The sequence below is a fragment of the Corylus avellana genome, chromosome 1 (genome assembly GCF_965113065.1).
Source record: "Corylus avellana chromosome 1, dhCorAvel1.hap1.2, whole genome shotgun sequence".
In the NCBI taxonomy this organism is placed as follows: domain Eukaryota; kingdom Viridiplantae; phylum Streptophyta; class Magnoliopsida; order Fagales; family Betulaceae; genus Corylus; species Corylus avellana.
Window position 1 is genome coordinate 45,243,883 of NC_142490.1, and position 139,380 is coordinate 45,383,262.

Sequence of the window (139,380 nt, forward strand, 5' to 3'; positions counted from 1 at the left end):
CGCACGTCAGTAAAGTCTGGTAAAAAAATCCTTTTTTTTTGTAGTGCCATGCATTATTTATCCTATGCTCATGAAAAAAGGGATTGAGGGGAGGGGTTTCTCCCCCTCCCCCCTTCCTCTCTTTCCCCATTTCTTTCCTTGATCTGTTCCCCCCTCCCTTCCCTATTTTCCTTCCCCCCTCTCTTCCCTGATCTGTGTTTCTTTTCTTTTTTGTGTTTGTTTTTGGATTTCGCTTTCTTTTCCCTGTTGTTGTTCTTTGTTTGCTTGTTTCTTTTTTCTTGCTAGGTGTTTGTTTGGGCACACTTTGTGGGTGCTGCTTATGGGGGATTCACTCAAACTTCCCCCCAATTTTTTTTGAGTGCCCCGCCGATCTCCTCCGCGCTAGCTTTGCCGTTTACTGTCTTCTGCTGGGTCTTTTCACGCGTCCCCACTGCGATGTGCTTCCAACGCCATCTACGCATCGGTTTTTGGCAAGCACGCGATCGGCTTTTCTTCCGGCTGCTGTCATCCGCCTAGTGTGTTCCTATTTTTAAATTTTTAGTTGTATTGCTTTGATTTTCCCTGTATTTTTCTTGTTTTTCTTGCTGCTTGTAATAAGGCCATGTCCTCTTTCTTAATCTCCTCACTTGTTATTTTGGTCCAGACCCCTAGGGTTGTGGATGTGAACGATATCCTGGCTTTCGGGTTCAGGAGGATGTGTGTCGGCATGGGGTCCTTTTGATCCTAGGGTCGAGGAATAAAAGCTACCTATGTATTAGTTTGTGTCTGCCTAGCGCAGATCTATTATTCTAACTGAAGATTAGTTATAAGTTAGCGGATGTTTGGCGTCTTTGATGTGTAACCATTTAGTTACGACTTTGATCTTTTAGCTTCGGCTAAGATCTTTCAAAACGTTATGTTCTGTAATTGTAAGAGTTTTAATGCTCTTGATTCCTATATTAATGAGATAAGAATTATTTTCCTTCAAAAAAAAAAAAAAAAGTGATTGAGTCGCTGATCAGCGACTCACTCATTTCCAACCATTAATACAACAAAGAATAAACAATTGAACCGTTGTAACGTGTTGACAAAGATTTTCCAATTTTCTAAAACATGTTACAAAGATTTGCGTCATGCTCATTTTTCTTTTCGGTGTGTTTTGGTTGCTAAAGCATGTGGAAAAAGTAGATGAAATTAATGTGTCCAACTACTTTGAAGCTTGAAAATGGCTTTGGCTTCACATTTAATAGAATTGAAGGCAACCGTTTTGATCAAGGTCTTCTTTGTACATTTACTACGTATAGACTACCAAACATTAGTCAAAACATTAGTTAGTGTTAGAGTATATTGTGGGATATGATTTGACAATATAATTGATTATAATTAAATTCAATTAGATTTGAATACATTCAATTTTGATTTGATTTCACCTTTCATATCATTTTGAATTCTCTCCACCTCCTTATCATTTTCTTTTGAAAAATGATATGTGCTTTTTTAGTGTTCTTCTTGTGTCCTCACTACAAAAAAAAAAAAAAAAAAATCAATTTCCAACGTGGTTATTGTGGATAATTTTTTGCCACACAGTAAATATTTTTCGGACGTGGCAAAGTTGGCAGCTCAGTAATTTCTGACATAGTATTTTAACACGTCAGAAATTTCCGACGTGTAAAACTAGAAAATCAGAAATTTCTGACGTATGAAAATACTACATCAGAAATTTTTGACGTGCTAGTTTAACACGTCAGAAATTTCTAACGTGTTAAAATACTAACACGTCAAAAAGTTTTTTTCCTTTTCTTTTTCGTCCCCAAGTTCCAACACACTGTGTGCAGACCTTACAATTTTTTTTTTAATTTTTTTTTTCTCTCTCTCTGCACGCTTCTATATATCGATCTTCTTCATTCTTCTTCTCTCCTTTTTTTTTTTTTTTTGGTACGCTTCTATCTTCTTCATTCTTCTAATTTTTTTTCCTTTTCTTTTTCCTCCCCCAAGTTCCAACACACCGTGTGCACTCCTTACAAAATTTTTTTTTTCTCTCTCTTCTATCTTCTTCATTTTTATTTTTTTATTTTTTTTTAAATTTCTGACATACTGTTTTAGTGCATCAAAAATTTCTGACGTGCTATTTTCACACGTTAAAATTTTTCTAACATTCTATTTTAACACATCAGAAATTTCTGACGTGTTAAATATTGGCACATCAAGAAAAAAAAAAAAAAAAAAGAGCGAGATTCAACTTTTTCCCTCTTCTTTCCCTTTATTTTTTTATTCTTTATTCCCTTTATTCTTTATTCTTCTTTCCCTTTATTCTTTTATTCAACATTTATTCTTTCCCTTTCTTTTATTTCCCCACACTCTCTCTCTCCTCTCTCAATCTCCCTCTTCTCTCTGCACAGCCGGCCAACTCTCTATAGAGGGAAGAAAAAAAAAGAAAAGGAAGAAGAAGAAGAAGAAGAAGAAGAAAAAGAAAAGGAGAAGAGAAGAAGAAGAGAAGCAGATTGAAGAAAAAAAAAAAAAAAGAGAAAAAGAAGAAGATTTTTTGGGTTTTTGAAGATTTGTTGGATTTGACGTTTGGGTTTTGATTTTTCAGGTTGATTTTTTTATTTGGGTTTTTGATTTTTTAATGTGGGTTTTTGATTTTTTGGGGTTGGGTTTTTGAAAATTAATGGAGAAAAGAAGAGAGGGAGAGCTGGAGATCAAACGAAATTGGAGAAAAGAAGAGAGAGAGAGAGTGAGAAAATGGAGAAAAGAAGAGAGGGAGAGCTGGAGATCAAAAGAAATTGGAGAAAAGAAGAGAGAGATCGAAGTGAGAAAATGGAGAAAAGAAGAGAGGGAGAGCTGGCCGGAGAAGGAGAGGCAGAGAAACGGTGAAAAAAAAATATTTTAAAATTATTTTAATTGAAAAATAATTTAAGTTAATAAATTTTTTAATTGAAAAAAAAGTCCAGAAAAAATTTAAAAAAAAGAAAAATTATTATTTTTAATAATTTTTTAAAATTTACTGACGTGTGAATTTCTGACACGTCAGTAATTTTTTGACGTGTCAGAAAATGACGTCAGGAAATTTTTTTGACTTGCCCACTTTTGACACGTCAAAAATTATTGACATATTAAAAGTAACACAACAGAAAATTTTCGTTTCTGACACTCAAAAATTTTAACGCCCGACACACGTCAAAAAGACCACGTCAATAAAATTTACTAACGTGTCAGATCACCTAACACGTCAGAAACTGCATGCCAGGAAAAAATATAATTTTTGTAGTGCCTCCTAGTCGTAGGCAAAAATTATTTTATAAAAACCAGGTGAGAGAAATAAGAACAAAGTTCTTTTTTTATTTTTTATAAAATAATATCCACATAGGACCATGATGATGCAAGAAAAACACTAGGAATGCACCTACCATTCTAAATTTTCTTTATTCCGCTATTTGTTCAATTTGATTTGATTTAATTATAAGCAATTACAATATCAAATCTAGGGGTGTCAAAAATTACCGGGGACCCGGTTCCGGTTCCAGTACCTGGTTTTTACCGGGAATACCGGAACCGGGTTTATATTTTATTAAATAATATTTATATATTATTATATTATATATATTAATATTTTTTAATTTTGTTATGCTTAGGTTTAGGTCTCCCATCTCCGGTTCTCACTTCTCCCCTAAGTCCCCTTCATCTTCTTTCCTAACATCACGCCGCAAGCCCCTCCTTTTCTCCATTTTCTCCTCTAGTCCTCTTCTTCATTTCGCTTCTCAATTTTTACTTTTTATTGTTTTAATGTTTTCTTTATGTACCTAATTTAAAATGATTTTTAGGGTATTTTAAAAAATTGAATTTTTATTTCTAAGGCCCATATAGGCAAAAGCATTGATTTTTTAGGATTTTTGGGCTTTTTCGGTTTATTTTTTAATTATTTGGAACAGTCACAACAAAGCCTCTTTAGTTTAGACAAAAGGACTAACAGATTTTTTTTTTATTTTTTAAATGAGCTAACTTATGAAAAAAAATGGGCTTATTTGAGGCCCAATACCTAAAATAAGCCCAAAAACTAATTTTCTTCAAAAACCAGTTACCAGACCGGGTAAAACCGGAACCAGTCGGTAACCGGGACCCCAATTAACTGGGGTCCCGGTTCTGGTTTTCCAAAACCGAGAACCGGGGTACCCCGGTTCCGGTTCCGGTTTTGGCCAAAAACTAGAAAACCGGACCGGGTTGACACTCATAATCAAATCATATCCCATGATATACTCTAACAGTTAGGAGTAGTGAAAGAGAATTTTTTAGTCCCTTTTGACTTGACGCTAAGATTTTTGAATAAGTATTAGTTGTAACTTGTCTGAATAGACGTGATAGTCTAAGATGTTCCGTCACCTCTAACTAATGGATTTTCGAATGACTCTCTTTCAATTGCTTGCTTGAATTAGCTGCAATTTTAACAGCTATTTTGGGAAATTCTCGTCAGAAATTTCTAGCTGTATAAGAATTTTGTATATGACAGGAACAATAAAGCGTTAACTTTGATTTCTTTGTTGTCTATTGAAGACGTCAAGTATAACCTAGGAGTGTCAACCTGGTCCCGGTTCTTGGTTCCCGGTTATTGGCCAAAACCAGGAACCGGAACCAGGGTACCTCGGTTATTGGTTTTGGGAAATCGGGTGCCGGTTAACCGGCCAGTTTCGGTTTGTACCCGGTTATCAGGACTGAGTAACTGATTTTTTAAAAAAAATTGTATTTTTGGCTACAAAATCCACAAAACATCAAATTAACGAAACCCATCATTTACCCCATCACCCATAACTTAATCCCTAAATTTTTTCATCAAATTTCCTACACTTTCTCATCAACCAAACGAATAAAAACACCCTAAATCAAAACTCTAAATCAAAACCCCAAATAGATGGCATCGTGGATCGAATCGAATTGGAAGCGAGAGAGGAGTCAACTCGATCAATGAGAAGTGGGGAACAGCCAGATTGGGTTGGTAATGAACTTGAGTGGGCAAGGGAAAGGGAACCAGGAATGAACTTGAGTGGGCAGTGGAAATTCATCGGCAATGGAAGTCGATTCCACCTAAGAGGCCACCTTCTATCGATTCTAAGGGCTTACCCACCAGATAGAAAACATAGAATGAAACTAAAGATGTGGGTGAAGAATACCTGGCTGCTAGTGCTCATTGCGAGAGAGGGAGATGGCCTGACGGAGGTCACGAAACGAGAGAGGGAGACGGCTACGAAACATCGGAACTGGAAGTGAAGACTGAAGAGAAAGAGGCGGAATGTTGTGAAGAGTACTGAAGTTGTGAAATGAAGTGCTAAACAGTAAACGGCTAAACCTAAACCAGTAAACCTAAACTAATATATATATATATATATAACCGGTACCCCGGTTATAACTGGGTGTCAAAAACCGGAACCGGGGTTCCCGGTTTTTGGTTTTTTCCAACCGGAACAAGAACCGGTTCCCCGGTTTCCCAGTATTTTTTGACACCCCTAAATCCTAGTATAACCTAGTCACCAGTCGGGCTCAAGGAAAATGACATTGATGGAAGCAGAACTACAAAGGTGTCGAAGACTGTATTTTACCGTTCATTATTATTATTTGAACTCGTCAATAAATTTGTAAGAATATGATTGATTTAGCACTATAAAATTTTATTATATATCCACTCCAAGAAAAGTGGCATGTGACACAACACAAGGTGTAAGATTAACATTTATTATGTTGTTATGTTACATATGATCTTTTGTTGGATTATTGAATATCATATTATGCCTTCGGTGACCCTTTTGGACTTCTATGATCGTATTACTTTTGCCATAGCTATTAGATACATCTTCATTTTGTTACAATATACAAATTTGATGTGCATTTAACATGAAATTAGTGAGTTTAGCGAGTTTAGTTATGATAAGTTATGATTGAGTTTTTTTGTCTTATACTTATGTCTTGATACGACTCAAATTCAATATATGAACACAAATTATCGCCCCTACATTTTATTGGTAAAAGAATTGTAATGAATACGGTAATGAACTCACATGTGAAGAAGGCATTGTTAAAAACATGTACATATGAGTGAAAAACAAATAAGTATGAAAAGATATCATAAGTGAATAGTTAATACACACAATTAAACGCAATCCCATTAGCTCAAATTTTTGGGTTGAATGATGTATTTATATACTATATTATAGTTTCACTAAAATAACTCCTTAAAGAATAATTTTCCTTGAAAATTATACATATTGGATCTGCAAGCTTATTACCATGCATGAACTCTGAATTCTTAAAGAATACTCATCTACCACTCATTCAAGTACCATAACTTATAAACATGAGAAATGCTACATACTCTCACTCTCACTTTCACATTTCGTGAAGCCCTTACGACCCACACTATCGAGGGTATACTTCAGTAATCGATGCTTCATCAACAGATGGCATTGATTTGCTGGTATTGCTTGTAGATTGATTTGAGGAGGCCAAGTCTTTCAATGGCATGCTTTGCTCTGTTCGACTATAAAGATAAGATGCAGGTTGTCGAGGTGATGTTAATTTCATAGAGTAACTGTTAAGCATGACAACTATGGATGCCATGGTAGGTCTAGCAGTTGGATCATCCTGTACAGAAAGTAAGCCAATGTGGAGACATCTGGTGACTTCCTTTCTTGAGCAAGAATCTTCCAAATTTGGATCTAATAATTCCATGGCTGTTCCATCCCTCCAATGGTTCCAAGCCTGCAACAATTGGTCAAGTAATGTTACAATGTTACAAGGATGTGATGATGTTTGAATTAACATATGAAAATCAGCATATTTGGTTCATAACTACTCACATAGCTCAAAAGGTCTCCAGCACCATCTGACGGATTGAAAGAACTGATCTTCTTGCCAGTTATAATCTCAAGAATTAGGATACCAAAACTATACACATCGGATTTCACAGAAAATTGTCCATGCATAGCATATTCCGGAGACATATAACCACTACAAATTAAACCAGCATCATTAATACAACGGTTTTAGTTATATGTAATTCACATAACATATTTTATTCAACAAAAATAGGCAAATTAATATGAACTTACAATGTGCCGACAATTCTACTAGCATTTCCTTGAGTTTGATCAACTCCAAAAATCTTTGCCATGCCAAAATTTGAAATTTTTGGATTCATATCCTTATCTAACAAAACGTTACTGGCTTTAAGATCACGATGTATAATTCTTAGCTGAGAATCTTCGTGAAGATAAAGAATCCCTCGAGCGATTCCTCCAATAATTTTGTAACGTCTTGACCAATCCAATTGTCCTCTTCTTACAGGATCTATGCATTCATCAAAATTTAATATTCGTATTAGAATAATCAACTAAGACTCAAGTCCTATAAAGATTAAGAACATACAAGAAGATGAAGTGTATATTTATAAGAAACAGACCATAGAGAAAGTAGTCAAGGCTTTTGTTGGGCATAAAATCATAGACAAGTATCTTTTCTTCTCCTTCCAAGCAAAATCCCAATAATTGTACAAGATTTCTGTGTTGAAGCTTGGCTATCAATACGGCCTCATTTTTAAATTCTCCAGCCCCTTGTCCGGAACCTCTCGACAGCCGCTTTACGGCTATTTCTTGTCCATTAGGAAGTATACCCTGAAAATGTACTTCAACTAACAATTTACCACTTACAATTGATATAATGCAAACATCATCAAAATTATCAACACTGCCAGATTTTGCACGCACTAATTGCATACTAAAAACCCTCTAATTACCTTGTAAACGACACCGAATCCGCCTTGACCAAGCTTATTATCATATGAAAACATGTTGGTGGCAGTTTCAATTGTAGCAAGATCAAATTGCAAGGACTCTACAGTAGTAATATCATTAGCAGCTGCAAAACAAAACAGTAAATGTAATTAAGTAGCTACAAGTGTAACATTATATAGGAAATATAAGCTATAATGCACAAAATCAAATTAATAATTGTTTACCATTTTCTTCCTGTACAGCATTGTACTTCTTTCTTGCTCTCCTAGTAAGCAAGCAGTATCCCATAACGAACAGAACAACAGAGACAGAAATCGGAACGACAATGGCAATAATTGTCACCGCTGAGATTTTATCTTTTCCTGCATAAACAATATTCACTTGCATTGATAAGTTAAAGGGTAGAATGATTTATAATTTGAGTTGATTTCTAAAGATAACAACGTTAATTGTTTGATAGAATACTATATATATATACAGTAGACAGTCTTGATTAATTAGTCGTGACAGAGAACCACACACTATTGGGCAGAACAGTATCCTATATTCTAAAGTTTTATCTAAAAGCAGCCACGTACAGGCGATGAATAAACCAACATCTTTTTCTTGTTTTTTTTTTTTTTTTTTTTTTTTAATTTTTTTTAATTTTATCTTTGCTGACTCAGAGGGATTGACGTCGAACTCACATGGCTTGTGTCAAGTCCAACATATCATGTCGGCACTGAATAATCAGATAAGTATTAGTTATTTTGATGGAAGTTGGGGCCATGAGCCAATTTTGATCCTATCACAGAGCTCAATCTACTATTAAATTTGCATTATAACATTAAGAATTTTGCACTTAAAAATTTAAAACTAGTTCTTAGATGGTTGCAAACAGAAAGACTAATTTTATATTTTTTCATAAAACAAAATTAAAGAGCAGTCATACTTTAATCGACCAAAATCTTAGAAAAAAAAAAGAACAAAGAAGAAAAGAAAAAGAAAAAACACAAAAGAAGTCCCCTAAATTTGATAAAAAGTGAGGAGAGAAAGCAGTAAATCATCAATTTCTTTGAATCCAGTTTTTTACCCCCCCAACCCAAAATGAAAAAACTTTACCTTTGGGTGTAGATACTGATCCAGGAGGTGGAGGAACAGGTGCTACGGACTGGTAAAACCGGTAGAGTTCAAACCTAACATTACAGCTAGGAGACAGAACTCTGCCCCCTTGCTGTCCCCCACAACAACCCTGAAGATTGGATATCGCTATCTGGAGGCAGCTATTGCAATCGGAACCTGACAGGTCCGCCGTGCACTGGGCAAGGGCGTAAAGCGTTTGAAATTCTGTGAAATTTGCTTCTTTCGTCCCAAACTTCTTGGCCCCAGGCCCAACATTTGAAACCCCACTTGCCAAATCATTCATCGTTGTCCTCACCAGCAGGGCAAACCGGTTTTGCTCCGATATATTCTGTGTGTTCCACATAAAAATGCTTGGGTCGGTGACCATGCTGGAGAAGATATCCTGATTTGAGTAGCGTAACATGCACTCGTCGTACCAAGCCACGGCCACTTTCTCATTGGGGCAGCGATCGACCACGTCTTTGGTTGCGTCAGCAGCGCACTCTCGGCAGGCGTCGGGGGAGAGATCGCCCCGGCAGAGGAAGAGGCCGTAGACCGTGTCGACGGAGTTCCCAGCCGACGCGGTGGTGTTGTAGAACCCCGTGGTGCGAGTGGCGTTGGAGGTGAGGGAGGCGAGGAGGTGATTGAGGTTGGATTGGTAGGTGCTGTTGGCGGTGAAAGTGGTGGTGTTTGGGCAGACATGGGCGAGGTAAGTTGCAGCAGCTTCAGTTCCGGTTTGGCTAAGGAAGAAGCTAATCAGGAAGGACAGAACAAAAAGGGTCGTCGCGCAGAGGTTGAAGCCAGGCGAGCCCATTGTTATCATCACCAACCTTTTCCCTTTGCCCTTTCAGCTGCGGCCTTTAGTGGCTTTTTCTTGGGGGGTGAGAGCCATTGAATAAGATCAATGGTGCAATAAATGAACCTACAAATGTCATGGAATGGTTCACCAGCGTTGGTCAATGAAGAAGGCCAGTTCAGCACATTATCTTTGCCGTAAGGAAAATGTAAGAGTGTTCATATTATTGGACATATTGGTTGGCCAAAACTTACATTAAGGTAGTTCAGTCCACATCTGCCCAGATTTTTTAGTAAAATATTTGCTGCTGCTACTAATCAATTTTGGCGTGTACTATATCCTCACCAAACGTTAGAGGAAAAAAAACAAAACAAATTTTGAAAAGTATCATAGTTAAAAGAAAGGATGAATTTTAAAAAATATGATAATTAGAAAAAATTAAAAAAATATGATAGTTAAAAAGGGATAAAAAATTGAAATTATGATCGTTAAGAAAAGATAAATTTTTAAGATAAAGTTAATAGCTATAAAATAATTATAATATTTTGACTAAACATGAGAAAGTAATTTGAATGCCAATACGAAAGAGTAATGGTAGAAGTTTTTCTTGAATCTCTTTAAAAATGATGTGCTTTAAAATACTAATTAGACTTGTGATTGATGGCTTTTGATATTTGATCAAATAATAATTTTAAAAATTATCTCCTTTTTTTAGGGACACAAGAAAAACTTTCAAAATTACTTATCACAAAAATGTTTACTTTGGGAAAAACGACCTTCAACGTTGAGAGTTCTAAAAAAGCACATCCTTACAAGCCGAATTTGAGCCCCAAAATTAGTCCACTAGGTAGACTAGTAGATTGGACCCTAATGAGCCTTTGCTTGGGCCTCGCATTGCCAATAAGCAGGGGTGGAACTACCCCTTGGCTTGGGGGGTCTCCAGCCCCCCCAAGCCAAGGGGTAGTCCACCAAAAAAATAAAATAAAATAAAAATCCCAATTTTTTTATTTTTTACAATTTTGCCCCCCAAACTAAATATTCTAATTCTGCCCTTGCCAATAAGTGCACCCCACATGTCCCCAAGCAAGTGCGTTTGAGTCCACTTTAGTGTATGAGCAAAATTAAGCACCCAAGATTTTTTTTTTTTTTTTTTTTTGGTTACTCATTAGAAATAGTATTGTAGTCACCTATTGTTTTTTTTTTTTAAAAAAAAAAAAAAAAAAAAAAAAAAAAAAAGGAGAGGAAAAGAAAGAAGATTTAAATTAGTGACCTGTACTTTATGAGGCATAATTCCCAACTGATTAATCTACTCATGGACCACCCATTGTAATTATTTGTGGCCACAATATGGATAGCGATCATTATTTGATTATATTATAATTGGAAAATTAGAATTTAATAATATGGACCAGTAGAAAAATTAGGCAACATTCCCATTGGATGTTAGTGCTGGAACCTTTTCATCATAAGCTCAACTGGAGTGCGCAGAATTTATCAATTTTTTTGCCTTTATTGATTAAAGTAGAAGCACTTGTTGGAAATAAAATGTGGGATATTCAACATTAGAAAAAAGTAGTGCAGCATATACATTGTATGAGAATGGCTGAAGAAGAGAAGACACCGATGCTGAACACCGTGAACAGTGATGTAAATGGGCAATTTTGACTCTGGTCAACAAATGCAGCTTGACTTTTATTCCTCTAGATAGAGAATAACGTTTCCAAATCCTATTTTGCTTCTGATGATGATGTGTCATCCACCTTCTTCACCCAGCAAGCAGAAAAAGAGCCGCCGGGAGGGAACGTACGGAATAAGTTCCTTTCAATTTTTACTACAGAACTTCTTAAGTTGGTAATAATTTACTTGTCAATTAATCCGTCTATAAGAATGTTGTAATAAAACTATAGAACCACAAGCAATTTTCAAATGGGACTTTACAAGGCCTCTTTTCGAGAATAAAACATATTTGTTTCACTACTGAATTTTATTAAGGATGTCTACTTCCAAACGTTTATATATATGTTTGTACATATGTTGGACCTAAATTTACATTTCTGAAACAAAAGCCATATGAAAATCACTAGGATAGACAAAAACTAAGTTGGACAAACACCTCGGTTCCTCACACTATCGAGGGTATAGTTGAGTGATGGATGCTTCATCAACAGAGAATGGTACAGACTGAATTGTTGTGGAATCACCGGGGGACAACACTTCATTTGTTTTCATGTTCTTCTTTGCTCTACTCCGAAACAAAAATGCAGGCTGTTGAGGTAATTGCAGGCTAACAGAGTAGCTGTCAAGCATGAGAACTATTGTTGCCATTGTTGGTCGTCTTGCTGGATCCTCCTGAACACACAATAACCCAATATGGATGCATCTAATGACTTCATTTTTTGAAAAAGAATCTCTCATGGTTGGATCCAACAATGCCAATGGGGTTCCATTCTTCCACTGTTTCCATATCTGCAATGATTATTCATTAAACAATATTCAGAATCCTTATCTTGAAACCCTTTTTCTGTAGTGATGGCCCTTATTATTTTATAATTTACTCTTCAGCACTAAGAGCCGATTATATTGACTTTCATAAAGTAAGCAGAATTGAAATACTCGGATCCACACTCACAAAGCTTAAGAGGTCTTCATCATGTTCTGATTGATAGAAACAATTGTTCCTTTTACCACTGATAATCTCTAGAAGTAGGACACCAAAGCTAAATACATCGGACTTTACTGAGAATCGTCCATGCATTGCATATTCTGGAGACATGTAACCACTACAAGAAACATAACACATGATTGACAATATAAGGAAACTCATGGTCATGGACCAATTTATCAAGGTCGCAACTTTTTCTTTTCAGCAATTCTCATAAGCTACAAGAAAGGAAATGAATTTGTTGATTTAAACCATGCAAATACAGCATGTAGTAATTAAAAACTTACTATGTTCCCACGATTCTGCTTGTATTTCCTTGGGTTTGATCCATCACAAATATCCTTGCCATGCCAAAATCTGAAATCTTCGGATTCATGTTGTCATCTAATAAAACGTTGCTAGCTTTAAGATCACGATGTATAATTCTAAGCCGAGAATCTTCATGAAGATAAAGAAGTCCTCGTGCAATCCCCCCTATAATCTTGTAACGGCTTAACCAATCCAGTTGTCTTTGCCTTTCAGTGTCTGTAATTTTATCAAAATAAAATATTCAACTTGAAAATAAATCAATCTCAAATAGTGAAAAAATAATCAAGAACTTGATATAAGTTTAGATTAGCCAAACCGAATAAAAAGTAATCAAGGCTTCCTTTGGGCACATATTCATAAACGAGTATCTTTTCTTCTCCTTCCAAGCAAAATCCTAAGAGCCTCACTAGATTCCTATGTTGAAGCTTCGCAACCAACATAACCTCATTCTTAAATTCTGCTGCACCTTGCCCAGAGGTTTTGGATAGCCTCTTCACTGCTATTTCTTGTCCATTGTAAAGGATACCCTGAGATTATATTTGAAACAAGGTTAGAACATTCGACAAACACATACACATGGACACACATATGTACATGGATTTATAAAAATAACTAAATTTCGTTGCGAATTAACTATATTCTACCTTGTAAACGGTACCAAATCCACCTTTACCAATCTTGTTATCATCAGAGAAGTTATTTGTTGCAGCTTCAATCGTACCCAAGTCAAATTGCAAGGACTCTACAGACGTAATTTCAGCCCCAACTACACAACAAAACAGTAAATATATATATTGAACTCTGATAATTCAAAAAATTATTATTATAGTGGAATGTTGAGCACAAATGAAGATCAACTAAAGCTCTCTTTTTTTTGCTTACCATTTTCCACTAGTAATGAACTGTAACTCTTCTTTGTTCTTCTACGCAGGAAGAAACATCCAATGGCGAAAAGCACGACAGAAGCAGCAATTGGGACAACAATGGCGATGATAGTAATCAGAGATGACTTGCTTTTTCCTGCAGTATTAACAATTAACACGTGTCATTGACTCATTGATGGTTTGTTGTGGGATTATATTATATATATATATATATATATATATATATATATATAAAATATAACAGTACTCCTTTTCTTTTTCCTATATTAATCAGTTAAGTTTATGTGACAAACGTATACTGTTCACCACAAGGCCCACAACAGCAAGCCCATTGAATATCTGGTGGGAAGGGAAACATTAATTAGAAAAAGTAGTTGGGAATTCAAAGGCCTTTGGCGCAATAGGAAATGGAACGATGACTTTGATTTTGGGATGGTCTAATTAAAAGGTAGTAATTTTGCATTCATGATCCGATTACTCTACAGGTCTCTGTTTTGTATAAATATAAAAGCTATATTGCATCTCACAAGCGCTAAAACCGTAAAATCAACAATAACCAGCGCAACTGTAAAAAGAATTAGATCATTAAGACCTCGAGTATAAGCAAAAGCGAAAGAACAATTAAGAGAAATAATTGATCTTGTTTCTTTTTCAAGAGTAATTGCCTATCTCCCTTTGCAGCTAGAAGACCCAAATGATGACCTCAAAAGATATCGAAATATGAGATTTAGATTTTAATTTTTTTTAAGAAAATGATCTCATAGCATGCGTTAAGCAAATTAACTACCGATGCTTATCATAAACGTACCTGGGGGAGGAATAGAAGGAGATCCGGGAGATACTGCGGTCAGATTGTAAAATGGAAACAACTCGTATCTAATATTAGAGCTCGGAAGCAGAACCTTTCCGCCTTCTTTTCCCGTGCAGCACTGAGGAAGAGAGCCTATGGCGCTTTGCAAGCAACTCATACACAGATCGGCGTTCATCTCAGGCGAGCACTGCACCATGCAGTACAGCGTCTGTGAGCTCGTGAACTTTACTACTTCCGCGGCGAACTTCTTGCCCGATTGAGAATTCGCGGCTTGTGTCGCCAACGACTTCATCGTGGTGGCCAGCAGCGTGTTGAAGCGGTCCGGCTCAACGACGTTCTGGGTGGTGGTTGGAAAGTTCTCGAAGGGCACCTGGTCGTTCAGGTAGGACTCGTTGGAGTACTGTAACGTGCACTCGTCGTACCAGATTAGCCCCACCTTGTCGGTGGGGCAGCGATTTCTTATATCTGTCATGGCAGTAGAGGTGCAATTTTGACATAGGTCCGGGGAGAGATCGGCGCGACAGAGTAAACGGCCGATGACGACGTCGGGAGGGGCCTGGCCGACCTTGGTGTAGTAGAAGCCGCTGCGGTTGTTGGCGTTAGAGGAAAGAGCGGAGAGGAGGAGGTTGAGGTTGGCTTGGTAGGTGCTGTTGGGAGTGAAAAAGCTCGAGTTTGAGCAGGTGTGAGCGGCGTAAGTGGGTGCTGCTTCGGCGGTGAGGCTAAGAAAGGTTAGGAGGGAGAGAGTGATCAGAAGGCATGTGGGAAATTTGAAGGAAGCCATGTTTATTCTGCTGATCACTCTGTTCTTCAGGGGGGTTCACTTTACCAATCTTTCTTACACTTCATGTGTCTTTAATTTGCTGGTTTATTATGCAGATAAGACAGGGGGAACAGGGGTGGTGAGTGAGGCAGGAAGGACTGGTTGACCATTCTAATTTCTAGTATTCTGTGCGCGTGTGTTGAAAAAAAAGAAAAGGAAGAAATGACACTATTTTGTACGTTTCGCTCAACTGCGATTGAAGTTTGGACTTTACTTGCGAAGTTGCCGTCTAGGACTCTAGAAGATAGATATTCATTCTATTCATATATAGACTGTATTTTCGAATCGTAAATTTTTTAATTTTTCGATAATTAAATTTTAATTAAAAATGAATTAAGAGATATGATATTAACAAAAGATAGATTAATTAGTCTTGATTGAATGAAAATTTTTGGAGTAGAATATTTTACTTGCTAATTTATACTTTTGTAAAAATGAGTATGAGATGACAATTTACATTTGAGTGATTAACGTAACGTCAATTTGTAAATATAGTACTATATAACGTGGATTGCAACTTTCACCCCGTTCAAAAAGGACCCAACGAACCCACCAGAATTTGACCCAATTTGCAAGATTTTTTGCAAAACCAAATTAATTAGAGAAAGAGCTTGGTACATATAGGCACCAGGTAATCAATTCGCCGGTCAGTGCAGCCGATCGGATACAGCAACTATGCTCAATATTGTATGAAGGTGAATATCATTACTTTCATACACTATCAATTTTAATTTATTTATTTTTCAACTTATGTAAGATAAAGTGATACAACTGAAACTCCCTATACTAATTTATATAGCACATGCAAGATGCAATCTCACTTAGTAGTATACATTTATTTATAATCTCCACCCAATAATCTAAGACTTCCACAATACATTTAGGTAAATGTTTAAGTGGGACTACCGGGGGTGTAGTTCAGAAATGGACGCTTCATTAATAGACCATGGCATTGACTTGCTTGTAGATTGATCAGACTCCAGATCCTTTATGGGCATGTCTGTTTTACTACGCAGGAAAAATGCTGGCTCTTGCGGTGATGGTAGTGTAACGGAGCCGCTGTTGAGCGTGAGAAGTATCGAAGCCATGGTTGGTCTATCAGCTGGATCTTCCTGAACACATAATAAGCCAATATGGATGCATCTGAGGACTTCATCTCGAGAATAAGAATCTCCCAAACTTTGTTCCAACAATTCCAAGGGCCTTCCATCCCTCCAATGTATCCAAGCCTGCATCAAAGACAGAAACCTAGCTATGACTTAAACATTCGCATTAATGACAGGAAAAAGACATTGCAATATCTGTTTCATACTCACATAGCTCAAGAGGTCTTCTGCACCTTCTGATTCATAAAAACTACTATTTTTCTTGCCACTGATAATCTCTAGAATTAACACACCAAAACTATACACATCTGATTTTACTGAAAATTCTCCTCGCATTGCATATTCTGGAGACATGTATCCACTGCAAGCCAATGCCACAAATATAGCAGTGTCACTTGAAAGATAAATAGTCTTGTTAACTAATTTATTCTAAATATTATAATTGTTACATTTGTGGTCACAATCAAAGCATGTGTACACTAGTTACTTATGCTGTTCCATTTCAATCATCTATAAGTTAGCATAAGAAAAATTCAGAACTTACTAAGTCCCCACAACTCTACTTGTGTTTCCTTGTGTTTGATCAACTCCAAAAATCCTTGCCATGCCAAAATCTGAAATTTTTGGGTTCATGTCGACATCTAGCAATACATTGCTGGCTTTAAGATCACGATGTATAATTCTTAACCGAGAATCTTCGTGAAGATATTGAATTCCTCGAGCAATTCCGCTTATTATCTTGTAACGCGTTGACCAATCCAACTCTTCTTGCTTTTTTGGGTCTACAAGTTCATTAGAAAAATTACTCATGCTATATGAACAAAATATTAGATACCAATGCATATTGATTAGAAATTACTATTATGCAATCACAATAGCAAAGACTACTGGATATATGTTAAAGGGGACAAACCATATAGAAAATAGTCGAGACTCTTGTTGGGCACAAATTCATAGATTAGTATCTTTTCTTCTCCTTCCAAGCAAAATCCCAATAGCCTTGTTAAATTTCTGTGTTGAAGTTTGGCTACTAATACAACTTCATTCTTAAATTGTTCTGCTCCTTGTCCAGAGTTTTTAGATAGTCTTTTTACAGCTATTTCTTGTTTGTTAGGAAGTATACCCTGAGAATGTATTTCACCCAACAATTATAACAGTTCACTTTGTACAATTCATATTGAAGCTTATGAACTCCAAATTACTCATATATATGAGTTAAGTTGGTTGTACTTACCTTGTAAACTGCACCAAATCCACCTTCACCTAGCTTGTTATCATCTGAGAATTTGTTTGTGGCAGCCTCAATTGTAGCAAAATCAAATTGCAAGGATTCCACAGTTGTCAAATCATTAATTGCATCTACAAATGTAAACAATAAACGTAAGAGCTTGCACTACAAAGAGCAGCGATGTACAAGAGACTTAATTAATATGCTTATTTCTTTACCATTTTCTCCTTTGACAGCACTGTACTTCTTTCTCCTAATTATGAAAATGTAGCCCAAAATGAATAACACCAGAGAGGCAGCAATTGGAACAACAATGGCGACTATCGTTGCTGTTGAGATTTTGTTTTTACCTGCATGCATATCATGATTTAGTCACATGCTAAACACTACAATTGCCCTCCACGTACAAGAAGTTTGTCATAGCACAAACTTATTAATTCATATGGTCATGACTTTCACTTTGTACCTAATTTTTCCAATACTAAGAATAGATGGTGATTCACGCAAAAGTAATTATAGTACTAATTTAATGAATCTACCTAAAGCATGCCGTCTATGTTGACATTCCATCACTTGATAATGAAGAAAATGAAAGCAGTGAAATGAGTGGTCCACTTTACCTTTTGATCCAGCTACGGAGCCTGTAGGTGGAGGTGCAAGGCCTGGTGCGGGCGCCGGCGCTGTGGATCCATTGTAGAATTGGTACAACTCGTACCTAACATTACAACTAGGGAAGAGAACTCTTCCCCCTTGCTTTCCACTAGCATATATAGGAAGACGGTTTATAGCTGCCTGAAGACAACTATTGCAGTCGGCGCTGGACAGGTCCGGCGTGCACTGTACAAGGTTGTACAGATTTTGAAACTGGGAAAAATTCACTTCCTTAGTCCCAAACTTCTTAATACCGATCGGAAAGTTGGAAGCCTCAGTTGCCAGTTGGGTCATCGTTTTGTTCAATAGCTGGTTGAACCGGTCCTGCTCTGTGATGTTCTGTGTGTTCCACATGTGAATTCTAGGCATTACAGCCATGGTGGAGAAGATAGACTCGTTGGAGTAGCGTACCATGCACTCGTCGTACCAGGTAACCGCCATCTTTTCCGTTGAACATTTACTGGCGAGCTGCTGGGTTGCGTTGACCACGCATTTTCGGCACATTTCAGCAGGGACATCTCCTCGGCAGAGGAAGAGACCGTAGGTGGGGTTGGAGGCGGTTTGGCCGGCGGTGGTGTTATAGAATTCGATGTTGCCGGTGGCGTTGGAGGAGAGGGAAGAGAGGAGGGACTTGATATTGGAACTGTAGACGCTATTTTGGGCGACGGTATTATTTGCACAGACGTGGTAGAGGTAAGTTTGGGCAGGTACATGAGTGGTCAGGTTGAGGAAGATGAGCATGGAAAGGAACACAATGGGAAGATCAGAGAAGGGATTGAAGGAAGGCATTTTGATGAACCAATTTGCCAGATTTTTTTTTTGGGTATTGTTTTGGGCCGAGTATGAATGGCGGTGGGTTAATTTAGATAAGAGTGGTGAGGACTCAGGACACAAACACTTGCCGTTTCGGCCAGGTTTCTGATTGACGCAAGTCAACCAAGTTAGTCAAGCAACTTTAATGCTTGTCTGTCCTCATTGGGGAGAGGCCATCTGATCATGGACAAAAGGAAAAGATAGATATTTCATGTATAAAATGAAAATAAAAACAAAGAAAATTATCTAATAAAAACAAATAAATGAAAAAGGTAATGGAATCACGATAAGGGGTTGTGGAATGGTAACAAAACACCAAAATACGAGGACGGAAGAGTAGTTGATGGAAGACTGCGGAATAGTGACGCGAGAGCGGAGTTTTCGCCGGTGTTTTCAACGTAAGTTATTCTCTATTTTAAAAAAAAAAAAAAAAAAAAACCTGAAAGTTTTTTGTCTGTTTCAAATTCATAGAGCTTTCAATTAAAATATTTCACTTAGAAAGAAACTTAGGAAGTTTGAGGAAGGAATTATCTGATCTAGATGCAGATGTTCTAAAGTCATGATATCTTTAGAAATTTTGTTTGAGGAACACATGCTCAAGCAACTGAGCATCAATAATTGAATATTAAACTCTAAAAGGGAAGTGGAAAGTTTTGAAAGAAAAGATTATCTAATCTAGTGGTAGTACTTGTTATCAATTCATGATACTAATCCAACCAAACCAGCAGCCCCCACTTGACCACTTCCTCACAATAATATAAAAATACACCAACAATGAGCATTTTTTTCTCTGACATGGACAAGGCACAAGAAAGCAACCAATTAGAACAACCTGCAACTAATGCCCTTTAAATGGTGGATATGACTTTTCTTCGGGACTAATAATTTAGTTCAAAGGTGGTTGCAACACTGGGGACTGTTTTCACATTGAAAATCTCAACTTCTGGAAGCAATTAAAGCTGTGGGCCATTTTCCCTTTGAATAGAAGAAGTTGCAGATAATTAAGAATTTGTGAATTTATGTTAATTCTCCATAAGTCAGCAGTAAGATTTATAAATTTAATAATTAATTTATTAAATTTATAATAAAATATTAAAAAATATATAAATAAATTATTGACACTAATATTTTTTTTTTATTTTTAATTTATTAAATAACTTCTTAATTATATTTTGAGTTGATACCAAATAAATAATTTCGTTCATATTCAATCAATTTCTTTAACAAAATATTCCTAAAATTTTAATTATAGAAAACAACCATTCCCTCCATCACGACTCCTTCATGGAGGCCATGGAGGGGCGATTCATCCCCTCGGTGACCGCCCACTTCTCCAAGATAGGTCGAGCATCATACATTACATACCCACCTCAACCCATTAAAAAAAAAAAAAAAAAAACCTTTGGGTTACACATTCTTTCCTATTTTGTTTTTTAAAATTTTTATTAACATGCAATTTATTTTAGGCATAATTAAAACTTCACAGGCATTCTATTAGATATTTAGAAGAAATAACAAATAATAGAATGATCGAAAGGATTGTGATCAAGAATGTAAGAAACTATTTGATAAGGTTGAGAGGGTAATAATCTTATTGAAAATCCATTAAACTATTTGATAAAGATCCAAATCAGAGTGAGCTAGTTTGATATAATTTTGTTTTCTTCTTTTAAATAAGATAGAGGTGTCCATTTCTTTGGATAAATGTGATTCCAAGTCCTATATGTCTTCTTGCATTTACAAGCCATAAAAATTTACATTCCGGCGCACTCAGTTTTCTTACTTTTATTATACAAAATCTCACATAATCTGCCCACTTTTATTTGCACAATACTTGGCAGACTCCTTGCTTCCTTTGCACTACCGAGGGTGTGGTTCGGTAACGTGTGCTTCATCATTGATAGACCACGGCATTGAAATGCTAATAGACTGAGTAGACGCCATATCCAATGCAGGCATGTTCAGGTCTGCTTTAGTGCGAAGGAAAAACGCCGGCTGTTGAGGGGATTCTAGAGTGACAGAGCTGCTATTGAGCGTGTGCAGTATTGATGCCATGGTTGGTCTGTCAGCTGCATCTTTCTGCACACATAATAAGCCAACATGGATGCATCTCATCACTTCCTCTCTCGAATATGAATCTCCCAAAGCTGGATCCAACAATTCCAATGGCTTTCCATCCCTCCAACGTATCCATGCCTGAACATTTTATCAAGTAATTAGGTGATTATATTGGCATTTAGAAAGGGAAACAAATTATGCTCTCTAGCTAGTTTACACTTACATAGCTCAAGAGATCCTCAGCACCCTCTGTTTCAAAGTTATTATTCTTCTTCCCACTTATAATTTCTAAGATTAAGACACCAAAACTATACACATCGGACTTCTCAGAGAATTCTCCGTGCATTGCGTATTCTGGAGACATATAACCACTACATGCCAACACAAAAATAGAAAAAGAAAACAATGTGAGTAACAACGAAAATGCTTGAACTTTTACTACAATTCTCAAACAAACTGACCTGACAGTCTATAATTTATAAAATAATTAAGAGTATATGGTTGACAAATCAACCACTAATTAATTAAACTGACAACTCATCTATATGGTACTTGAATGACTTCAGTAATTCTAATGATATAAGAGAAACGAAAAAAACTTAGAACTTACTATGTCCCAACAATTTTACTTGTGTCTCCTTGATTTTGATGAACTTCAAGAATCCTTGCCATGCCGAAATCCGAAATTTTTGGGTTCATATCTGTATCTAGCAATATACTGCTAGCTTTTAGGTCACGATGTATAATTTTAACTTGAGAATCCTCGTGAAGATATTTAATTCCTCGTGCAATCCCTCCTATTATTTTGTAACGTCTCGACCAATCCAATTGTGCTTGTTTTTTTGGATCTACAAATCCATCGAAAGAAAATTGTAAAAAAAGTAGATGCAAATGCAGAAGACCATAGGAGGAATGTTCAGATAGACAAACCATATAGAAAATTGTCAAGGCTTCTATTGGACACAAATTCATAGATGAGCATCATATCTTCTCCTTCCAAGCAGAATCCCATCAGCCTCGCTAAGTTTTTGTGTTGAAGTTTAGCTGCCAGTAAAACCTCATTCTTAAATTGCTCTACATCTTGTCCAGATTTTCTCCACAACCTCTTCACAGCTATTTCTTGTCCATTAGGAAGTATACCCTGACAATATATGTAATTTAGCCTGCTTTAGAGCTCCTAAAAACGTAATTTCAAAAAGCTTTTCAAAATTCTAAATTTGTTCAAATTCAAATGCAGTGAATTTGCTAAATATATATACATCTTTAAGTACGTCAACAAATAAATGTTCATCACGTAGTACCTTATAAACTTCCCCAAATCCACCTTCACCAAGCTTCTTGTCCTTTGAGAATTTTTTTGTGGCGGTTTCAATTGTTCCATAATCAAATTGCAAGGACTCTGCAGTTGTTATTTCCTTCGCAATTTCATTCGTAGCTATGATCCAAAAAACAAAAAACAAAAAACGTAAGAGATTACATCTTGAAGTTTAACTTAATTATTAGACATTACTCTCTTTGCCATGTTTTAAATATATTACTTCTGTTTTTGGAATATAACACAAATTCATTTTCTAAAAGTGGAATTTCCTATCCCAATTTCTTTTAGACACCACCTTAAAAAAATGGATTACAACACATAGATGTTTGAATTCAAACGATGAAGAAGAGTGAGACATGATTTGATCTGTACAACACACCACTTTCATACCTTGATAACTTTGGATATGATCGGATTTCATAGATTTTTCTCCCTTTACAGCGTTGAACTTCTTTCTTTCTCTCCTAGTTAGGAAACAGTGGGCCAGAGCGAGTAGCAACACACAGGCAGCAATTGGAGCAACAATGGAAATTATTGTTACCTTTGAGATTTTGCTTTTTCCTGCATAAACAATATATCATGTTCCATTGACATGCCAAAGATACTAATAGTTCGTAAGGGCAAGGGCATGCCTTTGTACCTTGCTAATTTTCAATCACATAAAGGGCGGAAAGAAATCTCCCACAAATTTGGTTGAGAAAAATAAAAAATTAACTCAATCTTTTAAAAGGGTCGTGTGTTATTCAACACTTAAGAAATACATTTTTTTTTAATACACCATTTACATGTTTTTTTTAATAATATAAACAAAAAAAATGTGCATTTTACGTTCTAAAGAGAAACATTTAACTTTCCAACAATTTTACTTTTATATTTTATTAGTCACTTTTTATTAATATTTAATTAAAAATTAATTATAAAATAAAATATTTTTAATCTTTTATTAAAAAAAAATTCTTTTTATCTCCTTTGTATCACATCAACCACTGAACCCAAACTTCCCACCAAATCTTTTGCCAAACGAGAGTATAACAAAATTATTACTAATTTAGCGAAGATTTATAAAGCAAGATCTGAAAATTGAACCACCATCGCTCAATAATGAACCGGAAACGGGAAAAGTAAAGCAGGAAAGTGGAGATAGTACTGAACCTGAAGATGGACGTGGAAGAGCTGCCGCATTCACTGCTATCTGGTAAAAAAGGTACAACTCGTACCTAACATTACAACTAGGGAAGAGAACTCTTCCCCCCTGCTTTCCACTAGAATATATAGGAAGACGGTTTATAGCTGCCTGAAGACAACTATTGCAATCGGCGCTGGACAGGTCCGGCGTGCACTGTACAAGGTTGTACAGATTTTGAAACTGGGAAAAATCCACTTCCTTAGTCCCAAACTTCTTGACACCGATCGGAAAGTTGGAAGCCTCAGTTGCCAGTTGGGTCATCGTTTTGTTCAATAGCCGGTTAAACCGGTTCTGTTCGGTGATGTTCTGTGTGTTCCACATGTGAAGTCTAGGCCTTACGGCCACGGTGGAGAAGATAGACTCGTTGGAGTAGCGTACCATGCACTCGTCGTACCAGGTAACAGCCATCTTTTCCGTTGAACATTTACCGGCGAGCTGCTGGGTTGCGTTGACCACGCAATTTCGGCAAATTTCAGCAGTGACATCTCCGCGGCAGAGGAAGAGACCGTAGACGGGGTTGGAGGTGGTTTGGCCGGCGGTGGTGTTGTAGAATTCGATGTTTCCCATGGCGTTGGAGGAGAGGGAAGAGAGGAGGGAGTTGATATTGGAACTGTAGATGCTATTTTGGGCGACGGTAGTATTTGCACAGATGTGGTAGAGGTAAGTTTGGGCAGCCGCTTGAGTGATCAGGTTGAGGAAGAGGAAAGTAAGCACGGAAAGGAACAAAAGGGTCATGGAGAGAATATTAAAGGAAGTCATTTTGATGATAAATCAGTCTGTGAAAGATTTTTGGTTTTTATTGACATGGTGATGAGCAGGGCGGAGCAAGCAGGATTTTTTTAGTCAAAAATCTGGTCAAGATCGAAGATTATATATATTTATTTAATATTTTTGAATTATTAAAAAATCTGAACAAATTAGCACAAATGAACAAATTATGTACAATAAAGCTATCAGTAGGTTACATAACTACATAAGTGGTATTCTAGAGAGAGAGACATGAGTGGTGTAGAGGGTATGCCGTATGCGTGACGCAGTTGATCAGGCAACTCCAGCCAAACTCGTATTTTCTGTCCTTTCTAGAAGGGAAAATGACAAGAATGAAAAAACAAGTGAAATTGTGAACAAGAGGAAAAAGACTCCGGTCAGAGTTGTGGAATATGAAATGGAAAAATGACACCGACGCTGAAACAGTACCGAGAGAAATGCTAAAGGCCCAACTTTTTTGCCCAACAAAAGTCCAACTTTTACCTTTTATTTTTTTTCTAAAAAAAACAAAATGGAAAATGGAAAAAATGTCTAAAGCAACCCTATCTATTTTTTGCCTTTCTTTTATTTAGTATTTTTTTAAAAATGAAAAATAGTATTTTTCTTCATAATAATGACATTTTCTTAAAAAAAAATGACATTATTATGAAAAAAATACCATTTTTCATTTTTTAAAAAATACCAAATAAAAGAAAGACAAAAAATAAATAGGGTTGCTTTAAACATTTTTTTCATTTTTTATTTTATTTTATTTTTAAAAAATAAATAAGACAAAAGTTGGACTTTTGTTGGGCAAAAAAGTTGGGTCCCTATCATTCCTCCAGTACTGATGTAAATGGGCCCTTTTGACTCTGGTCAACCAAAGCACCTTTTGACTTTTTTGCTTCTAGTTCTAGGTAAGGCTGTTAAAAGAGCAAGTCACTAGTGAGTGAGTTCGGGCTCGCTCACATAAGCTCAATTCGTGCTCAACTCAAATATTAAATAAAACATTTCGTGAACACGAATCCTGACTCGAATATAATGAGCTCGAGTAAAATTTAAACAAGCCAAGCCCAAACAAGCAAGAGAAGTTCATTCAAGCTCGACTCATGTACACCCCTAGTTCTAGGTAGTGAATAGCGTTCCCGAATCTTGAGCAAGCAGAAAAAGAGACGCTGGGGGAGGACGGAATAAGTTGCTTTCAATTTTTACTACAAAACTCCTTAATTACAAATTGAGGTAGTTGATCACTATTACTGAAATAATTGCTAACTCATTTGTGGATTATGTACTCTTAATTATTTAATCAATTATAAACGGTAGCTCCATCCGTAATATTATAAAAATATAGAACCATAAAGCAATTTTCAAATGGGACTTTACAAGGCCTCTTTTCGGGAATAAACATATTTGTTTCACTACTAAATTTTATTAAGGATATCTACTTCCAAACGTTTATATATATGTTTGTACATATGTTGGTCCTAAATTTACATTTCTGAAACAAAAGTTATATGAAAATTACTAGGATAGACAAAAGCTAAGTTAGACAAACACCTCGGTTCCTCACACTATCGAGGGTATAGTTGAGTGAGGGATGCTTCATCAATAGATAATGGAACAGATTGAGTTGTTGTAGAATCACTAGGCGACACTTCATTTGTTTTCATGTTCTTCTTTGCTCTATTCCGAAACAAAAATGCAGGCTGCTGAGGTAATTGCAGACTAACAGAGTAGCTGTCAAGCATGAGAACTATTGTTGCCATTGTTGGTCGGCTTGCTGGATCCTCCTGAACACACAGTAACCCAATATGGATGCATCTAATGACTTCATTTTTTGAAAAAGAATCTCTCATGGTTGGATCCAACAATGCCAATGGGGTTCCATTCTTCCACTGTTTCCATATCTGCAATGATTATTCATTAAACAATATCCAGAATCCTTATCTGGAAACCCTTTTTCTGTAGTGATGCCCCTTATTATTTTTTAATTTACTCTTCAGCACTAAGAGCCGATTATATTGACTTTCATAAAGTAAAGCAGAATTGAAATACTCGGATCCACACTCACAAAGCTTAAGAGGTCTTCATCATGTTCTGACTGATAGAAACAATTGATCCTTTTACCACTGATAATCTCTAGAAGTAGGACACCAAAGCTAAATACATCGGACTTCACTGAGAATCGTCCATGCATTGCATATTCCGGAGACATGTAACCACTACAAGAAACATAACACATGATTGACAATATAAGGAAACTCATGGTCATGGACCAATTTATCAAGGTCGCAACTTTTTCTTTTCAGCAATTCTCATAAGCTACAAGAAAGGAAATGAATTTGTTGATTTAAACCATGCAAATACAGCATGTAGTAATTAAAAACTTACTATGTTCCCACGATTCTGCTTGTATTTCCTTGGGTTTGATCCATCACAAATATCCTTGCCATGCCAAAATCTGAAATCTTCGGATTCATGTTGTCATCTAATAAAACGTTGCTAGCTTTAAGATCACGATGTATAATTCTAAGCCGAGAATCTTCATGAAGATAAAGAAGTCCTCGTGCAATCCCCCCTATAATCTTGTAACGGCTTAACCAATCCAGTTGTCTTTGCCTTTCAGTGTCTGTACTTTTATCAAAATAAAATATTCAACTTGAAAATAAATCAATCTCAAATAGTGAAAAAATAATCAAGAACTTGATATAAGTTTAGATTAGCCAAACCGAATAAAAAGTAATCAAGGCTTCCTTTGGGCACATATTCATAAACGAGTATCTTTTCTTCTCCTTCCAAGCAAAATCCTAAGAGCCTCACTAGATTCCTATGTTGAAGCTTCGCAACCAACATAACCTCATTCTTAAATTCTGCTGCACCTTGCCTAGAGGTTTTGGATAGCCTCTTCACTGCTATTTCTTGTCCATTGTAAAGGATACCCTGAGATTATATTTGAAACAAGGTTAGAACATTCGACAAACGCATACACATGGACACACATATGTACATGGATTTATAAAAATAACTAAATTTCGTTGCTAATTAACTATATTCTACCTTGTAAACGGTACCAAATCCACCTTTACCAATCTTGTTATCATCAGAGAAGTTATTTGTTGCAGTTTCAATCGTACCCAAGTCAAATTGCAAGGACTCTACAGATGTAATTTCAGCCCCAACTACACAACAAAACAGTAAATATGTATATTGAACTCTGATAATTCAAAAAATTATTATTATAGTGGAATGTTGAGCACAAATGAAGATCAACTAAAGCTCTCTTTTTTTTGCTTAACATTTTCCACTAGTAATGAATTGTAACTCTTCTTTGTTCTTCTACGCAGGAAGAAACATCCAATGGCGAAAAGCACGACAGAAGCAGCAATTGGGACAACAATGGCGATGATAGTAATCAGAGATGACTTGCTTTTTCCTGCAGTATTAACAATTAACACGTGTCATTGACTCATTGATGGTTTGTTGTGGGATTATATTATATATATATATATATATATATATATATAACAGTACTCCTTTTCTTTTTCCTATATTAATCAGTTAAGTTTATGTGACAAGCATATACTGTTCACCACAAGGCCCACAACAGCAAGCCCATTGAATATCTGGTGGGAAGGGAAACATTAATTAGGAAAAGTAGTTGGGAATTCAAAGGCCTTTGGCGCAGTTGGAAATGGAACGATGACTTTGACTTTTGGGATGGTCTAATTAAAAGGTAGTAATTTTGCATTCATGATCCGATTACTCTACAGGTCTCTGTTTTCTATAAATATAAAAGCTATATTGCATCTCACAAGCGCTAAAACCGTAAAATCAACAATAACCAGCGCAACTGTAAAAAGAATTAGATCATGAAGAACTCGAGTACAAGCAAAAGCGAAAGAACAATTAAGAGAAATAATTGATCTTGTTTCTTTTCATGATGTATTTGCCTATCTCCCTTTGCAGCTAGAAGACCCAAATGATGACCTCAAAAGATATCTAAATATGAGATTTAGATTTTAATTTGTTTTAAGAAAATGATCTCAGAGCATGTGTTAAGCAAATTAACTACCGATGCTTATCATAAACGTACCTGGAGGAGGAATAGAAGGAGATCCGGGAGATACTGCGGTCAGATTGTAAAATGGAAACAACTCGTATCTAATATTAGAGCTCGGAAGCAGAACCTTTCCGCCTTGTTTTCCCGTGCAGCACTGAGGAAGAGAGCCTATGGCGCTTTGCAAGCAACTCATACACAGATCGGCGTTCATCTCAGGCGAGCACTGCACCATGCAGTGTTAGAATACATACTGCAACCTGTGATACACCTCCATCAGTTACTCAAGCTACACCTGATTTGGAATGTGTTGTCCAAGGCTAAGTTGAGAATAAATCCTCACAGACTGTGTTCGTGCAATAAAAAGAAGATCATGCCAGTTGTTGTCAATAGTATCATATCTCAATAAGAAAGGAAAGATGTGAACAAGTCAATGAGGAAAGATCCATACATATCAAATCTGTCCAAGATTTGATACACTAACGTGCTGCTCAAGCTCATATAAAAAGGAAAGAGAATAATCAAGATAAAGAAGGAATTAGAGTCAATCCCATGTAATTAGAAATCAGTGTTTTGTTTTCTATTTTTGTTATACTGCTGTATACATGTATATATGTGTAAGACATCCTATGTGATTTTTTATTCAATAATAAAAACTACCATTTTGGTGTCTCATTGTTTTATGGTATCAGAGCCTTATAGCCAACGCTGAATTTCGATCCTTCAATGGCCGCCTCTAGCAGCACTGCTTTCTCTTTTCCAAATCCCACTCCCACAGTTCAGATTAAGCTTGACAACCTTAACTATCCAACATGGTTGTCTCAATTCCGGCCAATCCTTCGTGGTCATGACTTTATGGGCATAGTTGACGGTTCAGAGCCTTGCCCTCCTCAATTCTTACCTCCTAATAGTGAAGGTAAAGAAGTACTTAATCCAGCATTTGTGGATTGGACAAAGAAGGATCAATGTCTTCTTAGTATGATCCTTGTAACTTTGTCTGAAAATGTTGTGTCTACTATCTTTGGACTCAACACATCTCGAGAAGTTTGGGACTCTTTGGCAAACAGATTTGCGTCCCAATCCAAGTATCGCATCACTCAGTTGAAACGCCAACTTCAAACCATTCGCCAAGAAAATAAAACCTGTGCAGAATTTATTCAGACTGCCAAAGGGATTTCTGATCAATTGGCTATAGTTGGTAGTCCTCTTGCTGATGAGGATCTCATCTCATTTATCATTGGTGGTTTGAATCCTTCCTTCACTAATTTTATTACTTCATATGCAATGGCTACACATGACAAAACTCTGAAATTTGATGCCTTTCGTGATCTTTTACTCAATCATGAGACACTTTTGCAGCAGCAGCAAACTCATTCTACAGACCCAGCTAGTTTTGCCTTGTTTACTAACAAACCTACAGGTGACTGCAACTGGCAGCAGAGGAACAAAACCCCATCACAGCAGCCCATGAAATTTCTCCCACGGGGTTCTCAATCCAATTTCTCTCCTCGTCAACATGGCTATTCATTTGCTACAAGATCAAACAATTTTCACCCTCGGCAGTATGGGTACTCCCCTGCATCTGGCCACTCTGTCAGGCCACCATACAACAATAGAAGACAAAGTCCTTTGGCCTTCCGTCCAGGAGCATATGACAACCAGTTTACTCGCAGCAGTAGGCCTTCTTGTCAAATCTGTGGAAAAACCAGTCATCAAGCACTGGATTGTTTCCACCGCATGGATTATGCTTATCAAGGCAAGCATCCACCACCTCAGTTGGCTGCTATGGTGGCTCAAACTAATGCTGCCACTGAAGAACAACCTTGGTTTGCTGATAGTGGTGCCAATGCCCACATCACCAATGACCTAGAGAACTTGAGCTTACAACAACCTTTCCAGAGTGATGATACAGTGGCTGTTGGTAATGGTGCTGGGCTCACAATAACAAATACTGGTCTTACAACCCTTCAATCTCCCTCTAATTCTGTTTTTCATCTTAATAAAGTTCTTCATTGTCCACAAGCCACTGCCAATCTGTTATCTATTCAACGTTTCTGTATGGACAATGATTGTTATTTTATTCTAACTGCTCATCATTTTTATGTGAAGGACTATCGGACTCATGCGGTGCTGCTGGAGGGCAGAAGTGAGAATGGCCTCTACCCCCTTCGGCTTCACAAATCCTCTCTTAGAGATCATCACTCCTTCACTGCATTTCTTGGAATAAAAACATCCTCAATGGGATGGCATTTTCGATTAGGACATCCTTCCTTTGATATCGTTTCACGTGTTATTAAGAATTTTTCTTTACCCTTGTCTTTTCATAATATGAATAAAAGTGATGTTTGCATTTCATGTCAGTTGGGCAAAAGCAAAAGACAACCCTTCCATCCATCCAACCGTGTCTCAACTCATCCCCTTCAATTAATCCACACAGATGTGTGGACTTCACCCGTCTCCTCTGTGAGTGGTTACAAGTATTATGTGGTGTTTATTGATGATTTTTCGCGCTTCTCTTGGATTTATCCTTTATATGCCAAATCAGAAGTTTTTGATCAATTCGTCAAATTTAAACTCATGGTTGAAAACCAATTTTCTACCACCATTAAACAATTTCAGTCTGATGGTGGTGGAGAATATAACTCAGTTCGATTTCAATCATTCTTTAACCAATATGGGATCATTCACCGAAAATCATGTCCCCACACATCTCAACAAAATGGGCTTGCTGAGAGAAAATTGAGACATATTTTAGAAACCGGCCTAACTCTCCTTGCGCATGCTCATCTCTCTAACAAGTATTGGGTTGATGCTTTTATAACTGCTGTATATATAATCAACCGGCTACCCACTCCCACTCTAGACTTCAAATCCCCTTTTTCTAAATTATATAAGAAAGCACCTGACTACCAACGGTTTCGGGTTTTTGGGTGTAAATGTTTTCCTCTCTTGCGTCCTCATGGTCTACACAAGCTTGAATATAGGTCAAAGCCATGCTTGTTTCTTGGTTATCATCATGCAGGGTATAAGTGTCTTGATCCCACCACCAACAAAGTTTACCTTTCTCGACATGTGGTGTTTGATGAGAGTAATTTTCCAGCCAAGGAACCTGATGCCATGCTGCTGCCCTCCAAGCTCATTGCACAGAATGATATTCCTTTGCTCAGCCCGGTAAGTTTCTCTTTGCCATCCTCATTTCAGTCATCACTTGCACCCACTGATACACCTCATTCAACTATCAACCCACCTCCTGCTTCTCCTCATGTACTTGCACCCTTGGATCCACCCCTAACTCCTCATTCACCATCTACTTCCTTTTCCCCTCCCTCATCTCATATCCCAACCAGCGCACCTACCTCCCCTGTACCCCTCACCCTTCCATTAGACCACACTGAATCTGTCTCCCCCATTTTCAATTCACACCCTCTTGATCACCTTGATACCTCCCTTGTTGTTTCTCCGTCCCTGCCTCCTCCTCAACAATCTGTACCTTTACCTCATCATCCAATGACTACCCGCTCCCAAACTGGCTCCCTTAAACCTAAACCCTTTACCAACTTCAAACTCTATCACTCTACTAAACACCCCTTTCATTCCTTTCATACTATTCTTACCGAGAAGGAGCCCAGCAGCTTTACTAAAGCTGCTGCTGATTCACGCTGGCAGGAAGCTATGCTTCAAGAATATCAAGCCTTGGTTTCCAATGACACATGGACCTTGTGTCCAAGACCTTTGCATCATAATATCATTCGCAACAAGTGGGTCTACAAGATTAAACAAAAGCCTTATGGTTCTATTGAGCGGTTTAAGGCTCGTTTGGTAGCCCGTGGCTTTGAACAACAATGTGGTATTGATTATAATGAAACGTTTAGTCCTGTGATCAAACCCTCTACTATTCGTATCATTCTCTGTTTGGCTGTTCAATTTAATTGGCCTATTCGACAATTGGACATCTCTAATGCATTTTTACATGGGTATCTTGGGGAAGAAGTGTACATGGAACAACCTCAAGGGTTTGTCGACAAGCTACATCCAGACTTTGTTTGTAAGCTACACAAATCTTTGTATGGTCTCAAGCAAGCTCCCCGGGCATGGTTTCATCGGTTATCTTCATTTTTGCTTGAACTTGGATTTATAGCTTCATTGGTTGATCCCTCGTTATTTATCTTTACTCATGGGAGCATTCGGTTGTTCATGCTTATCTATGTAGATGATATTATACTCACTGGTTCTCATGTTGCAGTAATTCAGTCACTCATCTCCAAGTTACAGCAGGAATTTCCACTTAAGGATCTTGGTCCACTTAGCTTCTTTCTTGGTATTCAGGCTACACGGACTGATGTCGGCCTTCATCTCTGCCAAGCAAAATACATCTCGGATCTCTTACATCGTGTTCAGATGACAGGAGCTAAGCCGTCCACTTCTCCTTGTTCCTCCAGCAGCAAACTGTCCCAATTTGATGGGTCTCCTCTTCCTGATCCATCCATTTATAGGCATGTTGTGGGATCACTTCAGTACTGCACCTTGACCCGGCCCGAACTTGCATTTGCAGTCAATCAACTCTGTCAGCATTTGCATTCTCCTACTACCACTCACTGGACGGCTGCCAAACGTGTTTTACGTTACTTGAAAAATTATGTTGATCATGGACTATTGTATACCAAGGGCCCTCTTACTTTGTCTGCCTATTGTGATGCTGATTGGGCTGGCAGCCCTGATGATAGGAAATCCACCTCTGGCTCTGCCATCTTTCTTGGTAATTGTCTTGTCTCATGGAGTGCTAAGAAACAAGCTATTGTCTCTCGTTCAAGTACCGAAGCCGAATACCGGGCTTTAGCGCTTACAACTGCTGATTTGTTTTGGATTCGTATGTTGTTTAGAGATCTTGGTATTCCTCTTCCCTCTGTGCCTACCCTTTGGTGTGATAATGTTAGTGCTATTGCTCTGGCCTCAAATCCGGTCTTCCATGCCCGTACAAAACATATTGAAGTTGATTACCATTTTGTACGTGAGAAAGTTGTGAACCGTGATATCACAGTTAAGTTTATTTCCTCTGGAGATCAAATTGCTGATGTTTTTACAAAGGGACTTTCTTCTGCTCAATTTTTGTTCTTCAAGTCCAAGCTCATGGTGGTTCCCCCCATTCGCTTGCGAGGGGCTGCTAGAATACATACTGCAACCTGTGATACACCTCCATCAGTTACTCAAGCTACACCTGATTTGGAATGTGTTGTCCAAGGCTAAGTTGAGAATAAATCCTCACAGACTGTGTTCCTGCAATAAAAAGAAGATCATGCCAGTTGTTGTCAATAGTATCATATCTCAATAAGAAAGGAAAGATGTGAACAAGTCAATGAGGAAAGATCCATACATATCAAATCTGTCCAAGATTTGATACACTAACGTGCTGCTCAAGCTCATATAAAAAGGAAAGAGAATAATCAAGATAAAGAAGGAATTAGAGTCAATCCCATGTAATTAGAAATCAGTGTTTTGTTTTCTATTTTTGTTATACTGCTGTATACATGTATATATGTGTAAGACATCCTATGTGATTTTTTATTCAATAATAAAAACTACCATTTTGGTGTCTCATTGTTTTATGCAGTACAGCGTCTGTGAACTCGTGAACTTCACTACCTCCGCGGCGAACTTCTTGTCCGATTGAGAATTCGCGGCTTGTGTCGCCAACGACTTCATCGTGGTGGACAGCAGCGTGTTGAAGCGGTCCAGCTCAACGACGCTCTGGTTGGTGGTTGGAAAGTTCTGGAAGGGCACCTGGTCGTTCAGGTAGGACTCGTTGGAGTACTGTAACGTGCACTCGTCGTACCAGATTAGCCCCACCTTGTCGGCGGGGCAGCGATTTCTTATATCTCTCATGGCGGTAGAGATGCAGTTTTGACATAGGTCCGGGGAGAGATCGGCGCGGCAGAGTAAACGGCCGATGACGACGTCGGGAGGGGCCTGGCCGACCTTGGTTGAGTAGAAACCGTTGAGGCGGGTGGCGTTAGAGGAAAGAGCGGAGAGGAGGAGGTTGAGGTTGGCTTGGTAGATGCTGTTGGGAGTGAAAAAGCTTGAATTTGAGCAGTAGGAATCGGCGAAAGTAGGTGCTGCTTCTGCGGTGAGGCTAAGCAAGGTTAGGAGGGAGAGAGTGAGAAGGCATATGGGAAATTTGAGGGAACCCATGTTGATGTTGGTGATTATTCCGACTGATCACTCTGTTCTTCAGGGGGGTTCACTTTACCAATCTTTCTTTAACTTCGGCTTTGTTTGGCAACAGCCTTGACCCAGACACTGTTCAGTGTCTGGGTTAAGGCTCGGCTTTTGGTGTAAAAATTTACCAATTTTTTCCTATTTTGCCCATACTGAATTTCCCACGCTGAAGAAGGCCCCCCCTACGCTTTGTGTGTGCTTCCCACGCTGAAGAAAGAAAAAGGCCATTTTCGATCTCTCCCCCCCCATTTCCGATTTCTCCCTCCCACCCCCTGCGCACGACTGTGTGCTTCCCACGCTGAAGAAGGGAAAAAGGCCAGCGTCATTGGAACCCAGTGCCCCGAAACACCCGTCCGAAGCTGCGAAGAAGGGAAAACCATTTCTGATTTCTCCCCCCCCCCCCCCCCCACCCCCTGTGCTTTGTGTGCAAAATTTCTCCCCCCTCACACTTGTATGAAGCTGCCTAAGGGAAACCATTGCTTGGTAACCGTGTTCACCCAAACACTGTTTGGGTGCTGACTATCGCCCAGCGCAAAGCAGCCCGAGGCATCGGCAAAAGAGACCATCGGAGGGGAGACAAAAGCGTTGGTGGTGGGTGGCCCGAAACGCTGCGGCGGAGAGGAGAAAAGGAAGCGGGGGTGGTGGGGAGGGAGAGCTTGAAGAGGCCACGGAGGGTGAGGTCGTCTGGCTCGAAGAAGAGCCTCTTGGGATTGGGTTCGAAGCGGGAGGGGTTAGGGTGTAGTGGGTCTTGGAAAGAGGAAGACGACGAGGGAGAGCGCCGTTTCATGGGGTTGGAGCCAGAGCAGCCGCAAGTGGTGCAGGGTTGGTGGTTGTTGGAGTTGAAGCTGTTGAGACGGAGCAAGGCGAAGGGCGGCTCCACCGAGTCTTGGAGGTCCTCTGGGTTCGGTTGCATCACTTCTTGATTGTTATTGGTATTGGGATCACTCATTTCCGGCAATCTGATTTTGGAGGGGGCATCTCTTGTTCCACAAAAATGAGGGAAAATTGGAATTCTGATTTTGGAGGGGGTATCAAGCAAGGCGTGGTTTTTATGGCCGTGAAATCAACACCTGAAAATCAGATCAGACCATGAAATGCAGGGATAAAAATTCGATCAGACCATCTCTCATCTCTTGGCGTCATGGGTTGGAGAAATGGGCTACAAAACCAAGCCCTCATCTCTCTTGAATTCCATTTCCACACTGAACGTCATAGCCATGGCTTGGTGGAAGTGCTTCTTCTACCGAGAGAGCGGTGGAAATGGAGAAGAGGAAAAGAGCAACTGCGCCACTGTTTTTGAGAGAAACATCTGAAGGGCAAAAGTGTTATTTCACATTAGGAAAATGACAAAAACAGTGTTTAGGCCTGGGTCAAGGCCGTTGCCAAACGCCCCCTTCATGTTGGTGTATTATGCAGATAAGACAGGGGAACAAGGGTGGTGAGTGAGGCAGGAAGGGCTGCTTTGACTATTCTTTCTTTCTTTTTCTTTTTTTTTTTTTTGGGAAAAATGGGTTGACTATTCTCTCTTTCTGTGTGCGTGTGTTGAAAAAAAAAAAAAAGAAGAAGAAGAAATTACACTATTTTGTTCGTTTCGCTCAACTGCGATTGAAGTTTGGACTTTACTTGCCAAGTTGCCGTCTAGAAGATAGATATTCATTTTATTCATAAAATTACACTATTTTTTGACGAAAAAATTAAACGGAGGGTTTAAATTGTCAATTTTTGAAACTTCAGGGGGTAGATTGACAATTTTTGAACTTTGGAGTTAAAATTGAAAAACCCCTGAAACTTCAGGGGGTAAACTGCATTTTCCCCTTAATTTATAAATAACATGAATTGCAACTCCCACCCTGTTGAAAAAGCACCCAACGAACCCACCAGAATATGACCCAATTTGCAATATTTTTTTGCAAAACCAAATTAATTAGAGAAAGAGCTTAGTACATATAGGCACCAGGTAATCAATTCGCCGGCCAGTGCAGCCGATCGGATACAGCAACTATGCTCATTTTTGTATGAAGGTGAATATCATTACTTTCATACACTTAATTTATTTATTTTTCAACTTTTGTAAGATAAAGTGATACATCTGAAACTCCCTATACTATTTTATATAGCACATGATGCAATCTCACTTAGTAGTATACATTTATTTATAATCTCCACCCAATAATATAAGACTTCCACAATACATTTATGTAGATGTTTAAGTGGGACTATCGAGGGTGTAGTTCAGAAATGGACGCTTCATTAACAGACCATGGCATTGACTTGCTTGTAGATTGATCAGACTCCAAATCCTTTATGGGCATGTCTGCTTTACTGCGCAGGAAAAATGCTGGCTCTTGCGGGGATGGCAGTGTAATGGAGCCGCTATTGAGCGTGAGAAGTATCGTAGCCATGGTTGGTCTGTCAGCTGGATCTTCCTGGACACATAATAAGCCAATATGGATGCATCTGAGGACTTCATCTCGAGAGTAAGAATCTCCCAAACTTTGATCCAACAATTCCAAGGGCCTACTATCCCTCCAATGTATCCAAGCCTGCATCAAAGACAAAATCCTATGACTTAAACATTCGCATTAATGACAAGGAAAAAGATATTGCAATATTTGTTTCATACTCACATAGCTCAAGAGGTCTTCTGCACCTTCTGATTCATAAAAACTACTATTTTTCTTGCCGCTGATAATCTCTAGAATTAACACACCAAAACTATACACATCTGATTTTACTGAAAATTCTCCTCGCATTGCATATTCCGGAGACATGTATCCACTGCAAGCCAGCGCCACAAATATAGCAGTGTCACTTGAAAGATAATAAATAGTCTTGTTAACTAATTTATTCTAAATATTCTAATTGTTACATTTGAGGTCACACTGATCAAAGCATACGTACACTAGTTACTTATGTTGTTCCATTTCAATCATCTATAAGTTAGCAGAAGAAAAATTCAGAACTTACTAAGTCCCCACAACTCTACTTGTGTTTCCTTGTGTTTGATCAACTCCAAAAATTCTTGCCATACCAAAATCTGAAATTTTTGGGTTCATGTCAACATCTAGCAATACATTGCTGGCTTTAAGATCACGATGTATAATTCTTAACCGAAAATCTTCGTGAAGATATTGAATTCCTCGAGCAATTCCACTTATTATCTTGTAACGTGTTGACCAATCCAACTTTTCTTGCTTTTCTGGGTCTACAAGTTCATTAGAAAAATTACTCATGCTTATATGAACAAAATATTAGATACCAATGCATATTGATTAGAAATTACTATTATGCAATCACAATAGCAAAGACTACTGGATATATGTTAAAGGGGACAAACCATATAGAAAATAGTCAAGACTTTTGTTGGGCACAAATTCATAGATTAGTATCTTTTCTTCTCCTTCCAAGCAAAATCCCAATAGCCTTGTTAAATTTCTGTGTTGAAGTTTGGCTACTAATACAACTTCATTCTTAAATTGTTCTGCTCCTTGTCCAGAGTTTATTTGGAAAAGGGAAAAGTGAGTATGAGGAAAGAATTCTTTGGTATAGATGTGGATGTTCTGAAGTCACGATATCTTTAGAAATTTTGTTTGAGGAACTGACCATCAATAATTGATAAAAAAAAAAAACTCCAAAAGGGAAGTGGAAGTTTTGAAAGAAAAGATTATCTAATCTAGTGGTAGTACTTGTTATCAATTCATGATAACAAGTACTAATCCAACCAAACCAGCAGCCCCCACTTGACCACTTCCTCACAATAATATAAAAATACACCAACAATGAGCATTTTTTCTCTGACATGGACAAGGCACAAGGAAGCAACCAATTAGATCGTGGATTTGACTTTTCTTCCAGAGGGAATTAAAGCTGTGGACCAAAGGTGGTTGCAAGTCGCAACACGGGGGGACTATTTTCACATTGAAAATCTCAACTTCTGGAGCCAATTAAAGCTGTGGGCCATTTGCCCTTTGAAAGAAGAGGTTGCAAATCATTATTTATATTATCTTCTTACTCATGACGAAGCACAACAAAATGTGAAAACATTAAAATAGCTTTCACTACTTTTACCCTTTTAGAGTATTCTTATCATATAATTTTTTATTTATTTATTATTTTTAAAAAAAAAAAAAAATAATTAACTTTACAAATTTAATAGTTAATTTATTAAATTTATAATAAAATATAAATAAATTATTAATACCAACCATTTTTCTATTTTTAATTTATTAAATAATTTCTTAATTACATTTTTAGTTGATACCAAATAAATAATTTCGGTCATATTCAATCAATTTCTTTAACAAAATATTCCTAAAATTTTAATTATAGAAAACAACCATTCCCTCCATTACTGACTCGGCCATGGAGGGGCAATTCATCCCCTCCGTGACCACCCACTTCTCCAAGATAGGTCGACCACCATACATTACATGCCCACCTCAACCCATTAAAAAATAAAAAATAAAAATAAAAATACTTTGGGTTACATGTTCTTTCCTATTTTGTTTTTTAAAATATTTATTAACAATTTATTTTAGGCATAATTAAAACTTCACAGGCGCATCCTATAAGATATTTAGAAGAAATAACAAATAATAGAATGATAGAAAGGATTATGATCAAGAATGTAAGAAACTATTTGATAAAGTTGAAAGGGTAATAATCTTATTGAAAATCCATTAAACTATTTGATAAAGATCCAAATCAGAGTGAGCTAGTTTGATATAATTTTGTTTTCTTCTTTTAAATAAGATAGAGATGTCCATTTCTTTGGATAGATGTGATTCCAAGTCCTATATGTCTTCTTGAATTTACAAGCCATAAATATTTACATTCCGACGCACTCAGTTTTCTTACTTTTATTATACAAAATCTCACATAATCTGCCCACTTTTATTTGCACAATACTTGGCAGACTGCTTGCTTCCTTTGCACTACCGAGGGTGTGGTTCGGTAACGTGTGCTTCATCATTGACAGACCACGGCATTGAAATGCTAATAGACTGAGTAGACGCCATATCCATTGGAGGCATGTTCGGGTCGGCTTTAGAGCGAAGGAAAAACGCAGGCTGTTGAGGGGACTCTAGAGTGACAGAGTAGCTATTGAGCGTGTGCAGTATTGATGCCATGGTTGGTCTGTCAGCTGCATCTTTCTGCACACATAATAAGCCAACATGGATGCATCTCATCACTTCCTCTCTCGAATATGAATCTCCCAAAGCTGGATCCAACAATTCCAATGGCTTTCCATCCCTCCAACGTATCCATGCCTGAACATTTTATCAAGTAATTAGGTGATTATATTGGCATTTAGAAAGGGAAACAAATTATGCTCTCTAGCTAGTTTACACTTACATAGCTCAAGAGATCCTCAGCACCCTTTGTTTCAAAGTTATTATTCTTCTTCCCACTTATAATTTCCAAGATTAAGACACTAAAACTATACACATCGGACTTCTCAGAGAATTCTCCGTGCATTGCATATTCTGGAGACATATAACCACTACATGCCAACACAAAAATAGAAAAAGAAAACAATGTGAGTAACAATGAAAATTGCTTGAACTTCTACTAAAATTCTCAGACAAACTGACCTGATAGTCCATAATTTATAAAGTAATTAAGAGTATATAGTTGACAAATCAACCACTAATTAATTAAACTGACAACTCATCTATATGGTACTTGAATGACTTCAATAATTCTAATGATGTAAGAGAAAAGAAAAAAACTTAGAACTTACTATGTCCCAACAATTTTACTTGTGTCTCCTTGATTTTGATCAACTTCAAGAATCCTTGCCATGCCAAAATCTGAAATTTTTGGGTTCATATCCGCATCTAGCAATACACTACTAGCTTTTAGGTCACGATGTATAATTTTAAGCTGAGAATCTTCATGAAGATATTTAATTCCTCGTGCAATCCCTCCTATTATCTTGTAACGTCTTGACCAATCCAATTGTGCTTGTTTTTTTGGATCTACAAATCCATCGAAAGAAAATTGTAAAAAAAGTAGATGCAAATGCAGAAGACCATAGGAGGAATGTTCAGATAGACAAACCATATAGAAAATTGTCAAGGCTTTTATTGGACACAAATTCATAGATGAGCATCATATCTTCTCCTTGCAAGCAGAATCCCATCAGCCTCGCTAAGTTTTTGTGTTGAAGTTTAGCTGCCAGTAAAACCTCATTCTTAAATTGCTCTACATCTTGTCCAGATTTTCTCCACAACCTCTTCACAGCTATTTCTTGTCCATTAGGAAGTATACCCTGACAATATATGTAATTTAGCCTGCTTTAGAGCTCCTAAAAACGTAATTTCAAAAAGCTTTTCAAAATTCTAAATTTGTTCAAATTCAAATGCAGTGAATTTGCTAAATATATATACATCTTTAAGTACGTCAACAAATAAATGTTCATCACGTAGTACCTTATAAACTTCCCCAAATCCACCTTCACCAAGCTTCTTGTCCTTTGAGAATTTTTTTGTGGCGGTTTCAATTGTTCCATAATCAAATTGCAAGGACTCTGCAGTTGTTATTTCCTTCGCAATTTCATTCGTAGCTATGATCCAAAAAACAAAAAACAAAAAACGTAAGAGATTACATCTTGAAGTTTAACTTAATTATTAGACAGCAAGAAATTTACCATTACTCTCTTTGCCATGTTTTAAATATATTACTAGCGGTATACACATTTTAATTTGGCTTGTGCATTTAATTATTTAGTAATTGACTTAATTATCAATCATAAGCTCTTAATTATTTTACCAATTATGAACTGGGCATGTCAGTTTGTGATTAAATTTAAACACCACCTTAAAAAAATGGATTACCACACATAGATGTTTGAATTCAAACGATGAAGAAGAGTGAGACATGATTTGATCTGTACAACACACCACTTTCATACCTTGATAACTTTGGATATGATCGGATTTCATAGATTTTTCTCCCTTTACAGCGTTGAACTTCTTTCTTGCTCTCCTAGTTAGGAAACAGTGGGCCAGAGCGAGTAGCAACACACAGGCAGCCATTGGAGCAACAATGGAAATTATTGTTACCTTTGAGATTTTGCTTTTTCCTGCATAAACAATATATCATGTTCCATTGACATGCCAAAGATACTAATAGTTCGTGAGGGCAAGGGCATGCCTTTGTACCTTGCTAATTTTCAATCACATAAAGGGCGGAAAGAAATCTTCCACCAATTTGGTTGAGAAAAATAAAAAATTAACTCAAACTTTTAAAAGTGTCATGTGTTATTATTATTATTATTTTTTTTTTAACATGTCCGCACAAGAGAGAGAGAAAGATTCAAACTAGTGACCTCCACTTCATTAAGCATAGTTCCAGCCGATTGAGCTACTAATCGAGGACAAGTGCCATGTGCTATTCAACACCTAAGAAATACATTTTTTTAATACACCATTTATATATATATTTTTTAATAATATTAATAAAAAAATGTGCATTTTACGTACTAAAGAGAAACATTACACTTTTAGAGGCCAAGTTCGAGACATTCTTACTACCGGTTTGTCAAGAATTTTTGTCCTTAAAGAGATAAAGAATGACACCAAAATAATTTGGAACAGAACGGGCCTTGTTTGGCAAATGCCTAATTAAGTCCACTTTTCCTTTCTTTTCTTTTTTTTTTCTTTTTTTTTTTTTTTTTTTTTTTTCTTTTTTTAACTTTCCCACATTTTTACTTTTATATTTTAACAGTCACTTTTTATTATTATTTAATTAAAAAATTCATTATAAAATATAACATTTTTAATTTTTTATTAAGAAAAAAAATTATCTACTTTATACCACTGTAAAACCAAAACTTCGGACCAAATCTTTTGCCCCAAACAAGAGTATAACAAAATTATTACTAATTTAGCGAAGATTTATAAAGCAAGATCTGAAAATTGAAGCACCATCACTCAATAATGAAACGGAAACGGAAAAAGTAAAGCAGTAAAGTGGAGATAGTACTGAACCTGAATATGGAGGTGGAAGAGCTGCCGTAGGCGTGGGTGTCGGATTCACTGCTATCTGGTAAAAACGGTACAACTCGTACCTAACATAACAACTAGGGAAGAGAACTCTTCCCCCTTGCTTTCCACTAGAATATATAGGAAGACGGTTTATAGCTGCCTGAAGACAACTATTGCAGTCGGCGCTGGACAGGTCCGGCGTGCACTGTACAAGGTTGTACAGATTTTGAAACTGGGAAAAATTCACTTCCTTAGTCCCAAACTTCTTAACACCGATCGGAAAGTTGGAAGCCTCAGTTGCCAGTTGGGTCATCGTTTTGTTCAATAGCTGGTTGAACCGGTCCTGCTCGGTGATGTTCTGTGTGTTCCACATGTGAAGTCTAGGCCTTACGGCCACGGTGGAGAAGATAGACTCGTTGGAGTAGCGTACCATGCACCCGTCGTACCAGGTAACCGCCATCTTTTCCGTTGAACATTGACGGGCGAGCAGCTGGGTTGCGTTGAACACGCATTTTCGGCACAATTCAGCAGAGACATCTCCTTGGCAGAGGAAGAGACCGTAGACGGGGTTGGAGGTGGTTTGGCCGGCGGTGGTGTTGTAGAATTCGATGTTTCCGATGGCGTTGGAGGAGAGGGAAGAGAGGAGGGAGTTGATATTGGAACTGTAGATGCTATTTTGGGCGACGGTAGTATTTGCACAGATGTGGTAGAGGTAAGTTTGGGCAGCCGCTTGAGTGATCAGGTTGAGGAAGAGGAAAGTAAGCACGGAAACGAACAAAAGGGTCATGGAGAGAATATTAAAGGAAGTCATTTTGATGATAAATCAGTCTGAAAGATTTTTGGTTTTTATTGACATGGTGATGAGCAGGGCGGAGCAAGCAGGATTTTTTTAGTCAAAAATCTGGTCAAGATCGAAGATTATATATATTTATTTAATATTTTTGAATTATTAAAAAATTTGAACAAATTAACACAAATGAACAAATTATGTACAATAAAGCTATCAGTAGGTTACTTAAGTGGTATTCTAGAGAGAGATAGACATGAGTGGTGTAGAGGGTATGCCGTATGCGTGACGCTGTTGATCAGGCAACTCCAGCCAAACTCGTATTTTCTGTCCTTTCTAGAAGGGAAAATGACAAGAATGAAAAAACAAGTGAAATTGTGAACAAGAGGAAAAAGATTCCGGTCAGACTTGTGGAATATGAGATGGAAAAATTAATGAATATTGAATAAGATAAGGTTATAAAATAAAGAAAAAACAAAAAGTTATAAAAGGTCACGATCGATGGGGCTGAATTATGACTTGTAATTAGTGGCTGGGATTTTCGTTCGTGATGTCATGTGGGATATTCAAAATTAGACAAAAGTAATGCAGAATATTTTACGAGAATGACTGAAATCTGAACACATTAAAGTAAAGTGAGTTTTAATTTATCTTTTAGATAAATATTATTATTTTTTCATTAGGATATAATATTGTTCGAATATAGTGTAAAAAAGGCGATTTTTTTTTTTTTAAAAAAAATATAAAGTGCAGAAGAAGAGAAGACACCGACGCAGAAACAGTGATCCAATGTCAATGGGCCCTTTTGACTCTGGTCAACAAAAGCACCTTTGACTTTCTTTCTTCTAGGTAGAGAATTATGTTTCCAAATCCTGAGCGAGTAGAAAAAGAGACGTAGGGAGGCGGACCGAATAAGTTGCTTTCAATTTTTACTACAAAACTCCTTACAAATTGAGGTAGTTGATCACTATTACTGAAATAATTAATAACTTATTTGTAGATTATATACTCTTAATTATTTAATCAATTATAAAGTGCAGCTGGATCCGTAATATTGTAATAAAAATATAGAACCACGAGCAATTTTCAAATGGGACTTTACAAGGCCTCTTTCGAGAATAAAACATATTTGTTTCACTACTGAATTTTATTAAGGATGTCTACTTCCAAACGTTTATATATATATGTTTGTACATATGTTGGACCTAAATTTACATTTCTGAAACAAAAGCCATATGAAAATCACTAGGATAGACAAAAACTAAGTTAGACAAACACCTCGGTTCCTCCCACTATCGAGGGTATAGTTGAGTGATGGATGCTTCATCAACAGAGAATGGTACAGACTGAATTGTTGTGGAATCACCCGGGGACACTTCATTTGTTTTCATGTTCTTCTTTGCTCTACTCCGAAACAAAAATGCAGGCTGTTGAGGTAATTGCAGGCTAACAGAGTAGCTGTCAAGCATGAGAACTATTGTTGCCATTGTTGGTCGTCTTGCTGGATCCTCCTGAACACACAATAACCCAATATGGATGCATCTAATGACTTCATTTTTTGAAAAAGAATCTCTCATGGTTGGATCCAACAATGCCAATGGGGTTCCATTCTTCCACTGTTTCCATATCTGCAATGATTATTCATTAAACAATATTCAGAATCCTTATCTTGAAACCCTTTTTCTGTAGTGATGGCCCTTATTATTTTTTAATTTACTCTTCAGCACTAAGAGCCGATTATATTGACTTTCATAAAGTAAAGCAGAATTGAAATACTCGGATCCACACTCACAAAGCTTAAGAGGTCTTCATCATGTTCTGATTGATAGAAACAATTGTTCCTTTTACCACTGATAATCTCTAGAAGTAGGACACCAAAGCTAAATACATCGGACTTCACTGAGAATCGTCCATGCATTGCATATTCCGGAGACATGTAACCACTACAAGAAACAAAACACATGATTGACAATATAAGGAAACTCATGGTCATGGACCAATTTATCAAGGTTGCAACTTTTTCTTTTCAGCAATTCTCATAAGCTACAAGAAAGGAAATGAATTTGTTGACTTAAACCATGCAAATACAGCATGTAGTAATTAAAAACTTACTATGTTCCCACGATTCTGCTTGTATTTCCTTGGGTTTGATCCATCACAAATATCCTTGCCATGCCAAAATCTGAAATCTTTGGATTCATGTTGTCATCTAATAAAACGTTGCTAGCTTTAAGATCACGATGTATAATTCTAAGCCGAGAATCTTCATGAAGATAAAGAAGTCCTCGTGCAATCCCTCCTATAATCTTGTAACGGCTTAACCAATCCAGTTGTCTTTGCCTTTCAGTGTCTGTAATTTTATCAAAATAAAATATTCAACTTGAAAATAAATCAATCTCAAATAGTGAAAAAATAATCAAGAACTTGATATAAGTTTAGATTAGCCAAACCGAATAAAAAGTAATCAAGGCTTCCTTTGGGCACATATTCATAAACGAGTATCTTTTCTTCTCCTTCCAAGCAAAATCCTAAGAGCCTCACTAGATTCCTATGTTGAAGCTTCGCAACCAACATAACCTCATTCTTAAATTCTGCTGCACCTTGCCCAGAGGTTTTGGATAGCCTCTTCACTGCTATTTCTTGTCCATTGTAAAGGATACCCTGAGATTATATTTGAAACAAGGTTAGAACATTCGACAAACACATACACATGGACACACATATGTACATGGATTTATAAAAATAACTAAATTTCGTTGCTAATTAACTATATTCTACCTTGTAAACGGTACCAAATCCACCTTTACCAATCTTGTTATCATCAGAGAAGTTATTTGATGCAGCTTCAATCGTACCCAAGTCAAATTGCAAGGACTCTACAGACGTAATTTCAGCCCCAACTACACAACAAAACAGTAAATATATATATTGAACTCTGATAATTCAAAAAATTATTATTATAGTGGAATGTTGAGCACAAATGAAGATCAACTAAAGCTCTCTTTTTTTTGCTTACCATTTTCCACTAGTAATGAATTGTAACTCTTCTTTGTTCTTCTACGCAGGAAGAAACATCCAATGGCGAAAAGCACGACAGAAGCAGCAATTGGGACAACAATGGCGATGATAGTAATCAGAGATGACTTGCTTTTTCCTGCAGTATTAACAATTAACACGTGCCATTGACTCATTGATGGTCTGTTGTGGGATTATATATATATATATATATATATATATATATAATATCACAGTACTCCTTTTCTTTTTCCTATATTAATCAGTTAAGTTTATGTGACAAACATATACTGTTCACCACGAGGCCAACAACAGCAAGCCCATTGAATATCTGGTGGGAAGCGAAACATTAATTAGAAAAAGTAGTTGGGAATTCAGAGGCCTTTGGTGCAGTTGGAAATGGAACGATGACTTTGACTTTTGGGATGGTCTAATTAAAAGGTAGTAATTTTGCATTCATGATCCGATTACTCTACAGGTCTCTGTTTTGTATAAATATAAAAGCTATATTGCATCTCACAAGCGCTAAAACCGTAAAATCAACAATAACCAGCGCAACTGTAAAAAGAATTAGATCATTAAGACCTCGAGTACAAGCAAAAGCGAAAGAACAATTAAGAGAAATAATTGATCTTGTTTCTTTTTCAAGAGTAATTGCCTATCTCCCTTTGCAGCTAGAAGACCCAAATGATGACCTCAAAAGATATCGAAATATGAGATTTAGATTTTAATTTTTTTTAAGAAAATGATCTCATAGCATGCGTTAAGCAAATTAACTACCGATGCTTATCATAAACGTACCTGGGGGAGGAATAGAAGGAGATCCGGGAGATACTGCGGTCAGATTGTAAAATGGAAACAACTCGTATCTAATATTAGAGCTCGGAAGCAGAACCTTTCCGCCTTCTTTTCCCGTGCAGCACTGAGGAAGAGAGCCTATGGCGCTTTGCAAGCAACTCATACACAGATCGGCGTTCATCTCAGGCGAGCACTGCACCATGCAGTACAGCGTCTGTGAGCTCGTGAACTTTACTACTTCCGCGGCGAACTTCTTGCCCGATTGAGAATTCGCGGCTTGTGTCGCCAACGACTTCATCGTGGTGGCCAGCAGCGTGTTGAAGCGGTCCGGCTCAACGACGTTCTGGGTGGTGGTTGGAAAGTTCTCGAAGGGCACCTGGTCGTTCAGGTAGGACTCGTTGGAGTACTGTAACGTGCACTCGTCGTACCAGATTAGCCCCACCTTGTCGGTGGGGCAGCGATTTCTTATATCTGTCATGGCAGTAGAGATGCAATTTTGACATAGGTCCGGGGAGAGATCGACGCGGCAGAGTAAACGGCCGATGACGACGTCGGGAGGGGCCTGGCCGACCTTGGTGTAGTAGAAGCCGCTGCGGTTGTTGGCGTTAGAGGAAAGAGCGGAGAGGAGGAGGTTGAGGTTGGCTTGGTAGGTGCTGTTGGGAGTGAAAAAGCTCGAGTTTGAGCAGGTGTGAGCGGCGTAAGTGGGTGCTGCTTCGGCGGTGAGGCTAAGAAAGGTTAGGAGGGAGAGAGTGATCAGAAGGCATGTGGGAAATTTGAAGGAAGCCATGTTTATTCTGCTGATCACTCTGTTCTTCAGGGGGGTTCACTTTACCAATCTTTCTTACACTTCATGTGTCTTTAATTTGCTGGTTTATTATGCAGATAAGACAGGGGGAACAGGGGTGGTGAGTGAGGCAGGAAGGACTGGTTGACCATTCTAATTTCTAGTATTCTGTGCGCGTGTTGAAAAAAAAAGAAAAGGAAGAAATGACACTATTTTGTACGTTTCGCTCAACTGCGATTGAAGTTTGGACTTTACTTGCGAAGTTGCCGTCTAGGACTCTAGAAGATAGATATTCATTCTATTCATATATAGACTGTATTTTCGAATCGTAAATTTTTTAATTTTTCGATAATTAAATTTTAATTAAAAATGAATTAAGAGATATGATATTAACAAAAGATAGATTAATTAGTCTTGATTGAATGAAAATTTTTGGAGTAGAATATTTTACTTGCTAATTTATACTTTTGTAAAAATGAGTATGAGATGACAATTTACATTTGAGTGATTAACGTAACGTCAATTTGTAAATATAGTACTATATAACGTGGATTGCAACTTTCACCCCGTTCAAAAAGGACCCAACGAACCCACCAGAATTTGACCCAATTTGCAAGATTTTTTGCAAAACCAAATTAATTAGAGAAAGAGCTTAGTACATATAGGCACCAGGTAATCAATTCGCCGGTCAGTGCAGCCGATCGGATACAGCAACTATGCTCAATATTGTATGAAGGTGAATATCATTACTTTCATACACTATCAATTTTAATTTATTTATTTTTCAACTTATGTAAGATAAAGTGATACAACTGAAACTCCCTATACTAATTTATATAGCACATGCAAGATGCAATCTCACTTAGTAGTATACATTTATTTATAATCTCCACCCAATAATATAAGACTTCCACAATACATTTAGGTAGATGTTTAAGTGGGACTATCGGGGGTGTAGTTCAGAAATGGACGCTTCATTTATAGACCATGGCATTGACTTGCTTGTAGATTGATCAGACTCCAGATCCTTTATGGGCATGTCTGTTTTACTACGCAGGAAAAATGCTGGCTCTTGCGGTGATGGTAGTGTAACGGAGCCGCTGTTGAGCGTGAGAAGTATCGAAGCCATGGTTGGTCTATCAGCTGGATCTTCCTGAACACATAATAAGCCAATATGGATGCATCTGAGGACTTCATCTCGAGAATAAGAATCTCCCAAACTTTGTTCCAACAATTCCAAGGGCCTTCCATCCCTCCAATGTATCCAAGCCTGCATCAAAGACAGAAACCTAGCTATGACTTAAACATTCGCATTAATGACAGGAAAAAGACATTGCAATATCTGTTTCATACTCACATAGCTCAAGAGGTCTTCTGCACCTTCTGATTCATAAAAACTACTATTTTTCTTGCCACTGATAATCTCTAGAATTAACACACCAAAACTATACACATCTGATTTTACTGAAAATTCTCCTCGCATTGCATATTCTGGAGACATGTATCCACTGCAAGCCAATGCCACAAATATAGCAGTGTCACTTGAAAGATAAATAGTCTTGTTAACTAATTTATTCTAAATATTATAATTGTTACATTTGTGGTCACAATCAAAGCATGTGTACACTAGTTACTTATGCTGTTCCATTTCAATCATCTATAAGTTAGCATAAGAAAAATTCAGAACTTACTAAGTCCCCACAACTCTACTTGTGTTTCCTTGTGTTTGATCAACTCCAAAAATCCTTGCCATGCCAAAATCTGAAATTTTTGGGTTCATGTCGACATCTAGCAATACATTGCTGGCTTTAAGATCACGATGTATAATTCTTAACCGAGAATCTTCGTGAAGATATTGAATTCCTCGAGCAATTCCGCTTATTATCTTGTAACGCGTTGACCAATCCAACTCTTCTTGCTTTTTTGGGTCTACAAGTTCATTAGAAAAATTACTCATGCTATATGAACAAAATATTAGATACCAATGCATATTGATTAGAAATTACTATTATGCAATCACAATAGCAAAGACTACTGGATATATGTTAAAGGGGACAAACCATATAGAAAATAGTCGAGACTCTTGTTGGGCACAAATTCATAGATTAGTATCTTTTCTTCTCCTTCCAAGCAAAATCCCAATAGCCTTGTTAAATTTCTGTGTTGAAGTTTGGCTACTAATACAACTTCATTCTTAAATTGTTCTGCTCCTTGTCCAGAGTTTTTGGATAGCCTTTTTACAGCTATTTCTTGTTTGTTAGGAAGTATACCCTGAGAATGTATTTCACCCAACAATTATAACAGTTCACTTTGTACAATTCATATTGAAGCTTATGAACTCCAAATTACTCATATATATGAGTTAAGTTGGTTGTACTTACCTTGTAAACTGCACCAAATCCACCTTCACCTAGCTTGTTATCATCTGAGAATTTGTTTGTGGCAGCCTCAATTGTAGCAAAATCAAATTGCAAGGATTCCACAGTTGTCAAATCATTAATTGCATCTACAAATGTAAACAATAAACGTAAGAGCTTGCACTACAAAGAGCAGCGATGTACAAGAGACTTAATTAATATGCTTATTTCTTTACCATTTTCTCCTTTGACAGCACTGTACTTCTTTCTCCTAATTATGAAAATGTAGCCCAAAATGAATAACACCAGAGAGGCAGCAATTGGAACAACAATGGCGACTATCGTTGCTGTTGAGATTTTGTTTTTACCTGCATGCATATCATGATTTAGTCACATGCTAAACACTACAATTGCCCTCCACGTACAAGAAGTTTGTCATAGCACAAACTTATTAATTCATATGGTCATGACTTTCACTTTGTACCTAATTTTTCCAATATTAAGAATAGATGGTGATTCACGCAAAAGTAATTATAGTACTAATTTAATGAATCTACCTAAAGCATGCCGTCTATGTTGACATTCCATCACTTGATAATGAAGAAAATGAAAGCAGTGAAATGAGTGGTCCACTTTACCTTTTGATCCAGCTACGGAGCCTGTAGGTGGAGGTGCAAGGCCTGGTGCGGGCGCCGGCGCTGTGGATCCATTGTAGAATTGGTACAACTCGTACCTAACATTACAACTAGGGAAGAGAACTCTTCCCCCTTGCTTTCCACTAGCATATATAGGAAGACGGTTTATAGCTGCCTGAAGACAACTATTGCAGTCGGCGCTGGACAGGTCCGGCGTGCACTGTACAAGGTTGTACAGATTTTGAAACTGGGAAAAATTCACTTCCTTAGTCCCAAACTTCTTAATACCGATCGGAAAGTTGGAAGCCTCAGTTGCCAGTTGGGTCATCGTTTTGTTCAATAGCTGGTTGAACCGGTCCTGCTCTGTGATGTTCTGTGTGTTCCACATGTGAATTCTAGGCATTACAGCCATGGTGGAGAAGATAGACTCGTTGGAGTAGCGTACCATGCACTCGTCGTACCAGGTAACCGCCATCTTTTCCGTTGAACATTTACTGGCGAGCTGCTGGGTTGCGTTGACCACGCATTTTCGGCACATTTCAGCAGGGACATCTCCTCGGCAGAGGAAGAGACCGTAGGTGGGGTTGGAGGCGGTTTGGCCGGCGGTGGTGTTATAGAATTCGATGTTGCCGGTGGCGTTGGAGGAGAGGGAAGAGAGGAGGGACTTGATATTGGAACTGTAGACGCTATTTTGGGCGACGGTATTATTTGCACAGACGTGGTAGAGGTAAGTTTGGGCAGGTACATGAGTGGTCAGGTTGAGGAAGATGAGCATGGAAAGGAACACAATGGGAAGATCAGAGAAGGGATTGAAGGAAGGCATTTTGATGAACCAATTTGCCAGATTTTTTTTTTGGGTATTGTTTTGGGCCGAGTATGAATGGCGGTGGGTTAATTTAGATAAGAGTGGTGAGGACTCAGGACACAAACACTTGCCGTTTCGGCCAGGTTTCTGATTGACGCAAGTCAACCAAGTTAGTCAAGCAACTTTAATGCTTGTCTGTCCTCATTGGGGAGAGGCCATCTGATCATGGACAAAAGGAAAAGATAGATATTTCATGTATAAAATGAAAATAAAAACAAAGAAAATTATCTAATAAAAACAAATAAATGAAAAAGGTAATGGAATCACGATAAGGGGTTGTGGAATGGTAACAAAACACCAAAATACGAGGACGGAAGAGTAGTTGATGGAAGACTGCGGAATAGTGACGCGAGAGCGGAGTTTTCGCCGGTGTTTTCAACGTAAGTTATTCTCTATTTTAAAAAAAAAAAAAAAAAAAAACCTGAAAGTTTTTTGTCTGTTTCAAATTCATAGAGCTTTCAATTAAAATATTTCACTTAGAAAGAAACTTAGGAAGTTTGAGGAAGGAATTATCTGATCTAGATGCAGATGTTCTAAAGTCATGATATCTTTAGAAATTTTGTTTGAGGAACACATGCTCAAGCAACTGAGCATCAATAATTGAATATTAAACTCTAAAAGGGAAGTGGAAAGTTTTGAAAGAAAAGATTATCTAATCTAGTGGTAGTACTTGTTATCAATTCATGATACTAATCCAACCAAACCAGCAGCCCCCACTTGACCACTTCCTCACAATAATATAAAAATACACCAACAATGAGCATTTTTTTCTCTGACATGGACAAGGCACAAGAAAGCAACCAATTAGAACAACCTGCAACTAATGCCCTTTAAATGGTGGATATGACTTTTCTTCGGGACTAATAATTTAGTTCAAAGGTGGTTGCAACACTGGGGACTGTTTTCACATTGAAAATCTCAACTTCTGGAAGCAATTAAAGCTGTGGGCCATTTTCCCTTTGAATAGAAGAAGTTGCAGATAATTAAGAATTTGTGAATTTATGTTAATTCTCCATAAGTCAGCAGTAAGATTTATAAATTTAATAATTAATTTATTAAATTTATAATAAAATATTAAAAAATATATAAATAAATTATTGACACTAATATTTTTTTTATTTTTAATTTATTAAATAACTTCTTAATTATATTTTGAGTTGATACCAAATAAATAATTTCGTTCATATTCAATCAATTTCTTTAACAAAATATTCCTAAAATTTTAATTATAGAAAACAACCATTCCCTCCATCACGACTCCTTCATGGAGGCCATGGAGGGGCGATTCATCCCCTCGGTGACCGCCCACTTCTCCAAGATAGGTCGAGCATCATACATTACATACCCACCTCAACCCATTAAATAAAATAAAAAAAAAACCTTTGGGTTACACATTCTTTCCTATTTTGTTTTGTGAAATATTTATTAACATGCAATTTATTTTAGGCATAATTAAAACTTCACAGGCATTCTATTAGATATTTAGAAGAAATAACAAATAATAGAATGATCGAAAGGATTGTGATCAAGAATGTAAGAAACTATTTGATAAGGTTGAGAGGGTAATAATCTTATTGAAAATCCATTAAACTATTTGATAAAGATCCAAATCAGAGTGAGCTAGTTTGATATAATTTTGTTTTCTTCTTTTAAATAAGATAGATGTGTCCATTTCTTTGGATAAATGTGATTCCAAGTCCTATATGTCTTCTTGCATTTACAAGCCATAAAAATTTACATTCCGGCGCACTCAGTTTTCTTACTTTTATTATACAAAATCTCACATAATCTGCCCACTTTTATTTGCACAATACTTGGCAGACTCCTTGCTTCCTTTGCACTACCGAGGGTGTGGTTCGGTAACGTGTGCTTCATCATTGACAGACCACGGCATTGAAATGCTAATAGACTGAGTAGACGCCATATCCGTTGCAGGCATGTTCAGGTCTGCTTTAGTGCGAAGGAAAAACGCCGGCTGTTGAGGGGATTCTAGAGTGACAGAGCTGCTATTGAGCGTGTGCAGTATTGATGTCATGGTTGGTCTGTCAGCTGCATCTTTCTGCACACATAATAAGCCAACATGGATGCATCTCATCACTTCCTCTCTCGAATATGAATCTCCCAAAGCTGGATCCAACAATTCCAATGGCTTTCCATCCCTCCAACGTATCCATGCCTGAACATTTTATCAAGTAATTAGGTGATTATATTGGCATTTAGAAAGGGAAACAAATTATGCTCTCTAGCTAGTTTACACTTACATAGCTCAAGAGATCCTCAGCACCCTCTGTTTCAAAGTTATTATTCTTCTTCCCACTTATAATTTCTAAGATTAAGACACCAAAACTATACACATCGGACTTCTCAGAGAATTCTCCGTGCATTGCGTATTCTGGAGACATATAACCACTACATGCCAACACAAAAATAGAAAAAGAAAACAATGTGAGTAACAACGAAAATGCTTGAACTTTTACTACAATTCTCAAACAAACTGACCTGACAGTCTATAATTTATAAAATAATTAAGAGTATATGGTTGACAAATCAACCACTAATTAATTAAACTGACAACTCATCTATATGGTACTTGAATGACTTCAGTAATTCTAATGATATAAGAGAAACGAAAAAAACTTAGAACTTACTATGTCCCAACAATTTTACTTGTGTCTCCTTGATTTTGATGAACTTCAAGAATCCTTGCCATGCCGAAATCCGAAATTTTTGGGTTCATATCTGTATCTAGCAATATACTGCTAGCTTTTAGGTCACGATGTATAATTTTAACTTGAGAATCCTCGTGAAGATATTTAATTCCTCGTGCAATCCCTCCTATTATTTTGTAACGTCTCGACCAATCCAATTGTGCTTGTTTTTTTGGATCTACAAATCCATCGAAAGAAAATTGTAAAAAAAGTAGATGCAAATGCAGAAGACCATAGGAGGAATGTTCAGATAGACAAACCATATAGAAAATTGTCAAGGCTTCTATTGGACACAAATTCATAGATGAGCATCATATCTTCTCCTTCCAAGCAGAATCCCATCAGCCTCGCTAAGTTTTTGTGTTGAAGTTTAGCTGCCAGTAAAACCTCATTCTTAAATTGCTCTACATCTTGTCCAGATTTTCTCCACAACCTCTTCACAGCTATTTCTTGTCCATTAGGAAGTATACCCTGACAATATATGTAATTTAGCCTGCTTTAGAGCTCCTAAAAACGTAATTTCAAAAAGCTTTTCAAAATTCTAAATTTGTTCAAATTCAAATGCAGTGAATTTGCTAAATATATATACATCTTTAAGTACGTCAACAAATAAATGTTCATCACGTAGTACCTTATAAACTTCCCCAAATCCACCTTCACCAAGCTTCTTGTCCTTTGAGAATTTTTTTGTGGCGGTTTCAATTGTTCCATAATCAAATTGCAAGGACTCTGCAGTTGTTATTTCCTTCGCAATTTCATTCGTAGCTATGATCCAAAAAACAAAAAACAAAAAACGTAAGAGATTACATCTTGAAGTTTAACTTAATTATTAGACATTACTCTCTTTGCCATGTTTTAAATATATTACTTCTGTTTTTGGAATATAACACAAATTCATTTTCTAAAAGTGGAATTTCCTATCCCAATTTCTTTTAGACACCACCTTAAAAAAATGGATTACAACACATAGATGTTTGAATTCAAACGATGAAGAAGAGTGAGACATGATTTGATCTGTACAACACACCACTTTCATACCTTGATAACTTTGGATATGATCGGATTTCATAGATTTTTCTCCCTTTACAGCGTTGAACTTCTTTCTTTCTCTCCTAGTTAGGAAACAGTGGGCCAGAGCGAGTAGCAACACACAGGCAGCAATTGGAGCAACAATGGAAATTATTGTTACCTTTGAGATTTTGCTTTTTCCTGCATAAACAATATATCATGTTCCATTGACATGCCAAAGATACTAATAGTTCGTAAGGGCAAGGGCATGCCTTTGTACCTTGCTAATTTTCAATCACATAAAGGGCGGAAAGAAATCTCCCACAAATTTGGTTGAGAAAAATAAAAAATTAACTCAATCTTTTAAAAGGGTCGTGTGTTATTCAACACTTAAGAAATACATTTTTTTTTAATACACCATTTACATGTTTTTTTTAATAATATAAACAAAAAAAAATGTGCATTTTACGTTCTAAAGAGAAACATTACACTTTTAGAGGCCGGGTCGGAGAAATTCTTACTACCAGTTTGTTGGGAATTTTTGTTCTTAAAGAGATAAAGATTGACACCAAAATAATTTGGAACAGGGGGCCGTGTTTGGCAAATGCCTAATTAAGTCAACTTTTTTTTCTTTTTTGCTTTTTTTAACTTTCCAACAATTTTACTTTTATATTTTATTAGTCATTTTTTATTAATATTTAATTATAAAATTAATTATAAAATAAAATATTTTTAATTTTTTATTAAAAAAAATTCTTTTATCTCCTTTATATCACATCAACCACTGAACCAAAACTTCCTACCAAGTCTTTTGCCAAACAAGAGTATAACAAAATTATTACTAATTTAGCGAAGATTTATAAAGCAAGATCTGTAAATTGAAGCACCATCGCTCAAGAATGAAACGGAAACGGAAAAAGTAAAGCAGGAAAGTGGAGATAGTACTGAACCTGAAGATGGAGGTGGAAGAGCTGCCGTTGGCGTGGGTGTCGCATTCACTGCTATCTGGTAAAAAAGGTACAACTCGTACCTAACATTACAGCTAGGAAAAATAACTCTTCCCCCTTGCTTTCCATCACAACAAATCGGAAGACGGTTTATTGCTGCCTGAAGACAACTATTGCAGTCGGCGCTGGACAGGTCCGGCGTGCACTGTACAAGATTGTACAGATTTTGAAACTGCGAAAAATCCACTTCCTTAGTCCCAAACTTCTTAACACCGATCGGAAAGTTGGAAGCCTCAGTTGCCAGTTGGGTCATCGTCCTGTTCAATAGCCGGTTAAACCGGTTCTGTTCGGTGATGTTCTGTGTGTTCAGCAAGGAAATTCTAGGCTTTACGGCCACTGTGGAGAAGATAGACTTGTTGGAGTAGCGGACCATGCACTCGTCGTACCAGGTAACCGCCATCTTTTCCCTTGAACATTTACTGGCGAGTTGCTGGGTTGCGCTGACCACGCAATTTCGGCAAATTTCAGCAGTGACATCTCCGCGGCAGAGGAAGAGACCGTAGACGGGGTTGGAGGTGGTTTGGCCGGCAGTGGTGCTGTAGAATTCGATGTTTCCGGTGGCGTTGGAGGAGAGGGAAGAGAGAAGGGAGTTGATATTGGAACTGTAGATGCTATTTTGGGCGACGGTACTATTTGCACAGAAGTGGTAGAGGTAAGTTTGGGCAGCCGCTTGAGTGATCAGGTTGAGGAATAGGAAAGTAAGCACGGAAAGGAACAAAAGGGTCATGGAGAGAATATTCAAGGAAGTCATTTTGATGATAAATCAGTCTGTGAAAGATTTCTGGTTTTTATTCACATGGTGAGTAGGGCGGAGCTAGCAGGATTTTTTTAGTCAAAAATCTGGTCAAGAAGATTATATATATTTATTATTTTTGTTTATTTAATATTTTTGAATTATTAAAAAATTTGAACAAATTAACACAAATGAACAAATTATGTACAACAAAGCTATCAGTAGGTTACATAAGTGGTGTTCTAGAGAGAGAGAGACATCAGTGGTGTAGAGGGTATGCCGTATGCGTGACGCTGTTGATCAGGCAACTCCAGCCAAACTCGTATTTTCTGTCCTTTCTAGAAGGGAAAATGACAAGAATGAAAAAACAAGTGAAATTGTGAACAAGAGGAAAAAGATTCCGGTCAGAGTTGTGGAATATGAAATGAAAAATGACACCGACGCTGAAACAGTACTGATGTAAATGGGCCCTTTTGACTCTGGTCAACAAAAGCACCTTTTGACTTTTTTGCTTCCAGTTCTAGGTAGGGCTCTAGTTCTAGGTAAGACTGCTAAAAGAGCAAGTCGCTGGTGAGTAAGTTCCGGCTCGCTCGTTTACACCCCTAGTTCTAGGTAGTGAATAGCGTTCCCAAATCTTGAGCAAGCAGAAAAAGAGACGCTGGGGGAGGACGGAATAAGTTGCTTTCAATTTTTACTACAAAACTCCTTAATTACAAATTGAGGTAGTTGATCACTATTACTGAAATAATTGCTAACTTAGTTGTGGATTATGTACTCCTAATTATTTAATCAATTATAAACGGTAGCTCCATCCGTAATATTGTAATAAAAATATAGAACCACAAAGCAATTTTCAAATGGGACTTTACAAGGCCTCTTTTCGAGAATAAACATATTTGTTTCACTACTGAATTTTATTAAGGATATCTACTTCCAAACGTTTATATATATGTTTGTACATATGTTGGTCCTAAATTTACATTCCTGAAACAAAAGTCATACGAAAATTACTAGGATAGACAAAAGCTAAGTTAGACAAACACCTCGGTTCCTCACACTATCGAGGGTATAGTTGAGTGATGGATGCTTCATCAATAGATAATGGAACAGATTGAGTTGTTGTAGAATCACTAGGCGACACTTCATTTGTTTTCATGTTCTTCTTTGCTCTATTCCGAAACAAAAATGCAGGCTGCTGAGGTAATTGCAGACTAACAGAGTAGCTGTCAAGCATGAGAACTATTGTTGCCATTGTTGGTCGGCTTGCTGGATCCTCCTGAACACACAGTAACCCAATATGGATGCATCTAATGACTTCATTTTTTGAAAAAGAATCTCTCATGGTAGGATCCAACAATGCCAATGGGGTTCCATTCTTCCAGTGTTTCCAGATCTGCAATGATTAATCATTAAACAATATTCAGAATCTTTACCTTTCCTCCTTTTTCAGTAGTGATGGCCCTTATTATTTTTATACTCTTCAGCACTAAGAAGCGATTATATTGGCTTTCATAAAAGTAGAGCTGAATTGAAATAATCTGATCCATACTCACAAAGCTTAAGAGGTCCTGATCATGCTCTGATTGATAGAAACAGTTGTTCCTTTTACCACTGATAATCTCAAGAAGTAGAACACCAAAGCTAAATACATCGGACTTTACTGAGAATCGTCCGTGCATCGCATACTCCGGAGACATGTAACCACTGCAATAAAATAATGCACAAAGCATGTCATATAAGGAAACTCATAGTTATTGACCAATTTATCTCTAATAATTTGAGTTCCAACAGAACTCTCAAATTGTCAAGGTTGCAACTTTTTCTTTTCAGCAATTTTCTTAAGCTACAAGAAAAGAAATGAATTTGTTGATTTAAACCAGGCAAATATAGTAATAGTAATTAAAAACTTACTATGTTCCCACAATTCTACTTGTATTTCCTTGGGTTTGATCCATCACAAATATCCTTGCCATGCCAAAATCTGAAATCTTTGGATTCATATTGCAATCTAATAAAACGTTGCTAGCTTTAAGATCACGATGTATAATTCTAAGCCGAGAATCTTCATGAAGATAAAGAAGTCCTCGAGCAATGCCTCCTATAATCTTGTAACGGCTTAACCAATCCAATTGTCTTTGTCTTTCGGTATCTGTAATTTTGTCAAAATTAAATATTCAACTCGGAAATAAATAAGTCTCAAATGGACCCAAAATGAAAATTAGTCAAGAACTTGATATGAGTTTAGGTTGGCCAAACCGAATAAAAAGTAATCAAGGCTTCCTTTGGGCACATATTCATAAACGAGTATCTTTTCTTCTCCTTCCAAGCAAAATCCTAAGAGCCTCACTAGATTTCTATGTTGAAGTTTCGCAACCAGCATAACCTCATTCTTAAATTCTGCTGAACCTTGCCCAGAGGTTTTGGATAGCCTCTTCACTGCTATTTCTTGTCCATTGTAAAAGATACCCTGACATTACATTTGAAACAAGATTAGAATATTCAATGAACATATACACACATACATATGTATTTATAAAAATAACTAAATGTTGTTGCTAATTAGCGATATTCTACCTTGTAAACCGTACCAAATCCACCTTTGCCAATCTTGTTATCATCAGAGAAGTTATTTGTTGCAGCTTCAATCGTACCCAAGTCAAATTGCAAGGACTCTACAGATGTAATTTCAGCCCCAACTACACAACAAAACAGTATATATATTGAATTCTGATAATTTAATAAATTATTATAGTGGAATGTTGAGCGCAAATGAAGATCAACTAATGCTTTTCTTTTTTGTTTAATACCATTTTCAACTAGTAATGAATTGTAACTCTTCTTTGTTCTTCTACACAGGAAGAAACATCCAATGGCGAAAAGCACGACAGAAGCAGCAATTGGGACAACAATGGCGATGATAGTAATCAGAGATGACTTGCTTTTTCCTGCAATATTAACAATTAACAAGTGTCATTGACTCATTGTGACTTCGCACTAACTCTATATGATGGTTTGTTGTGGGATTATATTATATATATATATATATATATATATATATATATATATAATATAACAGTACTCCTTTTCTTTTTCCTATATTAATCAGTTAAGTTTGTGTGACAAACATATATAGTTCGCCACAACAGATAGTTGCTTTAAAAAGTCTAAAATGCATTTAAAAAAAATAAAAAATAAAGCTTTTTTAATTTTTGTTTTTTTAAATATAAAAGCTATATCTCCTATCACAATTCCAAACATAAACTGTAAAATCAACATTAACAAGGGCAACTGTAAAAAGAATTACATAGAGTACAAGCAAAAGCGAATTGAAAGCACAAGTAAGAGAAACAATTGATCTTGTTTCTTTTTCAAGATGTAAGTGCCTAGCCCCCCTTTAATTTGCAGCTAGAAGACCCAAATGATGACCTCAAAAGATATCGAAATATGAGATTTAGATTTTAATTTTTTTTAAGAAAGATGATCTCAGAGCATGCGTTAAAATCACTGAGCAAACTATTGATGCTTTTTATAACGTACCTGGAGGAGGAAGAGAAGGAGATCCGGGGGATACTGCGGTCAGATTGTAAAATGGAAACAACTCGTATCTAATGTTGGAGCTCGGAAGCAGAACCTTTCCGCCTTGTTTTCCCGTGCAGCACTGAGGAAGAGAGCCTATGGCGCTTTCCAAGCAACTCATACACAGTTCGGCGTCCATCTCAGGCGAGCACTGCACCATGCAGTACAGCTTCTGTGAGCTCGTGAACTTTACTTCAACCGCCGCGAACTTCTTGTCCGATTGAGAATTCGCGGCTTGTGTCGCCAACGACTTCATCGTGGTTGACAGCAGCGTGTTGAAGTGATCCAGCTCAACGACGTTCTGGATGGTGGTTGGAAAGTTTTGGAAGGGCACCTTGTCGTTCAGGTAGGACTCGTTGGAGTACTGTAACGTGCACTCGTCGTACCAGATTAGCCCCACCTTGTCGGCGGGGCAGCGATTTCTTATATCTCTCATGGCAGTAGAGATGCAGTTTTGACAGAGGTCCGGGGAGAGATCGGCGCGGCAGAGTAAACGGCCGATGACGACGTCGGGAGGGGCCTGGCCGACCGTGGCTTTGTAGAAGCCGCTGCGGTTGTTGGCGTTAGAGGAAAGAGCGGAGAGGAGGAGGTTGAGGTTGGCTTGGTATGTGCTGTTGGGTGTGAAAAAGGTCGAGTTTGAGCAGGTGTGAGAGGCGTAAGTGGGTGCTGCCTCGGCGGTGAGGCTAAGAAAGGTTAGGAGGGAGAGGGTGAGAAGGCATATGGGAAATTCGAAGGAAGCCATGTTGATGAAGGTGATTATTCTGATCACTATCTTCAGGTTCACTCTACCAATCTTTCTTACACTTCATGTGTCTTTAATTTGCTGGTTTATTCTGCAGGTGAGATGAGTGAGGCGGAAGGGCTTGACTATTCTTTTCTTCTTCATTTTTTGTTTTTATTTTTGTTGAAAAAGGGCTTGACTTTTCTGCGTGCGAGTGTTGAAAAAACGAATAAGAAATTATGTTGAGTTGTCTTATTTGCAATTAAACTTTGGACTATACTAAACGTATATTTTCAATTTTTCCATAAATAAATTTTAGAGTTAAATTCACTTCATCTTTTAAAATTTTATGGATATTAATTCGAATCTCAATGTTTAAAAATTATGAATATATCTCTTTATATTTTAAAAAATTTAAATTTAAATTCAAACTTTTCGTTACTAATTTTTATTAATTGGACAAAAATTTATGAAATTACGTAATTACCCTCATACTTTTTTTTTTTTTTTTTTTTTTAAAAAAAAAAATCTGTCTAATTAGATAGAAATTAGTAACAAAATGTCTGAATTGAAAATTTTTGAAACATTATGGGGTACATTGCCAATTTTTAAATATTATAATTCGAATTGAAAAACTCTTAAAATTTCATAGGGTAAAGTAAATTTAACCCTAAATTTTAATTAAAACAATATTAAGAGATATGACATTTACTGGCGAGCTGCTGGGTTGCGTTGAACACGCATTTTTGGCAAAGTTCAAAATTGACCTCTCCGCCACAGAAGTAGAGACTGTAGTCGGGGTTGGAGGTGGTTTGGCCGGCTATGGTGTTGTAGAATGCGATGTTGCCGGTGGCGTTGGAGGAGAGGGAAGAGAGGAGGGAGTTGATATTGGAACTGTAGACACTATTTTGGACAAAGCTAGCGTTTGCACAGAAGTGGTAGAGGGAATTTTGGGCAGCTACATGAGTGGTCAGGTTGAGGAAGATAAGCATGAATGGGAAGAGAGAGAAGAGATTGAAGGAAGGCATTTTGAATCTTTGATGAACCAATTTGAGAGAGTGAGATGGCGTATGGGAAATTTGAAGGAAGCCATGTTGATTCTTGTAATTATTCTGACTCACTCTGTTTAATTACTTGCAAATTTGCAAGTGCCTTCAGGGGTTCGCTTCGCTTTACCACTCTTTCTGCCACTTGATGTGTCTTTTGCTGGTTTATTATATATGCAGATGATACGGGGTCAAACATGTATGGTGAGTGAGGCAGGAAAGCTTGACTATTCTTTGTGCTTGTGTTGAAAAAAAAGAAAAAGAAGAAATTATCTTGAGTTGTCATATCTGCAATTAAAGTTTGGTATTGGATTTTGTTTGTTTAGGCTGAAATAAAGTAAGATTTAATTGATGCGATGTAAGAATAAAAATATATATTTTATATGAAAAAGTGAAAAGAAAAATAATTGTTTTATAATTTTTTTTTAAATTTAAATAATAGTAAAAAGTATTGATGTAATTTAAAAAGTAAAAATAGTGAAAGTTGAGTTCGATATAAATATTATGATTTTTATTATTATTATTATTGACAAGCAGCACCTAGTACTGGGGATTGTAAATTTTTTTAATTTTTTAATAAATAAATTTTAATTAGAAAAATATTAAGAAATATGATATTTAAGAGATAAAAAGGTGAAAGTTAAAGATAAATATATGATAGGTTGTCTCGACTCTTGAAGCACACAAGAAGGATCAATCTTCGGTTGAAAGGAAAATTTTTGGTTGTTACAGTTTTTATTATAATAAAAGCTATAATTCTTAATTTTCGAATTGCAAAAGGACCCAACTAATTGGGCAGAATTTTATGCAAGACCAATTTAATTAGACAAAGAGCCTAGTATATATAGACACCGGGTCATCAATTCGCCATTGTTCTTGAAGCAGAAACTACTAGTCGAAATGCCCCTCTCCCCCATATATCAAGAAAAAAAGAAAAAAGTATTGTACAAAGGTGAATACCATTACTTTCATACACTATCAATTTTAATTTATTTATTTTTTAACTTTTGTACGGGTAAAGTATTGAAACTCCCTGCGCGCGCACGCGCGCGCACACACACATATATATATATATATATATATATATATATATATATAGCTCTCACTTTATAATCTCTAGCCAATATTAGACTTTCACAATATCAACATTTGTGCTTTACTCCTCTTCAGCCTATATATTGGAACATCAAGTAGTATTAGCATTAATCAACAACATTATTGTGAAATACATATTGTCTCGAGTTTCGTGCTCTGGATGTCTGGGTTGGTAGGTAGATGCTTAAGTGGGACTATCGTGGGTGTAGTTCAGTAATGGACACTTCATTAACAGACGATGGCATTGACTTGGTTGTAGATTGATCAGATTCCAGATCCTTTATGGGCATGTCCGTTTTACTGCGCAGGAAAAATGCTGGCTCTTGCGGTGATGGTAGTGTAACCGAGCCGCTGTTGAGCGTGAGAAGTATCGAAGCCATGGCGGGTCTGTCAGCTGGATCTTCCTGAACACATAATAAGCCAATATGGATGCATTTGAGGACTTCATCTCGAGAGTAAGAGTCTCTCAAACTTTGATCTAACAATTCCAACGGCCTACTATCCCTCCAATGTATCCAAGCCTGCATCAAATTATATGTCAAGTTTCTCTTCTTTGCACTTGGCATTAAAGAAGTATAGAAGAGATTACAATATCTGTTTCATACTCACATAGCTCAAGAGGTCTTCAACACCATCTGATTCATAAAAATTACTGTTTTTCTTGCCACTGATAATCTCTAGAATTAACACACCAAAACTATACACATCTGACTTCACTGAAAATTCTCCTCGCATTGCGTACTCTGGAGACATGTAACCGCTGCAAGCCAGAGCCACAAATATAGTAGCATCACTTGAAGGATAATAAACAATCTTAATAACTAATTTATTCTAAATATTCTAATTCATGGTGTTGAGCTCACACTAATCCAAGCATACACTTGTTACCTATGTTGTTTGATTTCAGTGATCTATAAGTTAGCTAGGATAGATGAACAATAAATGTACTCCTTGGTTTTGATGAAGCAAAGCATAAGAAAAATTCAAAACTTACTAAGTCCCCACAACTCTACTTGTATTTCCTTGTGTTTGATCAACTCCAAAAATCCTTGCCATGCCAAAATCTGAAATTTTTGGGTTCATATCTACATCTAGCAACACATTGCTGGCTTTAAGATCACGATGTATAATTTTTAACCGAGAATCTTCGTGAAGATATTGAATTCCTCGAGCAATTCCGCCTATTATCTTGTAATGTGTTGACCAATCCAATTCTTCTTGCTTTTTTGGGTCTACAAGTTCATTAGAAAAATTACTCATGCTATATGAACAAAATATTAGATACAAATGCATATTGATTAGAAATTAAAACTATTATGAAATCAAAATGGCAAAGACTACTGGATATATATGTTAAAGTGGACAAACCATATAGAAAATAGTCAAGACTTTTGTTGGGCACAAATTCATAGATGAGTATCTTTTCTTCTCCTTCCAAGCAAAATCCCAATAGCCTTGTTAAATTTCTGTGTTGAAGTTTGGCTACTAAAACAACTTCATTCTTAAATTGTTCTGCTCCTTGTCCAGAGTGTTTTGATAGCCTTTTTACAGCAATTTCTTGTCTGTTAGGAAGTATACCCTGAGAATGTATTTCACCCAAACATTAGAACAGAATTCCAATATTAAGCTTGTGAACTCCCATTAACTTATATGTATGTACGAGTTAATTTAGTTATACTTACCTTGTAAACTACACCAAATCCACCTTCACCTAGCTTGTTATCATGTGAGAATTTGTTTGTGGCAGCCTCAATTGTAGCAAAATCAAATTGCAAGGACTCCACGGTTGTCATATCATTAATTGCATCTACAAATGTAAACAATAAAAGTAAGAGATTGCAGACAAGAGACTTAAAAGATCGTGCGTAATAGCCCATATGCAGATATGCTTATTCTTTACCATTTTCTCCTTTCACAGCTTTGTACTTCTTTCTCCTAATTATGAAAAAGTAGCCCAAAATGAATAACACCACAGAGGCAGCAATTGGAACAGCAATGGCGACTATCCTTGCTGCTGAGATTTTGCTATTACCTGCATGCATATCATGATTCATACATAATTTAGCAGTGTATATATATATACCATTAATTGTTAGACGGAAGAAAACAAAATCCTAAACATCAAAAGTCACACTTGGGCATGGCTTTCACTTTGTACCTAATTTTTCCAATACTATGCAATAATAGGGTGATTCAAGCAAAAATATTTATAGTACTAATTTAATAAAGCTTCCTAGAGCATACCGTACGTCCATGTTGACATTCCATCACTTAATAATAATAATTAATGAAGAAGAATGAAAAAGCAGTGAAATGAGTAGTTCGGCCACTTGACCTTTTGATCCAGTTACGGAGGCTGGAGGTGGAGGTGCAAGCCCTGGTGCAGGCGTGGGCGCTGTGGGTACATCGTAGAAGAGGTACAATTCGTACCCAACATTACAACTAGGATACAGAGTTCTTGCCCCTTGGCTTCCACTACAACAAATAGCAAGACGGTTAATAGCAGCCTGAAGACAACTATTGCAGTCGGTGCCGGACAGGTCACGTGTGCACTGTACGAGGGTGTACAGATTTTGAAAGTCGGAAAACTTCTCTTCCTTCACCCCAAACTTCTTAACGCCGATCGGAAAGTTGGAAGCCTCAGTTGCCAGTTGGGTCAGAGTGGTGTTCACTAGCCGGTTAAACCGGTCCTGGTCGGTCATGTTCTGTGTGTTCCACATGTTCAGTTTAGGGATTAGGGCCACGGTGGAGAAGATAGACTCGTTGGAGTAGCGCACCATGCACTCGTCGTACCAAGTAAGAGCAACTTTCTCCGTTGAACACGTGCTGGAGAGCTTTTGGGTTGCGTTTAGCACGCATCTTCGGCACATGTCAGCAGTGACATCTCCACGGCAGTTGAAGAGACCGTAAACGGCGTTGGAAGTGGTTTGGCCGACGGTGGTGTTGTAGAATGCGATGTTTCCGGTGGCGTTGGAGGAGAGGGAGGAGAGGAGGGAGTTGATGTTGGAACTGTAGATGCTATTTTGCGCGACGGTGGTGTTTCCACAGACGTGCTTGAGGTAATTTTGGGCAGCTACATGAGTGGTCAGGTTGAGGAAGGTAACCATGAAAGAAATGAACACGATGGGAAGAAAGGAGCGATTGAAAGAAGCCATTTTGGAGATCCAATTTGCAATTATGCAAGATTTTCAGTATTACTATGTTTTGGTGCGATTATGAATGGCGGTTTAATTCGATAAGAGGAGGACATGAGTTGTGCATACACAAAGACCGACTTGGCGTTTCGGCGAGGTGTCTGATTGACGCAAGTCAACCGACTTTAATGCTTTGTGACTTTGTCTGTCCTTATTGGGGAGACAAGGGAGAAGAGGACAAAATAGATACTTCATATATAAAATGAAAATAAAAACAATAGATATTTATCTAATACAAACAATTCAATGAAAAAGGACGATAAGGGTAGTAGAAAGCTAACAAAAGATCAAAAAATCATCAAAATTTTTAATTTTAATTCTTTAATTTTGTATTGAATTATGCCAAATATTGATAACCATAAATATCAAGTGGGAAGTTCCGATCTTATTAATAGTCATGTCCATTTAGATTAGGTGGTCTTATGGTTCTATGTATATATTATTTTTAAAAAAAATTAAAAAATTAAAAAAAAGGAAAATTTGGCCTTATTTCTCTCATCTGATTTTTAAAATATAATATACACTTAGAATCAAGAAAATACCTAACATTTCACATGGAATTAATAACAATAAATTCAAAAATAATTAAGTTTGTATAGAAGGCCTTTTATGAGTCCAATAGAAGACTTCCCACGTAACATATTCTAATTCTAAATTTTCTTTTGTCAATGTCTTCGTTCCGCATCTTTTAGGATTATCATTTCTTCCATGATCTTCTAAAAGTCGCGATACGATATATATATATATAGAAATTAGAAGGCATATAGCATCAATAATTAATATTGAAAGAAAAGATGTCTAATCTAGTGGGGTAGTTGTTTTCAAGTCATGATATTTATTTACCTAACATATGCAGCCAAACCAATTAAAGAACAACCTACAACCAACGGCCTCTGACTCGTGGAGATGACTTTTGTTCGACCTTAATAGTCTAGTTCAAACTTCAAAGGTGGTTGCAATAGTGGGGACTATTTTCACATTGAAAATCTGAAGTCATTAAAAGCTGTGGACTATTTTTCCTTTGAAGATCATTATTTAGATTATCTTCTTACTAAGTGATGCATCGTGATCATCACGAAGCGCAATAGAACGAGAAAACATTAAAATTAGCTTCCAATAGTACTTTTACCCTTTATTTTTTATTTTTTATTTTGTATTTTTATTTTTTTACCCTTTAGACTGCTATCAAACAATTCTTTTTATTTAAAATTATTAAAAATAAAAAGAATTTTTTGATAGCAGTACTTTTACCCTTTATACTGCTATCAAACAATTCTTTTTATTTTTAATTTATTAAATACCATATTTTTATTAAACAACTATTTTTAATGTTAGCGTGGTAGTTCAACTAACTTGAGTCATTGTTAAAAAAGAAAAAAAAAAAAAAATTGGTTTGGACTATTACATTAACATTGTGTAATGATTGTGAAATAAAAATTTGGTATATAACATTACTCATTTGATAAAGACCAAAATCATAGGGAACTAGTTTGATATTTGTTTTCTATTAAATAAGACAAGTAATGTAAAAAAAAAAACTATATTTTTATCTCACAATACCAAAACTAATTTTTAGATTTTTTTTTTTTATTTGGTTTATTGAGATTACCACGTTAACATTGTGTATGGGTGGCAATCCGTGTTCGTGTGTCGGGTTTAAGCCGTGTAAAAAATTGTCAGCCATAAATATCACATGTCGAGTTCCGATCATGTTAAGGCATGAGTATAAAACTATATAAGTCAACTATAACCCAATCTATTTAATTAAACAAATCAAAACTTTTAACTGTAACCCATAAATTATGTGTTGAATTCGTATTAGATTTACGGGTCATATCAAAAATTGATCGTCGGTGAAATAAAAATATAGCTTACAAAATTACTCAAATAAGATAGAGGTGTCCATTTGTTTGGATAAATGTGATTCCAAGTCCTGTATGTCTTCTTGAATTTCCAAGCCATAAATATTTACACTCCGGCAGTCAGTTTTCTTACCTTATTGTACAAAATCCCACATAATCTAATGTCCTAACAGTCTGCCCACCTTATTTGCACACTATATATGGCACATTCAGATTCAGATTCACAGCAATTAACTGTCCAAATTACTAACAATTAATTGTTGTGAATCCTGATCCGTACTTGGCACACTCTTGCTTCCTTTACACTAACGAGGGTTTGGTTCGGTGACAGATTCTTCATTGACAGACCATGGCATTGAAATGTTAATAGACTGACCAGATGCCATATCCATTGCAGGCATGTTCGGGTCTGCTTTAGTACGAAGGAAAAACGCCGGTTGTTGAGGGGATTCTAGAGTGACAGAGCTGCTATTGAGCGTGTGCAGTATTGATGCCATTGTTGGTCTATCAGCTGCATCCTTCTGCACACATAATAAGCCAACATGGATGCATCTCATCACTTCCTCTCTTGAATATGAATCTCCCAAAGCTGGATCCAACAATTCCAAGGGCTTTCCATCCCTCCAACGTATCCAAGCCTGCACATTTTATCAAGTAATTAGGTGATGATAGAGGCATTAAGAAAGGGAAACAAATCTGGCTATGGTTTACACTCACATAGCTCAAGAGGTCTTCAGCACCTTCTGATTCAAAGTTATTATTCTTCTTGCCGCTTATTATTTCTAAGACTAAGACACCAAAACTATATACATCAGACTTCTCAGAAAATTCACCATGCATTGCGTATTCGGGAGACATGTAACCACTGCAAGCCAACATAAAAACAAAAAAATTATAAAAAAATTGGTTGTATTAAGAAAAATGTTGAAAGTACTATATATAATTCTCATACAAAGTAATGTGACGTTCCATAATTGATAAAATAATTAAGAATATATTTTACCAATAATAAACTACCACATCATTTTGTGAAAAAAAAAAAAAAAAAAAAAACCTTATAGTAAGAGTCATAGTACGCTTAATTCAACTCGATACGACACTAGAATGAATTTCGTAAATATGATGATACCAAAAAAAAAAAAAATTAAAACTTACTATGTCCCCACAATTTTACTTGTGTCTCCTTCGCTTTGATCAACTTCAATAATTCTTGCCATGCCAAAATCGGAAATTTTTGGGTTCATATCCACATCGAGCAATATGCTACTAGCTTTTAAGTCACGATGTATAATTTTAAGCTGAGAATCTTCGTGAAGATATTTAATTCCTCGTGCAATCCCTCCTATTATCTTGTAACGTCTTGACCAATCCAATTGAGTTTGTTTTTTTGGATCTACAAATCCATCAAAAGAACATATTAAAAAAAAAAGTAGATGCAGATGCACAAGACCATTGGAGGAACGTTCAGATAGACCAACCATATAGGAAATTGTCAAGGCTTTTATTTGACACAAATTCATAGATGAGCATCTTATCTTCTCCTTCCAAGCAGAATCCCATCAACCTTGCTAAATTTTTGTGTTGAAGTTTTGCTGCCAGTAAAACCTCATTCTTAAACTGCTCTGCATCTTGTCCAGATTTTTTCCATAACCTCTTCACAGCTATTTCCTGCCCATCAGGAAGTGTACCCTGACAATGTACATAATTTAACTAGCTTTAGAAATTAATTTTTTTTTTTTTTTTTAAAAAAAAACCCAGCTTTAGAGCTCCTAATTAAAATCGTAATTCCAAAAGCTTTTCAAAATTCAAAATTTGTTCAAATTTAAATGCAGTACTGAATTTGCTAAATATACTTCTTTGAGTACATCAAGAAATGAATGTTCATCACGTAGTACCTTATAAACTTCCCCAAATCCACCTTCACCAAGCTTCTTGTCTTTCGAGAATTTTTTTGTGGCGGTTTCAATTGTTACAAAATCAAATTGGAAGGTCTCTGCAGTTGTTATTTCCTTTGCAATTTCATTCGCAGCTAAAAGATCACAAAAAAAAAAAAAAAAAAATGTGTGAGAGATTACACTGGAAATAGCAAATTTTCCAGACACATCAGAGTTTGGTTACAATCAATTCATTCATCATCATTAACTTATTAGATTATAGCAAGAAATTTACTATTATTGTCTTTGTCTTGTTTTAAATATCTTACTTCTTTTTGGAGATATGGCACAAAATCATTTTCTATAAAGCATGTTTCCCATCCCAATTTTTTATGAGAAGTGCTAGGGAGCCAAACAAATAAACTCAAAAAAATTTTCAAATTGACATGACAAAAGTTTTTAAATTAAAAAAATGTAATTATTTCTCTCTTATCTATCACTTATAGTCTAACACGTTAGTTTAAAAAAATTTCTGAGTTCATTTGTTTTGCTCTCTAGTACTCCCTATTTAAGAAATAACCTTTATAATGTTTTTTTTTTCTTTTTAAAAAAAAAAAAAATTCATTGAAAATCGTGTTACCTTTAATTTAAATATAGTATTTGAGAAAGATCATTATGGGACAAGAGGAAAATTATTATTATCTTATATTTTAACACTTCCTCACTTGCGTATTAAAGAATTGCTAGGGGTATAGATAAGTCTTTACCAAATTTGATGCGGCAGTTCATTGAAATAATTAAACAAAAGTTTGGCTTAGCAGTTTATTTATTAATTTTATATTCTCAATTATTTCACCGACACGTTAATTTATAATAAAATTATAGTAAAAACTGTAGTTAATAAGCATTTTCTAAATTTAAACATCACCTTAAAAAATGGATTACAACACATATATATACATGTTTGAATTTGGCTTTCAATACCTTGATAAATTTGGATGTGATCGGATTTCTTAGACTTTTCTCCCTTTACAGCATTGAACTTCTTTCCTGCTCTCCTAGTTAGGAAACAGTAGGCCAGAGCGAGTAGCAAAACACAGGCAGCAATTGGAACAACAATGGAAATTATTGTTACCCTTGAGATTTTGTTTTTTCCTGCATAAACAATATATCATGTTCCATTGACATGCCTATAGTATAACAAAACTTTTACTAATTTAACAAATTAACACTTATAAAGCATGATCTGAAAATTGAAGCACCATCGATCACTCAATAATGAAAAAACAGAAAGGGGGAAAAGAAAAGCAGCAAAAGTCGAGATGGTGAACCTGAAATAGGAGGTGGAAGAGCTGCTGCAGGAGGAGTGGCCCGCGTGGGCGCTGTGGGTACATCGTAGAAGAGGTACAATTCGTACCCAACATTACAACTAGGATACAGAGTTCTTGCCCCTTGGCTTCCACTGCAACAAATAGCAAGACGGTTAATAGCAGCCTGAAGACAACTATTGCAGTCGGTGCCGGACAGGTCACGTGTGCACTGTACGAGGGTGTATAGATTTTGAAACTCGGAAAACTTCTCTGCCTTGACCCCGAACTTCTTAACGCCGATCGGAAAGTTGGAAGCCTCAGTTGCCAGTTGGGTCAGAGTGGTGTTTACTTGCCGGTTAAACCGGTCCTGGTCGGTCATGTTCTGTGTGTTATACATGTTCAGTCTAGGGGTTAGGGCCACGGTGGAGAAGATAGACTCGTTGGAGTAGCGCACCATGCACTCGTCGTACCAAGTAAGAGCAACTTTCTCCGTTGAACACTTACTGGAGAGCTTTTGGGTTGCGTTGAGCACGCATCTTCGGCACATGTCAGCAGTGACATCTCCACGGCAGTTGAAGAGACCGTATACGGGGCTGGAGGTGGTTTGGCCGACGGTGGTGTTGTAGAATGCGATGTTTCCGGTGGCTTGGGAGGAGAGGGAGGAGAGGAGGGAGTTGATGTTGGAATTGTAGATGCTATTTTGGGCGACGGTTGTGTTTCCACAGACGTGCTTGAGGTAATTTTGGGCAGCTACGTCATGAATTGTCAGGTTGAGGAAGGTAACCATGGAAGAAAGGAACACAAGGGCGGTGGAGAGTTTGAAGGAAGTCATTTTGATCATGAATCAGTCGACTCTTCCTCTCTGCAACCGTGCAGAGTCTGTTTTTTGGTTCTTATTGACATGGTGAGCAGGATATTTTAGTTTATCTAGTTTGGACCACTCAAAAATCTGGTCAAAGAACTTAACAAAAAAAAAAAAATGGTCAAAGTTTGGTTTAAAATCTTTTTTTTCTTATGTAATCAAATAATTAACTAATATTAAAGAGGGTAATAAAGAGATAAACACTTATCACACAAATCATATACAGTAAGGCTATCAGTAGACATGAGTGGTGTAGATGCCACTGGTATTGACAAGGGTGTGCCAGCGTGATGCAACTTGGCCAAACTCATATTTTCTGTCCTTTCTAGAAGGGAAAATGACAAAAATGAAAAAGTGAAATTCTGAAAAAGTGAAGGAATAAGATTCCGGTCAAAGTTGTGGAAAATGAGACGGAGAAATGAGTGAATAAGATAAGGTTTATAAGGTCACGATCGATGAGGCTAGGGAGTAGTGACGCGGATTTTCGTTCATTATGTTAAGGTCTTCTAGAAAAAGATAAAAAATCATCTTACAAACGGCTGTATTCTTCGACCTTTTCTTGTCTTTGTCTAGCATTCAATTTTCCGGTGTTTTTATTTTTATGGCAAAATGTTTGAGGTTTTATAATTTTTACTATAAAACTATTTAGAAACTATACTAGAAATTTATAATTTGTGAAATAATTAAAGCATGTAATAAATTAAATCAAGTTTTTTGTTTAATTACTTTACTAATTATTGACTATCCCAACAATTTATAAACGACTTTATAATAAGAGTTATAATAACTCTAACATCACTATTTTATTTATTTATTTTTTTATTTTATGAAAAAAACATTTCCCTTATATATGGTCAGAATTTAGTCGGAATTAATTTGTCAACATGTATCTCAAGTTGCACTCTATCCACATTAATCCATCACCAAGGTATTATGATCTTGGTAATGCAAAGAGGCTTTGTATTATTTTAGCAACTATAAATAAAAATACAACTTGGTTTTCGATCATTTTTTCCTGTCTGGTTAATCGTACATATTGGATTAATTGCAGGCTTATTACCCTGTTCATGAAGTTCGAATTCTTTATCAATACTAACAATATAAACATTTACTAATTCTATCGAGGGTATAATTCAGTAATCGATGCTTCATTGACAGACAATGGCACTGATTTGCTTGTAGATTGATCTGACTCTTGCTCCATTAATGGCTTTTCCTCTGTTCGACTATGAAGAAAATATGCTGGTTGTCGTAGAGGTGATGGCAAAGAAATTGATTGACTGTTAAGCATGAGAACTATGGATGCCATTGTGGGTCTGTTAGCTGGATCATCTTGTATAGACAGTACGCCAATATGGAGACATCTAATAACTTGTTCTCTTGAGTAAGAATTTCCCAAATTTGGATCCAACACTTTTAAGGGCGTTTCATCCGTCCACTGTTTCCAGGCCTGAATCAATTGGACAAGTAATGTCACAATATTACAAGGATGTGATGATGTTTGATTAACAAAGGAAAACAAAATCACAAACATTTGGTTCATACTACTTACATAGCTCAAAAGGTCTTCGTCACCATTTGATTGATAGAAAGAACTGATTTTCTTGCCACTTATAATTTCAAGAATTAGGACTCCAAAACTATAAACATCAGACTTTACAGAAAATTGTCCATGCATAGCATATTCTGGAGCCATGTAACCACTGCAAACCAGCATCATGGATACAACAATATTAATTATAAGTAAGAAATGCTCACTTGTTTCTATAAACAATGAAATGCACATAACATATTTAATTAACATTAATCCACAGATACATTCATGCTGCCATGAAGGTTGGAGCGAAAAAGTATACATCTCTAAAGTGTATTTCAAGTATATTAAAATGACCTTTTTAATTTTTTTCCTTAACAATAGTTAATTTGTTAGTACAATAAAATAAAATAACCTATCTTTATTTTAAAACCATGTAGCTTTCTTTTACAAAAATCTTTTTTGTTGTAGAAATAACAAGCAAGCATTAAAAACTTACTAGGTGCCGACAACCCTACTGGTATTTCCTTGAGTTTGATCAACTCCAAAAATCTTTGCCATACCAAAATCTGAAATTTTTGCATTCATATCTCCATCTAATAAAATGTTACTGGCTTTAAGATCACGATGTATAATTCTAAGTCGAGAATCTTCATGAAGATAAAGAAGTCCTCGAGCGATCCCTCCAATAATATTATAACGGCTCGACCAATTTAGTTGTCCTTGACTTGCAGGTTCTGTACATTCATCAAAACTCAATATTCAGGTTAGAATAATCAACTCAAGTCAGACAAATATTTAACTTATTCATTTAATTGGAAAAAAAATGAAAAAAAAGAATACTAATAAAGAAAAACTAAAAAACTAAATACTAATATAGAAGAACAATTTAAAACACTTATTTCTTATTAATCCAACAACACTCAATAAATTTGTTAATAGTTAAGCAAATGGCTTACTATTTGCATAAGGCGGAGAAAAAAAATTGTAAGCTGAACCTTTCTTAAATGGATCGTAAAAGCTTCGCAATTCATATGACACACAAGAAAATTAGACATATGTTCATAAGGGACAAACCATATAGAAAGTAGTCAAGGCTTTTGTTGGGCACAAATTCGTAGACAAGTATCTTTTCTTCTCCTTGTAAGCAAAATCCCAACAGCCTTACAAGATTTCTGTGTTGAAGCTTGACTACTAATATCACCTCAGTTTTAAATTCTTCTTTTCCTTGTCCAGAAGTTCTCGACAGCCTCTTCACGGCTATTTCTTGTCCATTAGGCAGTATACCCTGTAGTTTAACTAGTCATTAGAACAATTTGCCATTTACAGTTCATATAATCTAAACATCAAATGCTTCAGCAATGTCAGATTTTGATGCAGTAATTGTTGTGAACTTAAAATATTATTAGAAACTTTACAAAAAGTAGACAAACAGTGAAAAGGAATCTTGTACCTTGTAAACGACACCGAATCCGCCTTCACCAAGCTTATTATCATCTGAAAACATGTTGGTGGCAGTTTCAATTGTAGCAAGATCAAATTGCAAGGACTCTACAGTAGTAATATCATTAGCAGCTGCAAAACAAAACAGTAAATGTAATTAAGTAGCTACAAGTGTATCATTATATAGGAAATATAAGCTATAATGCACAAAATCAAATTAATAATTGTTTACCATTTTCTTCCTGTACAGCATTGTACTTCTTTCTTGCTCTCCTAGTAAGGAAGCAGTATCCCATAACGCACAGAACACCAAAGACAGAAATCGGAACGACAATGGCAATAATTGTCACCGCTGAGATTTTATCTTTTCCTGCATAAACAATATTCACTTGCGTTGATAAGTTAAAGGGTAGAATGATTTATAATTTGAGTTGATTTCTAAAGATAACAACATTAATTGTTTGATAGAATACTATATATATATACAGTAGACAGTCTTGATTAATTAGTCGTGACAGAGAACCACACACTATTGGGCAGAACAGTATCCTATATTCTAAAGTTTTATCTAAAAGCAGCCACGTACAGGCGATGAATAAACCAACATCTTTTTTTTTTTTTTTTTTTTTTTTTTTTTTTTTAATTTTTTTAATTTTATCTTTGCTGACTCAGAGGGATTGACGTCGAACTCACATGGCTTGTGTCAAGTCCAACATATCATGTCGGCACTGAATAATCAGATAAGTATTAGTTATTTTGATGGAAGTTGCGGCCATGAGCCAATTTTGATCCTATCACAGAGCTCAATCTACTATTAAATTTGCATTATAACATTAAGAATTGTGCACTTAAAAATGTAAAACTAGTTCTTAGATGGGTGCAAACAGAAAGACTAATTTTATATTTTTTCATAAAACAAAATTAAAGAGCAGTCATACTTTAATCGACCAAAATCTTAGAAAAGAATAGAACAAAGAAGAAAAGAAAAAGAAAAAACACAAAAGAAGTCCCCTAAATTTGATAAAAAGTGAGGAGAGAAAGCAGTAAATCATCAATTTCTTTGTAGATACTGATCCAGGAGGTGGAGGAACAGGTGCTACGGACTGGTAAAACCGGTAGAGTTCAAACCTAACATTACAGCTAGGAGACAGAACTCTGCCCCCTTGCTGTCCCCCACAACAACCCTGAAGATTGGATATCGCTATCTGGAGGCAGCTATTGCAATCGGAACCTGACAGGTCCGCCGTGCACTGGGCAAGGGCGTAAAGCGTTTGAAATTCTGTGAAATTTGCTTCTTTCGTCCCAAACTTCTTGGCCCCAGGCCCAACATTTGAAACCCCACTTGCCAAATCATTCATCGTTGTCCTCACCAGGAGGGCAAACCGGTTTTGCTCCGATATATTCTGTGTGTTCCACATAAAAATGCTTGGGTCGGTGACCATGCTGGAGAAGATATCCTGATTTGAGTAGCGTAACATGCACTCGTCGTACCAAGCCACGGCCACTTTCTCATTGGGGCAGCGATCGACCACGTCTTTGGTTGCGTCAGCAGCGCACTCTCGGCAGGCGTCGGGGGAGAGATCGCCCCGGCAGAGGAAGAGGCCGTAGACCGTGTCGACGGAGTTCCCAGCCGACGCGGTGGTGTTGTAGAACCCCGTGGTGCGAGTGGCGTTGGAGGTGAGGGAGGCGAGGAGGTGATTGAGGTTGGATTGGTAGGTGCTGTTGGCGGTGAAAGTGGTGGTGTTTGGGCAGACATGGGCGAGGTAAGTTGCAGCAGCTTCAGTTCGGGTTCTGCTAAGGAAGGCGATCAGCAAGGAGAGGACAAAAAGGGTCGTCATGTACGTCGAGGTTGAAGCAATGAGATTGAAAATTGATCAGTATCAATGGCTTTATTTTTGGGTGAGGGTTGTTGAATAAGATCAAAGCTCTAATCAATAAGACTTACTCTTTACGGAAGATACAAACGTCATGATGGGATGATTCATGAGAACCAGTCAAAAGGGAAGGTCAAATTACCTGCGTCTTCACTGAGGAAATTGTAACAAAGATCGCAGTCAAAGTTGGGAAAATACCCCAACAGTAAGTTCGAAAAGTATGTTGTGGTTGCAACAATGGCTGAAATGTCCTCAAATCTCATTCAAAGTTTGGGGGAAACAGCCTCGAAGAAGTTTCCTTGGCCGCCAGTTTATGGCTGTTATTCTCGGTTATGAATAAGAAACTTTATGAGGGTGAATTTTCTTCATTTTCTTATAAATCTTTCAATTTTTTTTTAATTTTATTTTGTAAAAGAGTTGTGAAATGTGTTCGTACTTCGTTGTTGATAAATCACCACTCCAGTAAAAGTTTAAGTTTATAGAAAGGAAAATGTTAAAGGCACAATACAAACCCAATTTAGGACTAACTTCTCTCTTACATGGCATTATTTTTTAAAAAAATAAAAGTTTGAATTTAAACCATAGAGAAAGGATTTTTGGATCTGAAAGGGGAAAAAACGATCTGAATGGTTTAAAATTCAAATTTTTATTTTTATTTTTAAAAATGCCACGTAAGAGAGAAGTTGATTTTGAGTTGGGTTTGTGTTGTACCTTTATCAAACCTCTTATAAAAATTGATGAATTTAATTATTTTATTTCTATTCTAATATTCTTTTTACCGGTGGACTTGAGCATTGTCCCATTCGTAAAATTTTTAGTTAAAAAAACGTAAAATAGAAGGTAAATAATAAAGATAGAATTTTATTCCACGACGTGTATTATGTTATATGATATAATGTTAAATTTTGTTAATGATAACACCGAAGGATTTACTTTTCAAATGGGTTAGGCTGAGCTGGACAGGGCCCAAGAATTCTTGCGCCTACTCATAGCATAAGAAGATTTAATCCCAGCCGTGAGGAAACTCACAACTGAGCTTGTGGTTTTTCATCTCTTGGAGACGATCTGCCATTCTATTAAAAATCAAAAGCCCCTCCCCTTTCGCATGCTTAAAGGATATTTGTCACTTTTTAAAGGTGGAGTCCTAAAAACTAGGACACCAAATTGCTCCAGTTTGGTCTGGTTAATCATGAAGTTCGAATTCTTTATGAGTACTCGTAAACCGGAACTGTACCAACAATTAATATATATATATATATATATATATATATATATATATATATATATAAAAGTAGTTTTGTATAAAAAAAATGAAAAAATTGTATTGAAAAGTAAAAGAAAATTATTTTGTAGCGATTTTTTTATTTGGATAGTAATAAAAAATAAATAATGTGATATAAAACGTTAAAAAGTTAGAATGTATTGACGTTGATTTTTTTTGAAAATAGTGCATGAACAGTAATAAAAAAGAAGAAAAACTTTGCCGAACAAAACCTAATTAGTAAAATGATTAAAATAAAAAAAATAGATTTAATTATTTTACTATTTATAACTACTTGCCGTGGTAGTTTATAAAATACTTTATAGTAAAAATTATAATAACTCTACTGTCACTCGTTTTTTATGAAAATATCCTTTCTCTTATATATGGTCAGAACTTAGTCGGAATTATCAACATGTATCTCAGGTTGCACTCTATCAACATTGATCTAATAATATTTGTTTATGATTTATGGGTCTAATATATATGTGATAAGAGAAATTATATATTTTACCTATCGATTTTTTTTCTATTGTTAACATATAATTTATAAGTTGTACTTTATTTACTGGATTAAATTAACATTTGTTCTTCTTATCAGCTTAAGTTATACTTTATCTACTGTATTAAATCAACATTTGTTCTTCCTATCAGCTTAAGTTGTACTTTATCTACTGTGTCAAATCAGCATTTGTCCTTAACACCTTAAGTAATAAGTAAATTTAATCATTTAATCAACACTTTAACACTCTCTTTACGTGTGATCTCAAACTTCATTTTAATAAGTAAGGTCCAACACATGAAATATTTAATTGAAATGTGAGATATATTAAAGAAGTACATGTTCGATCGCAAGACATTTGACTCTGATACCATGTGAATGTGTGGAGGTTGTAGTTTTAACCAAGGTGAAAACTAGGGTTTTTATTTTTATTTTTTTGTGATACTAAACTACTTGTAGCTTATGATGATATGTAACCAGCCTAAACTACAAGTAGTTTAACAGGGAAGCAAATTGGATTGTGGGCTTTATAGTGAATAAATGGGCTTAGACAAAAAAAAAAAAAAAAAAAACAAAAAGGGTTGAGTGAACTACTGGTTTGTGGGCTTAGAAAAAAAAAAAAAAGTGGTAAGTGGTTCAAATAGATTTCACTTGGGAGCTAAGCATGATAAAGGCCAGAATTTACCAAAAGAAAGTTAAAATAATAATAATAATAAATTCACTAGGACCATTGAACTACTATACGTTTTGAGAAGATCCCCATAAATTTTAAAAACTCTTAATTTCACCATCTAAACTTTTAATTTGATGCAATTGATCCTTCCGTCAATTTTTTCTGTTAAACCTTAACGGAAACCACTAAAAAGATCAAATTATCTTCTATTTTTTTTTTAAAAGCAAATTAATTTGAAATTAGGGTAAATTTGAAATTTTATAAAAATTTCAAAGGTATAAAGTTCATTTCATCACTTTTAACGTCTCAAGACTGACTAAATGAGTAGACTGCATCATATTGAAAGTTCGGGGGATAAAATTGCGAGATTTTGAAATTTAAGATTTGATATTTTCAAATGATGTGGTAGGTCAAAGGTTTTTGTGAAGTTTTCCAAAAAAAAAAAAAAAAAAATAAAATAAAATAAAAGATAAGAGATATAGGCAAGAATTTACCTAAAAGCCAAAAAGGGGATCTCCTTCCTCTGTGGTGCGATTGCAGGATGCACAAAGAAGTCAGAGGACATGCTGAGGAGGAGGAGAATCAGAACTAGTAGGAGCTACTGGTGTCAGACCGGAACAGACCAAGAAAAAGAAGAAGGAGAAGCTCTGATCGTGGGTCGATGTCTACGACGTGGGTATGCAACGGGAGTTGGAGGACCGGCTGCCGCAACACCAATTAAACACGATTTGAGCGTGGGTTGGAGCAGGGACGGCCTCTAAGCAGGGATTGGAGTAGGCAAAGCATTGGGGCGTGGATTAGCGCCCTCTGACCAACAAGAACTATTGTGATGGGTGGAGGGCGGCCCAAATGTTTTCTGACCGGCGAAAAGAGAGGGACAAGCACTCAAAGTAATCAAGCAAGACATTGCCAATACATTACAAGAGAAAAGCAACAAAGTGCAGCAGGTATGAAAAACAAAAAACAAGACTCTGTTTTTCAATTGAAGAAACTGAGTTTTTTAATTCTCTTATGATCAATGCTACGCTATAATATTATCTTAAATTATCGCTTGTTCCAAAAACTTGTTTACTGGTAGAGTCAATTTAATCATTTAATTAGCACTTTAAATTACTAATATCATATAAATTTCCGCATGTAGAACAATTATGTTATCAATGTAACACTACAAAAAAAAGGAGATTTTTTGACGTGGCAAACAGTAACTAATTTTTGCCACGTCAAAACATTTTGATGTGTCTAAGTAGACACGTCAAAAAAAATATTATTGACGTGCTGCATTTTAACACGTCAAAAGTTTTTGACGTGTCAACCTAACACGTCAAAAACTTTTGACGTGTCAAATCAACACGTCAAAAACAAATTAACATTAATTTGTAAATAATTAGGTAATAATTAATATCAAAAATATGTATTAAAAAATAATTAAATTTAATTGGCATAAAAAAATAAATTTGATTGGTGAGGAAAATTAAGTTTATCATATTAGTATAAATTACTTTGTATATATATATATATATATATATATATATATATATATGTTTGTTGTATATATATGCATGCGTAATCATTCTAGCTATATATTGTATACCAATTAATATAATTATCACATGCATGCATTTAATTCAACCATTTCATTAATATTAAGTTGAACATGATATTATCATGCATATACATATCAGTCTAGTAATATTAATATGATAGCCATATTAATTTTTTAAAAATATATAAAACATACTGAATACATTTATTTTATAAGACTCGCAAACCTCACATGAACTCAGCCAACACAAAATATGTGGTCGGTGAATGGATACATCTAATTATCTATACATCTAGAATATTAATTTATTTATTCTTTAATTAATTGTAATTGTGTTGTATGGATATATAATGTGGACATATAAGAAGAAAAAAAAATGATATAATATAATAAATTATATTTGTAATAGAAATTATATGATAGAGTAAATATAATTTTAATACAAATATAATTTAATATATAATCTTAATACAATTAAAATAAATATAATTTATTATATTTTAAATTATATAATATAATTAAATATTATATTATATGTTTTTGACGTGCCATGTGTGGCACGTCAAAAACTTTTGACGCGCCATCTGTGGCACGTCAAAAACTTGGCACGTCAAAAATATTTTGACGTGTTGTAGTTAAAACGTCAAAACATTTTGACGTGTCTAACCAACACGTCAAAAAAAAAAAAATTAACATTTTATTATAATTAGGAAATAATTGATATAAAAAATATGTATTAAAAAACAATTAATTTTAATTGGCATAAAAAATTAATTTTGATTGGATAGGAAAATTAAGTTTATCATATTAATTAGTATAAATTACTTGGTATATATGTATATGTATATGTATATATATATCACATGCATGCCAATTAATATCACATGTATATTATATAATTAATTAATGTACACTAATTAAACATAATCATGCTATATATTAATGTATGCCAGGAAAGGTGGTTAGATTAGACGGTTAGCTAACAAAGGTGGGGTGATGATATTTTGTTGTTATTAGAATGATAATTATAATTAGGTATTATAATTATTAATGGTTATTATATATATAGAGAGTTTCTGACGTGCTGGGTTTTGGCACGTCATAAATTTCTGACCTGCCAAAACCCAGCACGTCAGAAATTATTACTGTTTCAATTTTTTTTTTTTAAATCTGGTTTATTTTTTATTAGAATGATAATTATAATTAGGTATTGTAATTATTAATGGTTATTATATATATATATATATATATATATATATATATATATATAGAGTTTCTAACGTGTTGGGTTTTGGCACGTCAGAAATTATTACTGTTTCAATTTTTTTTTTTAAAAAAAAATTGGTTTATTTTTTGTGTTGATTATATATATATATATATAGTTTCTGATATGCTGGGTTTTGGCACGTCAGAAATTATTACAGTTTCAATTTTTTTTTTTTTTTAAAAAAATCTGGTTTATTTTTTACGTGCAACTTTTAGCACGTCAGAAATTTTTGACGTGATAAAACCAGCACGTCAAAAATTATTTTTGCTAGGAAAAAAAAACTTTTTTTTGACGTGTTAATTATAGCACGTCAAAAATTTTTGACGTGTTAAATGTTAGCACGTCACTAAAAAAAAAGCAGAATTTTTAACTTTTTTCCTCTTTTTCCTATCTTCTTTCCCTCTTCTTTCCCCTTTATAATTCTTTTATATATTTGGTCATTTTTCTCTCATTTCCAAACTTAACTCTCTCTCTGTCTCTCCTCTCTCAATCTCCCTAGCTTCTCTTTGCAGCCGGCCAGCTCCCTCTAGAGTGAAGAAGAAAAAGGAGAAAAAGAAGAAAAATAAAAGGAGAAGGGAAGCAGATCTGAAAAAAAAAAAAAAAAAAAAAAAAAAAAAAAAAAGAAAGGAGAATAGAAGATAAGAAGATTTTTTGGGTTTGGGTTTTTGATTTTTCAGGTTGATTTTTGGAGATTTTTTGGTTTTGAGTTTTTGAAAATGAAGGAAGGAAGACAGAGAGTAAGAAAATGGAGAGAGGGAGAGAGCTTGGGGGGGGGGGGGGGGGCGAGCGTGGGGTGAAAATAATATATATATATATATATATATAATTTTAATTGAAAAATAATTTAAATTAATAAATTTTTTAATTAAAAAAAAAAAGACCAAAATTTTTGACGTGGCTGTTTTGCTGAATTTTAGCACGTCAAAAATGTTTTTGACGTGGCAACACTGCCACGTCAAAAAATTTTGACGTGGCATTTCTAGCACGTCAACAAAGTTTTTGACGCGCTAAAAATGCCACGTCAAAAATATTTTTTTTGACGTGTTACTCCCAACACGTCAAAAACTTTTGACGTGTCACTGTAGACACGTAAAAAATTTGAGATTTTTGACACCCACCATTTTGACCGTTGATAAACGTCAAAAACCACACATCAAAAGAGGTTTTTGACGTGTCAATAGTCAAAAACTCGTAAAAAATTATCGCCATTTTTGTAGTGTAATCCCAAGATTCATGGAAAACCATTTTTAGAGCTAGAGCCATGCGTGTATATAACTAATATAACCAACTAAACCCAAAAGCTTGTATCTACGAAAACTATATGAATGAAAACAATCTCCTTTTGTCATTTAATCTCTTTTCACCCTCCAGGTTGTTTCTGCTCCCAACCCCTACTCAAATCAGTACATAGAGAGCCTCCGCGGTCCTGAATCACCAAGGTCTTGTGACCATGGTAATGCAAAGAGGCTCTCTCTTTTTAGCGACTACAAATTAAAATACAACCTGGTCTGATAATGATAATAATAATTTTTTAAAAAATAATTCTTGTATGGTGAATATACATATTGGATTGCAAGCTTTTTATCCCATTCATTATTGGGTTGAGCTTTTACCATCTAATTTAAAAATTAATGGATCTCAAATAAGAAAAGTTAAAGTCTTTTATGACATTTAAAATCACATTTTTCAAGGCATGTTATAAGAGACTTCCTCGTGAACAGAATCACCATGTTGCCCATCAACAATCCATCTATCTTGCGTCATTTAGGAAAATGTGAGTCAAAGTTGGGAAAATATGTACCCCAACAGTAAAAGTTCGAAAAGTGTGTTGTGGCTGCAACAATGGCTGTAGTTCAAATATACGAATACGACTCATGATTCAAGAATATACGGTTCAAATATACCCCAACACACTTTTCAAATACAGAAGTTCAAATTCTTAATTTATGAATACTCATAATATACAAGTCACGGTTCAAGTATCATGACTTTATAAACATTTACTTATTCTCGTGACGCTCTTACTATCCTCACTATCGAGGGTATAATTTAGTAATTGATGCTTCATTTACTGACAATGGCATTGATTTTCTTGTAGATTGACCTGACTCTTGCTCATTTAATGGCTTTTGCCTCGTTCGACTATTAAGGAAATATACTGGTTGTCGAGGAGATGATGGCGAACAAACGGAGTGATTGTTAAGCATGAGAACTATGGACGCCATCGTGGGTCTTTCAGCTGGATCATCCTGCACAGAGAGTACACCAATATGGAGACATCTGATAACTTGATCTCTTGAGTAAGAATTTCCTATATTTGGATCCAACACTTCCAAGGGTGTTCCATCCGCCCACTGTTTCCAAGCCTGCGCCAATTGGACATATAATGTTACAATATTAAATGGACATATGATGTTTGCATTAACATAGGAAAACAAAATCAGAATATTTGGTTCATATTACTCACATAGCTCAAAAGGTCTCCTTCACCGTCTGATTGATAGAAAGAACGTACTTTCTTGCCACTTATAATTTCAAGAATTAGGACACCAAAACTATACGCATCAGACTTTACAGAGAATTGTCCACGCATAGCATACTCTGGAGCCATGTAACCACTACAAACCAACATCATAGATATAACAATATTAATTATAAGTATGACAAGCTCACTTGTTTATCTAAATAATGAAATGCATATAACATATTTAATTAACATTAATCCACAGATACAATCATGCTGCCATGAAGGTTGGAGTCAAAAGTATGCTTCTCTAAAGTGAATTGCTAGTATATTAGAATGACCTTTTTCAAAGTACTTTTTTTTTTCCATCAACAGTAGTTAATTCTAAAACCAAGTCTTTCTTTTACAAAAACCTTTTTTTGTTGTAGAAATGGACAAACATTAAAAACTTACTATGTTCCAACAATTTTACTGGTGTTCCCTTGAGTTTGATCAACTTCAAAAATCCTTGCCAAACCAAAATCTGAAATTTTTGCATTCATATCTCTATCTAACAAAATGTTATTAGCTTTAAGATCACGATGTATAATTCTAAGTCGAGAATCTTCATGAAGATAAAGAAGCCCTCGAGCGATCCCTCCAATAATATTATAACGGCTTGACCAATCTAGTTGCCCTTGACTTGTAGGTTCTGTACATTCATGATCAAGACTCAATATTCGGATTAGAATAATCAACTAAGTCAGATAAATATTGAACTTATTCATTTAATTGAAAAATAAAATTCAAATTAATTAAATATTAATATAGAAAAACAATTTAATCTATTTATCTCTTGTTAGTTAAACAACATTCAATAAATTTGTTAATAGTTAAGCAAATGATCTTATGATGTAGGACGCTACATCTGATTCAACGTTAACGTAACCCGAAGATGAAGATTTTTTTTTTAAATTTTTATTCTAATTTTAATTAAGACTTTATTTCTTTTCCTTTCTAGGATCTAATTAATTTCTTTTCCTACGTACAAGGATTAGATTTTATTTCTTTACTAGGATTATATTTATTTTCACTACTAGGAGTAAGTTTACTTTTTCTACAAGTATTTATCTTTTATATATATGTTAGTTTGTAATATAAAAGACACAACTTGAATTATTATCAAATCTGATAATTTTCTCAAATACTCTGGGAAGTTTAATGTTCTTTAAGCTTGAGAGCTTGTTTTATCTTTTGGTCAGAAGATGCAAACGCTTTTGATTGTTGTTATCAAGTTTCCCTCTACGTCAGTTGGTATCATAGTAAGATTTACCAGGATCAATGGCCAATCAGCACAACGGCGTTACAATCCCCTTAAAGATACCAATTGTGAGAGGGAGGCTCCTTCGAGAGCCAGATTCCAAGAGTTAAAAAAAAAGTTGGAGTGACTGCATATTGGACTTATTCAAAATCACAAGGATGATGATGCCTATGATGCCAATGGGATCAGGTGAGGCTCGTCCATCACCATTAAAAAACAAACAAACTATAAGTTGAACCATTCTTAATTAAATGGAAGGTAAAAGCTTCACATTTCATATGACACGTAAGAAAATTAGACATGTGTTTATCAGGGACAAACCATATAAAAAGTAGTCAAGGCTTTTGTTAGGCACAAACTCGTAGACAAGTATATTTTCTTCTCCTTGCAAGCAAAATCCCAAAAGTCTTACAAGATTTCGGTGTTGAAGCTTGGCAACCAATATCACCTCAGTTTTAAATTCTTTTTTTCCTTGTCTAGAAGTTTTAGACAACCTCTTCACAGCTATTTCTTGTCCATTTGAAAGTATACCCTGAAAATGTACTTTAACTTGTCATTAGAACAATTTACCATTTACGGTTCGTAAAATCCAAACATCAAATGCTTCAGGAATGTCAGATTTTGATGCGCAAAATTATATTGCTGTTTACTTAAATGAGTAGAATCCTTACCAAAAACTAAACAAACAATTAAAACGAATTTTGTACCTTGTAAACGACACCGAATCCGCCTTCACCAAGTTTATTCTCATATGAAAACCTGTTGGTGGCAGTTTCAATTGTAGCAAGATCGAATTGCAAGGACTCTACAGTACTTGTAATATCATTAGCAGCTGCACAACAAAACAGTAAATGTAACAAGTGTAACATTAGGAATTATAAGATAAATGCAGAAAATCAAATTATGTATATTGTTTACCGTTTTCTTCCTGTAAAGCATTGTACTTTTTCATTGCTCTCCTACTAATTAAAAAGCAGTAGCCGATGACAAATAGCACAATAGAGGCAGAAAACGGAACGACAATGGCAACAATCGTCCGCTGTGAGATTTGATGTTTTCCTGCATGAACAATATTCACTTGCATTGATAAGCTAGAGTACTGCAGAATGATTTATTATTACAGGTGCTTTCTAATTATACATAACAAAAATGTTGGTTAGACTGCTATACAGTAGGTACCGTAATGAGCCCCCGCACTCCCACAACCTAATCGTTCACTCTGCTCAGTGTACTTGGCCATCCACTAGTGTTCCTTTTTTTTTTTTACATGTCCACATAAGAGAGGGAAGAGGATTCGAACTAGTGACCTTCGCTTCATGAGACGTGGTCTCCACCCGATTGAACTACCTCTTGGGGACCCATCCACTGGTGTTCTAATATGAGTCACTAGTTCCAACAATTTCCACATTTGCGAATATTTACCTCTTGGAACATAATCATTTGGATTCACTTGGAACTAATAAGTTTGGAGATGCCGCCGCCGCCTCTCGATCTCTAGCACATGGAGATATTTGTCAAGTTCAAGCAATGCTTGAACTTATCTGCAGTAACAGGCTTCATCTCAGCTGATGTCCCCAAGAGATAGCTCAATTGACTGGAGACCACGCTTCATGAAGCGGAGGTCACTAGTTCGAATCCCCCCTCCCAACTCTTGTGTGGACATGTCAAAAAAAAAAAAAATCCGCTTATATATATATGTTAAATACATTGGATAATATATTAGAAGCGGAAGAAAGAGAGAAAAGAGAGAGAGAGAGAGAGCGAAAGCACACAATGGACTACATTGTATTGACTCTAATAATAATAATGAATACAGAGACCTCTATTTATAGAGAGGCAAGTAAACTAATAGATTAAGGAAAGGTAAACCTAGTAGATTAAGGAAAGGTAAACCTAGTTGACTAATAATACCTAAAGAAGTAAATAACATTAACATAATATTCTTAACATCCCCCCTCAAACTCAATGTGTAAGCTTGAGTTTGGATAGACGAAAAGGGAAAGAAAAAGGAATTCGCTGAAAAAGCTGCTTGTGCCGAAACAATTGCCGAAGTAACGCCATAAAAGTTGTTAGAGACCGGTAGATTATGCCTGAATTTGAGCAATGAATTTAAGCTGGAGCTTGGTTCGCTTGGTTGTAATTTTGACTTGAAAACCATATACTAGTAATGAAGTAGCTTGCCTGGTCAGCTGAGAAAAGTAGGTTCGGTTAAAAGGAGCTTGTTTGGCCCGTAACCCTTGGACCGTCTCGCCTTGTCGGCTGAACGAAAGTCTGACCCATCTAACTAGTAGATCGTCTCGCCTGATCGGCTGAGATAAGCAGAGCCGGTTGAAGAGGCTAATCATGCCTGAAACCCTTGGACCGTCTCGCCTTGTCGGCTGAACTGAAGTCTGACCCATCTAACTAATAGATCGTCTCGCTTGGTCGGTTGAGCTAAGTAAGGAGAAAAATGGCCGGTTGAAGAGGCTATTTATGCCTGAAACCCTTGGACCATTGAAAGGTCTGACCAAAAAAAAAATTCTCACTAGTAATGGATTAATGGCCTAGGAGAGGCTGCAGTGACTGGTTATGGCGGCATTTGACAAGGCATAAGTGGGCCGGTTGAAAGGGGCTTCTTTGGCCCGAAAACCCATGGACATGACGAAAGATTGGTCTGACCTAAGAGTGCCTACTGCAAGAAGAATGAACCGGATTGAACTGCACTAAAGAAAAAAAAAAAAGGATGTGGTACCAAATTGAACAATGCATGCACCAACTTGAACGCCTAAATTTGAAGAAGAATCTTGTTTTTGGTCATATAGAGATGCCAAAAGCAAAAATAGACCACAAATTTAAAATCAGGACGAAAAATTGACTAGGAAACACCTGGTCAACTTTTTCAGTGGTCAAAGGCAAAGTCAACTGTCAAAGTCAATGCTGACGTTGCAATGGAGCGCTAGGGCTGATGTGGCTCTCTGAGAGGACGACACGTGGCTGCAAAAAATAGAAGAGATGCGCTGGCGCGTGTGGTGCACGCGCCTCAGTGGCGGCAGCGCTGCGGCGTGTGGGATTCACGCGCAGAGGCTTCTTCCAGCGCGTGGAGGCACGTCCAATGTGGTATGGTGGCGTTCTTGGTGGAGATGTGATCGTTGGCACCTGATCTATGAAGCGGTGCGGAAACCAAGCTAATCCACCTCACCTGGCGGCGCGTGGAGGCACTTCAGCGGTGCGTGGACTGAGAGCAGCACCTCATGGCGGCGCGTGTGGGCGCGTCAAAATGTCTTTGGCTGAGATCTCGACAGATCTAGACTCTTCTGGCCTTGATCTCTCGATTGGGGGTACTGCTGTTGTGATCGGAGCTTTGTAGAGGCCCGAAAAGGAACAAACAATTTCTTAGGCGAGTCTTGCCGGCGTGCCGAGGAACCCTTAGGATGCGCGTTTACTGACGGATAGAACCTTCTAGTGGCGCGTGTGAGTGCTCGGAAGCTTGGACGCTTCAGATCTCTTTGAATTTATACTTGGCAGCGTCTGAACTATCGTTGGTGGCAGAAGCGTTGAGCTCCTGCAAGGGCTGCGGCGATTTTGACACTATAGACAACAGAAATTTTGGGCGGCACGTGATGTAGGGCAACAAGACTGAAATTTATCAAAAAGAAAACACCATAAAAGACAATTATTGAAGGCCACAGAAATGTGGCTCTGATACCATGTTAAATATATTGGATAATATATTAGAAGCGGAAGAAAGAGAGAAAAGAGAGAGAGAGAGAGAGAGCGAAAGCACACAGTGGACTACATTGTATTGACTCTAATAATAATAATGAATACAGAGACCTCTATTTATAGAGAGGCAAGTAAACTAATAGATTAAGGAAAGGTAAACCTAGTAGATTAAGGAAAGGTAAACCTAGTTGACTAATAATACCTAAAGAAGTAAATAACATTAACATAATATTCTTAAATATATAATCGATCTGGTGCTTGTGATGGCTAATTTCTTAATTAATGGATTGATATTATGCTTGTATTTGGAATCATACATAAGCTGGTCCACTTTCAATAATTAACAAATTAAGTAGAAAAGGCGTAAGACGACCAACAATAAAATAGAGTTTTCCTCTAAACTGGGTTGGAGGAACTTTCTCCAACTCAGTCTATACAAATGACATGTGTTATTTGAACATGTGAGATGCACATATTTTTTTAATAGTAGGGATAAATTTGGAATAAATAATATTAAAAATCATGTGCATTTCACATATTATTAAAAAAATAGACACATGTCATTTTTATAGATTGGGTTGAAGAAACTTTCTTCAATCCAGTTTGGAGGAAAACTCTGTCTCTAACGATATCTTTCCATCCTTAAATATAGGAAAAAATTCAAAAAAATCACAAAAAAGTTACATGCAATAGTTTTTCTATTGTCCCCTGTTATGGGTGCGTTCGCTGGCGCCATGGATGAAGCAAATCCTAAAATATACACAGCAAATACAAACAGGTCCCTATTAGATAAGAAATCCCATACATCTCCTCCTTCTTTTTCTCGTCTTTTTCTTTTTGTTTTTGTCTCATTTCCAGAAACTCTTTTCTTTTTCTTTAATGGTGAAGAACCCAGAGCTCCTCAAATGGCCAGGAAATAATGGTTACCGTTGGGGTTTTTGTCTATGATTTCTGGCAGTGAGAGGGGAGAGGAGAAGACACCATAATCTTTGTTTTTCTTCTTCTTGGTTACTTCAGAGTACTGTAATGAGGGTCATCTTGGTTTCTTCTTTTTCTTGATTTAATGTACTGTAATGAGAGACTGAGGAAAATCGTGCTAGAAGGAGACGCTTAATTTGGAGGTCATTAATGCACTCAATCATGAATTGAAGGTATCATTATATTAAGATTAATGCACTCAAGAGTATCAAAATTTAATTTATTCATAATTATATTAAGATTAAAGAGCAGTCATACTTAGGGGGTGGTATCTATTTGATTGGTGTTGGTAGAAACATTTTCGCCTATCGATTCGTAAAAGTCGATTAATTAATCGACTTCGTAGTTCATACTGACAATGAATAGTTTTGATTTTTTCGGTTAGTTGGTTAATAAATAGTCGATTAATTGTCAGTTACAAGTTTTTAAGGTGGTCAATAGGCAATCGGTTGCTGATCGATAAGCTGTAAACGGTTCATCTTCGCACTCCTAATCGTACTCTCTTTAGCCAAAATCTTACAATAAAAAATAAAAAATTAGAGAGGGAAAAGTCCCAAAATCCCTAGATTTAGGAAAAAGTGAGGAGAGAATTAGAAAGCAAAAAAAAAAAAAAAAAACTTTACCTTTGTGGGGTGTTACTGATCCAGTAGGTGGAGGACCAGGTGGTAGTGACTGGTAAAAGAGGTACACTTCAAACCTAACGTTACAACTAGGAAACAGTACTCTGCCTCCTTGCTTTCCCCCACAACAATCCCGTAGATATGCTATCGCTATCTGGAAACAGCTATTGCAATCGGAACCCGACAAATCCGGCGTGCACTGGGCAAGAGTGTAGAGCGTTTGCAACGCCGTGAACTTGGCTTCTTTCGTCCCAAACTTGTTGGCCCCCGACTCAACATTTGAAACCTGACTTGTCAAGTCGTTCATGGTTGTCCTCACCAGCTGGTCAAACCGTCTTTGCTCCGATATATTCAATAAGTTCGACATGTTAAGGCGAGGGACGGTGACCATGCGGGAGAAGATATACTTATTTGAGTAGCGTAACATGCACTCTTCGTACCAAGCCACGGCCACTTTCTCATTGGGGCAGTGATGGACCACGTCTTTGGTTGCGTCGGCAACGCATTCTTGGCAGGCGTCGGCGGGGAGATCACCCCGGCAAAGGAAGAGGCCGTAGACCGTGGCAACGGAGTTCCCAGCTGATGCGGTGGTGTTGTAGAATCCCGTGTCGCTTATGGCGTTGGAAGAAAGCGAAGCGAGGAGGTGATTGAGGTTTGACTGGTAGGTGTTGTTGGCGGTGAAATTGGCTGCGGTTTGGCAATCATGGTGGAGGTAAGTTGCTGCAGCTTCAGTTCGGGTTGGGCTAAGGAAGGCGATCAGCAAGGAGAGGACAAAAAGGGTCGTCATGTACGTGGAGGTTAAAAATTGATCAGTATCAATGGCTTTTTGTTCGGGGGGTGAGGGCCATTGAATAAGATCAGTAGGACTTACTCTTTACGGAAGATACAAACATTTAAGGGATCATTCATGAGCGCTAGTCAATAAAGAAGGTCAAGCATGTGCAAATTATCTTTGTCGGCAGTATATATATATATATGTATTTGGTAATGAAAGTTGGGAAAATATTTACCCTGTTGGAGTTTTGTGACTTTCACCATAAAGTTGGTGGGACCCAGCATCATTAAAAGAGGATCCTTTTGGCTCACGTTTTGTATTCCTAGTTGCTCTTGGAACTGGTTTTCTTTTTAGAGCATGACTTGGACTTGAAGTCCTTCTACAATTTGGAATTGGAGGAGCCTTGCTTAGCCAACTTTTATGTCCTATATAAAGGGGTGTTTACAGCACATAAACGTACAGAGAAAAACAAAGTAATATTTGCTTTGTGTTTTGGTGAGCCAACAATAGAGAGAAAAAGTGAGAGCAAGAAAGAGAGTGTTTTCTTTTCCCCTTTTGTTATTATTCTCCTTTGGGCAAAGTGAGAATTGGGTGTATTTGGGGCTTTGGGTTTGAGTGGTTTTCTCACTCTGTTACTCTTCTGTACTCATCTTTTGATAGTGAATTTTCTCTGGGTCGTCTCCGCCAGTGGATGTAGGCTTGTTAAGCCGAACCACTTAAATCTTTATGTCGTGTGTGATTGCTTATCTTTATTATTCCGCATTCTTTTTTATTTTTCGCATCTCACGGGTCTTGGGAAATAGGATTAATTTCCTAACAACTGGTATCAGAGCTGTTGGTTCGAGTGGGAGCGATGGCAGGTGAAGAAGGAAAGATGGGAATTGAGAAATTCGACGGCAAAGATTTTGGGTATTGGAAGGTACAGATTGAAGATATTCTTTATGGGAAAGATCTTCATCAACCTCTTTTGGAAGAACAACCCGACGACATGTATGATAGCGAGTGGGCTCTGCTTGATCATAAAGCCCTAGCAGTTATCAGGTTATTACTGTCAAAATCAGTTGCACACAACTTTGTAAAGGAAAAGACCACAGCAGGTCTAATGAAGGCTTTGTTAAACATGTACAAGAAGCCGTCGGCTAACAACAAGGTGCATCTGATGAAGAAATTGTTCAACCTAAAGATGGCGGAAGGAGCTTCGGTGGCACATCATCTCAATGAGTTCAACACCATCACAAATCAATTATCCTCGGTGGAAATTAATTTTGATGATGAGGTTCGTGCGTTGATCGTCTTGGCATCTTTGCCAAACAGCTGGGAAGCAGTGAGGATGGCTGTGAGTAACTCTGTAGGAAAGAGTAAACTGAGCTATGAAGACGTCAGGGATTTGATTCTCAGTGAAGAGGTTCGCAGAAGAGATGCGGGTGAAGCCTCTTGTTCTGGTGCTGCTTTAAACCTCGAGACTCGGGGTAGAGGACAAGATAGAAACTCTGTGAGGGGCAGATCTAAGTCCAGGAAGGGTAGGAGCAAATCCAGGTTTGGACGAAAACCTGAGTGTTGGAACTGTGGCAAGACATGCCACTTCAAGAAGAACTGCAGAGAGCTGAAGAAGAAGACCGAAAATGATGCCGCAAATGTCGTGGCAACAGAAGAAGTGCACGATGCCCTACTTCTATCTGTTGATAGTTCTCTTGATTCTTGGGTCTTGGACTCAGGAGCTTCTTTTCACACTACACCGATCCGTGAAGTTCTCGAAAATTATGTTGCTGGAGATTTCGGGAAGGTGTACTTGGCTAACGGAACGTCGCTGGATGTTGTGGGTATAGGCAATGTTCGCATTAGAGTCCACAGTGACTCGGTATGGAAGCTGCAAAATGTTAGGCATATCCCAGAGCTGAAAAAGAACCTAATTTCAGCAGGACAGCTTGATGATGAAGGGCATTCAATTCATTTCCACGGTGAAAAGTGGAAAGTCAGCAAGGGAGTTAGGATTTTGGCTCGTGGTCATAAGACGGGTACTCTCTATATGACGACGAACAGCAGGGATACAATTGCTGTTGCAGATACGGGTGCTGACTCAAAATTATGGCACCTAAGGCTTGGGCACATGAGCGAGAAAGGAATGAAAGTACTTCTGTCAAAGGGGAAACTACCGGAGCTGAAGTCAGTTAAGTCTGATTTGTGTGAAGGATGCATCCTAGGAAAGCAGAAGAAGGTGAGTTTCGCGAAAGTTGGCAGACCGAAGCCGGGAAAGCTGGAGTTGGTACACACGGATTTGTGGGGTCCCGCACCAGTGGCATCTTTTGGAGGCTCACGGTATTATATCACATTTATTGATGACTCAAGCAGGAAGGTATGGGTTTACTTTTTAAAGTTTAAATCTGATGTATTTGAAATTTGTAAGAAATGGAAGGTCATGGTAAAGACAGAAACTGGTCTGAAATTGAAGTGTCTAAGATCAGACAATGGGGGAGAATACGAAGACGGGGGTTTCAAACAGTTTTGTGCAGTGAATGAGATTAGAATGGAAAAGACTATCCCAGGGACACCACAACAGAATGGCGTGGCTGAGCACATGAACAGGACCCTCAATGAACGTGCAAGAAGTATGAGGTTGCATGCTGGACTACCGAAAACTTTCTGGGCGGATGCAGTAAGCATTGCTGCTTACTTGATAAACAGAGGACCATCAGTTCCTTTGGGCCATAGACTACCTGAAGAAGTCTGGAGTGGAAAAGAGGTAAATCTTTCTCACTTGAAAGTTTTTGGTTATGTTTCGTATGTCTATATTGAATCTGATGCTCGTAACAAGCTAGATGCTAAATCTAGAAAATGTTATTTCATTGGCTATGGGGATGAGGCATTCGGGTATAGGTTTTGGGATGATCAAAACTGGAAGAACATTAGAAGTAGAAATGCTACTTTTAATGAGATGGCTGTGTATAAGAATAATTCAAATGCAGAACCAGTAAGTACAGAGTCAGAGGCTGAGAAGCCTGAATTTATCAACCTAGATGGAATTTCTAAAGGTGCAGCTCAGAGAAGGAATTCAAAAGTTGATAAGGATTCAGAAGTTGAAGTTGAAGAAACAGTAGATCAAGAGACTGAACAGGGTACACCGACAGTGGTTGTCCGTAGATCTACTAGAACCATTAGATCTCCACAGCGTTTTTCACCCTCCCTATTTCATATTTTGTTGACGGATGGCAGTGAGCCAGAGACGTTTGTTGAAACCTTAGAGGTTGAAGATTCAATCAAGTGGGAGTTAGCCATGAAGGATGAGATGGACTCATTATTGACTAACCAGACCTGGGAGCTGACTGAGTTGCCAGCAGGTAAAAAGGCATTGCACAACAAATGGGTGTTCAGAATAAAGGGTGAACATGATGGTAGCAAATGCAACAAGGCAAGATTGGTAGTCAAGGGATTCCAGCAGAAAGAAGGAATTGATTACACAGACATATTTTCTCCGGTGGTGAAGATGACAACCATCAGAATTGTGCTGAGCATTGTGGCGGCAGAGGACTTACATCTAGAGCAATTAGATGTGAAGACGGCGTTCCTTCATGGTGAATTGGAGGAAGAAATTTATATGCAGCAGCCACAGGGATTCGTAGTGCAGGGGAAGGAGAGTTTAGTGTGCAAACTGAGAAAAAGCTTTTATGGTCTGAAACAAGCTCCAAGACAATGGTACAAGAAGTTTGACAGTTTCATGTGCAGTACTGGGTTCACGAGATGCAATGCAGATCATTGCTGCTATGTCAAGAGTTTTAAGAACTCTTACATTATTCTACTCTTGTACGTAGATGATATGCTCATTGCAGGGGCCAGTATGGAAGACATCAACAAGTTGAAGAACCAGCTGTCAAAACAATTTGCAATGAAGGATTTGGGTGCTGTTAAACAAATCCTTGGGATGAGAATCATTAGGGATAGGGCCAATAGTACACTGGAGATTTCACAGACAGAATATGTGAAGAAGATTCTCAGCAGATTTAGCATGAATGAAGCTAAGTCAGTGAGCACACCCTTGGGGAGTCACTTTAGACTAACCAAGGATCAGTCACCGAAGACGGATCAAGAGAAAGCATACATGAGCAAGGTACCTTATGCCTCAGCTATTGGAAGTCTGATGTATGCAATGGTCTGTACTAGACTGGATATTCCACATGCAGTGGGAGTTGTGAGCAGGTACATGAGTAATCCAGGGAAGCAGCATTGGGAGGCAGTCAAGTGGATTCTGCGATATCTGAGAGGAACTTCAGATATGTCCCTTTGCTTCACAGGTGCAGAATTGAAGCTGCAGGGCTACGTGGATGCTGATCTAGCGGGTGATGTTGATAGCAGGAAAAGTACTACAGGGTTTGTATATACTCTAGGAGATACTGCTGTGTGTTGGACCTCAAGGTTACAGAAAATTGTAGCCCTTTCCACTACAGAGGCGGAGTATGTGGCCGTGACAGAAGCTGGAAAGGAGATGGTTTGGCTACAAGGTTTTTTGGATGAGTTGGGAAAGAAGAATGAGAAGGGCGTTCTACACAGTGATAGTCAGAGTGCCATTTTTCTTGCGAAGAACCCGGCGTATCATTCAAAAACAAAGCGTATACAGTTGAGGTATCACTTCATTCGATCTCTTCTTGAAAGTGAACAATTGTTACTTGAGAAGATTCGTGGAACTGAGAATCCAGCAGACATGTTGACAAAAGGTGTGACTATTGAGAAACTGAAGCTGTACGCAGCTTCAGTTGGTCTTCGAGCTTGAAGATAGGCGGAGGAGACATCCGGAGGAGATTCACTTTGTTGCAACTTGATGGGATTCAAGTCAAGTGGGAGATTGTTGGAGTTTTGTGACTTTCACCATAAAGTTGGTGGGACCCAGCATCATTAAAAGAGGATCCTTTTGGCTCACGTTTTGTATTCCTAGTTGCTCTTGGAATTGGTTTTCTTTTTAGAGCATGACTTGGACTTGAAGTCCTTCTACAATTTGGAATTGGAGGAGCCTTGCTTAGCCAACTTTTATGTCCTATATAAAGGGGTGTTTACAGCACATAAACGTACAGAAAAAAACAAAGTAATATTTGCTTTGTGTTTTGGTGAGCCAACAATAGAGAGAAAAAGTGAGAGCAAGAAAGAGAGTGTTTTCTTTTCCCCTTTTGTTATTATTCTCCTTTGGGCAAAGTGAGAATTGGGTGTATTTGGGGCTTTGGGTTTGAGTGGTTTTCTCACCCTGTTACTCTCCTGTACTCATCTTTTGATAGTGAATTTTCTCTGGGTCATCTCCGCCAGTGGATGTAGGCTTGTTAAGCCGAACCACTTAAATCTTTGTGTCGTTTGTGATTGCTTATCTTTATTATTCCGCATTCTTTTTTATTTTTCGCATCTCACGGGTCTTGGGAAATAGGATTAATTTCCTAACATACCCCAGCAGTAAAAGTTCAAAAAGCGTGTTGTGGCTGCAACAATGGCTGAAGTTCAAATATACGACTCAAATATACCCCAACACACTCTTCAAATACAGAAGTTCAAATTCTTTATGAATACTCATACTATAGGTCTCACGGTTCAACTATCAAGGGTATAATTCAGTAATCGATGCTTCATTGACAAACAATCATATCAACACATATTGATCTGACTTCTGCTCCTTTAATGGCTTTAGCCTGTTCGACTAAAGAAAATATGCTGGTTGTCTTGGAGGTGATGGCAAATAAATGGAGTGAATGTTAATCTGGGGGGAACTAGCATTTATAATTTTCGGGAGGTAAAAGTAAAAAATATAAAAATTTGGGGAAGGCATATTCTAATTTTGTTAAGAGCATTTTTAAAAAATTTAGAGAAACATGGGGGTTTGGGTTGGGGTAGGGGGTTCCGCCCCTGGCTGGGTCTTTCAGCTGGATCATCCTATATAGAGAGTACACCAATATGGAGACATTCGATGACTTGATCTCTTGAGTAATAATTTCCCAAATTTGGATCCAACACTTCCAATGGCGTTCCATTCGTCTAGTGTTTCCAAGCTTGCACCAATTGGACAAGTAATGTTACAATATTACATGGATGTGATGATGTTTTCATTAGCATAGGAAAACAAAATCAGAATATTTGGTTCATATATATTACTCAAATAGTAATATAGCTCAAAAGGTCTCCTTTCACCATCTGATCGATAGAAAGAATTGACTTTCTTGCCACTTATAATGATGTAGGGTGAAATTTATCCATATTTTCGGTGAAAATGAAAATTAGAAAAATGTCAAAAATAACATTAAAGCAATGTCATTTGATTAAAATTTTATCTGTTCTTAGGCAATGAAAATATAAAAGAAAAGATTTTATCATGATCATGGCTGATTGTACGTCAACCATAGTGAATTTCTAGTTTATTAGATTGGCATTTTTTTTTATATAAAAGAGGAAAAAAAAAAAAAACCTTTTTCCCTTTACAGTAGTTAATTTGTAAGTACAATAAAATAAAATCAATTAACCTATATTGATTCTAAAACCATGTCTTTAATTCTTTTACAAAAATCTTTTTGGTTGCAGAAATGGGCAAACCAAACATTAGCAAACATTAAAAACTTACTATGTGTTTCCTTGAGGTATCAATTCTAAAAATCTTTATTATACCAAAATTTGAAATTTTTGCATTCATATTTCTATTTGACAAAACATTATTGGCAATTTGGCTTTAAAATCACGATATACAATTTTATGGGAAAATAAACTTTACCCCCCTGAAGTTGTACACCTCTGTTGATTTTACCTCAAATATTTTAATTTTTTCAATTTACCCCCACCCCCCAAACTTTAATTTTTTTTGTAATTTTGCCATTATGTTAAAATTGTCTGTATGTTCGACGAAATCTGCAACACGTGCGATGCACATGCAACCCCGCTGAAAATTATTCTTGTAATGCCCCCAACCCCACGTGGTATGAAAAACCCACACATATCCTCCACGTGTTAAAGAAAGAAAAAAAAAACAAAAAAACAAAGGAAAAAAAAGCCCTACCCCTTCGCTTTCCCCCTAACCCCACACATATCCTCCACGTCTTAAAAAAAAAAAGAACAAAACCCTACCCCGTCGCTTTCCCCCCAACCCCACACAAATCACTTTATACGGCTGTAGTACCGTCATCAAACGAAGTGGTCCAGAATCTTCTACGCGGCTGATTCCGTCTTGGTCATCTTCGGAACCCCCAAACGAGGTAATCAACGTTTTCTTTAAGTTTTTTGTTTCCCCAAAAGCAATGTTCCTTTTCCTTTCTTGTTTGGGTAAACTGATTGTTTTTCTGAAATTGGGATTTGGGTAAATGTTTGTTTGTTTGTGGATTTGTTTAGTGGATTGTGAGACCACATGGTATTTGGCTCATTTTTCGTGAATTGTTCCTTTATGTGCATGTTAATTTTTTGTTGGGTCGTTGATTGGTAAAAGATGTCTTTCTCAAGCCAATTTTCAAGTTTTGAGTCAACGCAGAGTTGGGCAAGAAACGCACTTGGACCTCGCGGGGTTTGCTATTGTGAGCGTCCTACTGTCGTGAGAATAGGCCAGAACAAAGAAAATTTTGGTAGGAGGTTTATTAGTTGCAAAAATTGGAAGGTAAGTAAAAAATGTTTGAGATGATCGGGTAAGAATGTTTTAGTAAAAATCTTTATTGTTATTGGGATTTTAGTAAAAAATGTTTGAGATGATTGGGTAAGAATTTATTAGTAAAAGTGTTTATTGTTCTTTAGGTTTTAGGTTAATTTTGGGTATTCCGTTTGTTCCGTTTGTCTTTTTTTTTTTTTTGGAGTATTTTTTTGTTTATTTAGGGTTTTAGGTTAATTTTGGGTGTTCCCTTTGTCTTTTTTTTTTTTTTTTTTTTTTGAGTATTTTTTGTTTTTTTAGGGTTTTAGTAAAAAATGTTTGAGATTTGTTTAGGTAAGAATGTTTTAGTACAAATGTTCATTGTTCTTTAGGTTTTAGGTTAATTTTGGGTGTTCCCTTTGTCCCTTTTTTTTTTTTTTTTTCTTTTCTTTTCTGAGCATTTTTATTTTTATTTTTTAGGGTTTTAGTAAAAAATGTTTGAGATTTGTTTAGGTAAGAATGTTTTAATACAAATGTTCATTGTTTTTTAGGTTTTAGGTTAATTTTGGGTGTTCCCTTTGTCTTTTTTCTTTTGAGTAATTTTTTTTTTTTAGGGTTTAGGGTTTCGTGATTAATCCAACCCAAAATTTTGCAGATTGGCAAAGAATGTGGTTTCTTTGACTGGGTTGATCCTGAACCATGTGATCATGGTAAAATGATATTGAATCTTTTGAAGCAGAAACAACCATTTGATGGCAGAAGCCAAACGATGTCAATGGATGGTTGAAGGTGAAGTTGGGAAGGTGAAGTTTGAAATGGATAAAGAAATAACGAAGATTACGTCAGAACTGGAGAAAGAAGCAAAACAGCTTAAGTCATAATGGCTGATGAAATTGCGAGATATCGTAAAGAAACTGAGATTGAACAAATCATATTCCATGCAACGAAGAAGAATTGCAAGACAATGCTAGTGTGTTCGTGGGTCATTTGTGGATTGTGCATGTGCATTATTTGGTTCGGATTTAGTTTTAAACTGTTGCATGAAAGCATAGTTGGTCGAATGAAATTGGCTTGAGGTGTGGGTGTCAGTGGCCGACATTCATCATTTTGTGATTTTTTATGTCTTCAATTGACATGTTATTTTGATGTTGTATATCTTTATGACATGTTTGTAGGTCGAACGAAGTAATGAATGTGTAGTAATATGTTATGTTTGATATATTTGTGTAATTAAGGAATTCTACTCTTGAACATGACTTATTATATGCATGTGATGAATGTAGCTTAGACATTATCTTGTTTAATGTTTGGGAGTGAAAACTAAATTTTAAATAAGTCTTGCTACACCATAAATTACCAATTAAACATAGATTGATTTTTAATTGGTATCATAATAGGCTATCATAATACCAAAATAAATGAAAGTATTTCAAAATACAAGTCAATTGACAAATTACATGAAAAAGGTTAAAACCTTGTTCACATCAAAAAGCTATCATCAAATAGTCCTAATGTTTTCAATTAGGCTTTATCATCATATACACCATTGATTCCAAACGTATGGAAAAGAGTTTCAAAATACGAAAATCACAAATTACATCAAAAAGGCCTTTTAAAACCTTGTTCACATCAAAAGCTATCATCCAATAGTTCATAGTGTTTCCAATTAGGCTTTATCTTTTTCTTCTTGGCTTTCATGACTGCAATGCCCTTCTCTATCATTGTCACAATACGTTTGCCTTTGGGTTGGGTTGCTGCACGATTGGATGCAACCTCACCAGTAAGATCAATATGAATAGGTACACCTATATTTATGGGAATGCTACGGCAAATTCCCTTCAACTTGTTTGACTGTCGAGTCCTTGAAGCAAGTGGGCCTGGGGTGGAACCTGTCTCATAGCAGCTGCATTATCACTAATCATACTCTTCATCTTTGGAAAAAAAGTATGGAATATATTAAAAATAAAGAATAAGAATGTTACACAAATTCAAAGTACGATGAGGTATATGCATGTCTCATAGCAACTGCATTATCACTAATCGTACTCTTCATCTAAGGAAAAAAAGTATGGAATATATTAAAAATAAAGAATAAGGATGTTACACAAATTTAAAGTACGATGAGGTATATGCACAAAAATACAGCTTAGTAAAGTACCTTTAGCACATAAACATTGGCAGCACCTTCTAGACCACGACGGATACCAACTTGTGGACTACCATGGTTACTAGCGTTTGTTGCCCTCATATATCAACCAATAAACACAAACAAATGTCAACTACGTACATATTATTGAATAGACAATCATAAATAATGTTACAATTACAACTTATTCAATTAACCTTCTGTGGTCCCCTCTTTCTTTGTATAGGTTTAGTCATTGTACTCTTCCTCGAACCAACGGTTTGTGCCTATCAAGTAAGTGAAACTAAAAATTAAAAGCAATAAATAAAAACACAATTATGACAAGTATAGAATTAAAAATTTATTAGAAACAAATACATAAAGTAAAGACCTTAAACTCCTATATAAATAACTTACACTTGATGCAGGTGTGGTAGGTCCTTAATAACTGGATGCCCCACTCCTTTTGCTTGGACATGCCATTTTGTTATGTCCCATAACCTTACACTTAGAGCATCTCATCCTTGTTCCAAATTTTCTCATTCTATATGAATTTTTTGGATCTCTACTCTCATCTAGACCCCTCTTTCTTTGCTTCTTAGGTCTACCCGGCTGCACTCTTGAGCTAGGGGATTCCAAATGGTCATGTTGTGTCTTGATCCACTGTTCCTCACTAGGCATTGGGTAGATAATATTGGCATATGCCTTCTTGTACCTCTCTATTGTATAACACTCATCGACATAATCCTCAGGATCCCCGCAATCACATAGTATAGCACAAAATGCATGAGGACATAGGATACTGGTAATTTTCCATTGCCTACAACCACATAACTTCCTTCTCAAGTCCACCACAAATTGTTTCCCAATCGGACAAGTAACCTCAAACATGTTTTCCCCAGCATAAACTGCAACACAATCTGATGCAGCTATCCCAATTTCTTCCAGTTTCGTGACTATCCTAGGACATAACTTTCCGATCAATTTCTCAATGCCCTCTCTTTTAGCATGGTACCTTCTCATTAGTTTTTTCCTTATCATCTCAAGCATTGTCAGTATGGGTTTGTCATGGGCTTTAAGAATATAGGAATTGAAACACTCACAAATGTTGTTAACAAGGAGGTCACACTTAGAATACTCACAAAATCATGCTCTTGACCAGCAACTAGGGTCCACCTTGTTCAAGTACTCGTAGGCATCTTTGTTCATTCGCTCCAACTCCTCCATATAGGTAGTAAACTCTCATTTAGTGTAAGCAGATGTTGCACCCCATAGCATATCCATCAATGCTATTCCTTTATGCTCTTCATTTTTAAAGTTGGCATAGAGATGCCTAACAAAAAACTAGTGGTCTATCGTTGGAAGCACTTCATTCAATGCAGGTATAAGGCCCTACAAAAATAAAACATATGAGACAATATAGTTAGAATGAGGAAAAACATTTTATTTTTTAAAAATAAAAAATAAAAAAGATTAAGAAATAATAAGGTAATAATTCTTACCTTCTGTCGGTCAGAAATAAATGTAAGCCTAACATGCCAATCATGTGTCCCAAGATCTGAGACAAGGGTTTCCAAGAACCAAATCCAACTGTCTTTCGTCTTAGCTTCAACAACAGCAAATGCAATAGGGTACATGTTGTTGTTGCCATCCCTACTCACAGCAGCCAAGAGTTGACCCTTAAATGGACCTTTAAGGAAGCATCCATCCACCCCTATTATAGGCCTACAACCCTCTATAAATCATTTCTTCATTGTATCTAGAGAAAGGTATAATCTTTGAAACTTATGAGGCAAATTAGGGTTTGGTCTCTCAACCTTCATCATGATACAAGTACCCTTATTGGTCTTTCTCAAGATCTCACAGAAGTCCCACAACCTATCATATTGATCCTCCAATTTACCATAAATTTTTTTCCCAGCTTTTCTCCTAGCCCGATACATTATGCTCGGAGTCACATCAACCCTCCAATTTTCCTTCACCTCATATTGTATCACTTTCAAAGTCATGTTTGGTTGAACCTTAAACTTCTTAATCAGTTGATTTGCTATCCAAGTGGAGTTAACTATTGAACTCTTGTATTTCCTGCCACAAACATGTTTGGGTTGCATAGACCTAATTTGGATGGACACTTCATCCTCCATTTGTTGGGCATACACTCGGTATTGACACTTATCATCTCTACACACAGCTATACACTTCATTCTTTCATTTTTTTTTGAAATAGATGTCCTTCCCCCTCTTAACATTCTATTCTTTTACAACCTCCCTAAACTGTTGTATGTTTGAAAATCTCATTTTAAGCTTCAAAGTTGGATCCTTTAGGTCCACAGCATGGAAGTCACAATTGGTAGGGAGAGATGTTGCTTCATCTTTTTCATCACTAGGTATAGGTGACACTAATATGTCACTTCTACCCATATCTGAGTTAGTGTCATCATCCTCCTCATCATCTTCAAAAAAAAGCATTTTTTCCGGCACTTTGTACCTTATGACTTCCATCAATATGTTTCTCCTCCTCATCCTCAACCTCATCCGCATTCTCATCATCATCCTCATCCTCAACCTCAACCTCAACCTCAACCTCATCCTCACCATCCCTACTAGCACCAGCACTATTACCATCTTTAAAGTGTATCATATCCCTATTAATAGTCCCTTTGGATGGACCAACCCCATCGTCACCATCATCCACATCAACATCAAATAGATCATCATTGTCACTAAGTTTATCTGCCCACCAGGGGTCATTCAAATAGATCTTACATTCACCATTATCAGCGTCATCATCGTCACAATAATCATCATCACCCTCACCACCTTCCCTCTCTACAAAAGATTGTACATATAAATGCACAATGTAATGACCAGTATGACAAGTAGCCATGTACATAACATCATGGTCAGATGTTATCAAGTACAACCCATCATCTAAACCCTTTTCAGGGTGTTTAAAATACATCAAGTCTCCTGAGCTATATCCATACTCTTTTAACATATCTTTCAACTCAAAATAAGACAATTTGTCAGGGTCATAACTCTCGTGGTGGACTGCAACCTCACCCCCCACATAAACACGCCCAAAGTGCCAATCGAACTTACCCCGGTACCGCACCTCAAACACCAAATTGGAAGTACCCATCCTACAAGTGGATAAGTAAAATGCAGCATTTAATCAGATACAAAATATTTAGGAAGACATTTTATATGTTTCAGTTAATCCCCATTATCTCTTATCCCTAAACAAATGAACAATTATATGCTTAACTTTAGTATATAAACCATATATACTTAACTTTAAATTTAATTATAACTTAACTAAAACCCTAACTCAATAATTAATCCAAACGTGTTACACATTAACCATTCCCAAAACATTTAATCAAAAGTAACACACACATCTACACAATTTTCCCTAATTTTTAATCAAAAGTAACGGACACATCTACACTATTTTTCCCAATATTTAATCAAAAGTAGCACACACCTATACAGTTTGTTGGGAAAAGTTACAACAAAGTCATATGAGACCACTAAAATGAAATTGCAACTCACGTGCACCCAACGTTACCCAAACAATTAAATATCATGTGGAAGCAAAATGGCCCCACCTAAGGTTTTGTCTTTTACCAAACAACGACCCAACAGAAAATTTTAATGCACATAAAGGAACAATCCACAAAAAATGAGCCAAATACCATGTGCTCTCAAAATCCACTAAACAAATCCACAAACAAACAAACATTTACCCAAATCCCAATTTCATAAAAACAATCGGTTTACCCAAACAAGATAGGAAAAGGAACATTGCTTTTTGAGGAAAAAAAAAAAAAAACCACATGCACCCAACGTTACCCAAATAATTAAATATCATGTGGAAGCAAAATGGCGCTACCTAGGGTTTTGTCTTTTACCAAACAACGACCCAACAAAAAATTTTATTGCACATAAAGGAACAATCCACAAAAAATGAGCCAAATACCATGTACTCTCACAATCCACTAAACAAATCCACAAACAAACAAACATTTACCAAAATCCCAATTTTACAAAAACAATCGGTTTACCCAAACAAGAAAGGATAAGGAACATTGCTTTCGGGGAAAAAACAAACTTAAAGAAGACATTGATTACCTCGTTTGGGTATTCCGAAGATGACCAAGACGGAATCAACCGTGTAGAAGATTCTAGACCACTTCGTTTGATACGGCACTACAGCTGTGTAAAGTGATTTGTGTGGGGTTGGGGGGAAAGCGACGGGGTAGGGTTTTGTTCTTATGTTTTTTGTCTTTTTTTTTTTTTAACACGTAGAGGATATGCGTGGGGTTGGGGGGAAAGCGACGGGGTAGGGCTTTTTTTCTTATGTTTTTTTGTGTTTTTTTTTTCTTTAACACGTGGAGGATATGTGTGGGTTTTTCATACCGCGTGGGGTTGAGGGAATTACAGGAATAATTTTCAGCGGGGTTGCACGTGCAGCGCACGTGTTGCAAATTCCGTACAAAATAACAGACAATTTTAACAGAATGGCAAAATTGCAAAAACATTAAAGTTTTGGGGGGGGGGGGGGGTAAATTGAAAAAATTAAAACATTGGAGGTAAAATCAACCTAGGTGTACAACTTAAGGGGGGGTAAAGTGTATTTTCCCCATAGTTTTAAGTTAAGAATGTTTTTTATAAAAATGCTAAACAAATTGTGTACATGGTAAACGACACCGAAATCAAGTTAATGGTCACCTCATCTTTTTCCCGTTTTCCTAGCTAATTTTTGCTCTATTGATCGAAGAATATAGAACCCATATTGATATTCTTCAATGCAAATATGAAAATAACCGATCTGGTACTTGTGATGACTAATTTCTTACCTAGCTAGTGGATTGATGTGATCTGTTTGTATTTGGACTCATTAGCTGACGCACTTTCAATAATTAATCTACTTTGTTGATCTAGTCGTGCTTCTCACGTCTTGCGTGAGTGATATTTCTACTCGCAAAATGTTAATGGCTTGGACAAAGTGATACTTTCCCCCCGGGCCCCAAATTCTCTTTTTCTCCCTTGTCAGAAAAAACACACTCACACAGAGTACTAAAAAAATTCATAATTAAGATAAAAAAGCAGTCATACTTTCATCAGCCAAAATCTTTTTTTTTTTTCAATAAAAAACCGGAAAAGTCACTAAATTTAAGAAAAAGTGAGGCAGTAAAACACCGAAAAAGGAAAGAGAAATGACCCCCCCAAGAAATGCTACTCATGCTCCAATGAGCTCACTCCCGTATTTATTCGTGCTGATTTTCAAAGTCATTTTGATCTTAAAAAAATATATATATGGAAAAGGAAAAAACTTTACATGTGGATTCTGTGACTCTGTGAGGTGGAGGAACAAGCGCTGGAGTACAGATAAAATTCTGAATTGCAAGATGTATATATGTTTGTATTGCTACATAATTTTGAATTAATTTACATGGTGTGCACGACACCCTTATATACATCAAATATAATAGCGAGAATAAAGGAATAATTGTAACATTAAAGAGGAAAATAACGATAAATAAATAACGGTTAACGTTTCCTTTCTTTGCATTGAGTGTGAATGTTTCCTTTGAGTCTTAATTGACTGCATTGAATGCCACATTACTTGCTCTCCTTTTGTCTTCCACATACTTTGAATCTAGACATGATTTGCTCATACGATAGAATGCAGACAGCTTATGAAGATTGGATTTCATTACACAATTAATTCCCTTAGCTATAGTTACCACCTTTTCCTCTTTCTCAGCATCAGTTATGGAAACCTTACGATGATGGATAACAAGTAGAAGGCGTTGGCGCCGATGTGTTTACTGACGGGTAAAACAGGTAAACTTCAAACCTAACCTTACAACTAGGAAACAGAACTCTGCCCACTTTCCCCCATACCAACCCGGTACACTCACTATTGCTCTCTAAAGATAGCTATTGCATATTAAATTAATGTTTATTTAAAAATTTAGTTGATAGAAATATGTAAATTTAATCATTTAATCAATACTTTAATACTTTCACTCAAGTATGAGCTCAAACTAAAAGTTGGAGGGACGATATTCCCTCCTCCCCTTTCCCTGGTAGCAGTGCTCGATGTCTTCTCCATGGTTTCCGTTCCTAGTGGGTGTGTTTTAGATCTAGATCTATATCTAATTCTTTCAAACTTGGATCTCTTCATCAGCCAAGACGTGTCTTTCTGGAGATGTCTACGATGTTGTGCTCCTCAGTTGCTGCTTGTGAGGATTTTTTGTTTTTTGTTTTTGTTTTGATTTTTTTTTTTATTTATTCTTTTTGTCCTAACCATCTGGTCGAGGATGTGAATTGTCTCTTGACCTTAAGGCGGAGGAGGAGTAGATCGGTGTGGAGATTTATCTCTCACGGCCGGATTTTTAGGTTTTTTGTTGTTTTGGTTTTTGTTTTTTTGTACGTATTTGGGCTATCCACGACCTAGATCTAGTTTTCATGAAGCAGATCTATTTCTTAACTGTGGTTGTACATGGGGCAATATGCATGTACTTGTTTGTAAGAATTTATGATTGTATTTATGACTTTGTAACCTTATAGCATTTTGCTATGATTTTTCAGAGCTTTATGCTCTATGCAGACTGTGTTAAAATAGTTTTATGCTCTTGATCTTTTATCAAGGAAATGATTTCCGTTCCAAAAAAAAAGTTTAAGCTCAGACTCTCTTTTAATAGTTTATGCATGTATATAAAACTATATATGTCAACCGTAATTTTCTCAATTTAATTAAACGAGTTAAGCCTTTCGATCATAATTCATTAATTTTATATTAAATTTGTGTCAAATTTACCTATGGTTTTAAAAATTGTCTGCCCTAATTTAAGTACTTTATTTGCAGTAAATTCGATCAGTCTAGAAGACTTTATCGCCAGTTTTTTTTTTTTTTTTTACCGACAAAAACCTGAAGTATTTTGTCCATTTCAAATTCATAGAGCTTTTTTCCATGGTGTTCTTGCTCCCAACCCCAACTCAAATCAGAACATAGAGAGCCGCGCCGTCCTAAATCACCAAGGTCTTATGATCACGGTAATGCATGCAAATAGGCTTTCTTTTTTCAGCGACTACAAATTAAAAAAATAAATAAATGAAAATCTAATCTGGTGAATTATACATATTGTATTGCAAGCTTATTACTCCGCTCAATGTTGGATGGGACTTTTGACAATCTCATCTAAAAATCAATTGGCATCAAGTAAAGAAAATTAAAACTTTTTATGGCATTCAAAATCACACCCTGCAAGGCATAAGAGCTGTTCGCATGAGCGGAGTGCTACTATTGCACCTCAACGATCATTCCATCAATATGACGCTCTGCGACTAGTCAAACCCATAACCTTGACTTTGATACCATTTGTTGGAGCAAACCTTTGACTATCTTGTATGAAAATTAATTGACATCCAGTCAAAATAGGCAAAGCCTTTGATTGGCATTCACTCTTATCTTTGATAAAGTTCAAATTCTTTATTAATACTCATAATATTCAACTCATGGTTCAAGTATAATGACTTAATAAACATTTATTAATTCTCTTAAAGCCTTTAACACCCAGACCCGGATCATCTTTTGTTCAAAAGAACTGGAGAGGAACCGGTTACTTATATTATGATGATGAAATGGTAATTTCACTTTTTGTTTGGACCATTTTACCCTCATATATATAGTTTAAGTAATTGGCTCATCTTCTTTCTTTTGAATTGGAGAGAATCCTAATTCTTACTACCCACACTATCAAGGGCATAATTCAGTAATGGATGCTTCATTTACAGACAATGGTATTGATTTGCTTGTAAATTGATCCGACTCTTGTTCCATTAAAGGCTTCTGTCCCGTTCGACTATGAAGGAAATATGCTGGTTGTCGAGGAAGTGATGATGGCAAAGAAATGGATTGACTGTTAAGCATGAGAACTATGGATGCCATTGTGGGTCTTTCAGCTGGATCGTCCTGTATAGAGAGTACACCAATATGGAGACATCTGATGACTTGATCTCTTGAGTAAGAATTTCTCATATTTAGATCCAACACTTCCAATGGCGTTCCATCCGTCTAATGTTTCCAGGCCTGTACCAATTGGACAAGTAATGTGACAATATTACATGGATGTGATGATGTTTGCATTAACATAGGAAAACAAAATCAGAATATTTGGTTCATACTACTCACATAACTCAAAAGGTCTTTGTTACCATCTGATTGATAGAAAGAACTAACTTTTTTGCCACTTACAATTTCAAGAATTAGGACACCAAAATTATACACGTCAGACTTTATAGATAACTGTCTATACATAGCATATTCTGAAAGTAGTGAAACCATTTAACCACTGCAAACCAGCATCATGGACGTGGCAATATTAATTGTAAGTAAGTCATGCTCACTTGCTTATGCAAATGCACATAACATATTTAATTAACAACATGAATCAACATATACATTCATGCTGTCATGAAGGTTAGAGTGAAAAGCATGCATCTCTAAAGTGAATTTCTAGTATATTAGATTTGCCTTTTTTTAAAAAACCTTTCCCCGTTACCTGTAGTTAATTTGTCAGTACAATAAAAAAAATTAATTAACCTATATTAATTCTAAAACCATGTTTTTAATTCTTAAAAAAAAAAAAAATCATTTTAGTTGCAAAAATGGGCGAACATTAAAAACTTACTATGTGCCAACAACTCTACTAGTGTTTCCTTGAGTTTGATCAACTTAAAAAATCTTTGCCATACCAAAATCTGAAATTTTTGCATTCATATCTCCGTCTAACAAAACGTTACTGGCTTTAAGATCATAATGTATAATTCTAAGTCGAGAATCTTCATGAAGATAAAGAAACCTTCGAACGATCCCTCCAATAATATTATAATAGCTTGACCAATCTAGTTGTCTTTGACGTCCAGGTACTGTATATTCATCAAAACTCAATATTCAGGTTAGAATAATCAACTCAAGTAAGATATAAATATTGAACTTATTCATCGAATTGAAAAGTAAAATTCAAATGAACTATTTATCGCTTGTTAGTTCAACTACACTTAATAAATTTGTTAATAGTTAATTAAGCAAATGGCATCCGATTTACTTGGGGGAAAGAAAAAACCAAATTGTAAGCTGAACCTTTCTTAAATGTATTGTCAAATCCTTGCATTTCATATGACACACAAGAAATTAGACATATGTTCATAAGGGACAAACCATATAAAAAGTAGTCAAGGCTTTTGTTGGGCACAAATTCGTAGACAACTATCTTTTCTTCTCCTTGTAAGCAAAATCCCAATAGCCTTACAAGATCTCTATGTTGAAGCTTGGCTACCAATATAACTTAAGTTTTAAATTTTTCTTTTCCTTGTCCAAAAGTTCTTGACAGCCTCTTTACAACTATTTCTTTTCCATTAGGAAGTATACCCTAAAAATGTATATCAACTAGTCATTAATTATAACAATTTGCCATTTAAAGTTCATATAGTCCAAACATCAAATTGCAAGAAAAATGTCAGATTTAATTTTGATGCAAAAAATTATATTTCTGTGTACTTAAATAAGTAGAATCCTTACAATTTTTTATTTTTTTAAAAAAACAACAACTACGCAACAATGAAAAGGAATCTTGTACCTTGTAAACGACGCCGAATCCTCCTTCACCAAGCTTATTATCATCTAAAAACTTGTTGGTGGCAATTTCAATTGTAGCAAGATGAAATTGCAAGGACTCTACGGTTGTAATATCATTATTAGCAGCTGCACAACAAAACGATAAATGTAAGTAACAAGAAGCTAAACATTAGGGAATATAAGATTAATGCACAAAATCAAATTATGTATTGTTTACCATTCTCTGGCTGTATAGCATTGTACTTTTTTCTTGCTCTCCTATTAATTACGTAGCAGTAGCCGATAACAAACAGCACAATCAAGATAGAAATCGGAACGACAATGGCAACAATTGCCAAGTTGAGATTGTATCTTTTCCTGCGTCAACAATTTTTACTTGCGCTGATAAGCTAGAATGCAAGATGATTTATAAGTGGAAGTGCTTCTAATTAAATATGACATGCAGTAGACTATCGTAATTAAGAGAATGTTTAGAATTGTGTTGAGAAGTAAAGCGTTTAAAGTAAAAAAGAATTTTTTAGAAAAAATCTTCAATTTTAAAATTTTTTGAAAGTGTGTTTTGAATATTAATTTTAGAGTAAAAAAATTACAAAATTACTTTAAATTTTTTTATCAAACATACGAACTTTTTGTTTAACACAACTTTTTAAGTATTAAAAGTATTTTTTATACTTTTAATGCAATCCAAATAAACTTTAATTAATTGGGACAAAAGCTTGAATTGAGTAATGCTAGGTACTATCTTTTTATCCTCTTAAAATCCTCCTAAAGCTAATGTAGGTTTTAAAATCACTATTAAATTTTAGATGAATCATACTTGAATTTTGATCCAATGGTAATTTTGAAAGCCACATCAATTTTAAGAAAATTTTAGAAGGATAAGAAGATGGTACCTAACATTACTCGCTTAAATTAACTATCAACAGTGGCAAAACAATAACCTATATATATTCTAAAGTAGAAACTAAAAGTAAGCAATATATATATATAATTGGTAGCACCACATACTATCTTAGAAGTTTGGCTTACAAAGAACTCCATTAAATTTAAATGGCTGAAATGACGAAATCAAGCTAATGGTCACCTCATCTTTTTCAATTCCCGCTTTCGTAGGTAACTTCTTCGATGCAGACAAGAAAATAATTGATCTGGTGCTTATGATGGCTAATTAGTGGATTGATGTTCTGTTTGTATTTGACTCATAAGCTGACCCACTTTCAATAATTAACCTACTTTGTCGTGACTTTCACATCCTGCACATGAGTGAGTGTACCTAATTTTTCCAATCTTTTTTCTTTGTTTTTTTTTTAAAGTCATTTTTCCAATCTTTTGAAATGCAAAGGCTCGTACAAAGTGATAATTCTCTGGGTAATTTCAGAAGGCATGTTTGTGTCCTATTAAAAATGATGTAGCTATTAAAATTATTATTGAACTTATAATTGATTATTATTAAGTTTTGATCTAAGAATAATTAATAACAATATCATTCTTAGTAAGACACAAATAAAATACAAATAAACCATTTAGAATTACTCTATTTCCCTAATCCCAATTCCTCATTTTCACCCTTATCTGAAAACACAAACAAACACATGATGCACAGTTTCTGAAACCGCTTTTTTTTTTCCCCTTAATACTATTCATTTCATTTCTTTTTTCTTTTTTTAACAAAAAGTCAACATTAAAATAGTCTCACTTTTTTATTTTCTATATCATATTATTTATTTTTATTATTATTATTTAAATAAAAAAAATTAATACAAAATATATATATATATATATATATATATATATATATATTTTTTTCATTTTTTTCAGATCACCTTTTTACTTTTTATACTAAATATTTTTTTTTTTTCCACACATACCGCTACAATAACTCAGAGAAAAGGGTTTAACGGTATCAATAATTAAGATCAATTAAAGAGCAGTCATACCTTCAGCAGCAAAAATCTTTTGAAGACAAAACCGGAAAAAGGCACTAAATTTAAGAAAAAATAAGGAGAGAAAACAGTAAAACACCAAATAATAATAATAAGAGATCGAAAATATATGCTACTCATGCATGCTCCTAAGAGCTCAGACCATATTCATCTATGTTGATTTTCAACGCCAAATATATCCTTAAAAAAAATAAAATAAATAAAAAGGAAAAAACTATACCATTCTCTTGCTGTATAGCATTGTACTTTTTTCTTGCTCTCCTATTAATTACAAAGCAGTAGCCGATAACAAATAGCACAATTGAGACAGAAATCGGAACGACAATGGCAACAATTGTCAACGCTGAGATCGTATCTTTTCCTGCATCAACAATTTTCACTTGAGTTGATAAGCTAGAGTGCAAAATGAGTTATAAGCAGAAGTGCTTCTAATTAAATATAACATGCATTAGACTGTCTTAATTAAGAACATATTTGACATTGCGTTTGAGAAGTAAAAGGCTTAAAGTTTTTTTTTTTTTGGTTTTAAAAAAGTCTTTTAGAAAAAACTTAATTTAAACTTTTTTTTAAAGTGCGTTTTGACAATTTTTAGAAAAAATAAAAATAAAAATAAAAAGTACTTTTAAAATTTTTTATTAGACATACGAACTTTTTGTTTGACACAACTTTTAAAATATTAAAAGTATTTTTTGTACTTCTTAACGCAATTCCAAAAAGACTTTAATTAATTAGGACAAAAGCTTCAATTAACTATCAAGGGCAAAACAGTAACCTATATTCTAAAGTAGAACACTAAAAGTAGCTAAGGGCAATGAACAAAGCAATATATATATACATGTAGCATCGCATTCTATCTTAGAACTTTGCCTTGATACAAAGAAGTCCATTAAATTTAAAGTAGGTTAATTATTGACTCACTTTCAATAATGACCCTACTTTGTCGAACTTTCACATCTTGCATGTGTGGTTGTACCTAATTGTCCCAATCTTGTAAATTGTAAAATGCGAATGGCTCGTACAAAGTCATATTACCCCCCGGGCCCCAAATCCTCTTTTTCTATCTTCTCAGGAAACACACAGACAAGCACCGTTTTTTAAATTCCTTTTTCTCCCATTAATAGTATTTACTTAAATTTTTATAAAAAAATTAACATCAAAATATTTCCACTTTTTTTTTTTACATCAATTCAAGTCGGCTAAAATATGAAAATGGTTCAACAAAACACTACAGTATCAATAATTAAGATCAAAGAGCAGTCATACTTTCAACAGCCAAAATCTTTTGAATAAAAAACCGGAAAAGTCACTAAATTTAAGAAAAAGAAAGGAGAGAAAGCATTAAAACACCAAGAAAAAAAAAAAAATACAGGAGAAAATGCTACTCATGCTCAAGGTCTCACTCCAGTCTCCCGCATTCATCTATGTCGATTTTTCAACGCCAAATATATATCCTAAAAAAGAGAAAAGAAAAGAGAAGGAAAAAACTTTACCTTTGGGTGTTGATACTGATCCAGGAGGTGGAGGAACTGGTGCTGCTACTGATCCAGGAGGTGGAGGAACAGTTGCTACTGACTGGTTAAACGGGAGAGTTTCATACCTAGCGTTACAGCTAGGAAACAGAGCTCTGGCCCCTAGCTTTCCCCCGCAACAATCCACCACATTCGATATCGCTATCTGGAGACACCTATTGCAATCGGAACCCGACAGGTCCGGCGTGCACTGGGCAAGGGTGTACAGCGTTTGCAACGCTGTGAAATTCGCTTCTTTTGTCCCAAACTTCTTGGCCCCAGACCCAACATTTGAAACCTCACTTGCCAAATCGTTCATCGTTGTCCTCACCAGCAGGGCAAACCGGTTTTGCTCCGATATTTTCTGTACGTTCGTCAGGAGAATTTTAGGGTCGGTGACCATGCGGGAGAAGATAGCCTGATTTGAGCACCGTAACATACACTCGTCGTACCCAGCCACGGCCACTTTCTCATTGGGGCAGCGATCCACCACGTCTTTGGTTGCATAGGCAGCGCAGTCTCGGCAGGCGTTGGCAGTGAGATCGCCCCGGCAGAGGATCGCGGAAGAGGCCGTAGACCGTGTCGACGGAGTTCCCGGACGACACTGTGGTGGTGTAGAACCCCGTGCTGCGGTTGGCGTTGGAGGTGAGGGAGGCGAGGAGGCGATTGAGGTTGGATTGGTAGGTGCTGTTGGCGGTGAAAGTGGTTGTGTTTGGGCAGACATGGTAGACGTAAATTGGAGCAGCTTCAGTTCCGGTTTGGCTAAGGAAGAAGCTAATCAGGATGGAGAGAACAAAAAGGGTCGTCGCGCAGAGATTGAAGCCAGGCGAGCCATTTGTTATCAATTATCATCACCAACTTCTTGCCTCTGGCCTTTCTGCTTTGGATTTTAATGCCTTGTATTTTTGGAGTTGAGGGGTATTGAATAAGATGATTGCTCTAATAAATAACACCTCTACTCTTTACGTCAAGGGATGATTCACAACTCACAAGCGCTACTCAATAAAGAAGGTCAGCATATTTTATCTTCGTCGTTAGGAAAACGTAATAATTAAGAACGTTCAAATTGGTTATTTCGGTCAACATCTGAGCAGATTTTTAAGCAAAAAATTCTGCTGTAGAGTACTAATTAAACTTTTAAAAAATAATTTAACATGTTGGCATTAGAGGCCAAAGTCGTTGTGTTTTGGAAATTATGGTATTGGTAATTAGTTGCAGCAGTTTCAGTTCCGGTTTGGCTAAGAAAGGCGATTATAGCAAGGAGACGAGCAACTACCAAGATCGATCTTTGCAGCTATGGGATTTGAGAAATAGGATATTAATACACAAATTAACATTAATTAGGATCCATTAATTATTTTTGCTAGTGACTAGATGTTTATCCAAACCGGACTAGAGCCAGCTGGCCGGGACCAAACAAAGAGTCCCCAACTCTTTGATGTAGTCTGACAAAGACTGTCTATAACATTATCAGCGACGACCTGAGCATATCACGCAGCAATATTCGTCGAGTCACGCATCTCACACAGTCCCATTTTTAATAAATATAAATCGATTTTGTAAAAACCCTGTTTGTGGAAAATAAAAAATGTTAAATTTCTTCTAAAAATAAAAAATAAAAAATTTTATTTTACAAACTGGCATAATATATAGATTAGTAGTTTAGTAGTTTACTCTTACATCGCACTCTCCGCTACTAGTTAATTGCAACATCATCCCGATTATTTTATCACGTCATTAGAAATCATTTGGTATCCTATAAACCGTACGTACGTAAGATATAATAAAATAATAACTAATAACTCATTCCTCTCTATTTTGCCCATTCCAATCATCTATCACTTAATTTTTTATTTTTCTTATTTCCATTTTACTTAAAATAAAGAGGATGCTATATATTCCCATATAACAGAGTGGGAAGCCGACGGATGAGATCGACTCCAAACAAAAGTGGTAGATCTAAACGATTTCACGCAGAGTGTGAGGATGAGTCTAATTTATTGATCAAGTTAATTCTCCCGTGAATGACACTCAAAGATGTATACGTATCTCTTCGATAAACAGAGAGGTGAAGCCACATGGACATGGTCGCCATTGCCCCATAAAAGCCTCCAAAACATGTTTATATGCCTTTTAAAATTCAGTAATACTAATTAATGTGTCCTTCCAATAAATTAAACTTATTATGTAACCTTACGAAAATATCGAATGATGTTCCCAATCCTTATGAAATTACTAATTACTGATATAAAAATACATTTATGCATTGAAATTACTTGTCAATTCTAGTAAGACTTTTAAACAATCACACACAAGGATTGTTGTGACAAAGAGGAAACCTTTTAGAAACAGATCTAAAAGTAAAACCTCTCCAGGGCAGCCAAATCTAAGAAATCACTATCAAAAGATTATCCAGACATTACCGACACTAGAAACACTTACAATCTTTTGCAAAACCTTGACTATGTAAGATCGACAAGCTTACAACTTGTCTCCTTGCTCACAATCTTCTTCAACGTGATTCTCCTTTACTGGACCCTTCCGATAGACTTCTCAATAAAGCTCAATGAAACTAACAATAATCCTCTAAGAGGAATAATCAGGCTCACACAGATTTTCTCTCTAAGTACAGCTTCTCATGAAACCTATGGTGGAATTTCATTCATCTCTCTCTCTCTCTCTCTCTCTATAAAAATGTATATATAACCCCGACAAAACCCTAGACCTAACCCACTTAAAATCACGTTTTTAGGCATAAAACATACGGGGTACTGTCCAGACATATTAATGGGCTATCCGGACAGGCTCTTGTGAAGCTGAAACAAAATTTCTAGAAATGCTATCCGGACATGGGAAACGCCTGTCCGGACAGGGCATGCAATGGGTGAAACTGCATTCTGAAAATGATGTCTAGCATTGATCAACAGCTTCGATCGATGGATGTTTGTGGTCCGATTGAGTTAAAATTTTACAGGGACGTTCATGACACATGAATATACATTATGAACGGTGGAGATTGGATTCTGAGTATTCTATATCAGTGTTTGAACTCATGAACAGTAGTTTCTGCATTTTGGAACTGAATTAAGCCAACACAAGAACTAACAAATACTTTAATACTTTCACTCAAGTATGAGCTCAAACTAAAAGGATCTTCCCTTCCCTTTCCCTGGTAGTAGTGCTCAGTGTCTTCTTCGTGGTCTCTTCGGGTCACCATTTCTAGTGGGCGTGATTTAGATATAGTTTGTAGATCTAGATATAGTTCTTTCAAACTTAGATCTCTTCATCAGCCAAGACGTATCTTTTTAAGGATGTCTACGATGTCATGCTCCTCAACTGCTGCTTGTGGGAATTTTTTTTTTTTTTTTTTTTTTTAGTTTTTCTTTTGATTTTTTTTTTTTATTATTCTTTTTGTCTTGGCTTTTGGGTCGAGGATGTGAATTGTCACTTGACCTTAAGGCAGAGGAGGAATAAATCGGTGTGTGGATTTATCTCTCACGGCCGAATTTTTAGTTTATTTGTTGGTTTGGGTTTTTTATTATTATTATTATTATTATTATTATTATTATTATTTTTTATTTTATTTGGGCAACCCATGTCCTAGATCTAGTCTTCTCGGAACAGATCTATTCCTTAATTGTAGTTGTACATGGGGCAACGGAAGCTTGAAGTCATAGATATGTACTTGATTATAAGAATTTATGGTTGTATTTGTGACTTTGTAACCTCGTAACATTTTGCTATGATTTTTCAGAGCTTGATGCTTTATGTTATAAAAGTTTTATGCTCTTTATCTTTTATCATTGAAATCTGTAGATTTTCGTTCAAAAAAAAAGTATGAGCTCAAACTCTCTTTAATAGTTTATGCATGTATATAAAACTATATATGTCAACCATAATCTTTTCAATTTAATAATTTATGCATGCATATAAAACTATATAGGTCAACTATAATTTTCTCAATTTAATTAAATGAGTTAAGCCTTTCGATCATAATTCACTAATTTTATAGTAAATTTGTGTCAAACTTGCATATGGTTTTAAAAATTGTCCGCCCTAATTTAAGGACCTTATTTGCTGTCAATTCGATCAGTCTAGGACTCTAGTAGACTTTATCGCCAGTTTTTTTACCGACAAGGACTTGAAGTATTTTGTCCGTTTCAAATTCATAGAGCTTTTTTCCATGGTGTTTTTGCTCCCAACCCTAACTCAAATAAGAACATAGAGAGCCGCGCCGTCCTAAATCACCAAGGTCTTATGATTATGGTAATGCAAGTAGGCTTTCTTTTTCTAGCGACTACAAATTCCGGTGAATTATACATATTGGATTGCAAGCTTATTACTCTGTTCAATGGTGGATTGGACTGTTGACAATCTCATCTGAAACTTAATTGACATCAGTTGAAGAAAGTGAAAGCTTTTTATGGCATCAAAATCATACCCTACAAGGCATAAGGGCCGTTCACATGAGCATAGTGCTACTATTACACCTCAACAATCATTCCATCAACGTGACGTTCCGCGACTCAAACCCACAACCTTGACTTTGATATCATTTGTTGGAGTGGATCTTTGACCATTTCATATGAAAATTAATTGACGTCCAGTGAAAAAAGCCAAAGCCTTTGATTGGCATTCACCCTTATCATTCCTGAAGTTCAAATTTTTTATTAATACTCATAATATCTGACTCACAGTTTAAGTACAATGACTTAATAAACATTTATTAATTCTTGTAAAGACTTACTGCTCGAACCCCAGATCATCTCTAGCTAGTTCAAAAGAATTGGAGAGAAACTGATTACTTCTATTATGAGGGCAAAATAGTAATTTTACTTTTTGTTTGGACCATTTTACCCTCATGTTTTAAGTAACCGGCTCTTCTTCCGTTCTTCTGAACTGGAGAGGATCCTAGTTCTTACTATCAACACTATCGAGGGTATAATTCAGTAATAGATACTTCATTTACAGACAACGGTATTGATTTGCTTGTAGATTGATCCGACTCTTGCTCCATTAAAGGCTTTTGTCCCGTTCGACTATGAAGGAAATATGCTGGTTGTCGAGGAAGTGATGATGGCAAAGAAACAGATTGACTGTTCAGCATGAGAACTATGGATGCCATTGTGGGTCTTTCAGCTGGATCATCCTGTACAGAGAGTACACCGATTTCGAGACATCTGATGACTTGATCTCTTGAGTAAGAATTTCCCATATTTGGATCCAACACTTTCAAGGGTGTTCCATCCGTCCAGTGTTTCCAGGCCTGCACCAATTAGATAAGTAATGGTACAATATTACATGGATGTGATAATGCATGTTTGCCTTAACATAGGAAAACAAAATCAGAATATTTGATCCATACTACTTACATAGCTCAAAAGGTCTTCATCACCATCAGATTGATAGAAAGAACTGATTTTCTTGCCACTTATGATTTCAAGAATTAGGACACCAAAACTATACACGTCGGACTTTACAGAAAAATGTCCATGCATAGCATATTCTGGAGCCATGTAACCACTACAAACCAATATCATGGATACAACAATATTATTTGTAAGAAAGTCATGCTCACTTGGTTATGTAAACAATGCAATGCACATAACATATTTAACTAACAACATGAATCCACAGATACATTCATGCTGCCATGAAGGTTAGAGCGAAAAGCATGCATCTCTAAAGTAAATTTCTAGTATATTAGATTGGCCTTTTAAAAAAACCTTTTCCCATTAACTATGGTTAATTTGTTAGTACAGTAAAAAAATCAATTAACCTATATTAATTCTAAAACCATGTCTTTAATTCTCTTACAAAAATCATTTTAGTCGCAGAAATGGGCAAACATTAAAAACTTACTATGTGCCAACAACTCTACTGGTGTTTCCTTGAGTTTGATCAACTCCAAAAATCTTTGCCATTCCAAAATCTGAAATTTTTGCATTCATATCTCCATCTAACAAAATGTTACTGGCTTTAAGATCACGATGTATAATTCTAAGTCGAGAATCTTCGTGAAGATAAAGAAGCCCTCGAGCAATCCCACTAATAATATTATAACGACTCGACCAATCTAGTTGTCCTTGACTTGTAGGTTCTGTACATTCATCAAAACTCAATATTCAAGTTAGAATATATAATCAACTGAAGTAAGATAAATATTTAACCTATTCATCTAATTGAAAAGTAAAATTCAAATGAACTAAATACTAATATAGTAAAACAATTTAATCTATTAATCTCTTGTTAGTTCAACTACACTCAATAAATTTGTTAATAGTTAATTAAGAAAATGACATCCTATTTGCCTAGGAAAAAAAAAAAACTAATTGTAAGTTGAGCCTTTCTTAAATGGATTGTAAAGCCTTGCATTCCATATGACATACAAGAAAATTAGACATATGTTCATGAGGGACAAACCATATAAAAAGTAGTCAAGGCTTTTGTTGGGCACAAATTCATAGATAAGTATCTTTTCTTCTCCATGCAAGCAAAATCCCAATAGCCTCACGAGATTTCTGTGTTGGAGCTTGGCTACTAATATCATCTCAGTTTTAAATTCTTCTTTTCCTTGCCTAGAGGTTCTCGACAGCCTCTTCACTGCTATTTCTTGTCCATTAGGCAGTACACCCTGAATATGTACTTTAACTAGTCATTAGAACAATTTGCCATTTACAGTTCATATAATCCAAACATCAAATGCTTCAGAAATGTCAGATTTTGATGCACTAAATTTTTGTGAACTTAAATTATTAGAAACTTTACAAAAGTAAACAAACAAGGAAAAGGAATCTTGTACCTTGTAAACGACGCCGAATCCGCCTTCACCAAGCTTATTATCATCTGAAAACTTGTTGGTGGCAACTTCAATTGTAGCAAGATCAAATTGCAAGGACTCTACCGTTGTAATATCATCATTTGCATGCGCAGCTACACCACAAAATGGTAAATTAATGTAAGTAATAACAAGTTAAACATCAGGAAATATGAGATTAATGCACAAAATCAAAAATTATGTATTGTTTACCATTCTCTTGCTGTATAGCATTGTACTTTTTTCTTGCTCTCCTATTAATTACAAAGCAGTAGCCGATAACAAACAGCACAATCGAGACAGAAATCGGAACGACAATGGCAACAATTGTCAACGCTGAGATTGTATTTTTGCCTGCATCAACAATTTTTACTTGCGTTGATAAGCTAGAATGCAAGATGATTTTTAAGTAGAAGTGCTTCTAATTAAATATGACATGCAATAGACTATCTTAATTAAGAGCATGTTAAGGATTGTGTTGGAAAGTAAAACGTTTAAAGTAAAAAAGAATTTTTTAGAAAAAATTTTCAATTTTAAACTTTTTTTGAAAATGCGTTTTGAATATTTTCAGAGTAAAAAAATTAAAATTACTTTTAAATTTTTTTATCAAACATTCGAACTTTTTGTTTAACACAACTTTTTTAAGTATTAAAACTACTTTTTATACTTCTTAATGCAATCCAAAGAAACTTTAATTAATTGGAACAAAAGCTTAAATTGAGTAATGCTATGCACTATCTTTTTATCCTCTTAAAATGCTTTTAAAGCTAATGTAACTTTTAAAATCACCATTAAATTTAAATAGCTGAAATCATGAAATCAAGCTAATGGTCACCTCATCTTTTTTCCCGCTTTCGTAGCTAACTTCTTCTATGCAGACAAGAAAATAATTGATCTGGTGCTTGTGATGGCTAATTAGTGGATTGATGTTCTGTTTGTATTTGACTCATAAGCTGACCCACTTTCAATAATTAACCTACTTAATTTGTCGTGACTTTCACATCCTGCATGAGTGAGTGTTACCTAATTTTTCCAATCTTCATTTTCTTTTTTTTTTTTGCAAAGCCATTTTTCCAATCTTCTGAAATGCGAATGGCTCGTACAAAGTGATATATAATTCCCCCGGCCCCAATTCCTCCTTTTCACCCTTATCCGAAAACACAGACAAACACATGATACACAGTTTCTGAAACCGCTTTTTTTTTTTTTTCTCCTTAATACTATTCATTTCATTTTTTTTTTATAAAGAGTCAATATTAAAATATTCTCTTTTATATATATATATATATATATATATATATATATATATATATTATTTAAATAAAAAAATTATTACAGAATAAATTTTTTTTTCATTTTTTCAGATGACCTTTTTACTTTTTATACTAATTAAATATTTTTTTTTTTTCCACACATACCGCTACAGTATCTCAGAGAAAAGGGTTTAACGGTATCAATAATTAAGATGAATTAAAGAGCAGTCATACATTCAGCAGCAAAAATCTTTTGAATACAAAACCGGAAAAAGGCACTAAATTTTAGAAAAAGTAAGAAGAGAAAACAGTAAAACACCAAAAAAACAACAAGAGATCGAAAATATACGCTGCTCATGCATGCTCCTAATAGCTCAGACCAGTATTCATCTATGTTGATTTTCAACGCCAAATATATCCTTAAAAATAAAAAATAAAAATAAAAAAAAAATAAAAATAAAAAAAAGAAAAGAAAAGAGAAGGAAAAAACTTTACCTTTAGGTGCTGTTACCGATCCCGGGGGTGGAGGAACAAGTGCCGGAGTAGAAGGCGTTGGCGCCGATGTGTTTAGTGACTGGTAAAACGGGTAAACTTCAAACCTAACGTTACAACTAGGAAACAGAATTCTGCCTCCTTGCTTTCCCCCACAACAACCCGGCAGACTCGCTATCGCTCTCTGGAGACAGCTATTGCAATCGGAGCGCGAGATGTCCAGCGTGCACTGGGCAAGGGTGTACAGAGTTTGCAACGCTGTGAAGTTGGCTTCTTTCGTGCCAAACTTCTTGGCTCCGGCCCCAAAGTTGGAAATCCCGCTTGCCAAGTCGTTCATCGTTGTCCTCACCAGCTGGTCAAACCGGCTCGGCTCCGACACATTAACCGTGTTCCACATGTAAATGCCCGGGTCGGTGACCATGCTGGAGAAGAAATACTGGTTTGCGTAGCGTAACATGCAGTATTCGTACCAAGCCACGGCGTCTTTTGCCTTGGGGCAGCGTTCGACCACGTCTTCAGTTGCGCCGGAAACGCAGTCTCGGCAGTCGGCAGCAGAGATGTCGCCGCGGCAGAGGAAGAGGCCGTAGATCGTGTCGACGGAGTTGGGCGTTGAGGCGGTGGTGTTGTAGAATCCCGTGGCTCGGGTGGCGTTGGAGGAGAGGGAAGCGAGGAGGTGGTTGCGGTTGTTTTCGTAAGTGGCGGTGAAATTGGTTGCGTTTGGGCAATTGTGGTAGAGGTAAGTTGCAGCAGCCTCAGTTCTGGTCTGGCTAAGGAAGGCGATGAGTAAGGGGAGAACAAAAAGGGTCGTCAAGCAGAGGTTGAAGCCAGGCGAGCCCATTATTATCATCACCATTAACCTCTTGCTTCTGGCCTTTCAGCTATGGCTTTTAATGCCGTCTATTTTTGGGGTTGAGGGGCATTGAATAAGATGATTGCTCGATCTCATAAATAATACCTCTACTCTTTACGTCAAGGGATGATTCACAGGAAGGTCAGCATATTTTGCTTCGCCGTAACGAAAACGTAATATGTAAGAACGTTCAAATTGGTTAGTTGGGTCAACATCTGAGCAGATTTTTCAGAAAATATTTTTGCTGTAGAGTACTAAGGGCCTATTTGAGATTACGTTTAAGAGGCTTAAAAGTACTTTTAAGCTTCAAAAAGCTCGTTTGAAAAAAAAAGTACTCGTTTGGTAAAACAATTAAAAGCGCTTTTAAGGGTCCAAAAAGCTTAAAAATGGCCAAAAAAACACTTTTGACAAAAGTTTAAAAATGAAGCTTTTGCCCAAAAACTCTTTTTGACTTAAAAGTTATATTTCTCAAACGCAATCCCAAACAGGCTCTAATTAACTAACCAAATTTGATGGGGATTCTACACAGCTAACCAAACATTTAAAAAATAAAAAATAAACTAAATGATTTCTTTCTAAAAAATCAAAACATTAACAAATAAATTTTTTTATTTACAAAAAAATTCAAAACTTATTTCACTTTTATGTCAAGCTATCACACTTTTTCCAAAATACAAAAAAATCCTCTTAAAAATTTTTAGTAAAAAATTATATTTTGTCCTTAAATTTTCTTTCAATTTCAATTTAATTCCTAGGTTTTCAATTTCAAACTATTGTCTAAGTAATAAACGAGTCAATTGTACATGCTAAGTCATTCATGGTTGATCTCACCAGCTGCTCAAACCGTCTCCAATACATGAACCGTGTTCCACATGTAAATACCAAGGTTGGTGAACATGCCCTAGCGGGAGAAAACATACTGGTTTGCATAGCTTAAATTTTTAAAATAAGTAATAATTTAACATATTGTTAGCTGTCAAAGTCTTATTCGCAGCAGTTTCAGTTCCGGCTAGGTAAGAAAGGCAATCAGCAAGGAGAAGAGCAACTACCAAGAGGGTCGTCATGCAGAGGTTGAAGCTATGGGATTTGAGAAATAGGATATTAATACACAAATTAACATTAATTAAGATCCATTTATTTTTGCTAGTGGCTGGATGTTTATCCAAACCGGACTAGCTAGAGTCAGGTTTTAAACCAGCTGGAACCAAACAAAGAGTTACCAACTATTTGATGTAGTTTGACTAAGACTCTGTTTGGGATTGCATTTGAGGGAATTAAAAGTAGTTTTAACAATCAAAAAGTTTGTTTGAGAAAAAAGTACTTGTTTGGTAAAAAAAATTAAAAGCGCTTTTAAATGTCAAAAAAACCTAAAAATGGCCAAAACGTACTTTTGGCAAAAGTTAAAAAAACGTTTTTTGACTTAAAAGTTTTATTTATCAAACACAATTCCAAATAGGCTCTAAAACTTTCTATAACATTATCAGCGACCCGCGCATCTCATGTAGTATTCGTCAAGTCACATATCTCATATAATCCCATTTTTAATAAATATAAATCGATTTTGTAAAAAACCCTGTGCATGGAAAATAAAAATGTTGAATTTCTAAAATTTTTTTTAAAAAAACAAACAAACAAAAAAAGTTTTATAAAATTTTATTTTACAAACTGGCATAATATATTGATTAGTAGTTTACTCATACATCGCACTCTCCACTACTAGTTAATTGCAACATCATCGCGATTATTTTATCACATCATTATAAATCATTTGGTATCCTATAAACGGTACGTAAGATATAATAAAATAATAACTAATAAATCATTCATCTCTATTTCGCCCATTCCAATCATCTATTGCTTAATATTTTATTTGTTTTGTTTAATTAAGCCAATAAAAAAAAAAGTTATAAATGAGGGTTTGTTTTTTTTTTTTTTTTTTTTCACTCTCCATCAAAATAGAAGAAAAAAATGAAAAATCAATGGAAAATACTTTCAAACACTAAGTTAAAAACGGACCATTAAGCTAAATAGTGTTCATAATAATTTATACTCCTTAAATGTCTTCCCATTATTCAAAGAAAGAAGAATATCAAAAATAATAGAAGCAAAATTTCAGTCTTTGAACAGATTCGGTTGGGTCGTCGTTTTACGGTTTTCTGGGGTTTGAACTTTGAAATCAGCGTGTCGATCTGTGAAGCCTTTTCTCTTACCTGGGACAAGAACAACCTATGACGACTCACAAAAGTCTAGGGGCCATTGTAATTCAAAGAGGCTGCCGTGCTGGGAATTGCATTTTCACATTCAAACCTGAAGATATTTAAAGCCATGGAGCATTTTTCCTTTGGCTGTGTTTGGCAATGGAATGCAAAAAAAGGGAGGGGAAGGATATTTTAGCAGATTTGATTAATATAAGAGAAAAAAAAATGCTTTGTATAAAAAAGTAAAAAAATTTGTTTTGTAATAATTTTTTTATTTGAATAGTAATAAAAAATGATTGATGTGATGTAAAAAGTAAGAATGTTATGGTTGATTTTGAGAATAATTTTTTGAGTTTTTGGATCCGGTCCAATCCAGCCCTTTGCCAAACACTGCTTTTGAAAATTTCCCGTTATAGACCAAGATTCACGTCTCCCTAAATTTAAGTGAAAAAAAAAAAAAAAAAAAATTCTTTAAGTTAGCCACGGTTCAAAAACACTCACATATCTATATATATAATATATATATATATATATATATATATATATATATATATATATATACTCATCCCCTGCATCTCTATGCATATTGCGCTTCCACCCCATCTCCCCCCTATCCCTTCTTGGTATCAGAGCAGAACATAAGCAGTTGAAAATCAAAGCAATAGAACCGACCAATATGGCGGTATGACAATTGATAATCAAAATAAACAACTGAAATTAAAACAGTTGATAAAACAGATAATCGTTATAGATTATACGAATAAAAACCTAAGCTTGAGTAAGGCGTTCTGACTTACTGAAGTAAGGACAAGAAGAAGGAGAAGAAGAAGAAGAATGGCTGGAGGATAGAGTGTCTCAAGGAACCTCTCAAAAAACCTCTGCCTTACAATGGAGAAAGGGAGCCCGTTATATAGGCTTCAGAAAAGAAAAAACAGTAAATTACAATCATGAGCCGCGTCCAGCGGTCAAAAGTAAACAGTAAAAAGTAAACAGTCATGGCACGTCTGGCGCCAGTCTGAACAGTGAAAGCATCAATCTGGAACAGTAGATTGTCGGCACTGTAGTGTCGGCGGACAAATCTTGAATAGTGAGTGAACAGTGCATCTGAACAGTAATCCTGCGCGTGTCGTCCGGACATGAACAGTAAAAGTGAACAGTGATTTTGCACAGTAACTCCAAGTATGGGTGAACAGTGATCCGTCTGAGATCAAAGAGAACCAAAAATTCGGAATCAGCCGTCCGGGCTAATTCTGTCGAACTGAACTATACTGGCCGTCATGAAGCCAGTCTTCAGGAGAAAACCTGAGAAAACTAGCCATTTGAGGGGCTAGATAATACTGAACTTTGAGGACCGTTAGGGGCCCAATTCTTCACATGTCTTCAGCCCCTGGATAGGGGTAGTAGTCTTGTGAGTCTTCATAATATGGCGGAACCTGGATGGGCTTCTCAGCAGATGGTTTGGACGTCTCGTCTTCATCATCTTCTAAAGTATCCAGGGCAGCAAGCAAGGCTTCAATCATTTCTTTCTTCTTGGAAGAATTCTTCTTTGAAGAGCTTGAAGAAGCCGAATGGGGGGAAGCAGGGGAACTTTCTTTTTCTCGTTTTGGAGATGAGAAAGCACTGGGAGGAATCAACAAGTTAGACAGGGCAGACGCCTTTGGGGCAGGAAGGGCCTTGGGAGCGCGAGCCATGTTTTTAACCTCAAGGACAATGGAATCATTTTGTGAGTATTTATCCCACCATTTGATATACCAATGCCTTTGGATTTTGTCTTCCGAGAGGTGATATTGCCATCTCAGAATCCAAGGAATCTTGAATTTTTTAACAAAATGAAGCACAGTTGGAAACTTTGCTCCATAGGAGTCAACCTTGTAATGGCCTTTGAAAATTTGAAAGGCATCAACAAGTTGGAGGGGGAGAATATCAGGGAGACAACCAAATTGGTTCCACCACCGGGAGAACCAGAGAGGGAGAATACCAGAAAATTCTTTATCAAAACAGACAAACCAAGAATGTTCAAATTTCGAGGTTTGATGAAGCAGGAATTTGAAAAAGGCATCCACGTAATCATAATAATTACAGGGGATGTTAAACCCGTTCAGGGACCTGGAATCAGAAGGGTGATTACCCCATTCTTTTTCCGAAATAATTCTCTTGAAATAAACACTGTGGTAAATTGTTTTCTGGAGGTTAATCTTATCAGGGATGACCTTGAAGAAAACAGAACCTGTTTGTTTCAGGATAGCAGAATAATAGGCCAAATTTTTCGAAGGATGTTCAGGAATCCAATGAAAGTTTGGAGGAAAATAGGAGACGGCAATATCTCCGGGGGTAAGGGAAGGGGAAACCCGATTTAACTCAACAAAAAATAAATTTTGGGAGTAGGGGAGGGTCATGTATTTTGACGACGTCCGGTCGTACTTGACGGAGGGTTTTTGGGAAGGATCCGCAAAGGGATCAAAGGGGGCAGCAAGAGTGCTGGAATATGAAACCTGGGAACCAGGACAAAAGGGGGTGAATCTGTTGGTTAGGGCAACAGATGAAAACGGCAATGGGGAAGCAGTTGGAACAATGGAAGACTCTGACTTGATGGTCAGAGCCTTGGAAGTAACTTTCTCTTTTTCTTTTTTGCCTGCCATGGTGGCACTGCAAAATTTCAAAAGGAAAGAAATCAGAAATAAAGATGTAAAAATCTTTAAAATATCACAAAATAATTTTAAAATTATTTTAATGCAAAGTAAAACAGTTATAATAATATGCGCCATGTGATGGGTGCAGGTAAGAACAGTAGGTAAAACACGACCGTCAGGGGGAGTGTTTAAACAGGATAAAGTCCTAATGGGAGTGGGGTACTCATCAGACTCTAAACCTGAAAACCTATTAATCAACCTATTAATATCAATCTCAAATTTGGAAACGAACTCAAATTGAATTTTAGTACCAAATTTGACAGCAGAGACACCAACCTCATCAACAGAAAATGGATAAAGCAAAGAAAGAAAAGGCATGCCAAGAATAACTTTTTCTTTCATGTTTTTAACAAGAACAGCAGAAGTATGAAAGCGAACATTCTTTTGACAAACATGAATGTTACCGAGCTCATACTTGATATGCAACTTGTTTCCACTAGCAGAATTTAATCTTTGAGTGGAAGGTTCAAAGTATTTTTTGGGAACAAAATCTTCTTGAATGCAATTCAAGTCAGAACCAGAATCAATCAAAGCAATAGCATCAAAAGCATATTCATCAGAAATACGGATATGAATTTTTGAATACCATTTGGGAGGAACAACTTTAGAAATCATACTGACAACCTTAACCTCATCAGAAAGAGGTTTATGGGTGGATTCAGCCTCATCATCATGCTCAGAAATTTTTGTGTCTTCGTTACTGGAAGCACTTTCTGGAAAACATTTGTTAAGATTTAACAGCAGAAGCTGTTGTTGCAAATCTTTGTTCTCAGTTTTCACAGCTTGCAGGTCAGCCTGCAATTTCACAATATCTTTCTTGATGTTACTGATCTCATGCTGCAATTCTGAGATAGTAAGCACTTTGTTTTTCGGGTTTGAAAAACGTTTCAAAGTGTCTTCAAGAGAGATCTTGGAAGTAGCTGGTTTTTCAAAATCTTTTAACATGAGTTTCTTAAGTTTTTTAAGATACTCTTCTTTTAACTCAGGATTATCAATTTTTGAAATCAAAGTTAAAAGCAAATCTTCTTGTTCTTCCGATTTGGACATCATTGAACAAGTTTTTGTGTTGCAGCAAGAACCGGCACAGTTCTCAAATTTGTAACAGTTTTCATAAACAGAAGAATCAGAATGATAATCAGAATCCGAAGAGGATGGAAGATCATCATTAGAAGAATAATCAGAAAACCCATTGTTTTGGAAAATTCTGAAAATCTTTTGCTTTTCATCGTCCTTGATGTTTAAAGCATTAATCTCTTGTTTAATCTTTTTGGGAGGTTTAGGGCACTTGTCAGCATAGTGTCCTGCTTCTCCACAATTAAAACATTTATCTTTTGAAAAATATTTTTCAAATTTAGAGCCTTTACTCCGTCTGGGAGGTTTAGAAAATTTAGGTTTATTAAATCTTCTTGTCTTAGCTCTGTTGTAATATGGAGGGGAAGATTTCGCAAAATCTTTTCTGGTTTTCTTCTTATGCTTCTTTGAAGGAGCAATAGGAGGCAAACCGAATTGTTCGCAGAAATTTCCCATTTCATATTTAGCTTTCTTGGCGTTCTTAAGCTGCTGTCGGATCATTTTTTGATCGATGCACATCTTAATACCAAGTTTTTTCACTGTGGAGAATAAATCTCCATAGGTTAATCTTTCAAAATCGATGAGACCAGTATCAGTACTGATCAATTCATCTTTAACCTTGTGAGCAAATAATGAGGGCAATCCATCAATAAACTTTTCTTTCCAATAAGGCTTTTGGCTATCAGGCCTCATCATAACACGGGAAAGAAAAACATCTTGATACCATCTATAGTCAGACATAGTAGGGCATCTAAGATTGTTTAAATAATCAGAAATACGAGAAGTAATGTTGGAGGGAGTTCCAACAAAATTCTTGATAATTGTATAAATCAAGGTGTTAACACCATCAGGTTCACCCATGCCAACGTCCTCATTGAAAATGGGTATACCTTCTTCATCACACTTTACTGCTTTCCTGATTTGGTTTCTTCTGTCCTCAGTGAGATAATTATCCCACCAATTTCGAAGGGTACCAGAAAAACCAGTAGCAAGTAAATCCACAATATCAGTTTGACTTTTACTGTGGTTTGAGATGTAGGCATTAGCAACCATGGCCATGTGATTCATCTTGTTGAGCAGTTCTTGCTCAGACAAACCATCAATGTTCCATTCATACAGCTTATCGGCAGAAACAGAAAATTGAGTATGCAAAAACCTTTCCTCAAATTGTAAATCAGGAGGGGTAGGTTTTGGATAAAAATTCTTTGTCTGATTGAAAGTTCTAGATCCGTCCAAGATCCTTTGGAGTTTAGGCTCCATTTCAATCTTTCCAAAGTTTTGTTCAAGAACTTTGATGTCAGAATCAGTGGAATCAGCAGAGGATTCAGAATCAGATGAAAAAGCTTTTTCCATTGCAAAATTCTGACCAGAGGTACTGGCACGAGTCGTCTTTAACTCGGTCAGTTCTGCAAGCAATTTGTTTACTTTCTCAGTGTTCTTCTGAGAAGTGGTTTTTAAACCAGGAGATTTCTTTAAATCAGGGAGAGAAATCAAAGGTTTTTCAATTTTTGGGGGAACAGAGGAAAACTTTAAATCAGAGGAAGAAGAAGGAAATTTATCTTCAATCCGATCTAACTGTTGACCTATGATATGAATAGATTGGGAAATAAAATTGTTTTGCTCGATGATTCTCCTATCGTTCGTGATAGGGTCCTTATCATGAGTTTTGAAAGGGGAACACTTAACAACCATGTTGTTGACATCAAGAAGAGTGTTTGTAGTGGGAGGATGGGAAGATCTGACGACAGATTTATCCTCTTTAACAAACTTCTGTTTGACAACATTCAAATCATTTTCGTCCGGAAAATGTTTTTGGAGAAAATCAAAGAACAAAATGTGAGTCTGGGACTCGATCATAGCTTCGGCCCATTGGACCTTGATACGATCTCGTTCCTTTTGGGAATATTTGGCACGGTAAGAATGCCGCAACTCACGATTTTCTTTTGAAGCAAAATCTTTGTTCAAAGCTTTCCAATCAATAACAGAGAAAAAATCTTTGACATGGGCAGTGATAACATTACACTGATGGGGAAAATCAGATGTAACAGGAGCAACAAAATCAGAAGCAGAGGGAGAAAGAGATCCGCGATCGTCATCCGTCAGTGGATGATTTTTCGTGGAATAAAAAGTAGATGAAACTTGGGAATCCGTGGAAATCCCTTTGAGTTTCAAACCAGGATTAACTGTGGGATGAAGATGAGGAGAATCGTTAAGGGATTCGTCGACATCTTTATCTCTACGACGGAGTCCTTCTGAGGTTGTTGAACCCGCAAAAGAATTCCTTCGTTCGTTAATCAACAGGGGACGTTCAATTCTGTTTGAATATCCCAAATCAGCAAAATTGATTTTAACAGATCCATCCATGTATTGTTGGATGTAATCAAGATTAGAGGCATCGTTAACTACTCGAGAAGGTTTTGCAACATTCTCCAAAAACCACTCGTTGGGGAGTTCAATCTCCGACCACCGAATCATTTTTGGGGTTTTAATATGAGCATTCTGAGTAGAGCTCTGAATCAACAGAGTCGATTCGCCAGTATTCTTAATCACAGCACGTGGATCAAGATTTGTTTTCATCAACTTGTAATAAATACGGTAGATGATAGCAACAGGATGGCTACCTTCTTCCATATTATAACCAGATGTGAGAATATTCAGCGTCAGTGCTTTCAGAATATGAACATCGGTTAAACTCAAAGTCATGTTGGGGAAAACATCAAAGTGGACAGGGCCACCAAACAATGAAGACTGAATTAAACCAATAATGCTTGTTTTAAAATCAAGAAAACGAGCATCACGCAAACAAAGCAAGACAGATGCATTAATACCGAGTCGAGTCAAAGATTTGACTGCAACTTGGACAGAACCAACATGCAAAAATCTAAACTTTTTAGCAAGAGCATTGTTAACAAAACGCTTGCTGAACAAGGTAATAGTCTGATTATTACCCGTGACCGGAAAGGTCTGTTCAACAGTTTTGACAGAATATTGAATCTTAAAAGAAGATTGAAACCAAGTAGTATTGTAGATATCCCTAGCGTCCAGCTTGGGGATGTTCCACTTACTAAAATCAGCATTATCATCAACCAAAATATTTTCATAGTTAACCACGTCCTGTGGCAAACTTGAACCAGAACTAACAGAAGATGTAGATCTCCACATTATGACACACAAACTAAACTCATAATCACTCACTGGGTGAAGTCTTAAAGGATCTCATCCTAGGTACTCACTCACTGGTAAACTTCCTAAGTGTGTCCTCACTAAGTGTATGACTAGCACACGCAGACCCTTGGCCTAACATACAGGTTGCGCAGACCCTTGGCCTAGCCCTCAGCACCTACTTAATGCCCTAACACGCCTCTCCTGGGCTTCAAACGGGACTTACAGGTTCGCAAACTGAGGTGACGGGGTGTCAACTTGAAACTGTACTGACGGGGTGTTGTGCTACAATCAAAGTGACTAGGATCTCGACACAGAGAAAGGATAACAGGTAATGAACAAAAAGGAGGGGAGGAAGACTATGCACTCAGGGGGGGAGAAAGAGAGAAGATGTATAATCAAGGCAGCAAAGAGATCGGAACTCTTATGGCTCTGATACCAAGAAGGGATTCGTCATAATCCTGCCACAGGACGTGGTTGACTCCTATGGAGCAAAGTTTCCAACTGTGCTTCATTTTGTTAAAAAATTCAAGATTCCTTGGATTCTGAGATGGCAATATCACCTCTCGGAAGACAAAATCCAAAGGCATTGGTATATCAAATGGTGGGATAAATACTCACAAAATGATTCCATTGTCCTTGAGGTTAAAAACATGGCTCGCGCTCCCAAGGCCCTTCCTGCCCCAAAGGCGTCTGCCCTGTCTAACTTGTTGATTCCTCCCAGTGCTTTCTCATCTCCAAAACGAGAAAAAGAAAGTTCCCCTGCTTCCCCCCATTCGGCTTCTTCAAGCTCTTCAAAGAAGAATTCTTCCAAGAAGAAAGAAATGATTGAAGCCTTGCTTGCTGCCCTGGATACTTTAGAAGATGATGAAGACGAGACGTCCAAACCATCTGCTGAGAAGCCCATCCAGGTTCAACTGCTTATGTTCTGCATCTATTATCATCTCCCCTCATCCCCTGCATCTCTATGCATATTGCGCTTCCACCCCATCGTTAAGGGATTCGTCGACATCTTTATCTCTACGACGGAGTCCTTCTGAGGTTGTTGAACCCGCAAAAGAATTCCTTCGTTCGTTAATCAACAGGGGACGTTCAATTCTGTTTGAATATCCCAAATCAGCAAAATTGATTTTAACAGATCCATCCATGTATTGTTGGATGTAATCAAGATTAGAGGCATCGTTAACTACTCGAGAAGGTTTTGCAACGTTCTCCAAAAGCCACTCGTTGGGGAGTTCAATCTCCGACCACCGAATCATTTTTGGGGTTTTAATATGAGCATTCTGAGTAGAGCTCTGAATCAACAGAGTCGATTCGCCAGTATTCTTAATCACAGCACGTGGATCAAGATTTGTTTTCATCAACTTGTAATAAATACGGTAGATGATAGCAACAGGATGGCTACCTTCTTCCATATTATAACCAGATGTGAGAATATTCAGCGTCAGTGCTTTCAGAATATGAACATCGGTTAAACTCAAAGTCATGTTGGGGAAAACATCAAAGTGGACAGGGCCACCAAACAATGAAGACTGAATTAAACCAATAATGCTTGTTTTAAAATCAAGAAAACGAGCATCACGCAAACAAAGCAAGACAGATGCATTTATATATATATATATATACTTCGTTTAAATTTTATTTTTGCTTTACAAAATCATCATAAAAAAGTAGGTTTTCTTTTTTTCTTTTTCGTTTTCAATTGTATCTTGAATTAAAAATTAGAAAAAAAAAATTGTGAAAGAGGGATGGCTGGATCCACTCCAGCTGTGACCCACCCAACACTCTATTGGATTTCAAATAAATTTTTACACCAATGAACGACCTACACGTAGCCATTGAAGATAAGGAGTGCAATGGTTGTCTGTCTTCCACATCGAAAACCTTTTCTCACGTGTCTCATACAGTAAATATGTAACACCCCCAAATTATTTTACCTGCATAACAATTCGAAGCGATACTACAAGACCTTACGACCATAACTGCAACAAAAATTGGCTATATGTATTTGAAAAAAACCAATATAAGAAAATACTTGAATATTTACTTGATGATAATCGATTTACATGAGAATGTATTTGTACAGAAATTTTGGTTTACATAGCCATTGAGAATTGATGTTGTGATCTTCTATACAAGGAAATCGTTTACGTAGATGGAATGTTAACGTTATGGATTTATTTTCTCATTTAATTTATGGCCGTTGCTGATATTTCCTTCTTCAACACTCCCCCTCAAGTTGGAGTGGATATTCATAACACCCAACTTGTCAAGTAGGTGATTGAATTGTTTTGAAACTAGAGCCTTAGTAAATAGATCAGCGGGTTGTTGAGTGGTAGGTTTGTAGAAAGTCTGAATTATGCCATCCTGCAGCTTTTCCCGAATGAGGTGACAATCAATTTCTATATGTTTTGTTCTTTCATGAAAGACGGGATTCGAGGTGATGTGGATGGCCGTCTTGTTGTCACAATACAATTTTGCTTGTTGTGGATGTGGGATATAGAAGTCTGCCAACAATTGTTTTAACCAGGAAATTTCACAGCAGGTTGAGGCCATAGCTCTGTATTCTGCTTCAGCTGAAGAACGGGATACTGTTGTCTGCTTCTTTGTTTTCCAAGATATTGGTGAGCTTCCAAGAAGTATACAATATGCAGTGACTGAACATCGAGTGTCTCTACATCGTGCCCAATCTGCATCACAGAATGCATGTAATTGAATATTGCTTGTGGCAGATAAGAGAATTAATTGTCCTGGAGACTGCTTGATGTAGAGTAATACTCTATGTGCTGCATCTAAATGAGATGTTCGTGGCTTGTCCATAAACTGACTCAACATCTGCACTGCATATGCCAAATCTGGTCTGGTAATGGTTAAATAAATCAACTTACCAACTAGTTGACGATATGACGAGGGATCCGCAATGAGGTCTCCATCATGTTTACTGAGTGCCAGATTTTGCTCCATGGGAAAAGTGATGGGTTTAGCACCAAGGAAGCCGGTGTCTTTAAGTACTTCAAGAGCATACTTTCTTTGTGATAGAAAGATGCCTTTCTTTGAATAAGCCACTTCGACACCCAAAAAATACTTTAGGTTGCCCAAATCTTTGAGTTTGAAATGGTCTCCCAAATGTTTCTTAAGCTTCTGAATCTGCTCCAAGTTATTGCCTGCCAATATAATGTTATCTACATATACGAGAATAGCTGTGAAGTTACCTTCGTGGGATCGGACGAATAGTGAGTAGTCGGCCTTGGATTGTTTATATCTTGCATTAATGAGAGTGGAAGAGAGTTTTGCATACCATTGTCTTGAAGCTTGTTTAAGCCCATACAAAGATTTATTGAGTTTTCAAACTCTAGTCTCCTCCTTTCATCCGAAACCAAGAGGAAGGTGCATGTAGACTTCTTTGTGAAGGTCACCATGAAGGAAGTCATTGTTTACATCAAGTTGATGCAAGTGTCATCCGCATGAGGCAGCAAGTGCAAGGAGAGAGCGGACAGTTACCATCTTAGCGACATGAGCAAAGGTCTCTATATAATCAAGGCCTGCCTGTTGGTTGTAACCCTTAGCCACTAAGCGAGCTTTATATCGTTCCACTAAACCATTTGGGTGATATTTGATTTTGTAAACCCATTTGCAGCCAATGGGTTTCTTTCTGAGTGGAAGAGGAGTTAGAGTCCATGTTTGAGTCGACTCAAGAGCATCCACCTCAACATGCATAGCATCACGCCATTTAGAATCTTGCATGGCCTGCAAAAACGACTTTGGCTCTTGTGCAAGGGAAATAGCAATGGTAAAGGCACGATGGTGGTTAGAGAGACATATGTAAGATAAAAAGACATCAAGGGAGTAAGGGTTACCTGACGAATGCACCAACGCTGATTCAGATGATTGAGTAGGACGAGACGGCAAAGCCTGTGCAAGATGAAAATCACGTAAGTATGCAGGTGGCTGGGTCGACCGAGTGGATCGCCAAGTGACCGGACAAGGAGAAGCGGAAGTCTAGATGGTGGAAGGGGCAACTTGAGCTTCAACAACAGGTGACAAAGCGGTAATGACATTATCAAGAATGTCAAAAGGGATAGGTAAGACCTGTAGAGATTGCTCAGTGGGAGTTTTGGCAAAAGGAAAATGATCTTCATGAAAAATGACATCACGAGATATAAAAGTTTTGTGGTGATCAAGATCATATAGACGATATCCTTTCTGACCATAAGGATAACTGAGCGAGACACATCGTATGGCACGAGGGTCAAGTTTTGATGGATTTTGTGAATGAGTGGAAGCAAAGCATAAACAACCGAAAACTTGCAAGTGATTGTATTGAGGTTTCAAGTTGTGTAACTTTTCATATGGAGATTTTCCAGATAGGAGGGGGGTAGGCGTTCTATTGATCAAATAGGTAGCTGTAAGGATAGCGTCTTCCCAGAAACGTGTGGGTAAGTGGGGCTGAAAAAGTAAGGCTCGGGACATGTTGAGAAGATGACGATGCTTGCGTTCAACAACTCCATTATGTTGGGGAGTAGAGACAAAACTGGTCTGATGGATGATTCCTTTGCAAGAATAAAAGGATGGAATAGTGAATTCAGGGCCATTGTCACTACGAATAATTTTGATGGTAGTCGAGAATTGGTTCTCAACAAGGTTAATGAAGGATTGGAGAAGAGAGCGAGCCTCAGATTTATGTTGCATCAAATATACCCATGTATATCGGGTGTAGTCATCAACAATGGTCAGAAAATAATGTGCCCCATTAATTGAAGATGTGTGGTAACCACCCCAAATATCAACATGTATTAATGCAAAAGGTGCAATAGAAGAAATATGACTAGTTGGAAACGGTATACGTGTTTGCTTTGCTAGAGGACAAACAAAACATTGTTCTGAATTTGAACTACAAATTTCAGATACATTATTGGAAAGATATGACAAAACTTTATTGGAGAGGTGACCTAATCGGTGATGCCAAAGCTGTGAGGTTGACTTTGTCACCTGACACCGTGAGGGTCTCGTGTTAGTGAAGTGATACAGGCCATCTCGCTCAGTGCCCAAACCATCGAGCGAAGGTCCTGAATAAGACAAAAATCAGAAGAAAAAATAATGCGACAATGCAATGTCCAACATAGTGTACGTACAGAGATTAGGTTAAAATGAAAAGTAGGAACACAAAAGGACATTATAAAGAATGAGTGATGGTGAGAAAGTCACAATGTGAGTTACGGAAGCATATGAGCCATCAGGTAATTGGACAGTACCACCATGGATAGGATATGACTGGGTCAAGGCAGTGGGAGAACAAACCATATGATCAGTAGCACCACTATCAAGAATCCATAATGAATTATTAGATAAAACAGAAGACATACCTGAAAGAGAT

General features: G+C 36.4%; 15 protein-coding genes and 2 pseudogenes across 21 annotated transcripts; all 17 read right to left on the reverse strand.

Annotated features, from left to right (window-relative positions):
- Positions 1-6,135: 6,135 nt before the first annotated feature.
- LOC132168824 (cysteine-rich receptor-like protein kinase 10) lies at positions 6,136-9,767 on the reverse strand. Its single transcript, XM_059579880.2, has 7 exons — positions 8,856-9,767; positions 7,979-8,116; positions 7,757-7,878; positions 7,424-7,634; positions 7,074-7,311; positions 6,822-6,972; positions 6,136-6,723 (listed from the first exon to the last, which is right to left on the reverse strand). Exons 1-7 carry the CDS (start codon positions 9,676-9,678, stop codon positions 6,382-6,384), a joined length of 2,025 nt encoding a protein of 674 aa, XP_059435863.2. The 5' UTR covers positions 9,679-9,767; the 3' UTR covers positions 6,136-6,381.
- Positions 9,768-11,606: 1,839 nt separating this feature from the next.
- Positions 11,607-15,260, reverse strand: LOC132168827 (cysteine-rich receptor-like protein kinase 10). The gene is made up of 7 exons (XM_059579884.2): positions 14,315-15,260; positions 13,505-13,642; positions 13,267-13,388; positions 12,939-13,149; positions 12,601-12,838; positions 12,281-12,431; positions 11,607-12,117 (listed from the first exon to the last, which is right to left on the reverse strand). The coding sequence occupies exons 1-7, from the start codon at positions 15,096-15,098 to the stop codon at positions 11,779-11,781; spliced, it is 1,983 nt and encodes a 660-aa protein (XP_059435867.2). The 5' UTR covers positions 15,099-15,260; the 3' UTR covers positions 11,607-11,778.
- A 582-nt stretch (positions 15,261-15,842) lies between these two features.
- Positions 15,843-18,992, reverse strand: LOC132168825 (cysteine-rich receptor-like protein kinase 25). 2 transcript variants are annotated; one of them, XM_088516138.1, is made up of 7 exons: positions 18,092-18,992; positions 17,690-17,821; positions 17,478-17,602; positions 17,157-17,367; positions 16,788-17,025; positions 16,454-16,604; positions 15,843-16,366 (listed from the first exon to the last, which is right to left on the reverse strand). In XM_088516138.1, the coding sequence occupies exons 1-7, from the start codon at positions 18,909-18,911 to the stop codon at positions 16,040-16,042; spliced, it is 2,004 nt and encodes a 667-aa protein (XP_088372264.1). In that variant the 5' UTR covers positions 18,912-18,992; the 3' UTR covers positions 15,843-16,039. The 2 variants fall into 2 exon arrangements, with proteins under 2 accessions (XP_088372264.1, XP_088372263.1); XM_088516137.1 differs by lacking the exon at positions 17,690-17,821 and having other exon boundaries at positions 18,092-18,982.
- A 1,517-nt stretch (positions 18,993-20,509) lies between these two features.
- On the reverse strand, positions 20,510-24,321 carry LOC132170053 (cysteine-rich receptor-like protein kinase 25). 2 transcript variants are annotated; one of them, XM_088516142.1, is made up of 7 exons: positions 23,464-24,321; positions 22,702-22,872; positions 22,295-22,428; positions 21,924-22,134; positions 21,604-21,841; positions 21,217-21,364; positions 20,510-21,131 (listed from the first exon to the last, which is right to left on the reverse strand). In XM_088516142.1, the coding sequence occupies exons 1-7, from the start codon at positions 24,254-24,256 to the stop codon at positions 20,796-20,798; spliced, it is 2,031 nt and encodes a 676-aa protein (XP_088372268.1). In that variant the 5' UTR covers positions 24,257-24,321; the 3' UTR covers positions 20,510-20,795. The 2 variants fall into 2 exon arrangements, with proteins under 2 accessions (XP_088372268.1, XP_088372269.1); XM_088516143.1 differs by having other exon boundaries at positions 23,398-24,321.
- A 1,369-nt stretch (positions 24,322-25,690) lies between these two features.
- On the reverse strand, positions 25,691-34,567 carry LOC132168459 (cysteine-rich receptor-like protein kinase 10). Its single transcript, XM_088516180.1, has 8 exons — positions 33,911-34,567; positions 28,338-28,541; positions 27,538-27,677; positions 27,302-27,421; positions 26,974-27,184; positions 26,636-26,873; positions 26,316-26,466; positions 25,691-26,151 (listed from the first exon to the last, which is right to left on the reverse strand). Exons 1-8 carry the CDS (start codon positions 34,485-34,487, stop codon positions 25,816-25,818), a joined length of 1,977 nt encoding a protein of 658 aa, XP_088372306.1. The 5' UTR covers positions 34,488-34,567; the 3' UTR covers positions 25,691-25,815.
- A 4,728-nt stretch (positions 34,568-39,295) lies between these two features.
- On the reverse strand, positions 39,296-43,330 carry LOC148589933 (cysteine-rich receptor-like protein kinase 10). Its single transcript, XM_088516156.1, has 7 exons — positions 42,509-43,330; positions 41,431-41,601; positions 40,949-41,082; positions 40,578-40,788; positions 40,258-40,495; positions 39,870-40,017; positions 39,296-39,784 (listed from the first exon to the last, which is right to left on the reverse strand). Exons 1-7 carry the CDS (start codon positions 43,314-43,316, stop codon positions 39,449-39,451), a joined length of 2,046 nt encoding a protein of 681 aa, XP_088372282.1. The 5' UTR covers positions 43,317-43,330; the 3' UTR covers positions 39,296-39,448.
- Positions 43,331-44,428: 1,098 nt separating this feature from the next.
- On the reverse strand, positions 44,429-48,040 carry LOC148589934 (cysteine-rich receptor-like protein kinase 10). Its single transcript, XM_088516157.1, has 7 exons — positions 47,109-48,040; positions 46,309-46,446; positions 46,071-46,192; positions 45,743-45,953; positions 45,405-45,642; positions 45,085-45,235; positions 44,429-44,920 (listed from the first exon to the last, which is right to left on the reverse strand). The coding sequence occupies exons 1-7, from the start codon at positions 47,890-47,892 to the stop codon at positions 44,585-44,587; spliced, it is 1,980 nt and encodes a 659-aa protein (XP_088372283.1). The 5' UTR covers positions 47,893-48,040; the 3' UTR covers positions 44,429-44,584.
- A 595-nt stretch (positions 48,041-48,635) lies between these two features.
- LOC148589935 (cysteine-rich receptor-like protein kinase 25) lies at positions 48,636-51,782 on the reverse strand. Of its 2 annotated transcripts, XM_088516162.1 has the most exons (7): positions 50,885-51,782; positions 50,483-50,614; positions 50,271-50,395; positions 49,950-50,160; positions 49,581-49,818; positions 49,247-49,397; positions 48,636-49,159 (listed from the first exon to the last, which is right to left on the reverse strand). In XM_088516162.1, exons 1-7 carry the CDS (start codon positions 51,702-51,704, stop codon positions 48,833-48,835), a joined length of 2,004 nt encoding a protein of 667 aa, XP_088372288.1. In that variant the 5' UTR covers positions 51,705-51,782; the 3' UTR covers positions 48,636-48,832. The 2 variants fall into 2 exon arrangements, with proteins under 2 accessions (XP_088372288.1, XP_088372287.1); XM_088516161.1 differs by lacking the exon at positions 50,483-50,614 and having other exon boundaries at positions 50,885-51,775.
- A 1,651-nt stretch (positions 51,783-53,433) lies between these two features.
- LOC148589936 (cysteine-rich receptor-like protein kinase 25) lies at positions 53,434-57,307 on the reverse strand. Its single transcript, XM_088516155.1, has 7 exons — positions 56,413-57,307; positions 55,493-55,663; positions 55,086-55,219; positions 54,715-54,925; positions 54,395-54,632; positions 54,008-54,155; positions 53,434-53,922 (listed from the first exon to the last, which is right to left on the reverse strand). The coding sequence occupies exons 1-7, from the start codon at positions 57,218-57,220 to the stop codon at positions 53,587-53,589; spliced, it is 2,046 nt and encodes a 681-aa protein (XP_088372281.1). The 5' UTR covers positions 57,221-57,307; the 3' UTR covers positions 53,434-53,586.
- A 784-nt stretch (positions 57,308-58,091) lies between these two features.
- Positions 58,092-61,629, reverse strand: LOC132180544 (cysteine-rich receptor-like protein kinase 10). 2 transcript variants are annotated; one of them, XM_059593419.2, is made up of 7 exons: positions 60,740-61,621; positions 60,010-60,147; positions 59,777-59,898; positions 59,459-59,669; positions 59,114-59,351; positions 58,756-58,906; positions 58,092-58,595 (listed from the first exon to the last, which is right to left on the reverse strand). In XM_059593419.2, the coding sequence occupies exons 1-7, from the start codon at positions 61,518-61,520 to the stop codon at positions 58,260-58,262; spliced, it is 1,977 nt and encodes a 658-aa protein (XP_059449402.2). In that variant the 5' UTR covers positions 61,521-61,621; the 3' UTR covers positions 58,092-58,259. The 2 variants fall into 2 exon arrangements, with proteins under 2 accessions (XP_059449402.2, XP_088372272.1); XM_088516146.1 differs by having other exon boundaries at positions 59,777-60,147; positions 60,740-61,629.
- A 2,057-nt stretch (positions 61,630-63,686) lies between these two features.
- Positions 63,687-66,929, reverse strand: LOC132168826 (cysteine-rich receptor-like protein kinase 25). The gene is made up of 7 exons (XM_059579883.2): positions 65,976-66,929; positions 65,541-65,672; positions 65,323-65,447; positions 65,009-65,219; positions 64,635-64,872; positions 64,250-64,400; positions 63,687-64,161 (listed from the first exon to the last, which is right to left on the reverse strand). Exons 1-7 carry the CDS (start codon positions 66,793-66,795, stop codon positions 63,835-63,837), a joined length of 2,004 nt encoding a protein of 667 aa, XP_059435866.2. The 5' UTR covers positions 66,796-66,929; the 3' UTR covers positions 63,687-63,834.
- A 1,736-nt stretch (positions 66,930-68,665) lies between these two features.
- On the reverse strand, positions 68,666-72,763 carry LOC132168823 (cysteine-rich receptor-like protein kinase 10). The gene is made up of 7 exons (XM_059579879.2): positions 71,902-72,763; positions 71,555-71,725; positions 70,592-70,725; positions 70,175-70,385; positions 69,852-70,089; positions 69,414-69,561; positions 68,666-69,334 (listed from the first exon to the last, which is right to left on the reverse strand). The coding sequence occupies exons 1-7, from the start codon at positions 72,719-72,721 to the stop codon at positions 69,002-69,004; spliced, it is 2,055 nt and encodes a 684-aa protein (XP_059435862.2). The 5' UTR covers positions 72,722-72,763; the 3' UTR covers positions 68,666-69,001.
- An 891-nt stretch (positions 72,764-73,654) lies between these two features.
- On the reverse strand, positions 73,655-77,986 carry LOC132175281 (cysteine-rich receptor-like protein kinase 10). 2 transcript variants are annotated; one of them, XM_088516173.1, is made up of 7 exons: positions 76,785-77,592; positions 75,952-76,139; positions 75,730-75,851; positions 75,354-75,564; positions 74,776-75,013; positions 74,295-74,445; positions 73,655-74,192 (listed from the first exon to the last, which is right to left on the reverse strand). In XM_088516173.1, the coding sequence occupies exons 1-7, from the start codon at positions 77,555-77,557 to the stop codon at positions 73,860-73,862; spliced, it is 2,016 nt and encodes a 671-aa protein (XP_088372299.1). In that variant the 5' UTR covers positions 77,558-77,592; the 3' UTR covers positions 73,655-73,859. The 2 variants fall into 2 exon arrangements, with proteins under 2 accessions (XP_088372299.1, XP_088372300.1); XM_088516174.1 differs by lacking the exons at positions 73,655-74,192; positions 74,295-74,445 and having other exon boundaries at positions 74,775-75,013; positions 75,952-76,112; positions 76,776-77,986.
- A 6,870-nt stretch (positions 77,987-84,856) lies between these two features.
- Positions 84,857-92,690, reverse strand: LOC148589937 (cysteine-rich receptor-like protein kinase 10). The gene is made up of 7 exons (XM_088516178.1): positions 91,907-92,690; positions 87,522-87,662; positions 87,311-87,435; positions 86,925-87,135; positions 85,757-85,994; positions 85,307-85,457; positions 84,857-85,205 (listed from the first exon to the last, which is right to left on the reverse strand). Exons 1-7 carry the CDS (start codon positions 92,688-92,690, stop codon positions 84,873-84,875), a joined length of 1,983 nt encoding a protein of 660 aa, XP_088372304.1. The 3' UTR covers positions 84,857-84,872.
- A 10,121-nt stretch (positions 92,691-102,811) lies between these two features.
- LOC148589938 (uncharacterized) lies at positions 102,812-103,597 on the reverse strand (annotated as a pseudogene).
- A 6,544-nt stretch (positions 103,598-110,141) lies between these two features.
- Positions 110,142-116,312, reverse strand: LOC132172012 (cysteine-rich receptor-like protein kinase 10; annotated as a pseudogene). The gene is made up of 7 exons (XR_015912037.1): positions 115,456-116,312; positions 114,186-114,326; positions 112,024-112,148; positions 111,606-111,816; positions 111,076-111,313; positions 110,577-110,736; positions 110,142-110,474 (listed from the first exon to the last, which is right to left on the reverse strand). The product of XR_015912037.1 is annotated as a cysteine-rich receptor-like protein kinase 10 (transcript).
- Positions 116,313-120,316: 4,004 nt separating this feature from the next.
- Positions 120,317-124,941, reverse strand: LOC132168821 (cysteine-rich receptor-like protein kinase 10). Its single transcript, XM_059579878.2, has 7 exons — positions 124,039-124,941; positions 122,504-122,644; positions 122,276-122,406; positions 121,897-122,107; positions 121,336-121,573; positions 120,846-120,996; positions 120,317-120,739 (listed from the first exon to the last, which is right to left on the reverse strand). The coding sequence occupies exons 1-7, from the start codon at positions 124,886-124,888 to the stop codon at positions 120,404-120,406; spliced, it is 2,058 nt and encodes a 685-aa protein (XP_059435861.2). The 5' UTR covers positions 124,889-124,941; the 3' UTR covers positions 120,317-120,403.
- Positions 124,942-139,380: the final 14,439 nt, after the last annotated feature.

Coding starts and splice junctions, on each gene's coding strand:
- LOC132168824 (XM_059579880.2), bottom strand. CDS start 9,678: ATGATAACAATGGGCTCGCCTGGCTTCAACCTCTGCGCGACGACCCTT. Junction 7,879..7,978: donor TGCTGTACAGGAAGAAAATG/GTAAACAATTAT, acceptor TTTGTTTTGCAG/CTGCTAATGATATTACTACT. Junction 7,312..7,423: donor CCTTGACTACTTTCTCTATG/GTCTGTTTCTTA, acceptor ATGAATGCATAG/ATCCTGTAAGAAGAGGACAA.
- LOC132168827 (XM_059579884.2), bottom strand. CDS start 15,098: ATGGCTTCCTTCAAATTTCCCACATGCCTTCTGATCACTCTCTCCCTC. Junction 13,150..13,266: donor GATTTGGTACCGTTTACAAG/GTAGAATATAGT, acceptor ATATAATCTCAG/GGTATCCTTTACAATGGACA. Junction 12,839..12,938: donor CCTTGATTACTTTTTATTCG/GTTTGGCTAATC, acceptor ATAAAATTACAG/ACACTGAAAGGCAAAGACAA.
- LOC132168825 (XM_088516138.1), bottom strand. CDS start 18,911: ATGCCTTCCTTCAATCCCTTCTCTGATCTTCCCATTGTGTTCCTTTCC. Junction 17,368..17,477: donor GATTTGGTGCAGTTTACAAG/GTAAGTACAACC, acceptor ATACATTCTCAG/GGTATACTTCCTAACAAACA. Junction 16,605..16,787: donor AGTAGAGTTGTGGGGACTTA/GTAAGTTCTGAA, acceptor ATTGGCTTGCAG/TGGATACATGTCTCCAGAAT.
- LOC132170053 (XM_088516143.1), bottom strand. CDS start 24,256: ATGACTTCCTTTAATATTCTCTCCATGACCCTTTTGTTCCTTTCCGTG. Junction 22,429..22,701: donor TCATATCCAAAGTTATCAAG/GTATGAAAGTGG, acceptor TTTGGATCATAG/CTACGAATGAAATTGCGAAG. Junction 21,365..21,603: donor AGTAAAATTGTTGGGACATA/GTAAGTTCTAAG, acceptor GTTGGCATGTAG/TGGTTATATGTCTCCAGAAT.
- LOC132168459 (XM_088516180.1), bottom strand. CDS start 34,487: ATGGGTTCCCTCAAATTTCCCATATGCCTTCTCACTCTCTCCCTCCTA. Junction 27,185..27,301: donor GATTTGGTACCGTTTACAAG/GTAGAATATAGT, acceptor ATATAATCTCAG/GGTATCCTTTACAATGGACA. Junction 26,467..26,635: donor AGCAGAATCGTGGGAACATA/GTAAGTTTTTAA, acceptor TGTTTCTTGTAG/TGGTTACATGTCTCCGGAAT.
- LOC148589933 (XM_088516156.1), bottom strand. CDS start 43,316: ATGACTTCCTTTAATATTCTCTCCATGACCCTTTTGTTCGTTTCCGTG. Junction 41,083..41,430: donor TCATATCCAAAGTTATCAAG/GTATGAAAGTGG, acceptor TTTGGATCATAG/CTACGAATGAAATTGCGAAG. Junction 40,496..40,577: donor CCTTGACAATTTTCTATATG/GTTTGTCTATCT, acceptor ATGGATTTGTAG/ATCCAAAAAAACAAGCACAA.
- LOC148589934 (XM_088516157.1), bottom strand. CDS start 47,892: ATGGCTTCCTTCAAATTTCCCACATGCCTTCTGATCACTCTCTCCCTC. Junction 45,954..46,070: donor GATTTGGTACCGTTTACAAG/GTAGAATATAGT, acceptor ATATAATCTCAG/GGTATCCTTTACAATGGACA. Junction 45,643..45,742: donor CCTTGATTACTTTTTATTCG/GTTTGGCTAATC, acceptor ATAAAATTACAG/ACACTGAAAGGCAAAGACAA.
- LOC148589935 (XM_088516162.1), bottom strand. CDS start 51,704: ATGCCTTCCTTCAATCCCTTCTCTGATCTTCCCATTGTGTTCCTTTCC. Junction 50,615..50,884: donor CTCCGTAGCTGGATCAAAAG/GTAAAGTGGACC, acceptor ATATGCATGCAG/GTAAAAACAAAATCTCAACA. Junction 50,396..50,482: donor TGCTGTCAAAGGAGAAAATG/GTAAAGAAATAA, acceptor TTACATTTGTAG/ATGCAATTAATGATTTGACA.
- LOC148589936 (XM_088516155.1), bottom strand. CDS start 57,220: ATGACTTCCTTGAATATTCTCTCCATGACCCTTTTGTTCCTTTCCGTG. Junction 55,220..55,492: donor TCATATCCAAAGTTATCAAG/GTATGAAAGTGG, acceptor TTTGGATCATAG/CTACGAATGAAATTGCGAAG. Junction 54,633..54,714: donor CCTTGACAATTTTCTATATG/GTTTGTCTATCT, acceptor ATGGATTTGTAG/ATCCAAAAAAACAAGCACAA.
- LOC132180544 (XM_088516146.1), bottom strand. CDS start 61,520: ATGGCTTCCTTCGAATTTCCCATATGCCTTCTCACCCTCTCCCTCCTA. Junction 59,670..59,776: donor GATTTGGTACGGTTTACAAG/GTAGAATATCGC, acceptor ATGTAATGTCAG/GGTATCTTTTACAATGGACA. Junction 59,352..59,458: donor CCTTGATTACTTTTTATTCG/GTTTGGCCAACC, acceptor ACAAAATTACAG/ATACCGAAAGACAAAGACAA.
- LOC132168826 (XM_059579883.2), bottom strand. CDS start 66,795: ATGGCTTCTTTCAATCGCTCCTTTCTTCCCATCGTGTTCATTTCTTTC. Junction 65,448..65,540: donor AGCTGTGAAAGGAGAAAATG/GTAAAGAATAAG, acceptor TTACATTTGTAG/ATGCAATTAATGATATGACA. Junction 64,162..64,249: donor TTGAAGACCTCTTGAGCTAT/GTGAGTATGAAA, acceptor AATTTGATGCAG/GCTTGGATACATTGGAGGGA.
- LOC132168823 (XM_059579879.2), bottom strand. CDS start 72,721: ATGATCAAAATGACTTCCTTCAAACTCTCCACCGCCCTTGTGTTCCTT. Junction 71,726..71,901: donor TCTTCCACCTCCTATTTCAG/GTTCACCATCTC, acceptor TTGTTTATGCAG/GAAAAAACAAAATCTCAAGG. Junction 70,090..70,174: donor CCTTGACAATTTCCTATATG/GTTGGTCTATCT, acceptor ATGGATTTGTAG/ATCCAAAAAAACAAACTCAA.
- LOC132175281 (XM_088516173.1), bottom strand. CDS start 77,557: ATGACGACCCTTTTTGTCCTCTCCTTGCTGATCGCCTTCCTTAGCAGA. Junction 76,140..76,784: donor CCACCTCCTGGATCAGTATC/TACAAAGAAATT, acceptor ACTCAAATTATA/AATCATTCTACCCTTTAACT. Junction 75,014..75,353: donor CCTTGACTACTTTCTATATG/GTTTGTCCCTTA, acceptor ATGAATGTACAG/AACCTGCAAGTCAAGGACAA.
- LOC148589937 (XM_088516178.1), bottom strand. CDS start 92,690: ATGACGACCCTTTTTGTCCTCTCCTTGCTGATCGCCTTCCTTAGCCCA. Junction 87,663..91,906: donor ATCAGTAACACCCCACAAAG/GTAAAGTTTTTT, acceptor TTGTTCATGCAG/GAAAACATCAAATCTCACAG. Junction 87,136..87,310: donor GATTCGGTGTCGTTTACAAG/GTACAAAATTCG, acceptor GTACATTTTCAG/GGTATACTTTCAAATGGACA.
- LOC132168821 (XM_059579878.2), bottom strand. CDS start 124,888: ATGGTGATGATAATAATGGGCTCGCCTGGCTTCAACCTCTGCTTGACG. Junction 121,574..121,896: donor CCTTGACTACTTTTTATATG/GTTTGTCCCTCA, acceptor ATGAATGTACAG/AACCTACAAGTCAAGGACAA. Junction 120,997..121,335: donor AGTAGAGTTGTTGGCACATA/GTAAGTTTTTAA, acceptor ATTGGTTTGTAG/TGGTTACATGGCTCCAGAAT.